The sequence below is a fragment of the Siniperca chuatsi genome, linkage group LG22 (genome assembly GCF_020085105.1).
Source record: "Siniperca chuatsi isolate FFG_IHB_CAS linkage group LG22, ASM2008510v1, whole genome shotgun sequence".
Taxonomy (NCBI): domain Eukaryota; kingdom Metazoa; phylum Chordata; class Actinopteri; order Centrarchiformes; family Sinipercidae; genus Siniperca; species Siniperca chuatsi.
The window spans coordinates 8198216-8320111 of NC_058063.1; the positions used below are offsets into that span (position 1 = coordinate 8198216).

General features: G+C 41.2%; 5 protein-coding genes and 2 long non-coding RNA genes across 24 annotated transcripts; 4 read left to right on the plus strand and 3 right to left on the minus strand.

The window, feature by feature from the left end:
* The first annotated feature begins 6886 nt into the window (after positions 1–6886).
* On the plus strand, positions 6887–22958 carry hspa12b (heat shock protein 12B). The gene is made up of 14 exons (XM_044182850.1): positions 6887–7311; positions 10025–10088; positions 10561–10643; positions 11408–11532; positions 11619–11805; positions 12429–12533; positions 12710–12826; positions 14419–14596; positions 17238–17324; positions 18695–18799; positions 18880–19138; positions 19355–19458; positions 20857–21047; positions 21135–22958. The coding sequence occupies exons 2-14, from the start codon at positions 10043–10045 to the stop codon at positions 21606–21608; spliced, it is 2061 nt and encodes a 686-aa protein (XP_044038785.1). The 5' UTR covers positions 6887–7311; positions 10025–10042; the 3' UTR covers positions 21609–22958.
* A 437-nt stretch (positions 22959–23395) lies between these two features.
* cct7 (chaperonin containing TCP1, subunit 7 (eta)) lies at positions 23396–30845 on the minus strand. The gene is made up of 12 exons (XM_044182853.1): positions 30772–30845; positions 29169–29252; positions 28983–29052; positions 28786–28892; positions 28408–28586; positions 27196–27367; positions 26591–26755; positions 26249–26437; positions 25610–25707; positions 25380–25512; positions 24434–24640; positions 23396–24299 (listed from the first exon to the last, which is right to left on the minus strand). The coding sequence occupies exons 1-12, from the start codon at positions 30775–30777 to the stop codon at positions 24069–24071; spliced, it is 1641 nt and encodes a 546-aa protein (XP_044038788.1). The 5' UTR covers positions 30778–30845; the 3' UTR covers positions 23396–24068.
* Positions 30846–34849: 4004 nt separating this feature from the next.
* On the plus strand, positions 34850–41275 carry LOC122869662 (kelch repeat-containing protein). The gene is made up of 13 exons (XM_044182852.1): positions 34850–35112; positions 35462–35623; positions 35783–35864; positions 36139–36198; positions 36526–36757; positions 37125–37211; positions 38057–38188; positions 38317–38504; positions 38642–38838; positions 38944–39038; positions 39172–39226; positions 39581–39678; positions 40437–41275. Exons 1-13 carry the CDS (start codon positions 35051–35053, stop codon positions 40667–40669), a joined length of 1683 nt encoding a protein of 560 aa, XP_044038787.1. The 5' UTR covers positions 34850–35050; the 3' UTR covers positions 40670–41275.
* A 1819-nt stretch (positions 41276–43094) lies between these two features.
* Positions 43095–45441, minus strand: LOC122869649. The gene is made up of 3 exons (XR_006376373.1): positions 45302–45441; positions 45116–45207; positions 43095–44042 (listed from the first exon to the last, which is right to left on the minus strand). It is a non-coding gene; the product is annotated as an uncharacterized LOC122869649 (long non-coding RNA).
* Positions 45442–45473: 32 nt separating this feature from the next.
* Positions 45474–99270, plus strand: mark2b (MAP/microtubule affinity-regulating kinase 2b). Of its 14 annotated transcripts, none has more exons than XM_044182819.1 (21): positions 45474–46792; positions 66264–66431; positions 68007–68060; positions 69698–69746; positions 70019–70084; positions 70525–70595; positions 70915–70971; positions 72675–72911; positions 74306–74425; positions 75404–75506; positions 75677–75789; positions 76169–76243; positions 76549–76606; positions 76957–77108; positions 78810–78904; positions 81942–82082; positions 87127–87393; positions 90228–90254; positions 93821–93859; positions 94596–94705; positions 96316–99270. In XM_044182819.1, exons 1-21 carry the CDS (start codon positions 46742–46744, stop codon positions 96663–96665), a joined length of 2403 nt encoding a protein of 800 aa, XP_044038754.1. In that variant the 5' UTR covers positions 45474–46741; the 3' UTR covers positions 96666–99270. The 14 variants fall into 14 exon arrangements, with proteins under 14 accessions (XP_044038754.1, XP_044038755.1, XP_044038759.1 ...); XM_044182820.1 differs by having other exon boundaries at positions 93824–93859; XM_044182824.1 differs by having other exon boundaries at positions 76169–76207.
* A 2195-nt stretch (positions 99271–101465) lies between these two features.
* Positions 101466–120570, minus strand: rcor2 (REST corepressor 2). 5 transcript variants are annotated; one of them, XM_044184614.1, is made up of 14 exons: positions 120376–120570; positions 116378–116521; positions 113599–113655; positions 112619–112699; positions 112140–112192; positions 111874–112035; positions 111648–111772; positions 111264–111330; positions 110780–111019; positions 109525–109602; positions 109148–109205; positions 107523–107590; positions 107057–107218; positions 101466–104724 (listed from the first exon to the last, which is right to left on the minus strand). In XM_044184614.1, the coding sequence occupies exons 2-14, from the start codon at positions 116499–116501 to the stop codon at positions 104374–104376; spliced, it is 1626 nt and encodes a 541-aa protein (XP_044040549.1). In that variant the 5' UTR covers positions 116502–116521; positions 120376–120570; the 3' UTR covers positions 101466–104373. The 5 variants fall into 5 exon arrangements, with proteins under 5 accessions (XP_044040549.1, XP_044040550.1, XP_044040548.1 ...); XM_044184615.1 differs by having other exon boundaries at positions 120334–120570; XM_044184613.1 differs by having other exon boundaries at positions 116378–116503; positions 120334–120569.
* On the plus strand, positions 107600–109216 carry LOC122870434. The gene is made up of 3 exons (XR_006376579.1): positions 107600–108709; positions 108854–108973; positions 109077–109216. It is a non-coding gene; the product is annotated as an uncharacterized LOC122870434 (long non-coding RNA).
* Positions 120571–121896: the final 1326 nt, after the last annotated feature.

Genomic DNA, 121896 nt, shown 5'->3' on the forward strand with positions numbered 1-121896 from the left:
CTTCTACCCCAGCCTTTCCTGTGGCCCTGGGTCCCCACCCCAGGCTTCACCAGCAAGTTTGATCAATGCCACTTAAGCAGACACATGAACGCGTACAACCACAGAAACATACGACACACCCTCGCATGCACATGAACAGGAAGTGGCATGTTAGCACGCACTTAAAATACAATATTGCTGTTATTATTTTCTGCACAAACTCAATATTGCTGCACGCACAAGTGCTTATAGTCCAAGGTCCTGTTAACACTCACCACTGAGGTGCTGTTAACACAATAAGCAACAGGTCTACAGTATGTTACATTTTAACAAGGACTTTGGTGAACATGGAAATATATTCCTGCTATACATTTGTTCCAGAAACTGTAAAGAAAACAGGGGGCCACACAGTACATGCAGATATTTATACTTCACTCTCCCTCTAATGGTTCCCCTGTGTGTTTTACACTCGCAGACTCTGGGCCCCTCGTGTGTTTAACATGTTTGCTTGAAAAATGGCGCAGAAAGTCATGCAGTACTTGTGCAAGAAGATTTATTTTAGGAGAGGTTTTAGAATTATTACCACTTTATAAGCTACAATACTAATGCAGGGCAAGTGGATCTACATATTCATGACCATTATTAATCTTGATGAAAGAAAAGGGAAGAATAAAGTTTTTCCAAATGGCATGTGATTGTGCAGAACATCTATCATTGCTGTTTGAAACGCCAAAAGATCACAAAACTAGAGCTTGACAGTTCACTCTTGACCTTGGAAATGGCAGTTGACAAAACAAACTCATCTCAAGGTTCACTTACTTTGTTCTGGAGCTTTTGACCATATCATATCTTCATCAGCTGCCATTGTAATGGAATTAGAGATGTTTCTCCTCTACGACTTCTCATCTATGTTGACTTAAAACTCCATGTGCTAATGAAGACCTTGTGATATGGTCAAAAGGTCCAGAATTAGCAAATAAGTGGACCGTGAGCCTAGATTAGTTTGTCAATCACAAATACAAATGATGAAATAAATACTGATAAAAAGAGTAATGCCTGCACACTGACTCTAAATTAGTCACATCTTCGTAAGGTCAAAATGTTCCAAAATTGTTACCACATCCATATCTAGGATATATATATATATATATATATATATATATATATATATATATATATATATATATATATATATATATATATACATATATATATACCTCGTTATATATATATATAGCTCAATTGGTAAGTCACAGGACTTTCACACGGGGGATCAGCAGCAGTGATCCTAGAGATGCTTGGCTACAAGAGCAACCATGGGAGCCATGAGAGACAATACCCACCATGGAAAAGAAGGTTGGAGGCAAAAATCAAGGAGGCCCGGAGAGAAGTGAGCCAGCTGAGAGAGGTGCAATGAGAAAGCCAGATACCCATACCTGAAGCACTCGAAACTGCCAAACAAAGACTCCAAGCCATGGCTAGCCGCCTAAAGAGATACACGAGAGATAATGAAGCCAGAAGAATAAACCGGCTGTTCGCAACTCAACCTGCGAAAGTGTACGCTCAATGGCAGGGTAATAACAGCAGAGCAGACCCACCAAGGCTGGAAACGGAACAGTACTGGAAAAGTATATGGGAAAGGGAGGCATCACACAACAGCGATGCACAGTGGCTGGCCGCCCTAAGAAAGGACCACAGCAACCTCCCTGAACAGAATCCAGTCACCATCACAGCGGCAGACATCCAAGAAAGAGTCTCAGGTATGAAGAACTGGACGGCACCGGGCCCTGACAGGATCCACACCTACTGGCTAAAGAAGCTCACTGCACTCCATGAGCGCCTAGCAGCACAAATGAACCAGCTGCTAAGAGATGGGACGCACCCTGAATGGCTTACCAAGGGCGCACAATCCTGATCCTGAAGGATCCCGCAAAGGGTACAGTCCCATCCAACTATCGGCCAATAACCTGTCTCTCCACAACATGGAAGCTCATGTCAGGCATCATCGCGGCTAAGATAAGTGGACACATGGATCAATACATGAGCAAAGCACAGAAGGGCATTGGCAGAGGAACCAGAGGAGCCAAACACCAACTCCTGGTTGACAGAACAGTCACCCAAGACTGCAGAGCCCGACACACCAACCAGTGCACTGCCTGGATTGATTACAAGAAAGCATATGACTCAATGCCGCACACATGGATCACTGAATGCTTAGAGATGTACAACATCAACAGGACTCTAAGACACTTCATTGCGAACTCGATGAGGCTGTGGAAAACCACCCTTGAGGCCAATGGCAAGCCACTTGCACAAGTATCCATCAAATGTGGCATATACCAAGGAGATGCTCTGTCCCCACTGCTGTTCTGCATAGGACTGAACCCCCTCAGCCAAATAATCAACAAGACTGGCTATGGATACCGACTCAGGAACGGGCCACCATCAGTCACCTCCTCTACATGGATGACATCAAGCTATACGCTAAGAGCGAGCGGGACATCGACTCACTGATCCACACCACCAGGGTCTACAGCTCTGACATTGGGATGTCATTCGGGCTTGAGAAGTGCAGTCGAATGGTGACAAAGAGAGGGAAGGTAGTCCACACAGAAGGGGTCTCACTCCCAGAAGGAACAATAGCAGACATTGAGGATGGTTACAAGTACCTTGGAATACCACAGGCAAATGGCAACCTCGAAGAGGCAACAAGGAAGACGGCAACGGCCAAATACCTCCAACGAGTAAGGCAAGTCCTAAGAAGTCAGCTCAATGGCAAGAACAAGGCCCAGGCAACAAACAGCTACGCCCTACCAGTGATCAGATACCCTGCGGGAATAATAAGGTGGCCAAAGGAAGAGATACAGACCACAGACGTTAAGACGCGAAAGCTCCTCACCATGCATGGAGGGTTCCATCCCAAATCCAGCACCCTGAGACTGTACACTAGCCGTAAGGAAGGTGGCTGTGGACTAGTGAGTGTGAGAGCCACTATCCAGGATGAAACATCCAAGATCCACAAGTACATCCAAGATAAGGCCCCAACAGATGACGTGCTCAGGGAATGTCTCAGGCAATGGGGAACAGAGGAAGACGTGCTGGAGGAAGGACCATCATGGGAGAACAAACCCCTACATGGGATGTACCACCGGAACATAACTGAAGTGGCTGATATCAAGGAGTCCTACCAATGGCTAGAGCGGGCTGGATTGAAGGACAGCACAGAGGCACTCATCATGGCTGCACAGGAGCAGGCCCTGAGCACCAGAGCAATAGAGGCCCAGATCTACCACACTAGACAAGACCCAAGGTGTAGGCTGTGCAAAGAGGCCCCTGAGACAATCCAGCACATAACTGCAGGGTGTAAGATGCTGGCAGGAAAAGCATACATGGAGTGCCATAACCAAGTAGCTGGCATAGTGTACAGGAACATCTGCACTGAGTATGGACTGGAAACCCCGAGGTCAAAGTGGGAAACACCTCCAAAGGTGGTAGAGAATGACCGAGCCAAGATCCTGTGGGACTTCCAGATCCAGACTGACAGAATGGTAATGGCGAACCAGCCTGACATCGTGGTGGTTGACAAACAGCAGAGGAAAGCCGTTGTGGTTGACGTGGCAATACCAAGCGATGGCAACATCAGGAAAAAGGAACATGAGAAATTAGAGAAGTACCAAGAGCTCAGAGAAGAGCTGGAGAAGGCCTGGAAGGTGAAGGCAACAGTGGTACCCGTGGTCATCGGAGCACTCGGGGCAGTGACCCCCAAACTGGAGGAGTGGCTACAGCAGATCCCTGGAAGAACACCAGACATCTCGGTCCAGAAGAGTGCAGTACTGGGAACAGCAAAGATACTGCGCAGAACCCTCAAGCTCCCAGGCCTCTGGTAGAGGACCCGAGCTCGAAGGACGAGACCACCCGCGGAGGGTGAAGGACAAAGTTTTTTATACTAGTTGCTGAGCTACTAGTTGCTTTGATGTAAGCCTTGGTTTCGAAGTAACCATTCATCCCACATCCTCTGCATGTAACCCCTCTGACTAGGGTTACTGGAGTAGTAGCATTAAGTCCTGTGACTTACCAGTTGAGCTATCCAGCAGCCGCTATATATGTATATATATATATATTTATATATATATATATACTTCGAAACCAAGGCTTACATCGAAGCAACTAGTAGCTCAGTGTTCCAACATCCACAAGTGGCAACTGCTATCACAACTTGAGATTGACGAGATACAACACAAATGCTACGGCAAGGGGGAGCCAGGACAACAGGTCAACCGGAGATTGGGTACAAGTGCAATCACGCTGAACGAGGCAGCAACTGACCTGAAAGTCGCCGACGACAATTACAACGGCTAAGTGAAGTACCATCAGAAAGTCTCCTAGAAGATCCTACCATAAGCATCACTGAAACCAATGAGCTGATATACACCTCAGAAATCACCTCATCTCAGTCCAGAAAAGTGCAGTTTATACACACACACAATATATGATATGTATATGTATACGTAAAATATAGACTGAAAACGGGAAACAAGCTAGGCTCTAAAAAATTCACCTTAGAGCACACCTAAAGCGCACTAATTACATGTTATGTAACTCACTTGTTTAATTCAAACAAAAACCTAACATATGCATTATAATCTTCTGTTAAAGGAATAGTTCAACATTTTGGGAAATACGCTTATTCACTTTCTTGCTGAGAGTTAGATGAGAAGACTGATATGACTCTCATATGTGAGGGTAAATATGAAGCTACCACCAGCAGCCGGTTAGCTTAGCTTAGCTTAGATTGGTGTGTTAATTAGTGAGCTTTTGAGGTGCCGATAGGTGGATTTTTTTTAACTTTTGAACAGAGTCAGGCTAGCTGTTTCACCATGTTGCCACTCCTTGTGCTAGGCTAAGTTAGCTGGCCACTGACTGTGGCTTCATATTTACTGTACAGAGATGAGAGTGGTACCAATGTTAGCAGCTAACTCTCAGCAAGAAATATATGTTGTGGCCGACACTATGTAAAGCTATCAACAAGACATAATCAACTAAACTGCCTTTACAATAAAGAAAATTGTTGTTAAGTGACTCTCAACAGTGTGGCATTTGATGCTATCAGGAGGGGAAGTAACAGGTTCTCATTCAGGCTGTGGTTGAGATTGTGGTCTATTTAGAGGAGCTGGAGCAGGAACAGTTTCTTACATTATGTGTGTTTGCACGCACACTTGCATGTGTATGTTATGGGCGTGTTTCCGTCGTTCGAGGACTTCCAAGGTCCCAGAGATAATGTGGAATTCATGATAGGAATGCCGCACAGGGGTTCATTCCTGTCACCTGACTCCATCACTTCCTGTGTTTGGCTTTCTACATCTGGACCTCCAAGGTGAAGGGTGAGACTGCACCTAGACCACGACTCAGGTTCTCTGTTTCATAGTTTTGTGTCTCTGAGATGATGGAAGACCTTGACTGTGGCCCCCCTCTTGGGTTTAAGCCGGTCTAATGCAGATTAGAATGAAGCTGATTGCCAAACAGAGGTGTAAGGCAAACGCCCAAAATAATGAAAAGCCGAAATTTGATAGCAAAGCTGTTGAAATGCTGCCTCCCAACTGCTAATGTTAGTCATTAGAAAATTAACTGGAGCAAATGAATGCGGGCAAGGGATTAATTAAAAGGGATTAAACAAAGATAGATGTAAGAGAAAAGAGAGAAGAATGGCCTATAAAGTAGAGAAGGGACAGATGTAAAAGAACAATAAAAGAGGCAATAAAGCGAAAGAAGAAAGAGAAAGCAAGAGGTGATGGCAGGATCCATATGGGGCCTCTTGGTTTTTGGGCAGCAAGGGGAGACATGCCAGGTAATGGCTTCCAGACACACACACACACACACGCCCTAATTCGATTTGGAAATCTGACAGGACAAGGAGACTGAATGTATGTGGATGTGTGTGTGTGTGTGTATGTATACCAGAGGCCTTTTCTTTCGCATACTCAAGAGGTCTGACTTCCTCTGCCCATTGGGAGTGGGGCCGGCTAGTGTGTGTGTGTGTGTGTGTGTGTGTGTGTGTGTGTGTGTGTGTGTGTGTGCAAGCACTGGGGTTAATGTATGCTTTCAATCACAGCTCTAGTGGGGAGAAATCAGATCCCTGTGGCATTAATGTGGACCTCAAGATCCACACATACAAACCACACACACACACACACACACACACACACACACAGCATAAGAAAATATTTACAGATATTGGGTAATATGTATCGAGTGCAGCAAATGTATTTATCTACAGTTTAACTCGGCATAGTTCGACATTTTGGGAAATATGCTTATTTGCTTTCTTGCCAAGATTTTGATGAGAAAATCGATACCACTCTCATATTTGTGGCATAAATGCGAAGCTACACCCAGTAGCCTGTTAGTTTATTAGCACAAAGACTGGAATTAAGAGGGAAACAGCTAGCCTGTCTCTGTCCTAAGGTAACAAAATCCACCTATGAATGAAGTTTATTATTTGTTTTTGGTTGACCAAACACACCTGACTGCTTCCTGCTTTTGTCTGCAAAGTTAGAAAGTTATGAAAAGGTTAAGGGAGCAGCCACATTAACAAGAAAAGTTACAAAGACAAAGAAGTGGAAGGAGACAAGGAGGACGAGATGAAAAGAGGAAGACAGGAAGAGATAATTAAACAGAAGACGGATACATATGGAGCAGTGGGAGAGGAAAGAGAGGGCAAGATGACTTAACTGGGATACACCGCCTGCTCAAGAGTACTCCACCCTCAGTCTCCAACACACACACACACACACACACATACGTACACACACAGCAATTTCCCAGTGAGGTAAATCCCCCACCATTCCCCCACTATGTGCTGTCACAGCCCTCCCACTCCTGCAACTCATGTGTGTGTGTATCACCACTTTTCTCTGACATTCCTGTGCAGAGCGGAGAGGTGGTGAGCTCGGCTGCAGAGAGACAGAACTACAAATACCAACTCAGAACTTCAATAAGAAAGGCTGGGATTTTCTCAGAAGAAGAGAAAAATTGTCCCTTTTCCCTTTAGGTTGCAACTCGTTTCTCCATCCATCACGTCTCCCTGTGAGCTTTTCTAAATAGGGAATTCTAATATTGGGAAATCTGCCTGCAAGTCAGCCTGGAAGTCTTACATTTTTAACAAGGGATTTCTAGAAAAGCATCCTCTTGTATTTCCAGTGAGTGTTTTCTCCTGTTCTTCTCCTCTCCATCTCCCTCCCTGGAGGCGGATTCCAAACTTCAGACTGCCGTACTCCAGAGTTTACTTTTGGAGAGGCAAAAAAAGGGCATTGTGTTGCAACACCATACAAAGAGGTGAGTTATTCAAAGAAAATAATTGCATTTATAATTACTGATGACATGTAGCTCTTGTTCCTGTAGAGGTTGAATGCACTTTTTATAAACTGTTTTAGACAAAAGCATCTGTTAAATGTAATGCAAAACTTCCAGCTTCAAAACTATAAACTTGCATGTTTGTACTATTTTGCATGAATGGTTCTGTTATTAACTGTCAAAGACAAAGCTGCATGATAATGAGCACAATTAAAGTCTGTCTTGCCAGTATTGTTTACAGAATTTGTCCAGTTACTTCGAAGCAAGAGCTCTATTGTTAATGGTGCATAAAAGTGGAGTGTGTTGCACAATTGGTCCCTAATGTGACGTCTCAGGGGAGTTAGAGTTGCTTTTTCTGCTGATCCCCTGCTAGATCTCAGCAGTGCGTCTGAGAACGAGAAGAAAGGAATGGAGGGGCGGGGGGGTTAAATCGTGCAGATTGAGCTTAAAGAGATGATGGGATGAGAGATAAAAAGCAGAAAGAAGGAAAGAAAAAAGTATGTGCAAGAGGGATGAAGCAGTGGAAATATGTGGAGTTTCATCCCCTCTCTGGTTTTATCGTCAAATAGCAAGGAAAGAACGCCAATGATGCACAAGGAGGAGTGTGTAGGAGTTAGTGGCATCTAGCGGTGAAATTGCAGTTTGTAACCATTTGAATACCGCTCGCATCACCCTCCCCTTCCAAGCGTGTAGGAGAAACTACGGTGGTCGCAAAACTCTAAGGTAACGAAAACACAACGATTTTCAGGAGATTATACACTAATTAAAACATAAATATTATATTCCATTTCTGCCAATAGCTCCTCCTAAATGTTACACACTGGACCTTTAATTTCAAATGTTCCAGGCACATGCTTGAAGAAATGCACACAGATGTTGCATGAATGTACGCAAAGAAAGGATGTCAAACTAACTTATGGTCTCTTTATCTCTCCTGCTTTCTCAGTCACACCCATGCAAGCACGCATACACACACAGAAAGAGATTTAAACAAACACAGCTTTGTTTCATTGCACTCATCTGTTTAGTTTGCTCAAATGATTCCCAGTGCTGCAATTCAATACACACACACGCAAAGTAGATGCATTTGCAGGAGGACATACAGTCAACATAGAGACTGATTAGGATTACGTGAATATTACACACACTCAGATATACAGTTGAAACAGTAGATTCACGCCATGTCTTTCTCTCATGTTTCATGCACGCTCATCTTCCCAGTCTCTCCCATAGTTCATTTTTCTGTCACATCTGTGCTTGTGATCACAAAATGTGCCAGTTGTAAATGTGAATGAGTCTTTCGAATAAGTGCACAACATTCGTCAAGTTACTTTTAACCGTTTCTCTCAATTGTCCACATGTTTTTTTGTTTGTTTAACCCAGACAAAAAGTTGGCTCACATCATAGTCATATAGCATTTGCATGCATGGCATCTGGCAGACATTCTGATTTATAAACCTACAAACCTACAAGCCATTGTTATAGTAGCTGGGAGCTCGAAGTTCAAGTGTGCTGTGACAGTTGCTGTGAAAGATGGTTGGGGTGTGTCTTCTTCACTTCCCCTCCATGGCTGATGAATATCTTTGGTCTGTCTAAAATGACTCCCTATTCATTACCTAGTGCACTATATTTATTTTACGCCATTTTATTTGAAGTCTGAATTCTCAGTGTAAAATATGCGTCACACCCGTTACTGATGATTATTGTCTAAGATTTATATTTTCTGCTCACTACTGAGTAAATTACTGATTATTCTTATTATTTATTAAGTAGGAAATAGTGAATGGGTGAACAAGGGAGTGATTTTGGACACAGCACTGGTCACAACTGCCTATCTCTAACCACTGAGGTATAACTTTCTCCATTTTATTGTGCTTGTATATGTGCCGTATAAGATGATTGGCATTGGCATCCATTTGCCCACCCATTAGAATTCATTATTTAAAGCTGCACTAATTCACATTTTCATGAACAGAAAATGATCACCGGACTCTGCAGCTCTATGGAGCATTTTAGCGTTGTTTTGATTTATGGCACACAACTTTACTGTTTTGGTTCACTCTCATCAACCCAGTTTCTTTTTAGCTCAAAGGCTCAGATAAAATCACTACCTGCCCAGCCCCAAACAGCAGACAAAGTTAGCAATTAGCTGATGAACATAGTGGAGCATTTAGCAAATAAAGAACCAGACATTTCCCTCAGGAGTTGGAGGAGACCAAAACAGAGCTAAAAGGGGAGTGAATATTGGACTTGTATTCATCAACACGACACCAAATGAATGCTAATGTTGCTTCATATCTCCTGGATGTTTAAATAGATAATTGTTTGCTAACACATTTGCTAACTTTATAAGGTGATAATATGTCAATGTTGTGTTTAGGGCTTGTTGCGTTGCCTCCAAGTGGCCAAAAATGAATTTATGCAGGTTGAAGTTCACCCTTAAGAACAAATTACTTAGAAATATCAAAACTATTTTATTTTATTATTTAAGCCTCTAATTCTACATAACTCACCATTGATTATGTGTCTATTGTATTGCCAGGTCCAATTCTATCCTTCCATTTGAATTACAACACTTCATCACAAATAAACTCTTCAATACCACACTGATGATAAAGTGGGAGCCATAAAGCCGTGTTTTCCTCATTAATTATTCTATGTGCATCATTGTTGTTGTTGGTGTGTTTCTCTGCAGACCCTGGCTCCTGTAAAGATGGCTGACGTGGTGCAGCCAGACCCCAACAGCCTGCAGATACTTGGTGAGACACACATACAGTTCATACACATGCTTCATTACTATGGAAACCTGGTCAAAATGACTCACTTCTGTCTCTTTATCTTTTGGAGCATGAACAAGCTGATCTTTCCATGCCCCTCTCCCAGTTGGGAATATTACTCATATCATTTTCCAGAGAAATTCCAGTCATTCCAGTTCATCACAAATATTCAGTGTCACATCCAGAGAGCTTCAGGTCAAGTGTGTTTACACCCTAACATAAGGTGTTTTCTGCATGTGTGCATGCATGTTAGTATTGTATAGCAATTGAAGACAATTGATGCTGCATATCGCTTCAAACACACAGATTTTTTGGCTATTCTGTTCATTTTACAGTACATTTGGCACTTTTCCAATGCTGAAACATGTTAATGTTGATAATGAGATTTTAAAAGTTAGCCACCAGTGTGTATCTTTACATTTCTCTTTCTCGTCTCTTCTCCATTAATTCCCAGGTGATAATTTATCAGCTCCTTCATCGCCTGCCACAGCTAGAAATGACTGCAGCATCACACCCCTCACACCCTCACCTTCACCGGTAACTACACACACACACACACACACACAAACATTCACCACAGACACTCCTACACACCCTTTCCTCTTTCTACTTATTTTCTTCATATAGAGCTCTTAAACACAACCTGTAAACCCACATCCACTTCTCACTATTATTAGTGACACTTTATAATAATGCTTACACTCACAGTTTAAAGTGAAGTGTAGATTTAAAACAAGTACCCAATAAAGACTACAATCTGTGGTAAAGAAATATATACACTTTGGCACTAACTCTCACAAGTACTAAAGGAGGAGAGGAGAAAAAAAGAGTATAGGGAAGTCCGTGAAAAACAGCTTCTGGTATCCAAGGCAACCTGATAATTCTACGCTGTTTCCACTCATAGAAACTAGTTATTAGTGAAATGTAAGAGACATTGGTTTAAATAACACCCAGGCTTCCTTTCCAGACAGAAACGATAGCCCACATTAGCTCATTCACTCTGCGATATGTATAGATGGTCACAAATTATGAGAATTTCGGCCTTTTGGTGTTGAACTGTAAACAAGACTAAGAGTCTACAGCCATGTGAGCGGCTCTGTGAGGTGTACTTAGCTAAATGCTAACATGCTCACAATGACAATGCTAACATGCTGAAGTTTAGATAAAAAACAGGACGGTGATGAAAAGGAGATGAATGAGCACAGGAGTGATCATGAGGAGTTCTTCTCTTCTTCTGAATACCAGCTACAACACACACAAATCTCCCTCTCACTTGGGCCTTCTTTCTCTCTCTCTCTCAGAGGGTGGAGGTCAGACCCAGGATGTCCTGTCCGTTCTTGGTTGTCGTGGCGATAGACTTTGGGACGACCTCTAGTGGCTACGCATTCAGCTTCACACAGGACTCAGAGGCCATACACATGATGAAGTAAGTGAGTCTGTGCTTGTTGTCTGCAATTCTATTTTATTCTATTATTTTCTACCCTTGGCATCTTTTTCTTCCAATCTATGCAGGCGCTGGGAGGGCGGCGACCCTGGAGTGGCCAATCAGAAGAGCCCGACGTGTCTGCTGCTGACTCCTGATTTGCGGTTCCACAGTTTTGGGTTTGCAGCACGGGACTTCTACCACGACCTGGACCCAGAGGAGGCCCGGCACTGGCTCTACTTTGATAAGTTCAAGATGAAGATCCACAGCACAAGTGTAAGAGTGATCAGGAAAATCAGATGAGAAAGGTGGAATAGATGGGTAGTAGTGACAGAAAGTCAATTTTACATAATACATCCAGACTAAAATGCTCATTTTACACATTAACATTAATTTATTAATCAGGAGAAGTACAACTCAGCCAGTGAAAACAGTTGTGTAATGTATTCTGTGACCCTGGAGGAGCTTTTTAAAAGTCTGAGACAATAACCCTGATGATGTCATAGTGATGTCATCAGGGTTATCACGCCTTAGACTTGTAACCGAAAACCTACTTTACAAACTGGTGATGTTGAGTTTGAGAGAGAGCTTTGTGAGTTTGAGAGCTGTTACCAGGCAAGCAGAAGAAACACTATTGCATTGCATTGTGGGAAGTGTAGGATCCAGTGTTTTTAGAGCTTGAGCCATACCTGGGAAAATAGGATAAAAAATAAGGACATATTGGCCTCTGCTGCTTCAGTTTTAACCATTCTTTTTTTTACTCTGTCTCTCGCAAGTCTCCCAACTTTATGAAAGTACAATAATAAAATTGCTGGAGTACCCCTTTAAGGCTTTAAGCATCAGAAAGATGACTTGTTCTTGCAGCATTGTTTCAGCAGTTGGGGCTATGTTTGCTGCAGGACCTCACCATGGAGACAGAGCTGGAAGCGGTCAACGGTCGGAGGGTCAGGGCCATCGAGGTGTTTTCTCACGCCCTGCACTTCTTCAGGGAACATGCTCTAAAGGTGCACTTTAAAAACCCAGTTTATGATTGCAGTGTGGTGCCCCATGGTGGACATGTTTATACACTGTTCATATGTGTGTGTTTTTATTTTTTTGATTTGCTTTGATGGAAGCTCATATCTTGAGGTCGATTTTGAGACTTTTACCAAAGAAAGTGTTTTCATTGATCCTGTTTTAGGAGGTGAAGGACCAGTCGACATCAGTGCTGGAGGGAGAAGAGATCAGATGGGTAATCACCGTCCCCGCTGTGTGGAGACAACCTGCCAAACAGTTTATGAGAGAGGCTGCATACCTGGTAGGAACACATACACTAATTTTAACAGATACATAAATCCATGCATGGAGTGATAGATATGACTGTCAGAAAGAGGTTAAAACTTAAACATAAAACTGTCAACATACTTGTTACATTAAAGTATATGCTTTTAAATCAGCCAAAACTATTCTGCAACTAAAAAAATATGTCACCTAAGCCTAGTAGGGTTTATGTCCAATACATCTCTGCATCCATTCATCCACCCATTCATCCATCCACGTATATAATGCATACATGCACTGTCCAGTGAAAGCCATGTTCCGTATCTCAATATTTTTTGGGGTTTGTTTTGTTGCTTGGCATACTTTTTATCTGTAGGTAGGATATTTAAGAAATAGATGATTTATGAAATGATTTGTGTGGTGTAGTTTTCTTTTTTTATTTCCTTTGCTATGTTTTTTTATAATCTGTCTTTATCTTACCTCTTTTTTCTCCCATGGGAATAAAAGCAGTGTTATCTTTTCTCAAAAGACCCTCTAAAAACCCACTGAATTACTAAAAATACATTTTCACTAAGCTTAAAACAAGGCTGTTTTTACTAGTTGCATGAAAAGTTGACATTTTGGAGATACATTGTTTTGACTGGACAACGACGATTGTCCAAAGTGTAGTCATCATGACGGTAGGTTGTGTGAGTGCATGTGTGTGCGTGTGTGTCAGACAGAGAGGAAGAACAACAGGGAGACGGAAAGAAAGGCAGAGTATAAAGCATGAGATAAAGGCTGTCTAATTAATTTTCCCATGGAATATCACTTGCTATGCACACACAAACACACAGAGATCATAACGGTGCACTTTTGCCTCTGTCCTCCCTGTATATCTTCCCACCAACACACACACTCCTCGGTGTACTATACGTGTCACAGTGACTTGAAGGAAGTGTGTGTATATGGACAAGAATGCAGGGGGTCCTATCACAATATACATCAATGAGAATAGACCGGCCTTTTACTTTTAATGTCATGCTTTCCTCATTCTCATTCTCTATGTTTAAGTTTCTAATTTTTACACACACACACACACACACATAAATCAGTTTGTTAACCATTGTCTCATCTGCCCTTCACTCACCCGGGTACATACATAAATACTCCAATGCATACACACTTTCATATGCACATTGACACACACACCCTGCGCTGGCTCCCAGCTTGAGGCTGTCAGGGTGTGTATGCTTCCTGCTGGTGATGATGTCATCAGAGGTGAACAATGAGGGAGGCCGGCGTACAAACACAGGAAGTGGTGTCCAGACCCCTGCCCTGCACACACACACACACACACATACTCACACACACACATCATTCCAGCCACTCAACTTTACTCCCAATACATTAAGACTAATGCTTATATACCAACTCTCCCCTCCCCTCCTAATGGCACTTAGCATAGGTATATATACACTAAAGCAGAATCTACATATAGGTCTAAAAGATTTTTTAAAACTGCTTTTTTCAATACCAGTATGGCTAACTGTCTCTGTAAGTAACTCAATACAATCAAGAGCATTGCAGGACGATAAAATTCTGCTTGCAAATGTTTCTCTCCCTCTCTGTCTCTCATTTCTCCTCCAGGCCGGTCTGGTGTCTCCTGACTGTCCCGAGCAGCTCCTCATCGCTCTGGAACCCGAAGCTGCGTCCATTTACTGCCGTAAGCTCCACCTCCACCAGGTGATTGACCTGAGCTTACAGCCAGTCACAAACGGCATGGATCTGGAAGGGTCCCGGCCCTTCGACTCCAGCTTCAGACAAGGTAGTGAAGAGACAGAGAGAGAGAGAGAATGTGTGTGTGTGTACTTTTTTCTTTGTGCGTCTTCTTGTAGACTTTGTCATTAGCATAAGCATAAAACCGCACTTTGTTCCTGGAAATGTTGTTGTTTCATTTCACTTGGGAATTGTGGTCTTTTCAAAGGATGAACTGTGTTTGTGTGTGTGTGTGTGTAAGAAAGAGGGAGCACTGAGGGTAAAGATCTGACATCAGATACTGCTTGTGGTTTTGGTGAGGTTGTATGACTTTGCAGTGTGTGTGTGTGTGTGTGTGTGTGTGTGTGTGTGTGTGGGGGTGTACACAGGTCATGTAGAGCAGGCAAACTACTTATTATATGAAAACAAAACTAGATTGTGAAATGTTCTATATCTTATATGTATTTTGTGGCAATATGGCAATGCTTTTCAATTAATTATTGAGAAGTTATTTCGGGTATCCAGGATAAATTTTCTGCACAGACAATATTAGGTAATTAGAGCATAATATGGGCATGAAACTCTTCTGGTTGAATCATCAGTGCAAAAGATGAGAAGCTAGGAACAAAGGAACAAAGAACGATTTCAGGCTGGGAAAAAGGACATTGATGCATAACTCAGCAAACTGACATGCCGTCCAAAATCCCCTGCACAGGCCCACTTATACATATGCAGTCAGTGACACACACACAACTCACACACAAAGACACACACTAAACACAGGATATTGTAATTGGAACAAGGTGCAGTGAGACTATGATCTCACCCCCTTCTGGCCTGTCATTCTCCCTCTCATTCACTCACATTAATTTTTCTTTCTTTTCCCTCTGTATTTCTAGCATTTTCTCCCTCTCTAACTTTCTTTTGCCGGGTCGTACACTTTGCAAGGACTCTGCAGACACAGACCACCACACAAACAGACAAACACTATTTACACACACACACAAACACACACACTTGGCATCACGGTCATGGTTTTTACTATCTTTAGCTTTTTTTCCACCTCATTTCGTCTCCAAAGATAGCACAGGGGGAGTCATTAATACACACACACACACACACATATATTTTCTTTTCTGCTGTTTCAAATTGTTGTAAATGGTTTCCAGACTTGCATTTTATTCATCACCCCCATACAAAGACACACACACACACACACACACACACACACACAGACAGACACACATACATTACCTTCTGTATCATTCAGGGCCTTAAAACAACTTTACTTGTACTTGCTTTCAAGGCATTGTAATCATTGTTGCTCAATAAGTCTATAATCTTTATAGTCAATCTTTCTTTTTATTTTTGTATTTTCTTATCCTGCCACAAATCTCTTGTTAAAATTGTTGTGGTGTGTAGCAGGCTACTCATGGGGTTTGAGGGGACCTAATAAAAAACACTTTTATCTAAATAATACCAACACTTCACCCGAGACTGTCTAACCTATGACTTAGGACACACACACTTTTGCATCAGGACCACCTTCCCCACAACCCTGCCAAAAAGGTTGTATTATTAAAAGCAAGACAAAAATATTTCCCTTTTTCTAACGTCCTCTTTTCTCTTCTTTGATCTGTAACAATGTCTCATCTTAAAGCCATTATGCCTCATTTCATAGGTTCACTTGCACGTATGGAGGCATATAAGTGTATCTGCTCTGTCAAACAGGCTGTCAGGTATTTAGTATTTCTGTCAGCTGTGTTTGAGTGTGCTCTGTTTTTATTGGCCTCTATCCATGCTCTTGACCTGCCAGTCAGGGGATTTACATGTCTAGAGCAAAGAGAAAATTGAAATGTGAGAGCGTTCTTCATTTCCAACAAATTGCTCCTGTCATGCAAAAACATTATGACTCTCGTTTTGGTATGTTTTTCTTGTTTTACTCAGATTGAAAGACTTTATACTATTCATTGGGTAAATGTCATGATCTCACAGTTTATGAAACTTGTTTAAACCTCACTATATGTAGTATAAATGAAAAACATTCATCTTCATTACGTTGAAAGTGAGCCAGTTTGCATTGAGTATTAGTTAAACACAAGCTGAAGTGTCTGACCCTACAGTGTGTTTATACAGAAAGACAAAAAATGTTTGAATGCAGGCAAAGCAGTGCAAGGTGGTGAAAGGTGGAGATGACTCTTGGGCTCACAGCTGGAGAGTTGATAAAAATGCTTACAAGAAGTCCTACTTCTGAAAATGTCGACAATATGACATTTAACTAACTATGATTCTCGAAACAAATACATAAATGTGGCACATTTGCAAGTAATCTAAAATGTGTCACCATCCCTCACTGGTCATAAATAAAGTCAAGAAAGATGTCAACCAAAAGTGTCCGTCATAATGTCTGGCTTTGTGTTTTATATGATCAAACCTGTTGTACTATATATACAGCTTGACTGCTTATTTTCTCAGGCAAACAATCAAACTTAGTAAAGTAAGGTAAAATTTCACCTTGCTTCCTGTCTGAACATAGTGAGAGGGAGCCATATGTAGAATATAACCATTATCTTTTGCCTCACTGTGACTTTTGGAACTGAATTTAATGACGTGCGTGTGCAACAGAGATCACATCCAAATATCAAAGGTTTAAAAACTGAAGTATGTTGTGTACCTGTGTGTATTTAGCTTTGTGTGTGTGCTTGTTGCAGCGAGGGAGCAGTTGAGGCGATCCAGACACAGCAGGACCTTTCTGGTGGAGAGTGGAACCGGAGAGCTGTGGTCAGAGCTACAGACTGGTAAGACTGTGTGTGTGTGTGTGTGTGTGTGTGTGTGTGTGTGTGTGTGTGTGTGTGTGTGTGTGTGTTTGAGAGAGACAGACAGACCCCACATGTCAGGGATATTGATGATTTTGACTTTTAATCCCAGCAGGCTGACTATGAGAAGCAGACACACCTACTTTCTAATTTCTACTAACCCTCAATTTTTGACTTCCCCTTCCTGCATATCATCACTTCCCTCTGCAGTCACTGTGTTCTTTTTCAGTTCAGCATGGTTGCTGCATTCACCCACTATCTACAATATCTACACTGTTTGCAGGGCCTATTTAAAATGGTGTATTGAAAAAAACAAATTGTGGCTTCAACCAAATTTTGCCCCTGGTTTGGTTCCTTAATATTTTGAGAAACAAGTTACCAGAATAGTCACAATTTGAAGAAAGTCATTAGAATAGGGTTGTGATGTTATAAGAATAAAATTATAATATTTTTTGAAAGGACTGAGGCTCAACCGGTTTGTACCCTGTAACTCTAAACTTTCAAACACAACTGTAACAACATTACAAACAACAAAATTCACAATCCAGAGTGAAGTCAAATTTGGCCTGGGATGATAAAATCCTACCCAGGGACAATCAAACTCACCCAGTTCTCCACCTTTACACACAGCCTTTTCTGTTTGTTGAACCATGACAACAATCTGGGGAGCCACGTACCGCTGCTGACCCTTTCTGCTCCCTTTCCTGTCCACACACACACACACACACACAGGAAGGACCCAGCCCATGGGACTCTCTGCCTCTGCGCTGTAAATAAACCAAAGGAGTAGAAACCCTATTTTATCCTCCTCCTCCTTGCATTTTCTTCTCTCATCCATCCCTACATTTATCATTTTTGTTGCTCGCACTTTTGCTCTTTCTCACTCACGCTCACACTACCTCACTCGTGTTTAGGGCGTGGTCAGCTAAACTCAGGGTAACTACGCCAAAACCAGCTCTTATCGCTGCGCATATCATAAACACACACGCAAACACACAGAGGGAGAGAGGGAAGCGCAGCAATCACAGATGCCTGGAGGTTGTTTGAGGGGCCGCTGGTTGAAGAGTTTCAGGGGAAACACACACACACACACACACACACACTGGAAATATGACATTTAGACATTCCACAAAAATGAAGACACATTATCATCCACAGTTTCCTCCTACAAATTTAAGAGAAACATCATGTTCTTGCAGTACTGTGTAAAATATTTCCTGGCCCTGAAATCAAACTGATAAGCAAGTTTTTCTTGTTTATCAAAAGTAACAGATTGTATGAACAAGCAAAATGTTTCTAGTATTAAGTAAGTAAGTATTAAAATTGTGTGTGTTTGCGCACTCTTTGTGCAGGTGACAGATATATTGTTGCAGACTGCGGAGGAGGAACAGTTGACCTGACAGTCCATCAGATTGAGCAGCCACAGGGAACACTTAAAGAGCTCTACAAGGCTTCGGGTACAAACTTTCACAATCTGCCTTTAACACAAAAATAACCAAATTTCCTACAGTTTTCAAAGCTGTATTTTTTCTTCCAGGCGGTCCGTACGGTGCCGTCGGAGTAGACCTGGCCTTCGAAGCCATGCTGTGCCAGATCTTCGGTGAGGACTTCATTCAGAGCTTCAAAGCCAAGCGGCCAGCGGCCTGGGTGGACCTCACCATCGCATTCGAGGCGAGGAAACGGACGGCGGCGCCGGGCAGGGCCAACGCCCTCAACATCTCCCTGCCTTTCTCTTTCATCGACTACTACAAGAAACACAGGGGGCAGAGTGTGGAGGCCGCCCTGAGGAGGAGCAAGTGAGTGTGGGCTGGGAGAGGTGTGAGTGTGTGTGTGTGTGTGTGTGTATGAGAGAGGGCTGAAAGGTGAGTGTGTGAGCAGTTTGATTAAACAATGGATTGATTTAGGCAACAGTAAGTAAGTAAGTTAGGTCTGTAACAGTAAAGATGCAAACTCTCTTTTCTCTGTGTGTGTGTGTGTGTGTGTGTGTGTGTGTGTGTGTGTGTGTGTGTCAGTATGAACATAGTGAAGTGGTCATCACAGGGGATGCTGCGACTGACACAGGAAGCCATGAACGAGCTCTTCCAGCCCACCATCATCAATATTGTCAAACACATTGGTGAGAAACACACAAAGACACGTGTACAGACTGCAGGATTGAACACATACACACACTGACATGCATATTAATATATGCATAACAGTATACACAGATATTATATACAGTAGGCACTCAAAACAAATTATTACCTCTTTTCTCTTCTTTCCTTTATCCCATTATTTGGTTGCATTTAGTAAAATATACACAGAGATACCTTAAAATGGAGGTGCCACAGAAATGAGAATAGAATCCTAAGCAACTCTAAAACACAAAAGGTTTATGGGTATAAGGAGATGCCAACAGACAAGTGCATCATACTTAAAGCAGCACTAATCAGTTTTTTTTTTTTACCGCTTGGGGGCAGAACTCCAAAACAACATGAACATCACCTTGTGCTTGTTGACATATTATCACCTTTTAAAGTTGACATAGCTAACATGTTAGCAAACAGTTGCTTATTTACAGATCCAACAGATGCAGAGCCAAGTCCAATGTTCACGCTCCTTTTAGCTCTGTTTTGGTCTCCACCAACTCTTGAAGATAATATCTGGCTCTTTAGCTGCTAAATGCTCCACTATGTTCTCCAGCTAGTCGCTAACTTTGTCAGCTACTTGGTGCTGGGCAGGTACAGTGGGTCTTTGCAGCTGCCTGCTGCTGCTGGAAACAAGGTTGATAAGAGCGGTGAGACTGAACCAAAACAGTAAAGTTGTGGGCCCTAAAACCAAAACAATGAGCACAAAGAGGCTAAAACACTTGGTACAGCTGAAGGGAAGTACAGAGTTGGATGATAATTGTCTATGGATTAATCACTACGAGCGACTCCTTTGACATTAGTCATTTGATCCATTGTTAATATAGAAATTTTGCTTAGTGCAGCTTTAACTTACAGAGATAGGAGTTTGATTTGACTCCAAACCTCTGATCTCACAGGATGACAAGTTGCTAAAACTGTCCATTAAGTGAGCTACTTCTGAGTCTGTGTCACTTAGATTACACATCCTAGTTTGCTTGTAAATGGGCAGTGTGAACCTCAATGGTACCAAATAAAAGGACAAAACTACAACATAGTGCACTTTTCAACTACGGCTCAGCCTTGTCAAGACAAAACTAATGCAGAAAAATGGAGAGTGCCTGGTTTAAATCAGTCACATTCCAGTGGTATGTTCAAAACCAGTGGGCATTTAACTTTGCAGGCATTTGTTGGATCACCATAAGACAAAGAGTGAGAGGCACAAATAGGTAATGAAACATCAGTCATAGCTCACTTACTGTACTTCTCCTTCAGATCCTTCTTTTCCTTATTCACTTATTTTCCTCTCTTTTTTTTCACACAAACACAAAAACAAGCACTTTGCTCATACGCTCCAATGAAGTGAAATTATTATAAAGATTTTCCTCCTTTTTCTCCCCTGACAGAGGAGCTGATGGCAAGGCCTGAGGTGTCCGGTGTGCGTTTCCTCTTCCTGGTTGGTGGTTTTGCAGAGTCGCCCATGCTGCAGAAAGCAGTCCATAAAGCACTGGGGCGGACGTGTCGCATCATCATCCCCCACGATGTTGGACTGACCATACTGAAGGGTGCCGTGCTCTTTGGGCTGGATCCCACTGTGGTGAGTGCTCAGGAATACCTGTTAGTCCCGGAGTAGCTCTTTGGTACAGCTGAAGGGAACTGCAGAGTAACGCACTCTCTCCTACAGGTCAGAGTGCGTCGATGCCCGCTGACCTATGGCGTTGGCGTCTTGAACCGGTTCGTGGAGGGACGCCACCCTCGTGACAAACTCCTCATCAAGGAAGGTCGCGAGTGGTGCACCGACATCCTCGACCGCTTCGTCTCTGTCGACCAGTCGGTGGCTCTGGGCGAAGTCGTGAGACGGAGCTACACACCTGCTCGCCTGGGCCAGCGGAAGATCATCATCAACATCTACTGCAGCACGACGGACGACGTCACGTACATCTCCGACCCTGGAGTCAGGAAGTGCGGGACGATAACTTTAGACCTTCCAGAACCATTACCACTACCGGGAGCAGTGGGAGGAGCAGGAGGAGGAGGCCCAGAGAGAAGAGAGATCAGGGCGACCATGCAGTTTGGAGACACAGAGATCAAAGTCACAGCCGTTGACATCATGTCTAACCGCTCTGTCCGGGCTTCCATAGACTTCCTGTCTAACTGAGGAGGAGCAGGAAGTGGAGACGAGGACTGGAAAACACAGAAATAACTGATTCTAGGGATGATAATTTTAGAAAAAGCGGTACTTTGGGATTGGGCGACATGTTTCTTTGGAAAGAACAGGAACTTTCAGACATTTAGGCTTTACATTTACTCATTAGAGTAGAAAAATAATCGCGGGAGGAACATTTTTTAAAACTCTACAGCCTTCACAAATTCATACTCCTCAACTGAAGGGTAGGGTGCCCTCTCTGTACAGAAAAGAAGAAATGAATTTGTCTGCCTTCTGGCTTCAGCGGAGAGTTTGTCATGTCACACCATGTAATGCTGTCACAGGCATTTCCTGCCCAGAAAATATTCAGAGGAACACTTGTGTGAACTCTGTGAAAGCTAATGCAAGCTGGTGGCCGAGTACACGTCCCTGCTGCAACGAACAGATACCTTCTAATAATTCAACCTGTCCGAGGGGTATTTCAACTTCTGTAGACAATTTGATTGTTACCTAGAAAGACTCTACATAAGACATTATACTACTAGTAAAACTCACTCATCATAATTGTTAAATATGAAGACTGTTGCCTTTTCCCTCATGTAATGACTTACACAGGGATATCTCACAAGTTCTGGTCTGATACCTCATTTAAATCATATTTCACTATCCATACATGAGATATTGATACAACTACCTGGACTGCAGCTTGTTTTTCTAATGTGACTATGATTGTGCGTTACCTAGTGGTGAAAAGACTGAACTACAAGCTGAAAATCCTCTTGGAAGATGAAAGCTCCTTGGATGCATTAAAACACACTTAAGGGTCCTTCACTAGGAAGGACTGTGGCATTGTTGCTTCTTATAAAGTACATCACCATTCACATTCAGGTGTATGTGTATGTGACTTTTTTTTCTCCTTTGAAAATCAGGATAACAAGTTATTTTTCCAGATAATTTTTCACGCGTATACAAAAATGGGAAATTCAAACCAACCTGATGCAGCGGGAGCCTGTTGATTTGGTGAGAAACCTAGCTTTCACGTTTGACATGAAAACCTTAACTCACGGTTCACTTGCTAGCCTTTCCAGGTGCTCTCTCTCTCTCTCTCAGCAGAAAACAGTTTGCTCAGTTGTTATGGAGATGACTGAGTTGTCTTCACTAGACGTTACCACATGTTAAAACTTGACTGAAGTTCCATACAACTGAGCTATCGTCGTAGCAACTGAGTAAACTCCATCAACTGAGCTCTGGAAAAGCTAACAAGTTGACTCAAGCTTCAATGTGTCACCCAACTGTAGTAAATCCAGCAAATAGTCCATCTATTGAAAATTTGTTTTTAAATATACATAAAGTACCACACACGCAACCCCAAAAAAAAAAAAGAGGCTTTAACTTTCCCACCTGAAGATGTCACACTGTCACACCCTCTTTATGTGTTTGCTGTAATACTGTATTCATGTTTATGTTCACATAAAAGTATTAAGAATCGCTGTATCATGTTCAACATGTTGACCCAACCTTGTTTCTTTTGAGTTCTTTTCCAGTTACTGTGCAGGTTGCAAAATTATGTAACAAAGCATCATCCTTACATTATCCTAATTTTATGATTCATGGCCATACATTTTACACTAAAATAAAAACACTTGTACCATTTTCCCCCCACAGCAATACAATGCTTTGCTTTTCCTATTTAAAGATGATCACCTGCCACTGGTATGTTTACACATTATCAGGATTCAATCTATTGTCTCCACCCTTGACCAGATGTTTAAAATAACACACATATGGACAATCAGTAGTACGATTTCAGCTGTGAATTTATTGATAAGAATGGTCCGATAAATAGTTTAACACAGCGTAACCAATGAATGGTTCAGAACTGCTCGACAGCCTATCAGTGCTTTATTTTCCATGTTACATATCAGTTTGTCACATAACACAAAACCAGATTAGAAATTATGTTACAGCTCCTTCAGGTAAGAGAGGAAGTACTGACTTGGAGGGGACAGGAGTGTGTTTGTTTCAAAACCAAGGGGGAACTGCTTTCATTCTGCTTGTATTTCACTATCATTTCTCAGTGAAATGGCTACACGTGGAAAGATGCAGTGCTTGAAATGTTACACAGACGTTACCAAGCCAAAGTTTCAGTAAGAAAAAACAGGTGACAAAGAAAACACAATAAATGTCAGCCATCTTTGACAAAGTCTAAAGAATCTGTCTTGAAATTGCAAGATGAACTTTTCCCCCCTTGTTTTGTTTCACTACACCTTCCACTTGCAATGTGTGACTGGTTACAACACCTCATTTTATCTAGAATTAAAATCCAAATACAGGTCAAACATGTCAAGGTACATTCAACACAATCTTTGTCTGCATCTATATTTCAACATAACATGACTGGTACTGAAGACTCTTCTATCTGCATTTGGATTTTGATGCCAATTTAAAATGGGGTTTTCTTCTTGCTTCCCCTTAGTGAGCATGGGGTCTCCCGCGGCCTCTGCCCCTGCCAGCGCCACCTGGAGGTCCATCCATGCTGCTGCGTGGGTTTGTGATCGTCTCATCGACTGACAGGATGAGGCAGGCTGCCTCTGACGCCGCTGTCAGAGCATTGATCCGCACAATGGAGGGCTCCCAGACGCAGGCAGTGAAGTTGTCTGCAATGTCCTCGTTGTTGATATCTACACCGTACCACATACCACCCTGCAGCGAGATGACAGATGAAGCACAGTTTCCTGTTCCACTTCTAAATCTGAAGGCCATAAAAGTGCCCTCATGCCATGTGCTTTATTCAAAGTGTTTTGTAGGATTATGTAAGAATGTGTTTAATTTCCTACCTGTGCGTGTTTGGCACGTAGTTTGTTCAGGATGTTGGTGGCATCAAAGCCGGCGTTGTCACACAGCTGTCTCGGGATGACCTCCAGGGCCTTGGCGTACGCTCCGATCAGCAGCTGCTGTTTTCCAGGGATGGTCCTGGAATAATCCCGCAGGTACTTGGACAGCTCCATCTCTATGGCTCCTCCACCCGCTACAACGGAGTCATTCTGGAAAGGGGTTAAATACAAATTATACTAAATTGTACCAAATATTAAACATTTGTAAAATTTGAGTAAGTGATCTCTGTGTCTATGTGATGCACCCCTCTCCTGCTGGGTTCCCAAATCACATTCCTAGTTATCTACTCCCCCCCCCAAAAGTTAAAAAAACATCAGACTCCACCATGTACAACACAGCCTGATATCTCAACATTATGCCAAACATCCAGCAGTACCATGTGACGGTGGCACCACTAGCCTCACCAGTTAGTGATGCTCGGGTCAGGGTCTTTTAATACCCGCACCCACCCCGAACCGTTATGAAAGCCAATCCGCAACGCAATGTTTCTCCAAGTTATTGATAGCTTTGAATGCTGCTTTGTAACCCGCCCAACCGAACCCATGATATTTTCTAGAAAGCTTACCCAAACCCTGCCGACCCGCGGGTTATGGGTCGACCCGTGCATCACTACTACTCGCTTAAGGCAGTCGCATACAGAATAGAGAGCTGAGGTTTATGTTAACGGCGACAACCTTTAGCAGCTAATGCTATATAGCATTTGACTTTATACTTCAGAGTCCTGAATCTTTATAACAACTCCACACAATAAGTCATATAGGTGGAATGAACGGTAACACAGTGCTGTTAATTATTATATAACATTGTGTACTCCTAATAGCTACATGTAATTAGCCCTTTTGTACTCACTGGAAAACATGCACACACACACTCCATGTGTCAACTGACCTTGATGGCTCTGCGTACGATCATGATGGCATCGTGTAGCGATCGCTCCGTCTCCTCTGTGAACTGTTCTGCTCCGCCCCTCAGGATGATGGTGCATGTCTTCGCCTTCGGGCAGCCCTTAAAGAAGTTAAACCTACAGACAGACATGGTGGGTGTGAGCTGTCATGGTGCGTGTAACAATGTTATTCTCTGAAGAGGACGGACAAAAGATTTTCACTCGTCCCTCTTACCTCTCTCCTCCAAGCTGGACCTCTTCGAAGAGTTCACACTGTCCCAGGACATTGTCTGTCAGGGCACCTACTGAGGTCTGGATGGAGCCACCGCAGGCCTGCAGGTCACATTTCACACAATCAGCATTGTTTAAGGTAATTGTAACATAAAAAAGCGTTTGTAACACACAATTGGACTCAAACAAAAAGCCCATTTTTACACTACTGAATTTTACATTCCTGTATAGATAATTTATAACACCGCTGGGGTGAGATAATAGTATAACTGCATATCTTAAAAATGGAGTAAAATGTAATTTTCTGGAAAATACTAATTGAAAGACCAACCAAATAGTTTAAAGTCACATTTTCCTTTTCTTGTTAATTAAAAGTCTAATTTTAAAAACTTTTTTATTTTTATTTTTTACTGTAAAATCAATTTTAAGCATTTGTTTAACATTTTTGTTGGCCTTTCACAATATATATGTTGGCTATTTTCAGTGAGTCTGGTGTTAACAGCACCTGAAAGCCACAACTGTGATGCAAACATTCACTGACAGTCTGGCAGGTATTCTAGTCATCCAGCTTCATCCTTTAAGAATGCAGATGTATGGTTTAAAGACATGGGGTATTCAGTGTCTGTCTCTGTATGTGTCCTACCATCATGGTCCTCCTCAGATCCTCCTCCTGCACCCTGCCAGCACAGAACAGATCTCTGTCAGCGAAGTACTGGGTGGCCACATCACCGATGGGTAACTTGGACAAAACCACCTTGGCTCCTGACTGATAGATCTTCTCTAGTTTGTCGTACAGGATGTTCCACTCTGCGTCCACAATGGCCTGGTATTCCTGCAGAAAAGGGGAAAGAAGGTAAAAATTGGTTGGGGTTTTTTTTGGTTGTTTTTTTTTTTTTTTTTTTTTTTTTTTTTTTTTACAGAGAGCAAGGAGAAACATTTCAAGGCACTTATTTCACATCCTGATGCTGTGTTGTGATCTTCATACCTCCACAGATTTCACGCGGACCTCAGCGTTATCCTTCTCAGCCTTCAGCTCCAGCTCCACATTGAGCAAAGCAATCTTTGGATTGTCATAGCGTTTAGGCTGCATCTCAAACCCGGCATAGGAGAAGGTCTTCTTGAATGCAACCCCAGCGATCAACTGGGAATCCTGTGAAATTTAAATATAAAAAAGTATGACATAGATGGATTTGGAATTTTTTTTTTAAAGACGAAAAAAGGGGAAGAGAGACAAGAGATGTTTTAAGTAAGCTTCATGTAAACCTTAAGGTGCAGCCAATTTTCGACGTTTTTAACCTTGTTTTTAATTTCTTCACCCAAATTTTCCATGACCGACCCATAAACTTGTTTCGGTTGCTGTTCGATTTTCAATTCAATTGTAAATATATAGCACCAATTCATAACAGAAGTTATCTCAATGCACTTTTCCTATAGAGCAGGTCTAGGCCATACTTTTTATAATATTATTTATAAAGACCCAACAATTCCCACCATGAGCAAGCACTTGTCAATGGAGTTGTTGTCATATCTTGTATTAAGCAATTTCAGAGGGAAGTTGCGTAAGTGGGAGTAAAAGTAAAAGATACAAACCTCGAGAGCTCCTCCCTGGACCTTCTTGATGCCGATCATCTTCAGAGACAGCAGCTCGTCCAGAGACATGACAGCATCCACCACCATTTTGGAGAAGAACTCCTTCTGACCGGCAATTAGCTTGGAGTTCAGGGCTGTGGCTGCACACTTCTCCAACAGCTGCCTCTGCTCTCTGAGAGGATAGAGGGGAAAAATACATTTGAAAATGTACAACAGGACCAGTAAAAAGCGCAATTTAACTTCAGCCTAAAAGGTGTGTTCACACCAAATGCAAATTGCATTTTTTGCGCAGTGCGAATACATACATAGTCGATACAAAGAGACGCGAATGATGCGAACATGTGAAAATCATATTTGCGCAAGTTGAAAATATTCAACTTTCAACAATTCAAAATTCGCACATATCGCAGGGGCTTTGCAGAGTGTTGTGTGGGGAGGACCAGGTTGCTGCTTGCTGACAGACAGCTTTTGAGTGCTGGGGAGCTCGGATGAGAGAGCCAGGGAGGGGAAGAGCTGGAGCTTCTGGAGGCATAAAGCCTGACCAGATTCTGCCCTGTTCCGGAGCCGTTTAACGTCCCGGTGGGAGGAGAGCTCAGAGGTTTTTTTTTTTTTTTTTTTTTTTTTTTAACTTTGGGATTAAAAAGTGGATTTATCTTCAACCTCGCTTGAGAGAGCGGAGGTGCCGACCTCAACTGTCATTATTGTAGCCGCCGTCTGTGGGCACCCAGAGCAGAGCTCTATGATAGCTACTACTTCAGATTTATACAGAGAACAGACAAAAAAGGCAATTGCTTGGAGAAAAGTAAACGAGAACTACCTGGTAAATTCTGAAAATGTGTGTCTGTTAGTTGATTACATCAGTTGTACTTTACTATGAACCAAGTCAGCACTAGCCCTGATTGATCTGAACTCCATTAAGAAAACAAGCATTTTAAAAGTTGTTTGCTTGTTGTCTTGCAGACAGACCTGACAAGGCATGAAAGCTGTAGTAAGCCAGAAAGGGTGAATATTCGTGGGTTGTATTTACTCGCATTACTCGTGTGAGTAAAATGATCTGGTAGTCAAACTCACGCGAGTAACTCCACACGAATATTCGCCTCGCCTTTGGTGTGAACACAGCAAAGGATGCAATATTAATATATTGCTCATAGGAGAGATCAAACCTCAAATGCCATGCAAATAAACTGTTGTGTGTGAAAAGGGAGCACTTACTGCTTGTCATCTTTCTTCACAGAGACGGCAATCTCCTTGATCTTGTTGACAGCGAGGTTGGTGGCGTTGCGGAACGCCCTGATGATGGTCTGAGGGTGGAGACCCTCCTCCACATACGACTTTAGCTGCTTTAGGAACTCAGCGGCCAGGAGAGTGACAGAGGTGGTGCCGTCCCCAACCTGAGGGTAATACAAAGGAAAGAAAAAGATTATGAAAACCTATTATGTTACGATGACAGTGGAGATCCTCCTGTGTTGGTGTCAGTGTAAGATTTCAATCCACAACTTTCAATCTAGTGACAGATTTCAACAGATGTTCCGCCTTAATTAAAACAGAAACGGCCTCAAACTTTGAAAAACACACACACACACTTCTCACCTCAGCATCCTGGGAGCGTGCGATGTCCACCAGGGTCTTGGCTGCAGGGTGAACCACATCCAGCAGTTTCAGGATGGTGGCTCCATCATTGGAGATTGTGGCCTTACCTGGAAAACACAATCAATCACAAATTTTTGTTAAGATGAATTTATCCTGTAATCCATTCCTTCAATCCTTGTCTACCCGTCTCTCCTCACCTCTGCCATCCACCATCAGTTTGTCCATTCCCCTGGGCCCCAAGGTGGTCCTGACAGCCTCAGCAATCACCTAAAAAAAGAAAACCCAACAGGTACATTTAGACAGATTTAAAGCATATTTAGTTAGGCACATACTACACCCAGAAAAACACACACAACCAAGGAGAGAAAAGTTGTTTTTCTGACCTGGCAGGCATTGATGTTACTGATGAGCTGGGGAACGCCCTGAGACGAGTCTGTCCCCTCCTTCAGCAGGATAACTGGTGTGGGCTGGAGAGAGAAGGGGATAAAGGAAGAGAGAGGAAGGGGTGGTTGACAGAAGAAAAAAGGAAGAGAAAAATGTAAAAGACAGAAAGTGAAGAAAGCAAGTAAGCTGAACCCAAACCACTAACTTAAAATAAGTGAGGTATACTCGAGTAGTAGTGTGGCCCGGTTATCTACAAAAATGTGAATACTGCTGGCACACCTGTGCAGCCAGCTTGCTTCTGCATGAACATCACACAACACAGAATATCAGTGTCAACAGTAGGAAGCTTGACTATGGCCAAGTTCAGTTGCAGTACAAAAGGCAAAAAAATACTATTGTGTGAATAGTAGGTAATGTGGTTTTCATTTATAAAAGAATGGCTGAGCAATCAGTTCAATGTTACTGTTCATCATGTTTCAGTGAAATCATATCGTGATAATAATCTCATATGATCATAATGTGTCATGTTGCAAAATTCAGTTGTCCAAATTAATCATACCAAGCAAACTGTAATTAAAATTAATGATTGTACATGTGTACAAACTGTGGCACATACTTCATTGTATTAAACATTGTGATTTTGCATATACTTATTGTACCACAATATCTGAACAATATTCTTATAATATAACAATATTATTGTGATATTGAGTTCAGCCATGTCATCATTACCATTTAAGGTTATAAGCTAAAATGGTAAAACACATACAGGCTGAGGCTGGTACTGTAGCTTTAGGGTGTGATGCTTTTGTTACCCATCGGACATTCAGCTGTGTGACACTGTCAAAAAGCCGGATGTCTGTTTACAGTCTGCTAATAATATTACTCATTGTAGCAGATTACATGTCATAACACCTCATCATAGCCTCACAACACATATTACTATTTTCTGATCATTAGCTAGCAGATTTTGGCAAATGACGGTCATTAACTGAGTCTGGTCTTTGTCTGTTGCTCTGCATCTGTCTGCTTCAGTCAGGCATGGCTACCAAATCTCTGAACAAATACAAATGCTGAGTGGCCGAGCAATACGTTTAAGTTAATCGGTTGTCCGGTCTAGTTCCTTTACAGTAACTTACAGAACAGTTAAAAATGTTTCCTATGCAGCCACTCATACAAAGAGGCTAAACACACAGCAGCTAATTTGATAAAAAAAAAAAAGATGACTGGCAAAGCTGCAATGACAGGCGTTAACAAAACTAATGACAGACAAATGCTTAAAACAAAGTACCCTAAATTACAAGTTCAAACTGTAAGACAACTATGCGTAGATTATCTTTTATCAATAATAGCTAACGTTAACATGTTAGCTAGCATCATCGTTACGTATCCGCCCATTGATACCGGCTAATACTACGAAGCTAACACGGTCTGACTAACGATACATTTAAAAATTATTTTCACAAAATAATTGCTTCCCAAGACCGCCAAAAGGGAGCCATCTATATTAACACTAATCCAGATGCAAATGCTCGCAGACAAACTGAAGGATGGACATGGATTATACATTTGAGTTTGGGGCATGGATGCTAACTCACTCACCATCATCTTTGCAGTTCCTTCGAGAAGCTTTCCACCGACATCCAATCCCACAATGCTTTTCGGAATCACGAACTGCTGGGGGTGCGTTCATGAACATAATGCAGCGTTTTGTCAACGATATGAACTAAAACACAGACTTATTGATGAACAAGCTTCTTTTGTGCAATCGAATACTGTTAGTATAAATCACCAGTATGGAGCGTTCAATATTTGATCAATAAATAGGACATTATGAAATAAACAATCGTATGAATAAATTGTATAAAACATGTAAATAAACCAAAAAATTGTGACAGAAATGTAAGAAATGATTCAAACTCAACTCATTTTTATATGTTGCCCCAGGGAAGGTTTGGATGATACGGTATATCATCAAATATCGATATCATGGTATTCTGCAAAGTGGTACAGGGTTACGATCTTTTATATTCTGAAAGCTCCTGCAAGCGTCCCAAAGTATTGTCACAATAATAATGGTGAGATTTGTTTGATTTTGTTAAACAAATTCCTCAAATGTCAATGATTTCTTTCCTAGTAGGTTATATTATATTAGCGAAACCTGTTGTCACATTGAGGAAAGCATTGCTGTATGGAAAGTTGTCATCAGCACACAAACATGCTCAGACTTTCATGTGACATCATTTTCATGTCACTATCCGTTAACATGACATATGGAGCTTGCAGTCTGTGACTTTGCATACTGCGAGGGAAACAAAACAGAACACACAGCAGTACGCTCTGAAAATGTGCATTTCTTACAAGTACAGTGATCCAGTCGGGCTGTGTATTTGTAGAAGATGAGCTAATAAGTTTCATTCAACCATATAATTGTTTTGGATTTGGTGTGTTCACTTCCAAATGGTGCTATTACATTCCCTGCATCAACATAGCAGTAAAATGTGCCAAAAGTTTGGTGCGCATTCCTCTGAAAGCCCACGTTAAATGATGTTTTGACCCATCATTAGGCCCTGCAGTGGGTATCAGGCTCTGCTGTCATAAATCTACTAGGCCCCATGACAGGCGACACCATTCTCCAGCCCTGACCTAACTTTCATTTAAGCTGCCTTTAACTCCTGCTCTCACCCGAGCAAAGAGCAGATACTCTGCAGCTTGACCCGGCCTTAAATCTACATTCTATCTGCTTAGGGTAAACTGGCTTGATAGGCATCCCTACTTATCTAGCTCCACTAGTCTTACAAATAGTTATATCAGATAACTTTTCACACCATTCTCAGACCGATCAGTACATACCTTAAGTCACTGTGCTGCAATTGGTTTTATGCAACAGTGTGCATATGTGCATGCTGAAATATCTAAATAAATGAAAATGTGCTAAAAACAATTCAGGAAACACTTGAACTGAGTTTTTGTAATGTTTTGAGAACAGACAGGCTGCAGAAGGTGACCATGATCAGGCCTGGGAGGAACACCACACACACTGTGATGGAAGAGCGCTCAACAAGAGCAGTTGAAGCCACGAGGATATGAATGCTCCATGAGACTCCCAAATATCCCCATCTGTACTGATGCGCTTTGAACTGCTGGAAGGAGGAAGGAACAGAGAGGAGAGTCCACATGTTTCCCGCAGACAAAAATGACCATTAAAGGGGTACTGCAGCAATTTATCATTGCACTTCCATAAAGTTTGGGGGACTGGCGAGAGACCGATTAAAAAGGAACGGTCAAAATTGATGCAGCAGAGGCCGAGATATTCTGTTAATCAGACAATCTGACATTGTGTTCAGGTCAGCCATTTTCTGTTTTCTGAGGGCGGTACTTCAGTTGTGACTAACGCTGCATTTGCAGTTGCTAGGAAGAGTTAGTGTCTGTCATGCCGATCAAAGTCGACGTACAACAACCTGTATACCTGCGTCAGTCTCATCCACGCTCGTCGCTATTTTTGTAGCTGTTTTTTTTGTCACTGTCGTTTCTTTTTTAAATATTTGCACATTTTTGCTTTCATTAGATAGAACACAGTAGAGACAGACAGGAAATGAGGCGAGAGAGAGAGAGAGAGAGTGGGAACGACATAACTAAAATGGCCCCCTGCATGACTTTAACCGGGACAGTGCTATCACATGGTTAAGGCTTGTCTACTCCCTGAATGTATCTGACGAAACATACTTAGTCCCGCCTAACTAAACTCTAACTGGCTCGGTTGCTTTTTCAAGAGAGGAAACGGCACCGATGAGCACCACACCAGACCCTTTTTAACCACTGTGGATGGTAATTCAGAGGTCTGGAACCTGGCTACCAGTTTGTAACACAAACTGTTAATTGTTTCGGGGGGTTTTATCCAGCAGCATTTTCTCAGACTTGACAAAGTTCCTCCAGAGTCCAGTAACTAATTTTCCTCCAGTAAATTAGTTTAGTAAATAATAAAGCTGTAACAAAACTGGATGAAGACAAAAAAAAAGGAAAATAAAGGTTTGCAAGAACTGGTTTTAACAAGGAGGATAAGGATAATCCGAAAAAATAATAACTCTAGGCTTTTTTATTCTTTTATTAGATCATTTCATTGAAGATGCATGCAATGTAGTGACATAGCATGTACAGCCATTTGGAACACAATTGTTGTACATGCTACATTCCACCAAAATGTGAGAAAATATTTACCTTTTCCTGAGGATGGGACAGATGAGCCAGAGGTTCTCAAACGAGGAACTCAAAGCAGTAGGTGGTGAAGAGGATGAGGAGGCCTGCCGAAGGTTCTCCTAATTTGCCAGCACCTTCATCATCATAAGTATCACACTCTGTCCAGTAATACCCTGAAGCTGGGGAAGAAGAGTTTAATGTTCATACTGCAGGGGAAGAAGGAAGCAGTGAGAGGAGAAAGAGATACAGACCCACAGAGACCATGGCTGTTGTCCCAGTTCTCAAATCTGCTCAGAAATGGGGTGAAATGGTCCAGTGATGACATTAATTTGATACTGGAAGATAATAAACTATCAGGATAACATGATCTTGTGACTTTTGTCTAGTTGTACTTATTAGGAGTGGAACAAGCTGATAGATTTTCACAGTTTCAAACCTCTTTTTTTATAGTTAAAGTACAATGGCAAACCAGGAGGTAGATCATTTGTGCATGACAGTGACAATTTATCCATAAATTATGAATGTACAGTAAAGTAGCTGTAACAAACCTCTCAGTGTGCAGTGTGAGTGGCGCTCTGAAGGCAGCTGGGTTTGTTCCAACTGTCGAGGGTTCATTTGAAAAAGCTGCTGCCTTCAGAAACACTTAGCATGACAGATGCCATGCAGATTTGCATGAAAATGACATGAAACCAACGCATAGCGTGTACCGTACTGTATGCTGTGAGCCTACTGCATATACCTCACATGTGTTTTTGATCTTCAAGGTCTGCTATAAGTAAAATTTTTTCAGCTCAAACAGTGGGGACTGGACAATTCTGTCATATACTCTTCTGTGGAAGAACAGACTGATCTGCCAATGGGAATGTAGCTATCTAAAATAATTTGATTTGTACTATTAGACCAAATAACATAAGAGTTAAGAAATTAGGGTGTTTTTTTTTTTTTTTATAAGATTGGAAGCCCTTTCTTGATTATGTGTAAATTGTCCCATTGGAAAAAAAAAAATCAACGATAGCCAATTTGATGATGAGATATATTAACTTTTGTTTTCACTCACAGGTAAGGCAAATTTCTTTGTAGAGTACCGTTCAACAACAAGGCAAAGTGCTTTACATAAAACATAAAGAGGCATTAAGAAAATACATAAAAGAAACAGGGAAACATAAAAAAACACCTTTTTAAAAGTAAAATAAGCTTAAAATAAACTAAAATTTAATAAAAGAATAAAAAATAGCAGTGCAGTTACAGTACAGTGCAAGATATGAATACATAGCCACAAATTTAGAAGTGGTGACAAATGTTCTTGAATGCAGCTTTTGATACGTCTCGCAGCTGTGCTGAATGTACAACTCTGATTGGCTTGCGGCTTGTGAGTTGCAACCTGCATTGTGCTCGATATCAGTATCAGCATGTATTACATGGGCGGACCTGTCGTTCTGCTGTATATTCAATAGAGCAGACCCCACCCATACAGATACTCTCAACAACAAATCACGCGCTCACAATCTTTTACCAAGAACTCGCGCGGAGTTTAGATATTGTACACAGACCTGTGGCGGGAGACGTTGAACAGATCAGGATAGAAACGATTTCGTTGTTTTGATATTTAAAATAGGATCACAATAAAGTAGGATAGCAGAAAGAGTTGTGACAATAAACGCCTTTACTGGAGGACAACGCAAAGATGGATAATTTCGGAATATATGCGGTTTTCGGAGTAAACGGTCCGCCTCAAAGGCTGTTAAGGTAACTTACGATAAACGAATGTAGAACAGTGACGTTAACGAACAGTAGCGTTAACGTTAGCTAGTTGCTCACCTTGAAACATGTCTGCGAGCCTTAATGTATCTGAACCGCAGCTCAAGCGTTGTTTAAATAACGTGTAAGGAATGGTCACTAGCTCACGTCTTAAACCTTTATCTGTTGCTCCTCATTGGCGCCAATTAAAATTAGCCGTGTTTCTAGAGAAGGAAACGTCGGCTAGCCCCTCCGTTTTTGTGAAACACATGCCAATAAATCCATCTTTAGCCTAATTTTCTGGATAGCAAGATAGACCACTATTGTCTTATTTCTTTGTTTTTTTTTATCGTGTCAGTGTTGAAGGTTCGTGCAGGGTGTCGGTTGCTGTTCCCCCAAGTGTCCGCCAGGTGGTGCTGTTCAGCAGCGGGCCGTGGGGGGACATTATCTGCGTCGACGCGGAGCTCAACGATGCTGATCGGATACCCATCACCATCGGAAAACTGACTCCATATAACAAGTAGGTTGACTCTCAGGGTTTTGTCCCCATGATATCATTATGACTGCTTATTTATATAGTTAACAGTGTTGTGATATTTCTGCATGCTGTCCTGTGCTGTCATCAAATCAGAATATAAATAGTCTGATTTCATGAGTAAGCTTTCATTATGACCTCCAGGTGCCTGTCATGGGAGCAGTGGGAAGAGGAGACATGGACAGACAGCGTCACACTGAATGTCACTCTGGAAGGAGGAAACCTGGTAAATATAGAACAAACCCTAAGATTCAGTACTAAATGGCATGCTGGGAATAGCCAAACAAACAGCCATGAGAACTTGGTATTCTGTTGTTCCAGCTAATAGCCAAGCCTTGAGACAATAAGCATGGAAATATAACACAGTATTCCTTAGGCAGTAAGTCAATATATCCTTTTATAGTCTTCATTTTTAATTAAAGAAGTGAATACTGATTAAAATCTATAAGTCTGTTCCTACACAAGGATTCATGAATCTTGTATATATTTTTTTCCCTCAGGTAAAAGCAGATTGGTCAGAGCCAGAGCTCATCCTGGCTGTGAAGGAATACACACCAAAGGTAATCTGTGTGAATGAAATACTAATACTAGTATTGTAGTAGTAGTTTGTGTTGCAGCGTTGTATTCTGGTCTATCGAGGCTAATGTCAGAAGAGAAATTGGTTCATCTTGTTTGCCTACAGTGATTGTTTTTTCCTGTTATGACTGTTGAATATTCATGCAGAAATTCTGAGGGACTGACACGGAAATCGGACCCATAGATGAATGACACATTACTGATAGCTGTTTTTGTAACAGCTTCCCTTCCCAGTTTACTCTTTAAGGCATATTTCAAACATTAAGTATTCGCTCAATGATAAATGACACAGACTGTTCCGACCGTCCCAGGACACTGTGGCTCCCCTCAGGGCCCGGGAGCTCAACGGCAAGAGGAAGAGAGGGCGAACGTCAGAGGAAGACGGTGACGAGAATAATGTGACGAAGAGAGGGGAAGAAGAGAACGTGTGTCCAAATGTTACCGTGGAGAAGACCACGCCTGTGCGAAAGGCCAGAGGTCAAACCAAAGGGGGCCAGAAGCTGTTCAGCAGTGGAGGAGATGCAACAAAGATGAAGGGAACAGGTGAGAGAGGCAGCATGTTGTGTGTAAAATGAGAATGCTGTCGTTTATGATGTCCAATCCATGACTTCACATCACTGTGTACCAAATCAGCAAAAATCCATCTTTATTTATACATGAGATAGCATAAAGAGTTTTGTGGATGGAATGCAACCAAAAAGATGTCTTAATGCCTGTGTGTGTATTTGCTAGAGGTGGTAAGAGTGTTTGTTTAAAAAAAAAAAAAGTATTTGTGAGTGTGTAAGCCAGAATGGTATAGCAAATCATAATTAGTGTTAGAGACACTCCCGTGGCTCAGTGTGGAGGAGTAAAGCATTTCTTTGTGTACTGTCTCTTCTATCAAAGCTCCTTTCCTCTCTCCTTTCTACAGCTAATGAAGCGCAGGGGATTGTGGGAAGAACGCCTCCTCAGAGCGCAGCCAGGACGAAGAGTAGGCAGGCCAAGACTCCCACACACAGTGAGTTTGTGCATAACATTTTAGATGTTTTTTTTATCTTATTGTCATATTTATTCACTTTTCAGTTCCATAGCTGGTACTTTGATGCACATCGCCCACCTGAGTTCACAGAATGATGATATTTGTTTGTGTAGTGAGATGTGTTCAGTGCAGGAATGTAACATAAATTTGAACAGGCCATGACGCATTCCAAGTGTTTGTAGGTTACAGCTACCTGGGTAGCATTGTTAGAAAATATCCTTATTCGCTTTCTTACCAACAGTTAGACGAGAAGCTCAATACCACTCTCATATCTGTCCGTCACACACGAAGCTGGAGCCAGGAGCTTAGCATAAAGACTGGAAACAGGGGGAAACTGTTAGCCTAGCTCTGTCCAAAGATAACAGATCCATCTACCAGCACCTCTAAAACTCACTAATTAACAACCTACGAACCCCCCCGAGTCTTGTCTCATGGAACAGATACTTTTTTACTAGCACTTGTATTGATCCATGCGACCCGTAATATTTTACTCTCTGAAGGTCAACACACACTGGAGCCGTATGACACGTGTCAAAATAGGCGGCGTCTTCTGTTCCATCTGTGCGTCAGGATTGGCCACTGTCTTATTTCACATCAACTCTCCAGAAAAGGAGCAATTTTAACCACATTCGCTCCTCGGATCGGCAAATCCCAGCCACTGCACTCTGACTATTCCTATCTACTTCTTTACGCGACTACTGTTTGACTGGTGCATCTGATGTGAACTTTGGGTTCAAGGTCTTTGAAATGTTCTCTACCCTCTATCCTGAGGTTGTGTGTGAGACATTAACACTTAAAATAACAAACCTCTGGTTTTCCTGCAGGCCCATTGGTCAGCCCGTCAGGCCGCTGGGGTCAGACTCTATGTCCCATCGATTCTCAGACAGCTATTCTGATTGGAGGGCAGGGAGCCAGGATGCAGTTCTGTAAAGATCCCATGTGGAAGCTCTGCACAGGTCAGTCAGTCATAAACAACATTTTGGAATCTGTTTCATATTAGGCTCCAATGAGAGTTGTGTTTTAAGGGGGTTTTAGTTTCCGGTGGGTCCATGTCAGAGTGAGTGTTCTTGTCTCTGTCCAACAGAGGACATGTCCTGGGTTGCAGCAGAGACTCTGGCAGAGGGTCCAACACCAGAGGCCAGGATCGGCCACACAGCCATCTACGACCCGGACTCAAGACGGATCTTTGTGTTTGGAGGCTCTAAGAACAAGAAGTGGTTCAACGACGTTCACATCCTCGACACACAAAGCTGGAAGTGGACCATGGTGGAGGTGTGTGTGTGTGTGTGTGTGTGTGTGTGTGTGTGTGTGTGTGTGTGTGTGTGTGTGTGTGTGTTTTGCATGTTTTAACTCCACAAGTCAATTTTTGCCGCTCTTCATGTCCTCCTCCCCTCTCTCGTCTCCTTCAGGCTCAGGGTAAGGTTCCTCCTCTGGCCTACCACAGCTGCAGCATGTTTCGGGGTGAACTGTTTGTGCTGGGAGGGGTGTTTCCTCGTCCAAACCCGGAGCCCGACGGCTGCAGTGACTCACTGTATATCTTCGATCCAAACCTCTCCATCTGGTACCAGCCTATTGTAACTGGCGACACACCCTCCCCCCGCTCAGGGTAAGATGGTTTGATCCAAATGTCAGTCCTTCTTTCACAAACATACGCACATTTAATCACTTCATTTTCTCCCGGTCTTATACTTCCTCTTTGTTTCTCTTTCAGTCACTCTGCATGTGTGATGCAGCAGAGGAAGATCTATGTATTTGGTGGATGGGACACTCCTGTCTGCTACAATGACATGTACATGTTAGACCTAGGTAAGCCACACACCCGCTGGTTTTCATTGGAAATCCCTGGTTTCATGCACGCACATATACTGTATCCTGATACAGGTGTAAATACGTAGCACTGCATGTATTATTGAAACTGAAATGTGTTTGTGTTTCTTAGGTCTGATGGATTTTTCCGCTGTAAAAACAACTGGGAAAGCCCCCTCTCCTCGAAGGTACACAACCAAACAAAATGTATCAGACACACTGATTATCAAAAACTGTCAATAACCAAAAGCTGGTATTGGATGTCTGGTCAGGTTCATAATCTTTTTTTATTTATTCTTTGATTAGATAGTTCTTGATTTACATCAGAATTTTGCCAATTTTAGACTTTTATTTAGGCAAAGTTCTTGTGTTTATTTTTGTAGAAATGCATATATTCCTCAAAATAAGGTTTTGATAATCGTCTTGCTATCAGTACCATAACTCAGATTTTATCTGTACTGGTATCAAGAAGTTTCAAACAATATCAAGTCTCATTTGCAGCACTTGTGTATTTAGTGTGTGTATGTGTGTGTGTTTTCCAGCTGGCATGGCAGTGCTGTGCTCTCAGACACTAAGTTCCTGATCCACGGGGGTTACAACGGAAACAACGCTCTCAGTGACACCTTCATCTTTGATATAGGTGAGAGGCATATTTTTTTATGCAAAAGAGTCCAGAACGCATGTCGAGGAATCAAACGATTGTTTTCATTATCTATTCATCTGTCTATTATTTTTCAGTTAATCCTGTAGTCTATAAAATGAACAACAGTCCAAAACCCAAAAATATTTAGTTTACAGTGATGAGGGGAAAAAATGGAGAAAAGCAGCAAATCCTCACATTTGAGAATCTGAAAACATCAAATGTTTTTCTTACAATTTCTTATAAAGCAATAACCAGTCTGGTAGTAAAAAAAAAAAAGTATCGAAAAGAATGTGTGAATTTACAGAAATTGCACAGTGAATATGGTGGCCTTGTACAGTACATGGGTACATAAGGTAGTGTGGCCTGTAGACTAGCATTACGACCAGGGCTGCAGCTAAAAATGTATAGAATTATCGATTAATCCGGTGATTGTTTTCGTCCTATATAAGTAATCAATTAATCGTTTGATCTATAAAATGTTAGAAAACAGTGAAAAATGGCCAGAAAACTAAAGAGACCAGAAAAAATCATATTACAGAAGCTGGAACCAGAGAATTTAGGCTTCTTTTTTTTTTTTTTTTTTTAATGCCACAAAAGGATTAATCGCTAATCAAAAAGGTTGCTGACTGACTGAGCAATTAATCAACTAATCGCTGCAGCTCTAATTACAAAACAAAGATTACATTATTATACTTGTTACATTATAGATTTTACATTATTAAACTAATCACTATATCTTTGTTTTATTGGCTCAGACACCAACAGCTGGACGGAGGTGACACTCCCGCAGCTGTCTGTCCCCAGGGCGGGGCACTCCCTCATCACCATGGAGACAGCCGGTCACCACCGTTTCTCAGAGGAGGATGAAGATGTGGACATGGGCTCCGTCAGCAGAACTCTGCTGGTGTTCGGAGGCGGAGACAACGAGGGCAACTTCTACTCCGACCTGACGACTGTCGCTGCGGAGGAGCTGCTCGGTGCAATTTAAAGAGCGAGTCAGCTGAATCCTCACTCCCTGACTGGATGGGAAGCTATTTTAACACCTACAGACTCTTTATTATTTATATTCCTATAGTTTGTCTTTGTTTCCTGTTGTTGTTGTTGTTATTGTTTCAGCCCTCTCTTCTTTCAGTTAGGTTTGTGCTTTGAAAGGTTTTTTTATTATAGTATGGGAAAATGTGCATGTACGATGTACAATTTGGGCATTTCATGAATACAGATCTCAAAAGCTAAACTGCCATTTTTCCTTCAAACATTTCAGATTATTTTAGTCATTAAGCACATTCAAATTTTTATGTGCGAAGTTTAAAGCTTTTCGAGTTCTTCCTCAGGTAAAATGTATTTTTATTTTTGATTAATTTAGCTGTGCCTTTTTTCTTTTATTTCAGTAGCCCTGATATTTGGAACATGTTGCCTCTGGAAAGCTGCACGTGGGTTAAATGTCTTTCGTTATCTTCAAAATCATGGTACTTTGTAATCATCACCAAACTTCTGTGCGTGCTTTAGTGAGGGAAAAAAATCTCAATTCATGTTCCTGTGCTGTTCCATTTTGCACTTGGCTTCTGTCTTTACTTAATAAACATTTGATTTTCTACACTGTCTTTTTAAACAAAATCTTCTTCTCAATGACATCTCTATAAAGAAAGTAAGCCACGTGTGCAGAGATGTAGAGACAGTTAAACCCACTTAGACTCGACTTTGACAACCTGTTCCATTTGCAGACCTTGCAACACCTTTTTAGTCTGACTTAAAACGGTAGCATCAAACTGATGTCATTTAAATGAGGTTTGACATGTTAAACAGAAAGGCCCAGTAATAACATCCCTGGTAACTCAACACTATCATGAGCTAATGTCAGACTAGCAGAGTAACACTGATGTTATCTTCAAAGAGCCAGAGCTAAATGGAGACATTTTAATAAAAGATTAGTGGAGCTCAAGAGGGATTATCTTTCTTTTTCGTTTCTGCCAGATTGCTGATAAAAGTGTCATGAATGTGGCTGTTTTTTAACTTTTAACATTTTCATTGGATTACAGCCAGCCTCTTTGGTAACAGCAGGTTTGCACAAGTCTGTTAAAGCCCACTTATTTAATGTACGAAACCATCGGCATATTAAATGTTTCCATATCTGTTCAATCCCCAGAGCAGAAATCGTACTATAGGGCAACATATGACCACTCCCAAATAAAGATGGAGCTATCCTGGAATGTGTATTTTATTTAAAAAAAAAGATGAGACGTCCAAGCAGGAACACATTTATTAGTGACATCTGTTTAAAAAAAAAGATCATTTGGCCTGAAGAAGTGCAACCTGACTCTTGACATAAGCACCAACAGAAGACAGAGAGAGCCTATTATCATACTGGCTGCTTTGTTGTGGCGAATGATTTAACATCAAAACACATCTTTGCCAGCAAATACCAAAAAAAGGGGAAAAAATACTTTTTTTGGTATCTTACTAGAAAACAGACTGGCAAAATCAGTTGGAGGCCATAAAGTTTCACCTACTCTGTTGGCATTTCCTCTGGCGATGCAAAGGAAAGACTGGCTTCCTCAAACTTTTCAATCAAAAACAAATCAGTTTCCTCATTTCCCTTTAAGACTTGTGGATGCATGCCTTTTCCCCACTTGATTCTTTCACTGTAAGTCAAAAAATATGCAATGGAATTAATGGGATTTCTGTTCTCTTATTACTCAAGCACATCATGTTGCGATTGTAGCACAGCCTGTACAGATACAGCCTATTTTTGGCCTTGCTTCTTACTTCTTTACTAATTTTTACACATGCTGTGAGTCAGCACCTACTAAATTGCCAGGGTAAGGAAGGATTGTTACCCTTTCGGTCTGTTAGGCCATGATGAGTCTGAGTGCAGGGCTGTGGTGGGGAACTTTGTCTCGTGGTGTGAGCAGAACCATCTGCAGCTCAATGCGGCAAAGTCTAAGGAGCTGGTTGTGGATCTACGAAGGGCCAAGGCACTGGGGCCCCCGGTTTCCATACAGGGGGTCAGTGTGGACATGGTAGAGTATTACAAGTACCTGGGAGTACACTTGGACAATAAACGGGACCGGGCTAAGAACACTCAAGCTGTTTACAGGAAGGGCCAGAGCCGCCTCTATTTTCTGAGAAGGCTGACAATGCTGAGGATGTTTTATGAGTCTGTGGTGGCCAGTGCTAGCCTGTATGCTGTTGCATGCTGGGGCAGCAGGCTGAGGGTAGCGGACGCCAACAGACTCAACAAACTGATCCGTAAGGCCAGTGACATTGTGGGGGTGGAGCTGGACTCTCTGGCGGTGGTGTCAGAGAGGAGGATGCTGGCCAAACTACATGCCATCTTGGACAGTGTCTCCCACCCTCTCCATGACGTGCTGGTCAAGCAAAGGAGTACCTTCAGCAGAAGACTTATCCCCCCAAAATGCACCACAGAGCGCCACAGGAAGTCATTCCTGCCTGTGGCCATCAAACTCTTTAACTCCTCCCTCTAAGTGTCAGTCTGTATGACCCTAGGTCAGCTTCCAGTTATGAATGTAAAGTGTGTGAAGCGTTCCTGAGTAAATAAAGGTTAAAATAAATACAGGAATGTTCATGCTCCAATGTATTTAGATCATACGTGTGACAACGTGATGGAGAATTCGAATGCTGTTTGAATCAGATGTCACAGTAATGAAGATCTGCATATTGCCGCAGAGTTACCTACAGTAGGGCTGAGCTAGAATCTTGTAGAGATGAACTGAAATGCAAAAAGGCTGGAAAGACAGCCTGACAATAATGTATCAACAGTCTGGTGATGTGTACAGGATGCCAGCCTCTACAGAGAAAATGACTGGCTACATATTAAAAATAACTATTACAGCCTCAATCTGGCCGGATACATTTGGCACCCTGAAATAGGAGACTGGAGATAAAAAGGCTGGTATGTTTTTTTAATGTTCATCCAATGAGACTTAAAAATACCCTCAAATCAGCTGCAATTAACAGCCTACAGTTCTACCTCCTACTCAGAGTGTCATTTCTTCTCCAAAGCAAAATAGGAGTGTGGCTGCCAAAAATTGCATTTTCATCCAAATATTTGTGGGTCACACAGCAGGAAATAATGTCAGGATAGGCTGTGGGATCTATTTTTATTTATTATTTATAGATAGATTATACTCTGTAATATATTCAGGCATCCTGCAGATGGCGGCATTTCAGCACATTTCCCCCAGCAACAAACTAGACTCTTGCTCAAACAGCTCAGGTAAAATCTTAAAAAATGTAGAGTCAGTGAGTTCATGTGGTCATTAACATGGTCACAAAATACTGTACAATACGGGTGACATCCGCTCTCCTGTGATCCACCATCAAATTGGACATGCTCCAATACGCTGAAAAAGAAAAAGAGGACATATTCTGTCAGTTGCATTGGTTTGAGTGTAGCCTACACTGATAGATAAGTTACGAGAAAGGCCCTTGATACGGTAACTAGGTTATTAATGATATGGATATACTTTTATGCAGTGAAAACAGAGGTGTTTGTCAGTGTTGGCTATATACCCCTGAGTACACTCCTTCCATCATCAGGGATGTGATTTTTCCCTTGATTCATCGGGAAATCCTGCCAGTTGAATGCTCTCCCAGTCATTACTAACAAGCCTCTCATAGCCCTTCATTTCCTGATTTCTTTTTTATTTTCTCCATAACATCCTTGCATTGTGCGAATGGTGAATATTTGGTATTGTGACTAGTCCCTGCAGACCTCCCGATTGACAGAGTTCAGACATCACCACTTCCAATGGCAGCCACATCATCTTCGTCAGTCCATGGCTGTTGCTAAGTAACTTGAAAATGTCTATAGCTGTCAGCATCTCACAGCCACACTCATGGGTACGTATTAACAAATGACACTTTATTTCTACAGCTGTGATTGTAATGAGGACCCATAATTCAGCCACGCCAGAGTATAGTTTAATAATTGGCTTTAGCCTCATAAATCTGGATAAAAACGATTTCCCACCAAAATTCTGTATAGTTAACAAAAGAAGGAGGTGTTTTAGCGTTTTATGGAGTAGCCTAATGATTAAACTACCCTTCAACCTGAGGATCCCCAGTGTCAGCAAAGATCACCATGCCTGTCAGCAAGGCACTTGAGTAAAAATGTGACAATTTCATTTCTTTTTGAGTGTTATTTTTTTGTTTACACAAAGTTTCATGTATTGCATTGTAAAGCTCAGTAACTGACGTAAATTGAAAGCTACTACTACGCTGAATTCTGAGAAGTGTGTGACAGCTGAAAGTAAACAAGGATGTGACTCCCTTGTAGAAATATCTGGCAGCTCCTGTAGGCACCATGTGAGCATCACCTGCAGAACTGGAGTTTCCAGAGAGATACGGAAAGAGGAAAAAGATATAGGTTATGTGTGCATACAAATGTTTGTAAATGAAACAAATCTTAACAGACCTGAGCTGCTTTGTAGTGGTGTTGTTAAGGGTAGCCTCCCTGAAAGAATGCAGCTCTTCATTCATCCTGGGATGTGGATTTTCTGTGGGCACCTGTACAAATTTGCAAGTAAACAAATTACCAAAAAGCAACAGACACACAAGTGAACTTAGGGCTTTTGGGGCCCCTGGGGGTCTGGGATTCTACCTTCAGTAAGCTAGGGTACGTCCCCGGCAGGATGTGAAGAACAAACACAGTCTCCCGCACCTGCCATTTACCAACCTGGAGGAATCGCGGTGACCAGTAAAGGCTCGGAAAAAGCCGAGCAGAGACGACGTCGAACGAACCCCCTCCCTCCCCAATCCTCCTCTTTCAGTCGTGGTGCAAGCAGCCATGTTGCCGCGAGCTTGTTCCGGTATCAGGGCAGGATCGTGCGCATAGACTGCATTCGGGCGCAGCTCCTCGCCTCTCTCCCCCTGTCGCCCGTGACACGCACCTCCTAACAAGAAAACCCCAGCTTACCGATAATGGATTTTACAACTTGATGATTCCTCCTTCAGTCGACTGGTCACGGAAATAACAGCAGTCGGTGTACCGACAGGACGAACTGGTATATCGCCACACTGCAGTGCAGCACTGGTGAACGACCTTATTCCAATCACGCAACACAAGGAAGAGCGCCGGTGATTTCCGTGGATTTTGAGTTTTGTGGGTTGCTCTGTGGCAGTCACCGCTACTGCGGCCGCAGGAGGATAAGCTAACTAGCTAGCTTTGCTTCGAAAGAAACACAGAATTGGTTAGCTACATGGGCTAATATTGGCCAGACAGTTAGCTAGCGCAACAAATTAATTCGTGTTTCTCGCCTGCCATGTGACCATTTTACATGGTGCTGCTTTTATTTTTCGGATACGCTACCCTGGATATCTCGCTGGGAACATTTAGAATTGTTTTGTGTGAGTTGGGAAGGTCGAGACCTCGCCGGGAATAACTTTGGCCTGAAAGTTTGTAGAGCCCGGACCTGGTTTCAAACCTGAAAGGAAACATCTCTGCCACAGAAAGATAAAAAACAGGCGTCGACACTGCGTTATGAAAACGACGCTGCATAAACATTTGTTGTAGATTTCGGCGACAGTCGGGTCTTCCTCAGACGTTAGTTAGCAACGTTACAGGTTAGCATGCTAGCCACCTAATTGAACCTTGTCTTGTTCAATACAACCGTTGCCCAACTTTTCTTCAAGCTAGCCCAAGTAGCTAGCTGGCCAAAACGTCACAGCATCAGGCTGGTAGCTGGCTGGACACCATCGACGCTGATAAAGGTTGATTGGGAACTGAATGTTTTCACACCCAGACCGAAGCTAAATAAGACATTTGCTTTTTCCTGTTTTGTGCTTGTTGACAAACATGGGACGTGTGGTTGCTGCTAGCTAGTTTCTAGCTAGCTGGCCAACTCGGCTAGCCACTGATGTGGGATTCAACTTGTTGATTTACGGGCTATCTGTCGTGCTGCTAGCTGGCTAGCACTGGACATCTGTTGGAAATTTCCCTCTACTATCAACCAGACAGGTTTTAAATGTACAATAGAAACTGAAGAATCGTTCTTGTTTCACCGTTCCTTTCCCCTTTTTGGCAACTTCAAGACTTTCAAAAATGTCAACAAGGATCCCACTGGTGCAAGTAATTGAAAATTCGACCGGGCAGGTAAGAGTACCTCTAAGATAAATCTCCAAAATCATGTTATAGTTAATATTTACCCATAAATCTGCTTTAGTAGAAAATTCTTATATGCTGTGGAGAGGGGCCCTGTTTGGCCTTCCAGAGTCTCTGGTGGTGTCTTAGCCTTTTCTCTGTCTCTGTTGTCTTTGCCACACAGCAGTGATTCACCAGGTTGCCTACACACTCACACTGGATTTCTCCTTGCAGAATAGAAGAACAAATTTAGGTTTCTGTTTAGTCTGTGTGTTAGGGCATGTCCTCCCACTTGACTTTTCATGACTTTGACCTGTTGCAGTACAGACAACCCTGGCAGCCTGTTCCACATGAATTCTGTATAGTTGACAGAACAGAAATACAGCATCCACATTTTAACCCAATGCATTATTATTTCGCCAATGTACACTTGTGTCAAGTGTTCTTTATGCATCCCTGTCCATTGGAAACACTAATAATCCATTAAGTGTCAAAACAATCAAGTGGTGTTTCAGAAATTCCATCTTTCTAAAAGAGAAGATGGTTGACTTTTGTTGGAGACTTGATAGATTATGTTATTTCATTTTTAATTTATAATATGGATTTAGGACTTCAATAGTGCAAGCAGGGCCTCAGAAAATCCCCTGCAGTGATGGTCTCTTGGAAGAAAAAGTTAATGTATTATTATTGTGCAGGACAATCTTGACATGGGAACCTTGAATATACCAAAGCTGCAAGTACTTGCTGTTTATTGTTGCAAGGAAGAAGCATTGGTGGCTGTGTGATAATAGAGAACGGGCTTACAATGTGTTGGGTGCAAATGCAAACTTGTAAGAAACAGGATTAATAAATACATTGTACACAAAGGGGTTCAGAGCGATGGTGGAACAGATGTAGATTTAAATTCAGAAGTACAGTTAAAATTGGCTCCCAGATGTTGAGTTGGAACTGGCATTTCTGGGTTTGGTACAGTGGGTGATTGAGGGCACTCACAAACAATACACATCCTCTTTTGACCAAAACCTACTGACCCTTATCTAGAGGGCTCCTAAACACACTATTAACACCATTTCATCAATACATGTGTCAAAACTGCAAAGGATTTTGAGAGCTGGAGATTCAAAAAGATTGCATGTTTCATGTTTCCATTCAGTTGAGTAGAAAAACACATTGGTAGTGTGCTTTAAAATTTAAAAGACAAAGAAACCCCGGCTGTCCTATGTATATCATTATTAGAAGGCTGGAACAAAGCCCTTGCTTCTAAGACTACAGTTATCTGTCTTAATATTGTAGACAGTTTTATCTGTAGATTCACTGTAATTATGAAAAAGGCACACACGCTCACATGAAAACCATTATAGTTTCCAATACAGATCAAGACCTGCATTATTTGGACAGCTGTTGACAAGCATCATGTGATGAAAAATCTCTTATGTGAGTTTGGATGGAAAAATTTGTGTGACGTGTTGACAGGGTAGCCACCGAATAATGTCAGCACGTGTGTGAAGCTAAACCCATTTCTATATTTGTGTTGCTTGAGTATCTAGAGGTGTATGAATGTAGCTGGGGTGAGGATTTGGCGTGATAGTTTTAGCAGTTGGTCAGTAGCTTTGAGTGTAGCAACATAAATAGAGAAAATGTACACACTTAAAAAGCATTTGCTTAAAACCTTTGCTAAAAATAAGTTCATAACAGTGGCTATGACATATAACATGATAAATATGGGGAGTGTTATTAAATGGTACTTTTGTTCAATCTGTCCAAAGAGCTGCACCCTCTGTCAAACTGTTTTCTACCCGAAACATTGAAAGCCCAACCCAGGTGTGTAAACTACAGCTGCACAGCCAACCAGACTGCAGATCTGCTCTTACCGGCCAATAGGGAAACCCCTTGGCGTTGGAGACTCAAAGGTTAAAAGATTTAGTCTATCTTCGCTTCTTGTACAAATAAAATGCTGACGGAAGTTGTCTGTTGATACCATGATCTCACTGCTTGTGTTGGTGTATGTGCTGGCTTGTCTCACACAATGGATCACTGCTTCCATTAGAGTGTACAGGAAAGCAGATCGACAGCTAGGTTGGTATGTAGTTCTAATAAGTACACACACACACACACACACACACACACAGTGACACACACATATTCTTACATGGCTGCACCCTTACCTGGAACAGAGGTCATAAACAAACACGTCTTTGACTATAGCAGCCTCACACACAAACACACACACGGCCTCTCCATATCCAGTGGAATCTTTAAGGTTGATAGTCATAGTTAAAGTTTGGTGTGTTTTGAAAATATTGGTATAACACACACTTGTACAAACACAACATGTACTAACAAGTATTAACCTTTTTTAATATTAGCCAACTTCCTCATTGAATTCAATGAGACCACTGTTTTGGCCTCTGCTAAGGACCTCAGCAAAAAACATTGATCAAAAAAGTTAGACCTGGCTCTACGTTAGTCGCAGTGCAACACTATCTAACAACACACTGCTGGCTAGTCACATACTTGCAAGCGTACATAATGGGTAGAATAACTTGTAGTGTTGTAGATGTGCAGCATTGTTCAACAGGCCACATGAAGGTAGGTCGGACGGAGATAAACAGCAGCTTTGATAACTTCACAGTTGTACACTCTGGCTTAAAAGAGTATAAAACCAAAGTGCAGTATCTTTGTAATAACCGTCATCTGAACTTCCTGGTATGCCCTGTTTGTGTACCCTTTTATTGACGCTCCTGTACCAATACGGCCCCTTGTGGTGTTTTGTTCTAGTGCTATTGTTGTTCTGAATGGACCCTTACTCATCCTACAGCACCAAGTGAGGATTTAGGGATGGAAGAAAAACGTTTGGGGTCATAGCAAGTCCTTAACTGGGTTTGTAGGCAAAAGGTTACAGATGGATACTCCCACACAAACACAGTCTGTTTTAACGGCCATGTATAGAAAGCCTTCGGTGTCAGGTCTCAAGATACAGGACAAAATGGCACTGGACATGAAGACGGGCTGAGTGTTGACATGACTATCTTTTGCTGTCAAAGACTTAAGTGTAGCTATATTTTGATCTGATTAGCCAATGTGTGCCACCTGGTAAAAGCAGATATTCTCTATTCATAGCGTAACAAATTAAATAGTATTTATAATTTTCTTACTTGGTTGAAGTCATTGCATCTCCCGGATGAACACCACGGTTGAATCTCAACTTAACAAGTTCTCGTCAACCCCACTAACTCGACGTTCACTTCACTTGCCTTTCCTCTGCTCTGCTCCGTGTGTGTGTGCTAGCCTCGCCCTCTGTGAAACACATGGAGCAGAGCAGCAAAACGCAGTAAAGACTCTTATGCTGAGCTGAAATGAGTGCGCACAAATTAGGTAAATAGCAAATAAAAGATTTTGTTTCTTTATTTTAGGGGCAATGGTAGGGGAAACACTGCTAAGGGATAGCTCCCGCAGTGGAAACGGTATTGCCTAATCTCTACTAGTAGACACATTTATACTGTCAGACGTTATATACGGTCATATCGCCCAGCCCTAAGCTAAGGCCCTTGTCTACACGTATAACAGATATTTCTAAAATATCTCTGTACACACGAGAACACAGAAACAATTACAAACGCTCAAACAAGCATCAGCCATTGTTGTTATTTCAGGCACATGCTCATTACACAAAGCAACACTAGGCATGCGTGAATTGAGGTGCTGACGTCATTTTATTTCCACACGGATACACGGACACCAGAGTTTTTAAAATCTGCACTTTAGAAGGTGTTTTTAAAAAATCTTTGTTTTAGTGAACTAAAACGCCTATTGGCGTGTGGATAAGACGCCAAAACGTAGTGGAAAATGCTCGGAATGGAAAAGGTGTTTATTTTAATATTCAAGCCTTCAAGCCTAATGGTGATTTACTTGACTTGGAAGGAAAGCTCTTTTAACACATAACCGGCAAACTAAGCTGTAAGTTAATGGTTCTAAAGTCTTGGGCGAGGAGTTGTGCAGTAAAAGTTACTGACAGACTATCACCCTGTCATCGTAAAGAGTCTTTGAGAACATATCACAAGAGAGCTGTCAAATGTAGAGAAGTGACTTGTGACATCTTTCTGACGGTGTGAAATGGCAGATAAGTTGTGCGGCTTTGATCGTCATGACTTGTTGCCTTGTTACACAAGGTTTGGTACTGGCTGTTAGTATGAGAACCTAATGAGGAACTTATTTAAATAGGACTCTCATAATCAGTGGGACGCTAGTTCAACATTGAATACCTGGAATTTGTACACAATAAAGTGATAAAGCAGGTTTATTAAAAATATTAAGCAGAATGTATTTTGGGTATGTATTTTGTGTTTTGAAACTATTTGATATAAAATGATTGCAGTAAATTGCTACAAAGTGGGGTTCTGCATAACTTGTTAACATGTTTGTACTCTTTGTCCACTTCCCTAGACGTGATCTCTTGATTGTCTGATTTCCTGTTTTACAATGTTCCCTCTCTATTCATTGAGCCACATCTTCTGAAAAGACAGACCTATGTAGCCAGAAATACTGGTCTGTCTTTTCAATTGTTACTTCATCCTTCATTTCATTGTTTGGGTAGTTCCACACTAGATGAGCAAGCGTGATGCTCCCCACATGGAGGTGTGATGGATTTCAGCCATTAATTTGATATTTCCTCATTGTAGAAGTCATGTAGAAAAAAATGAGAAACTAACTAAACTACATTTAGGGTTTGATTTTAATGTTTACATTGGGTTTGTCCATGGTTTATTTAGACTCTCCATCCCCAAAGGAAATAACACAAGGAACAAGGAAATCAAACATAAATCACAAGATGGCTTAGAAGACTTAAAAGGCCTGCCTTACCTACCTGGTGTATTCCAAATGGCACCACCAACCGTAGTCCTTCAGTTAAGGCGAAGGAAAAGTTCCCCCAAAAACTTAAAAAAAACGTAAGAAGGCCAGTTTATACTCTTTTATTGAAGTTACCTTTCCAGGACGGCTGAGTGTGCAATCTTTTTTTTACCAAATTAATGATGGCTGTCATTTAATTCTTGCTACAAGTATAAATTCAGTGTCACAAATTCATCAGTACATCCAAAGTGAGGTATGAGAAATCAACATCAGCGTGCTTTCGCTTTTTCAGCTTTTTCCCCATGTTCTCCCATTTTTAGAATGCCGAATTCGATTGTTGGCCTGAAGAGATGCCAAGGGCAGTATCCATATATTTATTCATTAATTCAAAATCATAGCGTAGAAACTTTGTAATTCCTCTGCCCTAGTTTCCTGTCTATTGACTAGGGCTGTAGTCAACCAAAGAAATGCTTAGTCGACCAAAGTCCTGTCCTGCGCAACGATCAGTCGACTAAAAAAAAAAGACGGTGTCTTTTTTGATTGAACATTTATTAAACAATTATAATAGAGCATTTATAAAACAACAACGAAAAACATCAATAATACATAAAACTATAATAATAATACAATTCTTTGAAAATTAGGTTATTTTTTAAACTGCAAAGTGAGGAGTTCTGTCCTAGGTCTATAGTGACCGTCACAATCGTGCACCTGACCACACCACACGCTACAAAAAATATAACTGCTAAAACTGCCAAATAATGAAAAATCCTAACAAAAGCTCTCGATTATACAGGCTGTATATTCTTCTTTACTTTCAAAGCTATGGGTTAACTTTTGTCCAACCGATCTAGGCGTTTTAAAACAAACCCAAAATAGCCTAAAAAAACACTAATAATAATAGGCTGTATTGTAGGAAGGCCTATAGATTTATTTTCATTTTGTTACATTATATAGGCTATTTTCAAACGCGTCAAGTGTACAAATAAATTGAGTCAAAATCTATTGAGTCAGCATAATAAAGCCGTTAAGGCTACTTACAGATCTGCAAGCCTAGTCCACCTTTTTATGTTGTGGGCCAAAAACACTAACATGTCCACATTCTTGGGTAAAAGACAGCTCCTCGACTTGTTAACAATAAATCCTGCTTTGGAAAATATGCGCTCTGCAGGAGTGGAGGTTGCAGGGATGCAGAGCAGGCGTTTGGCTGCCCGAGCAAGTCGTGGATATCTCTCCTCATTATTTTTCCACCACGCAAGTGGCCGAGCAGTGTCCACTTTACTTCTGTCCTGAAGAGAATCTTTCATTTCGTCGCAAGAGGATCTTTGTGCGCTTGGCTCATCAGGATCATCCTCTGCACCATGTCCACAAAGAAGCATCGCTATCTCCTTCTCTTTTGCCGTTTTCTGTTTTTTTGCCAACGGGTCCTCATCATCCCCTGTTTGCTCTGCGCTGTCTCCCGAGAGGCTTAGCCTTTGTGCTAGTTTTACGACTTCAGAATAGGCCTCATCCCGTTTCTCATCATTAAGAAAAGGTAGCTGTTTGAAGCGCGGGTCCAGTACTACAGTTAAAATGTACAGGCTGCTTGTCATCACAACTCGGTCTTTGAGTTTCCATCGACTATCTATTTCCTGCACAAGCTTAAGTTTCAACTTCTTCTTTCTTGGACTATCGTTATCTGTGATGGCAAGATGACATTTTTTTAGATTCTCAAGCATTGGGAAGGCCGCTGACAGGGATGTGTTAGCCTCCTCCGACAACAGCTCGGTCAGTGTAATAAAGGGCTTAAGAACGTCTGTGATGTCTTCAGCCATATTCCACTGCTCTGTTGTCATGTCCAAAGCTGTCTGACACATTTATATCTCGCTTACCGCTTTTAGGTGATTGGTCATATTGGTCGTTGAGCTATGGTAAGTTAGCTTTAGGCCGCATAGCTTGCACTCCACAGTCTTGTTGTCTTTTTTTGTAAAATGCAGCCAAACAAAAGATTTAGATTTCTTGGACATTTTTTCGACTAAAGCCCAAAACAAGTAGCGTTCTAACTGAATGAATACAGCAAAACTACCTATATTCCTTACTGGCGCGAAGCAGCAGTGCAGCCAGCCACAGGTGCGGTTCCAGTGTTCATGTGGTGCGCTAAACTGTGGCGCCGTTATAAAATAGCCTAAATTAAAGCATTTAAAGTTTGGTATAAAACATAGATATATATATATATATATATATATATATATATATATATATATATATATATATATATATATATATATATATATATATAATTATATTTAGAATACAGTAATATATAACTGCTAATAAAGGAATAAATATCAAGGAGTAAATCAATGAAAATTTCTTTATTGGTTAAAAAAAAATAAAATAAATTTTTGCAACTGGTCGACCAATGAGAATGTCAGTCGACCAAAACGGCATCAACCGATTAGTCGACTAAACGACTAAAGTTGACAGCCCTACTATTGACGTTTGACCTTTGTAACCTCCACCAGGACTGAAATGATGACTGTTGCAGGTTCAAAATGCTGTCAAGCACCACAGCAACAGAAGACAGCAACAAGCAAACACAGTATTGGAAATATGAGGTTAGCTGAGCACAGTTTGATGTATTTCACCTGACACCTTGGGGAGTGTGAAATCCTGGCAGAGAATCTCCCAGCAAGCTGTTGAGCTGGAAATTCAATATAGATATGAGAGAAGCACAGAATGTGTGAGTGTATTGACACAGGTATGTCGAAGACGTTTTTTAATATTCTAGTGTTCACCTTTTTGCCTGTCTTCATTCATGCTCCCGTTGAATGAGTCATCTTGTAAGCAATCTATAGCGCGCGCACATGTGTACACGTTGCTGTTACGCCCAGGAAACCATAAATTATGCCTCTCTCCTTACCAGACCAGTCACTAGGCAGATGAACAGAAAGACAAAGCTAGCCAGGGCCCTAGCAACAGAGAACCTGCCGCAAACACACACATATACACACTAGATCATTCACATTCACATTCTTGCAGGCGGACAAACACACACACACACACACACACACACACACACTAGCAGTCCGTCAATTTTCCCACACACACAGACACATGCTCTTGGTTGTTAATTGGATTGGAATTACGCTTGGATTTAATGACTTCTGTTAGCCATTTATACCTGGAGTTCCAGTGGACACACAAATGTAGGACGAGCAGGTGCTACCTAGGTGTTTAAACAACAATACAGTGTAGTTCAGTGCTTTGTGTGTGTGTGTGTGTATGTGTGTTGGATTGTCTAAGGGAACAACATATAAACAGGCCTTTCCAGTTGAGCTGAGTGGTAGGTGTGGCAGCTAACTGTAGACCTGCGATTTGAAGGGCTTGACGTCATTCAGGTGAAAGCGTGTGGATTTCTCACTCGCTGCTTCAATGTAATTCTGTCTTTCTATTTAGTCATCTGAAGTCTGTCTGCTGTCAATACTTTGATTTCTTCCTGTGATCAAATGTGTATGTTTTGATGTCTATGAAAGGATTAATAAATACTTTAGGGAACTGGTTAAATTGTCAAAGATTAGTTTAAGTACAGTAGTACTTAATAGTAGTAGAGTGTAGCCTTTTTATTATTGTATGGAGAAAAAAATATTGTGCAGGAATAAGGTAAAACTACAGATAAAACTGCCATATTGGTAAATATATTGGTTGTTCTCTAAAATCAAAGTACATTTTCAAGAAGCGCTTTTAAGTACACAGGTGGCAGACATTTAAGCCTTCATTGTTTGTGCACTCAATGCTGCAACTAAATAGCAGTAATGCTGCTTATTATCCAAAATATATTTCCCAAGGCTAAGTCTGTGTCGGAGGGTTTTTTTTTTGTGATGTTAATTACACTACAACTTTATTCACCTACTTAACAGTCTTTGAAACAAAGCAAGGTTAAAATGCTTTTAGTGGCCCCAACTGTTGATTCTGAGGCTTTAACCTGAGTCCTTTTAGCACTCTGATCCTGCAGGATTAGCTGCGTCTATTGGAGGAAACTTTCTGATCTCTGCTGAGTCACACCGATTCAGAAATTGAGTCAGAATGGTAAAATTTGATTAGTTGGGGTTCAAATCACGTGGTGGGAACCCGAAATAGGCAAGCCGCCATGATCAGGCTAATAATTACCTATCTTTGATTAATGGAGAGTACACCCAAAAGATATTGCAGTCTTGCTACTTGAACCCAGTTGCTTAATTTAATGCATCCCCAATCACATGGGCTTTGTAATCATATAAAACATCAAGCTTAATTTGTCTTTGCTTATAATAGCGGCACTCTTCCTCTAACCAAGTTTTTTTTTAAATAAAATTTAAGATTTTCTTTTGTAGTGCCTTTGCTGTGATTTCACCGCCAACAAATGTATCATGCTATTCACTTCCTCTCAAAACCAACATGAAATTATTTAGCTGATGTGATAAGCCGCTTAGTTAGTAAACAATAGTGAAATAGTACCCCTGCTCTTTTTTGCTAGGGCTTGATTTATTTTAAAAAATTTAGTGGCAGTGGTCTTTTTTTCAGGCAAGGTGGCCCAAATCTCTAAAACATGGTGGGAAACCTGTACTCCTGTATTCATCAACTTTTCAAATCAGCCACCCTGTGAAAGCTACACAGACCTGTTTACTCTGGTGGCTCACGCACTGCTCACACTCACTCACACACAGTTGTATAGCAGCAGAATAAGATCTGTGTGTCCCAACTGTGACAGCAACAGAGCAAACAGGACCTCTGAATTGATTTGACACACACACACACACACACACACACACACACACACACACACACACACAAATATACACATATCTAGGGAGCTAGGGTAATCCAGTTCAAGAGAACACACACACACGATGCTACATTCACAGCAAACTGAGACCCAGCGTGACACCACATTGCTAAAGTAAGGGGCCTCTCACAAATTTACTTGGCCTTATGTGTCTGTCTGTGTAGCTAAAATGCAGCTACACTGTACATTAGATATTGCCCTGCATGCAAGCAAGAAATGTACTAAATTATGATTGGAAACATTGTGCAGCTCACTAATATTAATTGATTTTTCTGTCTTGCACTGCAGTGAGGCTGGGGCCAGTACACCTGGAAGCACACATCAGCACTACAACTGGAAAGCTGTTCAGCTTTGTGTCTGTAGTTACTGGTGGCAGACACCTGTAGTGTAATAGTTAGGGATAGACTGGGTTTCAACTGGTTTCGACTGGTTCAACTGGTAGCCTACTTCTTTTGGCCCATAATGGGTTAGGTTTACCAACATTAAATGTTTAAAACGCTACAGTGGCCCCTACAAGTGGGTTACATGATTAATCATTTGTTATTGAAACACAGGTATGATGAAATAATGTTCTGCTTTGTCACCAAAAGACATTTACAAGTGTGAGTCACAAACGTGTATTTTTGCTGTGTGTCAAAGCTTTAAATGGGCCTAATGACAGCCTCTGCCTTGTGAAAAATCATCATCTTAAGTGCATATAAAATAATATGTTACACAATTTTTTAAAAAGGAACTTGGACTGTTTTTAGGTTTAGGTAAGATAAAATAAGCTCATAGAGGTTAAATTAAAAACAGACTGCAAAATGAACTGTTTTTAATGTGGTGGAAATAGGCTGAGTAAGGCTATACATGTCAAAAGGTAGTAGTGTTAAACAGTGCAAAAAAAGGTTTGATAAAACAATAAATTATAGACGGTAAAAAGTGCAGCATTTGTTCATTTTATTTCCATCCTTTACCATAGAGAGATATATATATTCATGCAAAACTCTACACCCCAGTCCTGTTTAACTGGCTTTCCATAATGAGTTGCATCAGAAGAACTCTCAAACAGGTGCAGTCACATTTCTCAGGACATTTGGCAGCTTTTTAACTTGTGTCCTTTTAATTTCCTTCCCATTAGAGAGGTTGTTTCACATGAGTCCTCTCAAAGTTATTCCCTTCTGGGAGTTCCTTGTAATTAGCTAGTAGTTCCAGTTAGAGCTGTAGTTGCAGCTGTAATTGGCGTTTATATGTGAGGGTTACTATATATTAAGAAGAGAACAACTTGTGGTCAAACCAATTTTTTTTACCATCTTCAGATATGCCACTGTATTGTAATATTAGGATACTGCACACTACGTGCTCCTGTTTAAGGACAACAAACTCTCTTTGTCTCATATTTTTTTCTGGAAACCCATCTTGGCATTAAAGATGACTATAAATAGAAACAAACATATGAATAGCAGAGTAGGAAAAACAAGAATGGTGGGGAGGAGGGAGGGAGCAAGAGAAAATGAAGGAAAGATGAAAGATACAAACCAACATTGAGATAGAGGGCAGGATTCAGCTAGCGACAAATCTCCATAGCAACACAGCCATCACGACCTAGAGTCGGGAGGTGTGTGTGTCCTCCCACCCACAAATTTCAGTATAATGAAGCAGCTTTTGTATGTGGTTGTGTCATGTATCCAATAAAGACCCTGTTTGTTCTGAGCTTGTTTGTTCCACATGTAGCTATTGGATTGAGTTAAATTGAGTTTGAGGATTGAAATAAGAATTTGTTTAAATAGATCAAAGTATTTCTCTTTTAAATTATTATTTTAACTAAAAAAAATATTATTATTGTATTATTATACTGCCTCCGTTTTACCATGCCCAACGCAGAAATATAGATAATGAAAATTCCATTATAAAATTTTGAATCGATTCATGCACGAGTGGAACAGCTGTGCTGCTGTCAAGGATGTTGGTGCAGTTTTATAACACTTTTATAAGGCAGAAAAGCTTAAGAAGTGTTTTCCACCCCAGAATTACCACCCTTTAAGTCCAGCTAAACCCATTTGGATGGGATTAATTAATAAGACAAATTAATTGAGACAAGTGTAGTTAACGAATCATGCTCTCATTAACTACACTCATCTTTCCAGCAAATTACAGCAGGTGGTTCATTATATACAACACATTCCCCAGCTAATTACATGTCAGATCAGTTATAGGAAGGCAGCCTATAGGCCAGATAGTAAGCTTAGATATAGCTGACATTACAACAGCTCTTTTAATGAACTTTGGGTCTGGCTGTCCTAACAGCTTCTTCTTTGGATGTACAGGCTTCCAATTGGGACTGCGTGTTATTGTAGCCAAAACCTCTAGTTTAACCTCATAAATTGATTTGAAGCTGGTTACTCTTAAATTCAAGTTTGATATGGTTTCGTCCCAAGGTTAAAATTGTCTGTCTTCAGCCATTACTTCACTTTTCAATGTGAAATGCATAGGTACAGTGCATAGGTATATGCCTGCTGTCTGTTCTGTCGAGCCTTTCCTCTAAGTCTACAGTGACCAACTGAAGTTGTCCTAGGACAGGAAGGGGCAGAGTACTTAATTTGTAGTTAATTATTTCAAATGAGAGGGAACAGTGTGATTACATGTAATTGTTAACAGCAGGTTGCGATGTGGTATTTAAAAAAGCGAAAAAAAAAATCTGCATAAACAGCTAGCTGCCAATGAGCCATCAGTTTGTTGGTTGCCAGAGTTGACAGAGCGTCATCATATTAATTCTGTATAATTGGAGTAATAATGGGTCTGTGTAATTATACCACATATTTAAAAAATTAAAAGTACATACAAAAATGGTTTCACATATTTTATACAACACAGATTTATTTATTTTTTGTTGCTTTCCTCCTTCTGTGTCTCCCACTAAAACAAGTGCCTCAGCTTCTCTAATAAGGCCCAACAGAGTAAACGATAGCCAATGGATTTTCAATTGTGACTGCAGATTGAGATAATGTAAGGTGAAGCAGTTTACTCAGTAGTGTAAAAAACAGGCAGAATAATAATCTGGAAGCCTGATCAGATCATAGTTAATAATTGATCAATGTGATCTGGCTATGCAGTAAGTAGGTTGGAAGAGAGCATTTTGTTTTTTTACACTGTTGTAAATGTTTAGTTTGTTCAGCTTAGTCTGGTTAGTCATGTTCAGTTTCCAAAGTGTGTGTTTTTAAGACCATCACTTTTTATTACTCCTCCTTTGCTTCCTTACCGTTAACATTTTTGCCTATCTTTGCCTATATTGCTTTTGGGTAGAGCTGTCTCTTGATAGTAGTGTGCTGCACACACTTCATGCAACGTTTTTCAGAGTTACTTTCTGAACCATACTGTGTAAAATTCCATCTGGTTGTATCTGAGTGGCTTCCTCCCAGAACTCCCAGATTAGTAAAGGTCAGTGATAATGAGGCTTGAGTCAAAACACAACCAGTACTGCCTTGGATTAACATTACTGCTTTGTGTGTGTGTGTGTGTGTGTGTGTGTGTGTGTTCTGGTCATGTGCACATGCTTGTGTTTGCAGGCTGGCAGTAAATGGCTCTCAGCTGCAAACATCTTGTCAGTGAGTTTTCACGTGTGTGTGTGTGTGTGTGTGTGTGTTGGGAGGGGATCTGAATTGTTGGGCAGGATATAAACACATCTACTAATGGTCTCTCCACACGGTAGGCAAAGAACGACAGAGGCTCTACACACTGTTTTTCCCCGCTGCCTGTCTCTGCCGTTGCTGGCCTCTTTGTGCTACTGGGTTAGCTCACTGAATGAGAGTCTGTCGCTGAGCAGCGGCTCTCACTCGTTCTTCGGAGACCATTAAATTAGCTAAATAAAATGACAAATCACCCAAAAGATGGACGATATATTCGTCCAATTGCCCCACCCCATGTGGCTGCGTAGGATTGTTTCCAACTCGTGCGATCTAAACATTTCCAGTAGCTCCAGAGCTTTGTAATGTCCAAAATTCAAAATTTATTGATAAAAGATGTAATCATTTCCAAACTTCACGACATGTTTTTATCTAACGAAATATTCTGCTTCAATCCATATTTGTTGGCGTTTAGCATTTCAGAAACATATACATGCTACAATGACTTATGACCAGCAGCTCAGATTTAATGGGTTTTTTTGTTAACACAAATAATGTCATATACCATATACCCCGGTGAAATGTCAGGAAAGTATAAAGATATGAAAAAACAGATACCGCCCAAGCCTAATGCCAAACTTCTTGAACTTCTTTGCACAGTCTTGCTTACTGCCCCCAGTGTAGTGCCACTTGAAGTGGTCTACAATGTCATGTGATTGGTTACATTTTTGTGTTTTTGCGCCTTGTGTTATTTACTACCTCTACTCCTTTCACAACATCATCTTCCACAAGAGGTCCCTTCATCTGGCGTTAATGTCATTAACAAACCCTGAGTGTCAGTGAGTATAAGTCCAACTCTATATTTATCTGTATGTTGACAGCCATTCTGAATATATCAAAATTAGATTTCCGTTAGGGTACACTGGAATGTTAAATTAGTAAGTTCTTTGCTAAACTTTGTATGCTAGCAGTTTTGAGTTGGTCACAAGCAGCATCAGAGAGTAATGTGAGAACAAAACAATGATGTCACTGATTGTCTTCCAACACATCTATAATTATAACTGAGGGGAGAGAGGTGAAAGTGTGTGTATGTGTTGGGGGAGGGGTTTTTTGCTTAGCCTGCAGCTGCCCAAAAATGAAGGAAGAATCAGAAGACAAAAATAGTCAGACATGAAAGAGGATAGGAGAGAAGGAAAACTGAAGAGTTGAAGACTGTGTAAGAGGGAAAGAACTCAGAGGAAACACGCTTGAATTTTAACTTGCTGTACTTTATACAATGCTCCCAAAATATTTCATTACTCTTAATTAAAAGTTAAGCCTGCTGACTACTGGGGGGATGATCCATTAAAGCACTAGCTAACCAAAGACAGAAAGTTTGTCTGTGTCAGTTACACCAAGGTTGTGCATGCTATACAGCTTTGGTTAGCTGGTTTCGTTTCAGCCCTCTCAGAAACGAGGAATATCAAAGTTCAGTTGTCCTATATTAACTTCATAATCTCCTACATTTCCCCCACTCAAAAGGTTACAACAGGATAACAGAAGTCTTGCTGCCTCAAAATACTCATTGTAAACTTGTGCTATTTTAAAATCTTAAATTCAGCGCAATTTATACTTGCTTTTAAGTGAGAAATAGCAAATTGTTTAAACGTTTCCACTCAGAAATTAAACAGTGTGTCTCATGCTGCCAACTAGTTGAAAAGTTGAATTGAAGTTGACCTTCCTATTAATGTCACATATCACTTTTTATTAGGGCATTGATTACACACTTTCCAGGAAGCTAGCATCTGCATTGACTTTTTGATTGACAAACAGCTCAGCAGTGTCAAAGATAGGGTATCACTGTGTTGCGGCTGTGCTGTAGATGCAGTTTCCACTTCAGACATCCATAAAGCTATACCTCTGCTGTTTTGTTGAGCTTTGTGCTGTAGTTATAGGTATATATTTATGTAAATTGCCCCTTTTTAGTTTTTTTTGTTGTTGATTTTGTACTTTTAAAGAAATGTACTTTTTATTTGTGTAGTTGTTTTAGTTTTTAAAACGATATACTGTTGTGTAAAGTCCGAGTTGACAGTTACTCCGAACATTTTCCCCTTCATTGGTCATGTATTTGTTGAGGAGCCCTGATTAGTTCATTCACTACACCTGTGTGGTTTGAAAGTTTTGTTGTCAGAGTGATGGGCAGCTAGAAGTCCTTGTTGATGGTTGTTGTCTTTGAACATTATCAGGTTATCTCTCTGACTCAAAAGCAACGTATACACAGTGATGCTGATAGGTTTTCAATGTAGTAAGTCCCTGGGACCCACAGGTGGTCATTTGAGTGGATCCCCAATAAAAGTGTGTTTGTGTTTTTTGACAAACTGTAGTGTTAACTCGTATTTACTGTTATATGGTTATATTCATGTATGTATGTATCTGAAAATTAAACAAATAGAATCCCAAATCTCTAAATACACTGCAGACGCACAACAGCTGACAGAAAGAGGTCATATTGTACAGAGAAATGTGAGCTTTTTTTTGGTGAAGAAATGTTAATATGTGATGTTCATCAGGAGTCATTAACACCATAAAGCACATGATGTTTAATTAGGAAAGTAGTTTAAATACACACACACACACACACACACACACACACACAAAGGGCAACCATTTACTGCATACTGCCATTAGAAACAGAGTACAATTAGCTGATAATTAGCCTTATTAGCCAAATTAGGCAAACATGAAGATTTTTGACTGAAATACGTGCTGGTTGGTGGATCAGATACACACTGAATTAAACACAGAGGTTTTGGTCGTCACCAAAGTAATTACCTGGTTTGCTGCTTCCTGTTTGGAGCTGGAGAGAGATATGCACAGACGCGTTCTAATCCCATACCGTGATAAAAGAAATGTTACGGTTTCTCGTTTACATGAGGTTTAAAAAATCAGGTTATTGCAAAAAACGACTGTAGCTTGGTTACTTAAGTGCATGTAAACACACTGAGGTAAAAGGCCATGGTGGGATTTCATATGTACTCACATCCGATTTATTAGCAGTTTTTTTTAGCACTACTACTACTCTTTCCAATACAAGTAAGGACTATACCTAAGCATCTTTAGAGTCAGGCTTGTAAAAAATGTATATTTAAAGATACAAAAACCTATTTTGCTGTATCTGTGTATGTATATAATCAAAATTTTAAGTTTAATATTTGGACTTCTTTAATGTGTGAACTTTGTTACTTGCATATCTTCTCAGGCTTTCACACCTTTTAAATTGCATCAAAACAGACAAAATAGGATGCCTTATCACTTTCTAGAAGCTGTAGGGAGACACAAATGTTTTGTTAAGGACAAAATGTGACCTCCAGGCGCCATTTTGGACGGCAGTACTTTAGTGAGATCAATGGAAAGCTGTGACAGAGGGCGATCACATAGACCTCTTTTGAGGACAGTTGATCTAGAAATCAGCTTTGTATGGTCAGATTGGGTCTTATTGTCTCATAGTGTCCACATATGACATATTGTCTGTCTGTCTCCACCCACCCCACCACCCCCCTCCACATGTTCCAAAAATAAAAATAATTTGCTTCCCCCTCACACAAGGCCACATAAGGCCCTTCCCGTGTCCTCTGGGTTTAATGTAACTGTCATTTGTTTTTAATCCCAGTTCCCCCGCTTGTGCGTAATCTGGCCTATTACACTTTATGCAGGTCTGCACTGTCAGCATGAGGATGGGGGGGGTTGGGACGCAGACATTAGATCATACCATCTGGAGCAAGAAACACACAAACACAATGAAGTAATCATGTTTATCCTTGTTTCCCATGGCCCAAGATATGGTAACGGAGGGAGGAAGATGTTGATAAAAATGTGGTCTGTGGATAATTTGTGACATAGAGAGAGCCTTTAATTTGTTCAACCTAGAGTGAGATAATTAGGTGAATAAAATGACTCGTCGGTGTTGGAGGGAGAGAACAAGAGAAAGAGATGATTTGTGCGAACCTCTTCACTCCACACCAACAGTGTGAATTTCACTGGACCGTCTCTCTCGTTGGTGTCAAATCTCCGAGAGGTGTGTGATTTATACTGCTGCGTATACCCGCGTGCATGTCAGTGTACCCACACCAGTGTGTATTCTTGCATCTATGCGCATGTGTTTGTGTCACAGCCCATGTGTGTGTTTGCGTCTCGTTACCCTGGAGCCAGTCGTCCTCTCCTCTGACCCTGATCCCTGTCACCTGTCCACTTAGATCACACACACACATAGACACACACACAATTGCTGTGACCCTTTCCTGGAGTTGAAACCCAATCTCAGTTGCCAACCATGCAAAACTTGCCAGCACAGCAAGGTTTTGTTTTCTTTTTGTAGGTGTGTGTGTGTATGACTGTCTGCTGTAACGTGAACTGAAGCAATTTTACTCCATACTGCCATATAAAGACAAAACTACTGGCCTTGTGGCCTTTTTACACACAAAAATTGCGCATATGTTTTTTTAAACGTGGGTAAACCCACTAAAAATGGGCGATTGACAACTTTCATATTGCCAGGACAAGTTAGCCTTTTCTATTTTTTTTTTTCTGATATCGTGTTTAATGTCAAGAACACGCCGGAAAACAGGGTTAGTAAACAGTAGAAAGCAGCATGGAGGCTAGTGACAATGTTACGGTGGTTCCTGTGTGTAGCCCACAGACTGTATAAAAATAAGGTGTAGCAGCGTTTCAGCACCATACTGGGCAGGTGACAGGTGTGTTTACAGTGTTTGTGTACTCTGAAAGACGTCACAGCACGAATATAAAGTCATAGCTGATGGATTGTTAGCCTAGCATGCTAATACTACATAAACACATGGATGAGACGTTTATAGACATCCAAAGATAGAAACAGATGAGAGTCGTGCCGGAAAATAGACAAAAATTAGTGTGTCCACCCGGGTGGCATGTTTACATCACTGCTGGAGCCAATAAATACCTGTGACTACTGCAGAGTCATTTGACCAGGAAGTGAATGCTGATTGTACCCTTTTACACTGAAGACAAAAGCCAAATGTTAGTGGGTTTTTGTCCAGTGAAAAAGGGGTTTTAGAGTCACAGATACAGTCAAGGAAGCAGTGGTAAAATCTTATTTTATATCTTGATTTGTCTGAAGCCTAATATGAATATCCTACTACAAGATAAATATTGTGTGCAGCCATGACTGGCTACAGTGTGAAACATTAACCATAGTAAAACAGTGACAATAGGAAAAGTAAGACTAAGCTCACTGTCCTACCTTTACTTTGACTGCACAAAAGAGAACCGTTCTTATCAGACTGTTTGCATAGTTTCAGTGTGGGCAGTGGCTCTTACTGACATGTGCTCATACCCAAATATTAAGCGATGATATGTTATGGCAAATGCTACAAGAAAAAGTATAAATTTCAATGTTACAAGTAAATATTAGAAACTAGAACAAATGCCAACCATCAGCATAAGTGGTAGTCAGAGTTTTAACGTTAACGTTTAATAAGACAGAACATGGAAGGAAATTGCAGTTTTGCTAAAATTATACATCAGTTATTTGTAATCAGTGCTTTAGCTCCCCAGTTATTCGCAGCTTTCTGTGTATAAAGCAGTGGACCTGTGTGTTTTTTCCAAAATGGTATTTATGGTTGTCAAATTAGCTTAGAGTGCAGCTTCCAATAACAGCTTTAGATTGGTTTATAAAGCTTTATTTTTTCTAATGTTTGTTGAGTGATGAAATATTCTTTACCTTTCATTTCTTTAACTAAGTCCAACCCACATTTTAACTGTGTTATTTAGTCTCTCCAGAAGCCTGGGAGATTGAGATCAATGTTGGTGTTTGTAATGAAGTGCCTTTTCAACTATTTATAATGTATTAGATATATTTGTTTTATTTTACTTTTGTCATAGTTAGTACTGACCTGAATGCTTTGAAGTTTAATTGCCACAGCATTTGATGTTAAAATCAGAATTTGAAAGAGATTGTGTATTACTTTAAAAGCATTGTTGTCTCTCCTAAGAGGCAGCCATGTTGACGAGGTGTATTACTTCTATCACTTATGTAGATAAATGAAACTCAACTAGATAAATGTCTCTCAACTTCTGAAATGTAGAAATGAGACAGCCAGTGACACTAAACATAAAATGGACATGAAATCAAAGGTTTTGTTAAAACCTTATCTGTCTTTATAAGCTTCTCCCTATGAGTCATTATGTCCTCTTACTATGCCTTCTCTCTTCTCAGGAATCCAAGTCATCTGGCCGCTCCAGCATGCCGCGATGTCGGAATTCCGTCTCCACGACCACATCAGATGACCAGCCGCACATTGGTAACTATCGGTTGCTAAAAACCATCGGCAAAGGCAACTTCGCCAAGGTCAAACTGGCACGACACGTCCTCACCGGAAAAGAGGTAGGCATGCATACGCACCCACGCTAGATACGACTGAAAGCTGTAATCTATCCTTTGGTTCCACTTACAGAGTTGCCCTGACTTTCTCAACTTCAGATTTTTATTTTTAACCACTTTAGTCACATTCTGGTGAAATGCTTTGCTATTGACTATTTAACTAGAAACTAACTGGTCAGGGTTTCAATAACAAACACCAGAAATATAGAAACCTTAAGCTTTTGTCTAAAAAAGCAAGTAAATTTATCACCAAACTGCTTGGACTCTTAAACTTAAAACAAAGTGAAACTGCCATTGTTCACTGGTATAATAGACTAATAACCTCCATATTTTTAGCCAATGACTATTTTATCACCAAAAACTATTTTGAGTAGAAAAGAAGCCTCAGATGTTTTTTAATTAGCCATGATGGTAAAAAGTAGAACAACACTATAAATATTTGGCTGATGTCTAAACGTTAATCTTCCTTCCTGGTTGCTGAGGATAGGGGAGGGTTCACACTGTGATGCACAGTAGGTCTGGTCTGATCCTGGGCTCGTATGGCTTTGGAGACGGTTCATCTGCTGCAGGAGATTGGATCACCATTGTCAGCTTGAATAGAGAAGCCCAAATGTCTCCGGCTTACTGTGAATTCCAGATGTGATGTAATGTGGTGGTTTGTCCCTTTAAGGGAAAAGCTGTGTCTGCAGTGAGCCCATGCTGGGCTCTGTCTGAGGCCCAGTCAAGTCAACTCTTGGTCTGTGTGAGAGAGAGCTAGAGAGGGGTGGGTGGGCTCTGTCAATGTGTGACAGCGCTGTGCCTGACACCCTGATAACACTCCATGTGACTCGCTGGAACACACACACACACACACATACAAAGAAAACAAGGGAGAGTCTGAGGGCATGAAAGACTCAGACAGACAAGCACAACCAGAAAGAGGAGTGGAAGAAAGGAGTTAGTTGACAGCGAAAGACACTGAGAGAGAAAAGGGAGAGAGAAGTAGATCTCCCTTTTCTGTGTCTTGTTAAGAGATAATTCTTTGTTTCCCTTATCTCTCTTTTTGTCATCTTTTCTCTTGTTCTTTTTGATCCCTTTTTTCTACATCTCTCACTTTGAATCTCTCCCATCTGTCTGTTTCTCCATTCTTATTTTTCTCTTCTCCTTATTTCTCTATCTTTCCCTTTCTGTGTTTTATCTCTCTCTCTGTCTCCCTTGTTGGTGTCCACTGTCATATTGTGAACTATAGACCTCATTATGGCATGGGTGTAAACCATGCTTCAGCTCTCTGTGTGTGTGTGTGTGTGTGTGTGTGTGTGTGTGTGTCTGTCTGTCTGTCTGTATACTGCCCTATTATGCAACTGCCGCCTGCTGTGATTGTGTGTTTATCACTTAATGCTGTGAGATTGTATTTGTATCGTTCTGTTTGTGTGTGTGTGATGTCTCCAAAAAGATAGCATTGTGTATGTGTGTCTGTGCTGTGGTCACACGCTGTAGCTGTGCAGGTTTGTGTGAGTAAGATGCGTCAAAGCCACTGCAAGTGTAATTAATGAATAAAAGTGTAATAATTAAATGAACACGTTCTTGTTTTGCTTCTAGGTGGCTGTAAAGATCATTGATAAGACACAGCTCAACTCATCTAGTTTGCAAAAGGTGGGTTTCTCTTTCTCTCTTTCACACAGACATACAAGCACAAAAGTCAAACCTCAGTACTTCTTATCTTATTTCTCAAAAGTCGTCACTCTTCCTGCCCCATGTGTCTTTCTCTTTTGCTCTCTCTCTCTCTCTCTCTCTCTCTCTCTCTCTCTCTCTCTCTCTCTCTCTCTCTCTGTCTCTGTCTTTCTGAAGTGGTCTAGTTTTCAGAGAGTTTTAATTACAGGAAACAAGCTGCAATTACTTCTTTTGATCGTGGCAGGGTGGGGTCTGTCCACTTACACAGTCAAACATTGGTGGTCAAAAATTGTTAAAAAGGCTCAGTAATTTTCTAAAACAGCCGGGGACTGTAGTTTTTTATCAAATGTTACTAAAGTAGGTGTAAATTGTGTATTTGTTGGACTATTTTCAGCCGCAGATGAATTCACATTTGGTGAAAATTTACAGCATCAGGGCGGTTTATGTGGGATTGAGTCAAAAAATGACAAAGTTCCCATGTTTCTGGTAATAAAGGAACATGTCACCCAGTGCAACAGCGTGGCTGACTGATATGTTTTTAATAGTTTTTGGACAACAACTGTGCTCTATAGCTAAAATTTGATATAGCTCCTCAGTGCCACACAGCAAATCAATACAGGTCTAAAGGATACATTTAATGTTTGTTTTTGATTTGTCATGGGCTTTTTTGATAGTAAGAAAAATTAAGAATATCGGCAGTCTTATCATTTAGGCCAGATGTGTCGTCATATGTTAAAGAGTACTGGGTAGTACTACACCTTAGGTTACGCTGTAGCTGACTTGCGCCTCCTCAAAGTTAAGATAAGCATAACTCTAGCTTTAAGGTTCTGATTTAATATACTGTGTTGGTCCCAATTATTAGATGATGTTGAACTTTTGTTTGAAAAAGTGGGTTGCATTACTTTCAAGGCCAGCAGATGTCTTTGAATGGAGCGTATACTTTTAACAGACTGAGCTGTTATTTTAAGAGTGTTGCAGTTTGTAACATTAATAGTTCTAGGCTAGCTTCTAACTGTCTATCTACAGTGTGTCTTCCGGATGATTGGCCCCAAAAACATTCAGTAAGCCTAGTTTGACCTTACCTGCTGGCTCAGAGGAAGTAAATTCCTGTGAGTGAAAAGCGCCCTTTCACGCCTTTACCACAGGAAGAGACCAGATAGCGTTGAGCTAGACTTGGTTGAATTAGTACTTTGTACGCAGTACTTTGACTTATCATGCAGAGTTTACAAACAGCTGAAGGCTGCTAAATTGTACCAGACCTTGGATTTTAACCGGTATTGCTCGAATCTCTGCTGGTATGTTATCAATGACCGTGTTTGTTTTTTGTTTTCCTTCTTGTAATTTGACCCACATGCTCATAAACAGGAAGTAAATCTTTTAGTTTCCGGTGTTATTTTACCCACTACAAATATTGATTCTGGAATCTTTGCAATGGCACAAAGAGGAAATTGCAAACCTGACAGGCTGTCCATGCAAAATCAATTGATATTAATTTGCACAAGAACCTGTAGAATATAAATGTAACTCAACACAACAACACACACATTCATACTGACCGCAATACCAACCTAAATGCTAGCGTATTTGACACAACACTCTGTGTGGCTTGTTTCTCGCAGCTCTTTCGGGAGGTGAGGATCATGAAGATGTTGAATCACCCCAACATAGGTAAGTCACACTGAAATGTGAGTTTCCACTCTGTCATCACTCACTGAGAACCAGATTTAATTGGTGTTTCAAGGTCATGTATGCAAGTCAAATCATAATAATCTTTTCTCTCTTTATTTTTGCTTTCACTTTTGCTGCCCTGGCCTTTTCTTTCTAAACTCTTATTTCCACTGCTCCTCCCTTTCCCCTCTCTTTTTTGCACCATCTCCCTTCACTTTATTTTACCCTCCCCCTCCAATCTGCTGTCTTTGCCTTTCTCTCTCCACCTCCAGTCAAGCTCTTTGAGGTGATAGAGACAGAGAAGACTTTGTACCTGGTAATGGAGTATGCTAGTGGAGGTAAGTGCGAGTCACTGTGAAATCATTCCCCCTGAGGCTTGGCACTCAGTATGTTAGAATCAAACGGTTCCCAAATAAAAATGCTACTTCCCCCTTAATATGCAAGCTCTTCAGTATTTTGTAAGTAATTTGTCCAAAGGTTTGTTATCAGACATATCCTGTTTTTGATTTGTTTAGTTTTTTTCTTTTTTGCTTAGTCACCATCTCTATCCCCATTTGCATTGAAAATGACTGACATTGTAAATAAAAAAAAAATGGTTTTAAGTATTTATGTTTTAAGTCCTTAAAATAATTACATCTTTAGCTCACTGTGTCCATACTGTTTTTAAAGGACAATACTTAGTTCAGTGTCCCATTGACCCAATACTCTGCCTTTAAGGAGACAAGTCATCAGGTTCCAACACTAAATCTGTTCTCCTCCTCTTTCTCTCGTCTCCCAGGAGAGGTCTTTGATTACTTGGTGGCCCATGGCAGGATGAAGGAGAAAGAAGCCCGTGCCAAATTCAGACAGGTGTGTATGTGTGTTAGAGAAAATGCCTATTTCTGTGTGTAAGTTTATTATATATATATATTAATTTATCAATAAATACCTAATTTATTTGGGGCTGTGCTACAAAAATAGCCTATGTCAATTGTTTAAATAAAGCTTAAAAATCAAAAACAACATGCATTCTGTATATTATTAATGATTGATCCCTAGTACTTCCTCATGATTGCTTCCTGATGTCAACGACCATTTCAACCCGTCCATCTTGTCATCCTTTCTCTCACTCTGTCTCTTTCTCTCCCCCTCCCTCTTTCTCTCTCTCACTCACTTTCTCACTCTCCAGATTGTGTCAGCGGTGCAGTATTGCCATCAGAAGTGTATAGTACACAGAGACCTCAAGGTGAGATCACAAACACATTATTGAATTCCATTGAGTGTCAAAGCACAAGCAAGCATGCTCTCTATCTCTGTCTCTGTCTCTCTGTCTCTCTCTCTGTCCACATTAATCTTCATAGGATTTGACTTTTTGAGATGAAATCCCGTCCCCATGAACAGGCGACCCAGAGGTTAATCACAAAGATGATATAATGCCCCTTTTCGAGTGCTAGGGCTTAAACACACATACCCATACATCTATACACACACACACTTGTGTTTCTGTGCCGTTCTCCTATTGTGTTCCCTATTGGATCTTTCTCTCCTTCTGTCTCTTAATTTGTTTTTCCGCCTGTCTTTGATTCACATTACTTGGTGCCAAAAACACAACACATCGCACACGCTTCCAGGTCATTTTGGTTCATGGTTTATGCAAAGTAAATCCTCTTATTGTGCCAGCAGGCAGACCTGTAGACAAGACATTATCATGATTACTGTTACAGTTACCATACAGGAACCTCTCATCTCAAAGTTGTTTTTCCCACTCTTGGCTATTTTTGGCTTTTTAATAAACATATTCAATGCTTTGACCAAGGTCATGAAGCTTTTTCACTTATAACACTTTGAGCAGGTAATGACGGTTGGTTTTTACAAAAAAAGACAGCATGGGAAATAAGCGATTTCTTGAGGACAGACAGTTCTCATTATTGCAATGCGTACCATCCTGCATATTATCCTAATCACTCTTGATCTGTGGGTTGTAATGTGAAATCCGGCACACGCTTCACTCTAGTTGGTCCTACACTGCAAGAACTAATTTTCATGAGCCTGCATTTCACAGCGAGACTAAAATCACTCTGTTTGGATCCCAAGATGAAAAACCCAGTATGGCTGCAATTGTGTTCTACATATGTTTTATACTATACTGGTGGCTGTTTTTTCTAAAAAAGCAACATCAGAGTTTAATTTTGTTGTTTGGCCAACTTAAAGTGTTTATTTTAATTTGCTATAGATGATTAAATCTGTCGGCAAAAAAATGAGAATCCGATGTTCATTTATTTCTTAGGTCAGAGCCTACAGATGATGTCAGTATTGTATTTAATGTGCTCGCACTCTCTCACTCACACACACACACACACTCACTCAAACACACAGAAGCGGCAGAGTATTCAGAGCAAGTGAAAAGGAGAGCGCACCTGTTGCTAGGCAACCCCAGCCTCCTTGCTTACTGGCTCACTTTAGGCTTAGGGATACACACACACACACACACACACACACACACATACACAAGAATAAACTGTGGCAGCTCACTTTGCCCATTGTGTGCTTCTTGTAGACCTCATGCCATTACGCTGAAAACCCTCTCTCTCACCCAGTTTTTTTTCCCAGAGAAAGGTGTTTCAGACAACTGTCTTCAAACTCATTAGCATGTCAGAGAAAATCTTTGTTATGCTGACACTAGATGACGGGGTGGCCTATTTCTTAAACTCTTTTAAACATTTCAGCCATACAAGATAGCTTTAAACTTTATATAGCTTTGACTTTCATTCCTGCGGAGGGAGGAAATATCACAGAACCATATCACACATGTAGTATTCAGAAAAAGAAATCCCAGCATTTTAAAAAAATTTCCTTTTCTTAATCTTTTTTTCCCTCCACATCCTCCTGCTTGCTACATCATAATTATGTTTTTCTTTCCTCTCTCTCCCACACTCTATCTCTCTGCAGGCAGAGAACCTGCTGCTGGACGCAGACATGAACATCAAGATAGCAGACTTTGGCTTCAGTAATGAGTTCACTCTGGGGAACAAGCTGGACACGTTCTGTGGCTCCCCGCCCTACGCTGCCCCGGAGCTCTTCCAGGGCAAGAAGTACGATGGGCCTGAGGTGGATGTCTGGAGCCTGGGGGTGATCCTCTATACGCTGGTCAGCGGCTCACTGCCCTTCGATGGACAGAACCTCAAGGTCAGGAACAAGGGGGAGAATGTGTTTGTGTGTGTGGTCATCTGCATTACTTAAGCGGATGTCTGTATTCTTGTGGGTGATTGTAGTATTTATCGTGCTGGTTTTGGTTTCTTCTGCCCTACAGAATGCAGACACTAAACTAGAGAGCGTGAATGTGTAAAAGTGATTATGCCAACCCAAGTACTTTGTCTCCAAATGCGGTTTGGTGGTGTGATGCACTAAACAGTCACTGAAACCTGGTGCTTTGTCAAGTTTAGTGTTCAGACAAAGGATTTAATGCTTTCTGTGAACTATAGTTATTCACAATCATTCATACCACCCATCACACTGCATTCAGTCAGTACCCATATGACTCATTCTGGAAGTGCAGGCACATTTTGGGTGGGCGACATGACATTGAATGTGATGATATTGATATTAAGATGCCTGCAAACTACCATCCAGGCTTATCGAGTATGCCTTTGCACTACCTCCTTGTGTGTGAAGTTTCGTTCAACACCTACATTACTGGCTTTACTATTGATTTTACAGATAGAAGGCTATTGTTTTCTGATTTCACTCATTGTAATACAATGTATTCTTTCTTTCAAATAGGTCGAACTGATGCACTGACAAAAAAAGTGCAAATGCAAAATGTACATGTTTCAGCACTTCAAAAAATGAATCGTTCATTTTATAAGCCCTAAGACTCTGCAAATTCAATGCCTCACGATATAAGCTCCTTGAAAGATTGTTACATACATCACGGCAATGTTAAAACCTGTCACTACATGCATTTATCCTTCAGTGTCTCAATAAATAATGACAATTACAACCCCTCTAGTGGGACGGGTAACGTTCAAGAGGTTAATAAGTTCATTGGCACACCTTTAAAATGTAATGTAAGGATAAAGGCCACTGTAGTAGATTACAAATGTACTGTGATGTTGATTATTTGTGCCTGATGACTGACAGTGCTTTTGTTAACAACTGCATTATCTTAAATTAATCACATATCATATCAATTATATGATAGGTGAAGAAAATCTAATATCAGCATCTTGAAAATACCAGGAAGTGTATGAATAATACAGTATGTTTTGGTAATATCACCCACATACTATACTACCACTGTGTTAGAATCATAGCTTTCTGAAATGCTAACCAGCTTGTGCAGATTAAACTATATATACTGATGAGATACTGATTCAAATCCTTTATTAAACATTGTTTCATAGACGTTCATATTCTATAAATCATTGGAAACATTTCTGGGGTGCAGTCTACACATTCATGGAAGGTTGCCTCCCTTTGACAGATTCTTAGGATGTGAGGGAACAGGATTGTGTGTGTATATATAAGGGTCTAATTTTTAGAGTCTGCTGTTGACTTTCCATGCCCATGTCCATCTCCAGGAACTGAGAGAGCGCGTGCTGCGTGGTAAATACAGGATTCCTTTCTACATGTCCACAGACTGCGAGAACTTGCTGAAAAAGTTCCTCATCCTGAACCCCTCCAAAAGAGGCAGCCTCGAGGTACAATGCACTGCATTGACACACACAAACAGATTTAGAATCCCTTATATTTAACTTGATAAAACTTAAACCACAGTTTTCCATCTACTAATAGTGTGACCTGTGATTGTTTATTCGCTAATCTAATAGTGTATGTAGCACATGCAGTACTATACTGTATACCTGGACTTGGTTCACCAGCTATATGTGAGTTTGTTGCTGAAGTGTAAAGTGCTTTTTAAAGGCATAGTAAATACTTGTTAGTTTGGTATTTATGAGTTACTATATTTGGTTGCACTAAAGGTAAATGGACGGTAACTAGTTTTGAATGGAAGCTATTACTCAGAAGCAAAAAAAGATATGGTATATAACTTTTTTCCTGAGTAACAGGTATCACTTGCCATTAGAGTTTACCAGATTCCCATTAACAGTTTTGACTTTGGCTGGTTTCTGCTTGACCTGCTAAATGTTATGGCAGCCCTGTAAAAATACAGAAAGAAGACTTGAGCTTTAGTGTTAGAATTCAGTCCTCTGACTGTTTCATTTACACCTATCTTAAAGTTTGTGTACAATGTGTCTACACTTTTAAACAGCCAACAGATTGATATGGTTCAGTTTTGCTCTGTTGTGATTCCAGACTTTTACTCTTGGTTTGAATCAGTGTAGCCTGTTTGTTAAAGGTCACCCCCCATGTTTACTTCTTAAGGAAGATTTATTTGCATATTGAAGATAAAATACACCTGGCTATGCCCATTAGAAAAACTGATTAAACCGATTCATTGTCAAGATTAGCTGATTAAACAAATTAATAATGTTTAGTTCACTTCTGCATCTTTTTCCATTGTCTTGCTAACTTGTCTCGAGGAGACTCTTTTGTACTCTTTATCCTCTTCTCTCTCCTCTCATTCCTTAACCTTTCCTCCCTCCTCTGCTTTTTGCCCCTCTATTGTCTTTGACATCTCATGTCTCCCTGTATCTGTCTGTTTGGCTTGCTCCCAGCAGCAGATAATGAGGGACCGGTGGATGAATGTGGGCCACGAGGAGGAGGAACTCAAACCCTACATTGAACCCCAGCCAGATTATAAGGACCCCAGGAGGACAGGTAGGCACAGAAACGCACTCAAAAATGATAGATTTATTCTTTACCCATGCACAGGCACAATTGAGTACAGATTTTTCACTTCTCTCACACAAGGATAATTTATCTTAAAGAGAATTGTGGACCAGCAGGAAGCTCACCGTTCTAATTATAAACTGGTTTTGTGTGTGCAGACATCATGCTGCAGATGGGATTCTCTCAGGAGGAGATCCAGGACTCGCTGGTGAACCAGAAGTACAATGATGTGATGGCTGCATACCTGCTACTGGACTACAGGAACTCTGAGGTACACAGTTTCTTTCTCATGCCTTCATTTTACACAGTACCATGCCAGTTATTATTGGTTTGTCAGAGCTCCCTTAGCTGCAGTTACAGTAATGTTATACAGTAAGCTGTCAAACTAACCAGCTCTTGTGAGTTCATCATTATATACAAGAAAATGGAGGGCTTCACTTTCATTTTACATTCAAGCTATCAGAACATACAATTTGCTGTCATCTCCGAATTTAACTGCATATGCTCAAAACACTTCAGTATTCTCATAACAGTATCTTGTAAAAAGCTCTATTTTTAGTTTTTTGTGTTGTACTCACATCACACTCTCTCTGCAACTCCTCCTGATACACACGTATTCAGATTTGTATGTTTTGTTTTTTTTTCCTCAGCTGGATGAAGGTGGCATCAAGCCTCGGCCAGGAAGTGATGTAAGCAACATAAACGCCCCCTCCCCGCCTCACAAGGTACAATGAGAACACATAATGTCTTCTGATAACACATAATGAGGTCTCCCAACTCCAGCCAGTGACAGAAGTACACTGACCTGACCATATATATATTTTTATTTTTTTTTTACACTCTGGGAATCTACTTTGATATACCCTACATACATGTGAACTACAGCAGCCAATGCCTTTCCCGGATGCTTTAATTCAGCAGTGTTGTAGGTTTCATGTGTGAATGGCTCTATAGATTAACAGCGGCTGTAAATGCAGCTCTTCTGCTAGCATACTTACATCCCAATGTATGTCCATCTTGCCTCTCTAAGGTACAGCGCAGTGTGTCGTCCAACCAGAAGCCTCAGAACCGCAGAGCCACCGACCAGGGTGAGATTGGTGTGTGTGTCGGAGGAGAAGGGGGCGAAGCTGGGGTGTGTGATGGTTAGGAGAAGGAAAAGTGGACGAAGATGGGGATCAGATTGAGATGGTCATTTGTCAGGAGCTCAGGGATGGAAGCACAGTACAAAATAATTTGTCACATGTTTTAAATTGAATCATATCATTTCAATCCTGGTGTATGCTGGGTTGGTCTCCAGTCAAATGACAGATGAGTGGCAGAGCAGAAGATGATGCAGATGATAAGAAGGGGGGAGGTGTCGCAGGTTGGGCGAGTGTCGCAGGTTGGAGCACAGCAAGTGATGGCCTTTCTGATGCACTGCCTCTCTTTCTTTGTCTAGGCTCCTCCTACTCTAAGAGGGGAGGTCAAGCAGACAACCGGACTGCAGGGGAGGATTCTGGGAGGAAAGGTTCATCAGGCAGCTCTACTACCAAGGTGCCGGCCAGCCCCTTGTCCACCTCTGACCGGAAGAAGAGCGCCACGCCCTCCACCGTGAGACCAAACACCCACACTGCTTACGTTGCATTTTCAACACTCACTTTCTATCGAAAACACATCAGTACATTGGTATGTTGTGGTTCCCACATCACCAATATTACCAAATACAGACACACAGATCCACAAAGACAAACAAAAAACACACTACATTTGTGGTGAATAAACAGCTTTCCCAAATGTGAGTTGATAGGAAAACATCTAGAAAATTTTTGAGAAATTCAAAAGCTAACTTTCACTTAGAAAGTCATGGTTGCTCTTTAGTGTAAGCTAGAGTCAGCTATATTTTATCTTATGCTATGGTCCAAAGATCAAAACAAATTGTAGTTACTAATTAAACTAATTAAAATAAATGCCCATATAACTATGATGGTTTTGTTGCATGGTGTAAGAAAATGGAAGTGTGCATCATGTTTAAGGTTGTGCTAGGTGATTACCTACCATCTGAAGTTTTTTGTCATCTTAAATGAGGCCCTTTCCTTGTCTCACAACGGTATTACAGTTAAGTGATGCCAATTTCTAGACTTTAAGAGCATTAGTTATACACACCCAAAATAATGTCACATTGTTTTTACCTTGGTGTTGTGGCAAAACTATAGACCTTTTTCACAGCAGACACTTTGACTTGTCATAAAGAAAAGTCATGTAAGAAATGCACAGGTGTTACTAATAACATAAACAATGGCTCTGTTCTATTTAAGTGTCAGAGTAAGCCGTGACAGTGAGCCAACACTCACTAAACAGGACACTGACCTTGACTGAAATGAAATTCAGCCATCATTAATTTTATTATTTATACTTGTGCTTTTCCTACTGTGATATGTCAAAATGTCTTTTGTGAAAATCCTTTTTTATTTTCTCAGTATCACCCAGCTCTGGCTGCCACTCAGTTGGTACCAATTTAGAACCCCTAAGGCTGTATTATAACTTACTCAACTAGTGCCTGTCAACCGTGTCAGCCAACAAAGTACTGTAAAACTGATGAAAATATGTAGTCTGACAGTGAGTTGTATCTGTCTTAACTTTGTCAAATTTCAGTGTCAGTCTCGCAACTAAAATGGTTTCATAGAATTTGTGTAGAATGCAATTTGTGAAATTTAAAGGTGCAATGTGTAAGCTATGGCCAGAATTTTAACTAACATCATCAACAGACTATGAAGAAATACCAGTTCTGGCGTTATGTCATGTTGCTCGCCTCTCCTGCCCCCGCCTGAAGCCGCTGTGTCGTCGTCCCCGGAATCAGAGGTCCTGGTCAGAGCCGTCGTAAGACACTACTGTGTTGCCTGTCGACAAACTGGTCTCCATTGGTCTCTGGAGCTGGGTTCAGTCCCGGTCTGGCCTTGTTCACTGGGAGAGTGCTGAGCCTGCTCCCCCGGCTCCGGTTCTGGTGCCCATTCCGGGTTTCTGTTCTCCAGGTTTCCAGGGTTGGGCTTATTGAAAACTATCTTAATTTACATCAGGAGCAGGACCTTAATTTACATTATAGGCACCAAACTAACTGTATAAGCAGATGTTCTGGGTTCAGTCTCTGCTGAATCAGAAGTGCTGTGCTTATGTAGGCGGTGTGGCCCGGGCGTAATGCCATTTCTCCATCCTCCGTCCACTGCACTGATCTCTCACTGTTTTAAACTCTGTCCTCAATCTTTTCATTTCTACATTTCTAACATTGTTCTTATTTTCTTCCTCTTCCCCCTTCAGAATAGCATCCTGTCCACCGGTACTGGTCGCAGTCGGAACTCTCCTCTGACTGAGAGAGCCACGCTGGGCCAGGGCATCCAGAACGGCAAGGACAGGTACACAAACACACATATATACACACACAATGTATAAAAAAAAAAAAAAAAAAAAAAAGAGAGAGAGAGATGAAGAAAGTGCAGTCACACACAGTCTTTCTCACGCAGACTCTTTCTCTCTTATTACTGGCAACTCAAGTAGTTGCTTAGTGAGGCAGCGCTGCTTCCTCGCTAACACACAAATAATACAAACACACTCACCATGGTTTGTGAATGAAGCAGTCTCACAGCTGTCTCAGTGACTGAAGCCCAGACCTTGGCTGGTACTATCCAGAGTTCTGCCAGCTGGCCCAGGGAGGCCCACAGCTTTCCCCTAGGGTGGGGTGAGCCCTCTTGGACAAGGAAATCAGGCTCCCTTGGGAATTTAGGCCAAACCTCCAGTAGGTTACAGATTACCCGTGATGGTCTGATGGATGCCTGCCAGTCAGAGCAGAGGTCACGCACACTCGCATTAACATATACACATGCAAGTTGACACATGCCGACACACAGAGACCTCATTTGTTCTTTAAAGTCTTTGACTTCCCCAAACTTGTAGTTGAATCAAACCCAAAGTTTTTGCCCAAAGTCAAACCAGGGATAGACAGTTAAAGGTTTTAGCAAAATTTAACAAAAGCCAAAAAGGCATTAATCTTTTAGTAATAAAAAACAAAAAGCAGGATTTCTGGGATTTCTTTGTAGAAAATAGAATAAAGTCTACCATTGGGTTAGGCCTTAAGTCAAGTTCCCCTCTTTTTCACAATTTTTTTATTGGATTGGGATATTGCGGCGTGTGATATTACCTCCCCTTTCTCATTTCATCCTTCCTAAATGTAGTTCATCCTTCCAGCTCCCCTTTCTTCCTCAACCACTTTAAACAAATCCAATATGGACTGAGTTGCTTGGTTGTGGACTTTTTAATCTGTATTTTTGAGGCCCTAAAAACACACCTTCACGTGGTGATTTTAGCTGTCGATTAAAGTTGTTTGTGTCGTCGAATTTGTCAAACGGGAGTTTAAGCCTCTGGTGCTGAATACACCTCATACTTGTCCACACATACAACCATGAGCACATCACTCATGCTTAACCAGCCATATGCTTTGTGCGCTTTTTCATGAGCATTAAACATTAAGCCAAACCATAATCCCTACAATGATGCAGTGTTCATTGTCTTTACTGCTTTATTACTTGTTCATGTATCAGTCTCAAATGACCCCCTCGTTCCCAACATAGTGCACTACATACAACATAATAATAATTATTCAAATGAATCCATGTTCAGGCTGTAAAGTCTGATAAGTTTTTGTCATTTTTTTCCTTTTGTCATCATCTTTCAGGCTAAGCACTTCATGGTGACGTTGTGGTCATTTGAGACAGCACTGGTTTTTTTTAGAACTGTGGGTCTATGCGCCATGGTAACTTAGTGGTCATCTGCTTTGATTTTAAAGTTGCTTTATTTGATCATCATTAATGCTTTGAAGTTTGGGCTTTTATACTTGTTACCCCCCCCCCCCTTCCCTTTCTGTCCCTTTCTAATTGTCTTCGTTTGGTTTTATTTTATCTGCGTCTGAGCTCTTGTCCCTCTGGATCTTAAGTCATTCACATTTTCTTGGCACCTCCTTTCCTTTTTCCAGCTTTCTTTTTACATTCTTGTCTTTATATTAATCTTTCTTCTCATTCTTTTTGTCCCCCCTCTCTCTAAGGAGATTAGGAAGACTTGTGATGGAATATTAACTCTTAGTGGCACGATATGGTCCCTGTACTTGCCTCTTAATAGGCTTACACATTACAAAAATACACACTGAGGCTGTACACACACACAAACTCATTGACACGCGCACACACAAGCTTAAACATACATGTCACACATGCTCAAACTCTTGCCACACACTGGGTTGTCCAGTGAATGCAGTTATTTTTCCATCACTAGCAGTACTAATCCCTGTCAGAAGGAGTGTGTGTGTTTCTCTCAGCTATGTGTTTGTTTTCTGTGTAATTAGCAGCTGTTTGTTTGACCTCTATAAATGTCCCTCTCGCTCTCATTGCTCATTCCTCTGCTCTCTCTTCAGATATCTCTCTCCCTCTCTGTCTCTCTCCGGTACCACTCTCCGCTGTCTCTTACTGTGTTTGTTTCTGTGCGTGGATAAAGTCAAGTTAGAGCTGTCAGAAATGTGCAGAGCTTTGTAGCCTGTAGCAACCTTGCTGATTAACAGAGGGTTCAGGAAATAGCCAGTGTTGTTTTGCTTGAGTAATTAAATAAAACTCAGGAAGAATCTCTGTACCTTGCCTGCCAATTATGACCTGAATAAGCATGAACTGTTTGGTTTTAAGTTAGATTTAAACTAATCTGCGGATAATTTTCTTAAAATAATATTTTGAGAATAATCGATTAAACATGCTGGGGAGTCAAATAAGCTGACCAGTGAAATACTGGGGGTGTCTGATTTGCTGAGTTTTGTTGCTTTCCACATTTCTGTAATATTGGTAACCTAATTTTGTGTGAGTGTGTTTTTCAGTCTTCCTAGTCAGTAGAAAAGTGTGTGTTAAACTTGGTCTTTTGTGCTCTGCCTTTTGTGCCAGGTAGATGTTACATGAAAAGATGAAGGCACAAAAACACAGTCAGCCTTTGATTGTGGTTTATGATTGTTTTTGTTAAACCACAATGAAGCAAAGCTAGCAGTGAAAAAGACCAACTTTTCTTCTTTGTTCAAGTCCTTCTGCTCTGTTTTCTGTCTTTTTGTCTCTACTTCCTCTGTTCTTCCACTTCTGTTCTGTGTGCTCTTCTCTCCCTCCCTCCCCCTCCCTCCCTTCCTCCCTCCCCCTCTTAATGTATTTGATAAGTGCTGCTTCTAACCATGCTCCACCTCACCTCCCCGTCGACCCACACACAAACCCCGCCCGGTGTGTGTGTGACTGTATGTATGTGTCATGCTCCCCTGTATGTCTGATTGTGTGACTCTGGTGCGTTTGTCCTGTGTCTGTCATGTTTGTGGGTGTGTCTGCATATGTGTGTGCGCGTTGGGCGGGGCACTCCTCCTGTTCCTCCCCCTCCTCCCAGCCTAAACACTCCGGGCTCCCGCGCCTCCACTGCCTCGGCTGCTGCCGTCCTCTCCTCCTCCTCCTCGCGTCCCCGCCACCACAAGTCCCTGTCCTCCTCCAATCATCCATGCCCCTCTGACCTGCACGCACCACGGCCCAGGCAAGTCTCTCACTCACTCTCTCTCTCTCTCACCCACACACAGACAGACACATGCTCACAGCTCCCTCAGCCCCTTTCAGCACGTACCACTTTACTCAGCACAGATAATCATCCTTCCCGCAAGAAGGCGATGGACAAAAAGGAAAAAGGAGCGATGAAGAAAGGATATGTGATTTGCTGGCTCTTAAACCTTCCACTACTGCTAGATTAATGGGGCAGCAACTTTATTTTGGAGGGAAAAAAAACAACTCTTTGATTACCTTTTATTAACACAGTGACAAATCCTGGCACACAGCAGTGACCTGGTTGCCAATATTTCCCCCCCCAAAATCGTGAAATTGATCAAAGAGGTGGAGTAGAGAATATAGTAGCTGTTTTATTTAACACAAACTGCTCTGTTTGCCAACAGCCACCTCACATACACGTTCACATGAGCAAAGATAACACGTTTCCCTAACATTAGCAGTTTCTATGTATAATTTATTCTCAAATATTTTATCCTTTTTTGGTTTAAATTCTTAATCAACTAAAATCACCTCCTACTGTACTTAATATAAATATTAAAGATGAAATTCACTGACATAGTTACAAAGACTTACATTTGCAAGTTTTTGAAATGGAAAGTTAAGAAGTCTGACCTGTGAAACTTATGCGCTTCTATTCCTTCATTTTTACCTGACAGGTAGCATGTTTACAGAAACATATGCAGTTTAAATATACTGTAAAACTTCCTTCCTTGACAATAATATTTTTTTCCCTCATGCCAAGCCAGAGCCAGGAAGTAAAGTTAGCGTTAGTGTAGCTTATCTCAAGGCAAGAAATAGTTCTAAGATCTAAGTATCTCTATCTATCTATCTATCTATCTATCTATCTATCTATCTATCTATCTATCTATCTATCTATCTATCTATCTATCTATCTATCTATCTATCTATATATATATATCTATATATATATATATATATATATATATATATATATATATATATATATATATATATATATATATATATATATACCACTATAACATCACCATAGTGAGATGCCCAACATTTCTAAGACCAACTATCATAGACTCACCAGTTACTTAGCAACAGCCAGGAAGTAGATTCTGGAGCTCAGAAAGCTGTACAAGCTAAACTCAGTGTGGAGACGTTCACATATCTTGTCTTTGGGTCTTTGGCCAATCAGTCAAACCTCACATTACCCAGTGGACCATAACTGAACAGTCAGAGCTTGAGAACAGGATGAGCAGAGTTTTTTTTTTTACTTGTTTTGTTTCCTGGCAGGAAAAAAACAAACAAATTCAGAGAAAAGACATTTATAGAGCATCAGGGATTAGGTTTCCACGCACAAAGGTCTCAATAGCTAATAAACTGTGTGCAGGCCAGCCCTTTATATAAGCTTGGTTATTGGCTGGCTTGATGTGTATCTGCCTTCTAGGTCAAAGGAATAAAATAAGTAAAACACGTTTCCTAGAAACCTTCTGTTGACATTACAGGATAAAAATGTCATCATCTTATGCATTTTCTTTAATTTAAGGCATGACCCAAAAGTTATGGAAAGATCGAAAGCTTCAAAGTATACTGAATTCCACCCCTGATTAATTTACTGTTCATATTATTTTATTATTAAAGAAAAGAAAAGATACTGGACAGCATCAAAATCATGCTGTTTAAAAAAAAAAATAAAGTGGCCGTTACTACTTTATGCAAATGAGAGCTTAAATAAAATGTTTTATATGACTGCATGCAAAGATGTTCTCTATCTACGTAGATGGATAGTCTACGCTTGTCATAGTCATAAATCACAATCACAAGAATATCCCAAAGTCTTTTGGTATTGAAGGAAAAGAATTTGGTTTTGTATGGGCACATACATATGAACTCTATTCCAAATATCTGATAAACACACTAAACACAGTTTCATAAAGTGCCTCAAATCAACAGCACTACACTTTTCGTCATCAGATTGCCTGGGCTAATTGTCCTCTTTAATAACTGTTGATGTATAAACTTGCTCTCTGATTCTCAAAAAAAAGTTAAATGTTCTGTTAGTTTGGGTCATTAAAAAATTATTTTAGTGCAAGGGCTCTGGGGAGAACCAGAGAAAATGCAGATGTAATAGTTGTGTTGATGCATGTTTCTGTGAAAATGTATCTGTATAATCTGTTGCATGTGTAGATATTTTAATATTGATGTGCTGTGTTCATCGACAAAAGGATTTTCCCTGGCCTTGTACAAGTGAATTTCAGTCCTGTGTAAAGAAGTGGAGTCACTTTAAAGGTTCCCACAGCCTGTTTTGTGTTCTCAAAGGTTAAGTGCTCTCTCATACAGTTTCAGTCTGCTATGTAAACCCACCTCAGTTATGAAGTTGCCTGGGAAAACCCTGTCTACATCTATTAAGCGTTAACTATACTGTCACATGTCTCGTTGAATGAATGAAATGCAGTCTTGACCTGACTGTCTTGTTGGTCATCTGTGTGTGTGTGTGTTTGCTGTCTCTGTGCTTGGTTTGTGTGTGTTGCTTTGTTGTCCAGCTCGCCTTCTTTGATATTTTGAGTTTCCGTCCTCTCTCTTTTTTTTTTTTTTTCCCCTGCCAGCTATGTGTCACAATACAGGGTGGAAGGTCTTTGAATATGTTCCTCAGCTACCTTAAATACTGTCTGAGGCTGTACTGATATGCCATTTGCACAGACAGAGACCCCCACCCTTTTGTGACAGTTGTCTAGTGGAAATAAAGCTCCCACAAATGTCAGGCTAAAATTCCAGCAGAGCAAATGTCAAGGTGGCCCTCTGGCTGTATGTGGTTTTGTCTGCTCTATGTTGAAGTCTTGTTCTGTTGCATGCGTCGTTCAGCAGTGAGCTTGGACTGTTCAGAACCTGGTTGGGAACGCTGGAGAGAAGGTACCGCTCCAACACATAGACTGTACCCTGAGTGAGGAATAGGCACCTTTTCTCAGAACATGAAGTCCCATCCATTCCTGTTTTATCCAGTTGTCCCTAATTACCCTTCTGAATAACTTTTAAAGTACCCTTCTTATGAATTTACATTACTTTAAACAACCTGTTTTACAGTATCATTATTCATGTATTGTAATGAAGCAAGCGATGCTGCACATAGGCAGCACCACATTTGTATAAAGTAGAGGTGCAGTCTACGCAAATTCAAGGATGTCTAGCATGAAAATCATCCAGCTGCACCATTCCTGCATCCACCTCATGCCACACTGCCTTATAATGAGCCTTCTTTAGATACTTAGTCTGTCACTATTCTCTTCCTTAAATCTGAATGTGACAATGGAAATGCTTATGTTGCAACAAATTGGAAAATTTTACAGCTGTCTTCTTCTTAGCAATATGTAGTCCTTCCCAAATATTCTTCATAACTATAATATGTCACACTGGTCCCCACTAATCTGCCTGATCCAGCCTTTCTTTCCTTTCATCCATAGAAGAGCTTTGTGTTTGTGTCTAGGTATATTTCGTCCTCAGTGCACAACTTGAACACATCCACATCAAATTAAAGGGTGTGTTTAAGCTGTTCATCACACAGCTAGACTGTTAAACTTGACTGAAAAGGCTCTTTATTTTTCTTTGTAGTGTTGAGTCTATTAGAGGTCTGCATGGGACTGTTTTCAATCCCTCACTCTGTCCCGCACTGACTTTTGACCATTACTGCTTCTCCAGCAGATGCTCCATTCAAACTGGGTTCAAACTGACTACAGATTGACAGTGATGGCATAGCATGTTTCTTTATAGATCAGTTGTAAGTTGCAAAATAATTTCTGTTACCGACTAAATGTCTAGTCTAAAAAGAGAGAGAGTGAAATTGAAATTGGCAAGTGAGAGATATAAAATCAACTGAAACAGATTTTTTTTTATTACTGGTTTAATTGTGTGCAAAGCATTTACATGGAAGCTTCAGCCTAGTAAATACAGCCTCTCCTGTTTTAATATATAAAATGTTTTCCTGGGTTGATGATGTTGACCACCCCCCTTAGAGTAACCATATCCTGCACCTGCGACATTTGTGTTATGTGGTATCCCAGTCCCATTGCAGCCCTCTACAGTGGATTGTCCATTTGCATCTTTCTCTATTTATTATTTTCTGTATTTATTACACTCTGTCTTTGCCTGTCTTGTCTTTCAGTGTGAGTGCTTTGTTTTTGTGCCTTTGTTGTTTCTGTTGTGTTTGCCATCTGCTGCAGGTGTACTAGTGTCACACAGGCATGGAAGATGGACACACACATGCTTACAAAGCAAAGTGCAAGCTTTTAGCTCAGTGAATAGTTAGTGTGCAAGTTTCCGTGTGTCTTTGTCTTTGTGTGTGAGAGAGAGGGAGAGAGAGGGAGAGAGAGAGAGAGAGGGAGAGGGAGAGAGAGAGAGGGGGGCTTTTGATGCTTTGCCCTACGGACAAGGCAAAGAGGATTAACTGTGTATCTGTGTGTGTGTGTGTGTCACTGACCTGATGTGGCCCTAAATATTGACTTGGCTGCCTTAAGGGATTATATTAAACATCAGGGCGAGCAGACGTTGATCAGACATAGATACTTGTATGACCTTACACTGAGGTAAGTAGCACATCAGAAGGAAGTGATTTTCTTCTATTAGTGTTTGTCTAACAATGTTCCTCTTCCACACCCCTCCTCTTCTCTCCCATCCCCTCTTTTTATACCTTTCTTCTTCTTTTCTTTCTACTTCTCTCCTCCTGCATCTAACTCTTGCCTCCTTTCTCTTCTCATTGCATCCTCCCCACCCTTCCTCTTTCATACTTTCTTTATTTCCTGCTTTTCTTTATTTTCCGCTCTTGTCTCCTGTCTAATCTCCGTCACCCTGAATTCTTCATTTGCACCTCCTCTTCTCTGCCTCTTCTCTCATCACACCTTCAAACCTCTTATCTGTCTCCAATCTTTTCGCACCTCTTTCTCCTTCTCCACATCCACCTCTATGCTCTTCTACACTCTCCCCTCCTCTGTGTCACCTTTTCTTTACCATTCTTCCCTCTATTTCCCTCCTCTTTCTTCCCATCCCCTCCTCTATAGTGCCCCACCTCAGCGGGCGCCCGGCGCCTCCCCATCTGCCCACAACATCAGCAGCGCTGCCGTGTCAGACCGTCCCAACTTCTCCCGGGGGGTGGGCATCCGCAGCACATTCCATGCAGGCCAGCAGCGGGGTGCCCGGGACCAGCAGGGCTCCGCCTACCCCGGCGGGCCCGCGTCCCCGTCACTATCACATGGCAACAGCCAGGCCCGGAGGACACATGGCGCCACAGGGATTTTCAGCAAGTTCACATCTAAGTTTGTACGCAGGTGAGTGATGGAAAAGAGAGGCAGGAGCATGGGAAAATGGGAAAGGTATGGGAACAGTTAAGATTAAACTCAGTGGTTGCGGTGTTAGAGATCAGAGAAAGGAATCAGCACGACAGATAGGACAGGAGAGGATATGTGGCAGAAAAAGAAACTTCATAGCTTAGTAAATGCAAAGCAGTCGTGGTAGCAGCTGTTCTACTTCTTATCCAGCTACTTTGCAGCACAAGTACAGTTTAAAGCTTTTTCTAAGCATTGAGGTTTCAGCTTCAAACAGAAAATGACTAGGTTTACGTGACAAGTCATTTCATGTGCTCATTTCCTCTCAGGAACAACGCACTGTACGTCCATGTCATCACTGGGTTTCAGAGTATTTCTTTTTAAAGGGGCTGGTCTCATCTCATCCCTATCACTAAACTTGTGCTGATCTGTAACTCTACTGAGAGTAGAAAGGGAGAGGAAGGGAACAGCTGTGTCTTCTCTATAATTTTGTTTGGAGCAGTGGTGACTGGGGAGTAATTTTGGTTTTGGTTCCACGTCTGGCCTGGTTTTCATCTCAGTCCTCTAGTGCAGGTTGCAGCACTAAAAATGCTCTCATGGGTACCTAGTTGTAATGAAATCTAAACTTGTTTTATTTATACTTTTTTAATTTTCTCTGGAAGTGGAGTCAGTTTTCTAACTTTAATCCAACTCTGCTGTGTAAATACAGTGAGGTGAAGACAGTACATCGTGGTTATAAATCCCGGCCCTTTGGTTTTTACTGAATCTATATAATTTATATATAATGTATAGTTTCATTTCATTCAGTTTCATAGAAAAAAGTTATTTCCTTAATCAGGTGGACACTGAAGTTTTTACCAAACATTACTCTAACAGGGGTAAATAGGGCATTTGCTGGGGACTATTTTTATCCATGGAGTAATATATATTAGGTGCACTAGTGAGTATTTACAACAGCAGGACGGTGTATGTGGGATTGAATCAAAATAAAGTATGGTGCCCATGTTCATCATAATGAAAGACCATGTTACCGTGCGACCATGTGGCTCAGTGATGTGTTTGCTAATAGTTTTTTTTTTTTTTTTTTTTTATTTTTTTTAATTTAATTTTTTTTTTTACAACATTGGAGCTCTATTGGCACAGAGGAATATTTCAGGCTTTGGCTGCACAGACAGTACTTGTTATGATGGATTTATTGTCGGTTTTGGTCTTTTCATGTGATTTGATGACAATGAGAAAAATAGATATACTTTTTAAATTACATTGCTCTACCACTAAAACGTAATTTATTACAGATTTACAGTTGTAGGCAGGGTCTTACTAAGGAGAATATGAATTTATTTTTCTCTTGCTTTCTTACTTGACATAATTCATCAGGCAGATAGATATTTAGTAAAGACGAAATTGTCAATGTTCCATCTAAATCATGTATGAAGGGCGATGAAGTCGGTACACAGCTGAGTCAGAATGAGAGAAAATTAAAGGAGCGCAGAGGAGACGAAAAGAGGAGCAGCGAGGCTGACTGCATATTATAATCAGAGGCCGCCATCAGAATGGAAGATGTGGAGGAGTGGAAGTGACAGGAAGTGAGGGTTTAAAGGTGGAACAAGATGAAAGAGGAAGGTCCAAGTGAGCAGTGAAAGAATGAAAAGCTAAGAGAGCAGGTAAGGTTGAGATTGTTGCTCCTGTGTCACCAACCAGCCCTGGAGGTTCATTAGGAGAGGGAGAAAGAGAAAAGAGAGAATGAGTATACAGTTGTGTTTTTGCTGATTTTGTTAGCTTGAAAAAGACAGAAATTGAGAATGATCAAGTGTCTTGCCTGCATGCGTGGGTGTTGGTGTAGAGTTGGGGTGTGTGTAAGAGGTGGAGGTACAGGCACTGCCACTCTCTAGGCCTCCCACTCAGAGATACTGTAGCTCCGTGGTGACAGTATCCATGGTTACACCGGAGATATCACTTTTCCCTCAACTATAAATACCACTAGTGGGGACACCTTGACACACATGCACGCACACACTTACGCACACACTTAGACACACACACACACACACAACTTGGCGTGCTGGTAGGAAGTAGTTGGTGGAGACAGAGAGATTGTGTTGCATTTGTACAGTTTGACCAAACACACACACACACACACACACATACACTGAAGCTGTGTGTTTTACTAACATATCATAAACCTCACCACTGCATTTTCCTGCTTGGTCTGCAGAGTGATGTTTGCGTGTGTGTGTGAAGCAGATTCAGTTTCTCAATGTGTGTTAAAGATTATATTGTTGCTTAACCTGTGCTTTTTCATTTGAAATGTGTCGTGTGTGTGTAATGGAGGTGGTTTTCTCTCTCTCTTTTGTTTTTTTTGTTTTTAAATCACGTTTGAACTTTTCACCTCATGAACACTTCTTTTCAGGAACACCCAGGACTGCTCTGTATGTGGAGGAGCGCTTCATTTCATGTTGGGAGGGGGGCGATTGTGTGTTCAAACAGGGTCTTTTAATGTAATTTTCCCACTGAGCTCAATAAATCCCTTTAAGGTGTTTTGGTGTGCATTAAATAATGTCTGTTCACACCTTCACACCAATAATTCAGATACAAAGTCGACAGCAGTAACTGATTTTCTTTTTTTGTTTATTTTTGGTTATTTAATGTTGGTTGTGCTTGCTGCTTCAATCCCAAGTGAGCTTGGTTAATGTTGGACTTTTATTTTTTCTGACAGTTTGCTTTAAAGTTTGCTACTCAGAGGGCAGCTTGTCTTTTACAGGAAAGTCACAAATCTATACGTTTTTATATATACGTTTGTTTCTCTTTCTTTCTTTATCCCTCTTTTGTTTTTGTAGAAATCTCTCGTTCAGGTTTCCGAGAAGGTAGGCAACATCCCCAACGTTAAATATATAACCCCTTGATATATATACGTATATTCTCTTCTTCATATATATTTTACATATATATATATATTTTTCCTCCCCTTTTGGTGTTTCGTGCAGCTTTTTGTTGAAATCTTCCTTTGTGCCTTGAGCCTTATCTTTTCTCCTCCTTTTTGTCTGTGGTTGGCCCTTTTTTGAGCCTTCTGGTTTTGAGTGCCGTGTTTTGGCCCATTTTTATTTATCTATTTATTTTTTTACTAACTTCCCCCTCACACAGCCACCCACTCACTTAACTCATTCACTCCATCATCATGCGGCACAATAACACCTCACCCCTCTTTGTCCCTCCATCGTCCCTCCCACCCACCTCTTCCTCACCCCCTTTTTTCCATGTTGTTGACCAGGTAGAGTGTGTGTGGGATTGTATCCCCCTATAGCATCCCAGATTTAGGTTGAGTCTTAATGGTGCAATAGATCAAACTACTCCCTTCCTGCTCTTCCCTTTCTTAGCTTCAGATGTTGTCCTTTCTTTGAGCTTAATGGAGATCTTCCTCTCCAAATCATAAAAACTGGTGAGGTAATAGTATAAAATGTCATTCCATAGGCAGAGTCCTATACTAATGTCCTCATTTCCATAAGCATATGAGAGAGAAAAGATGCACAGGGATAGGCGATTTCTGTTTTTAAGGTGTTATGAGCAGGTGTTTTCATTTTATTCTGGGATAACGAAGACTAATTATTGTTCAGGATTGTTTAATGTTGCTAATCATCATCCAAGCTAACGCCACCTACCAAACCATCACCCATCTCACGTCTCCGCTTCATCTCTTTGGTCACTAGAATCAAATTTTCATTAGCCATTAGACTGGAGTGTTTTTAGTTTTTGGTGTTTTCTGATGATCCTACAGGGGAAGTAATTTGTAAGACAGTTGGCTGTAGTTGGTACTTGTGGACAGAGGTAGAGGAGGAGAGGACCCAGGAGGGACGGGGCTGCAGTGTTTCTCAGGCTGTTCTCTTTTCTGGAGGCTGCACTCTTCCTTTCTTTCATTGCTCTGTTCTCACTCTGGCACTTGCTCTCTAACAGCAGCAGCAACAGAACTGGATGGCTTTGACCCACTCTGGCTGGAAAAGACCTTTATGCTGTTGACTCACACAGATGACACTTCATGTACATATATGCATATTTGCACTAACAGACCCAAACATTTACATAGACACATCATCCATGCTCATGTAGATATTGGCACTATATGCAGATGCTAAACGCACGTTGACACATTTTACATTTTTATATATATAAGCTGAACGCACCGGATTTCACAACCACATTTGTCTCACACACACTTGCTTTTGAGTGTGTTGTCTGCTTTTTACCAGCAGGTAGAGCAATTTTCCTTTAATCTGGACCATTGCTCCACCTGGTGGTTAGAAGTTGTAATACTATTTTATTATCACAGTGTCATGATGAACTACCTTTCAGTTTTTCTAAATAAGTAGCAATACCTTTGGTCTATTTAAGGATTCTCATAAATCATGAAATATGAGAGGGAGAAATAATTAATCTCCCCTTAAAAATATATTTATTTATATGGGGCAAATTGGTTATTATGTTTGAGTATATGAATAGATTGTAGTTATATTTATTTATAGTGCACTCTATGTTGTAGTGGACAGTGACAGTTCTCAATAACCAGACAAGTGAGATATATTTGGCTTCAAGTAATCATCTCATCAGTCCATTGTTTTCCCTTGATGTCACAGTGCCCCTCTGAGAGCCATTTTGCATCCCTTCATATTTAACTCATACAGGGCACACAAAATGGCACAAATGACGTGATTTTACATTGTTCACCAATTTACCTATTATTTAAGAAATCCTTGTGTAACTTTTTACCATTCCACCCACTTGTCATTTCCCATGTGCTATATTTTTTATCATGTTTCTGTTGCAGGAGGTGTTTTACATGATGTTTTTGGGTTGTTTTTTTAATGGGACAAAACAGGAATGCTGTCTGTTCCCACAACAGATTGAATTTAAGAACATAAACTGTTGAATGTATTTGTCATATGTGCGTCACTTCGCTGCCATTGTCTGCATGTGTTTTGCTGTCTGTCTTTGTGTTTCTTTGTCTGCTTTTCACCATTGAGTTTGTTTTGTGTGTTGTCAATCTTCACTGCTGGTATGAGTGAGAAAATGTGTGTGTGATATATAGGCTGTAGTTATAGTGTTGTTGTCAGGGAAGGTGTGTGTGTGTGTGTTTTAAACGACCTGTGTGTAGGTCCAATGTTACTAATAAAGGTTTTAATGCAGTGCTGGGATCATTAATGCTCCTAACCTCCTTTAGCCGTACGACTCGCCCTCACTATGCCAACCATTCTGTTCCAAACCATTCCATCCTGGTCCAAAACGTTCCATTTCACATTTTGTTCCTAACATTCCATTTTGCTGCAACCCATTCTATTGTCTTGCAGACCATTCCATTCTGTTCCAAATTGTTCTGTTTAACATTTTGTTCCCAACATTCCATTTTGTTGGAATCCCATCCATTACAAGCCATTCCATTCTGTTCCAACTTGTTGGAAATACTTTAATTCTCATCTAACATGAACCATGACATTTTGAGCTTTCTAGTTTTTGTCCAAACTTTCCATTTCATTTAATTTGGTTCACCTCATTTTGTGAACTGCTCTAGACCAGTTCCTTTTCTAATCAGGCCATTCTATTTCATCCTCCACCTTTTTCTGATTCATTCTGCAGCTGGTTGTACCAGCTTTTCACAAGTTCCAGCTTAAGCTAGTTATAACGTAAGTAGAGTTTTATGTGTCACTAAATTAAAATGGGTTGCACCTCACAAACTAGGTCTTAGTAGATATTAGTTGTTACAATATCATCAGTTAGGTCAGCATAATCAGGTTTCTCACTGTAAACCACATGAATACTATTAACTCTGAAACACATTTCTCCATGTATACATATATTTTATTATTTGCCTACATTTTCAAACAGTTGGCAGTTATTTTCCTCCTTAAACTGTTATTTTTGGAAGTTATGTTACAACTCATGATGCTACAGTGACTTCCTGTTCACACAAGTGATTGCTTGAAGACACTTGCACATTTTAATGGTGCAACCCAATTTCGTAAGTCAAACGACTTGCAAAACTAGTTGAAACTGGTAGTTACTAAGAACATAAGAGGGACTTTACACATAAACTTAGTAATGTATTTATGAATAGGTGGTGCAACTCAATCCTTTTCTTCACTCATCTTTTCAACCCATTACGTCTCCTCAGTGAGGAGCTGTGATACAGTGGTTACACAGAGTGGACTGGCATTGGGATCTGCATGCTGGCAGTGAAGTCCTCAGGTGGCTCTGGACTTAAATTTGCTGTTGGAGTGGAAATAAGATATTTGGCATCGATGCTTGATGTGGTTGGATTGGAACATTCAGGCAGGCATGGCGAGCAGCGCAACTGTGTTCAACCAGCTGATTTACTATCTGTGTAAGAGTCCAATTGTTGCCCCTAGCCCTCAAAAAGACTAAACTTGTGTTGATTTTTCTCGAGGAGTCCGTATGAGGGAGAGGGTCGGGATGAGGGGAGCAGGTGAGATACAGAACAGCCCGAAAAAAATTAAAACTATACAAACCCCCAGACTCCACCAAAACCGCCTGCCAATCAGTAGACTGGAGCCAATCAGTAGATGATCTCTGAGCTTGTTGTGAATGGCTGGGTGAGGGGGGCCGAAATGGGATGTAATTGGTTGGTGATGGTGATAGTGATAATGGCTTAACCAATCAGGGGGCAGGAGATTGAATGCAGTGAATGGTAGCATCCCAGAGAGTGAGAGTGCTGGTGTGGAGGTTGACCTGCATGTGTGTGTGGGAGGGGGAATCAGAATCGAAGTACCCAAATGTGTGTTTGTGTGTAAGCAGACTTGAAATTTACTGTTTCACACACAAATATATAAATCCACACATTTCAGTAACCTGAGAGATGTGCACACACAAACACACGGGTACTTAAGAAAAATTTGTTTTTTGTCTTCATTTCCACAACCTCATCATCTCCCTCTTCCTCTCAATCACTCCTCCATTTCTCCCTCCTCCTTCCCTCCTTTTTTGTCTCTACTTTTTAAATAATTCTCTCAATTCTCACACTGTTCTTCTTTTTCTCTCTTTGCTTGTCTTGTCTTCATCCTCCCTCACCCTTCCTTCTCCCTGCCTCTCCTGTCCTTCACTTTTTCTCTTCCTAACCTGTTCTCTCATCTCTTTTATCTGTCTTTTCTTTCTCCTCTCCTCCACCTCTCTCCTTCTCCTCCACCCTCCCATTCCTCACCCAGGTCCATGCTAAGCAGTACAGTGGACAAGTCAGAGAAGACATCTGGTGGTGTTCTCTCCTCCTCTTCTAACAACGATGAGAACAACTCCTCACCAGGATCTGGTAACACTGGTATGTTTTATTACTTTTTTCTACTTTTGTCAATAGTAGGATAAATAGAACTTTGGTAGTATTTTGATAACACTCTCAATAATGATGTCCTCACCACCTTGCATTAAGACAACAGAGTTTCCCTAGTATTTCACCTCAAAACCAATCTTGCCATATTGCTACTGTGGTTTATTTAGATTCAAGATGAGGGTCTTTATTACAGCTTCAGATGAGAGTAGTGCTAAAACAATTAGAATGTCTGACCATAGAAATATTTCTTGATGAACAGAAAAATCCAGACAAGAATCAAAAATCAAACGTGATACCTAAATTACTTAGTATGCAGCTTGATATTCGAGGTAAAAAGTTTGAGCGACTGCTGCAAGGTCTTTTGAGCACTCTCAGGACTGATAAGGACCTGCGTTTTATCCACATTAAAATTTTGGGACATCACACAGAGTGTCCAGGCTTGATGACAGCCAAGTGTCTGCATAAAAGCAACAAAATGTAATAAAATGATTAAAGGCCCAACAGTAGCATAAAGATAGAAAAACACAAATAAGAAAATAAGATGGGGCCAAGGACAGAGCCTTGAGGTACTCCACAGTTCAGATTAGTCGATTAATCAAGTAGTCGATTAACTAATTCGATTAATTTAGTCATTTATCAAGTGAAAATTGCCAAACATTCGCTGGTTCTAGCTTCTCAAATCTGGATTTGAAACTTTCCTCTCTTTTATATCAAAGTAAATTGATATAGTAGCTTTTGGGTGTTTGGATGATGAGACAAGCAAAACCATTTTATTGACAAAATTAGTAACTGATTAACAGTGGAAAACTGTGCAACTAGGGATGCACAGATCCTTTCTGCCAGATTGGTTCGGTTTCAGCTCAGTACTGACCTTATTACGCAGGTATTGCCCAGATGTGACCTATCAACATTAAATATAGCTTCTTAGTCAATATCATGATGAAATTGACTCTTGCTGCTAGAAGTTATTTTCATTTAGCCACACATAGCTATCCCTATTATCTTATTTATCCTAATGAGTTCCTCGCAGTGAGGTAGCTGTTGAACAAACAGTACATTTTGGTAAAAGGGTGCATTGATGATAATCAGTATCATATCGAGTTTAGGTATTGAAAGAGAAAAGGCTAGATTGGGCAGTGGAGTGTGAAAGACATTGGCCTTTTCCAGGTAGGGAGAGTCTTAACAAAATTATTCTATTAATCCTGATTTTGTCTGTTCTTTTATAAATTAGTCTCTTAAGAGTCCCTCAACTTTATGGAAGTGCAACACTGAGTGACAGGAGTGCTCTTTTAATTGAATTAACAACTTAGAGATGCATCGATAATGAAAATGCTGATTAGTTGCAGCTTTAGCTGAGAGAATTTTTCACAACACCCTTGTCATTTACAGTTGTTTTGTCACTGCAGCATTTGACATAAAACGCCCTGGAAACTCTGATTGTCACTGAAAAGTTTTTAAAGCTTCATATCCTGATTCAGTTATCGATGTCAGGTTATGGCAGTCAATTCTGATTCAGACTATTGTCTTTTTATTCTATCCTTTATTCTTCCCTCTTGTCTATTTATTACTCTCATCCTTCACCCTCTCCTCCCCCCCCTCAGGTGGCACCGGCACCCCTCCGGCAATCGGGGGCCAGAAGGACTCGGCCAAGCCACGCTCGCTTCGCTTCACCTGGTCCATGAAGACCACGTCGTCCATGGAGCCCATGGAGATGATGCGCGAGATCCGCAAGGTGCTCGATTCCAACAGCTGCGAGTACGAGCTTCGCGAGCGCTACATGCTGCTGTGCGTGTCGGGGAACCCGGCCCGCGACGACTTCGTCCAGTGGGAGATGGAGGTGTGCAAGCTCCCGCGGCTCTCCCTCAACGGCGTGCGCTTCAAACGGATCTCGGGCACGTCCATCGCCTTCAAGAACATTGCCTCAAAGATTGCCAACGAGCTCAAACTGTGAGTGCGGAGGAGCAGCGAGGAGAGATTGAAGAGTGGAGGTGGGAGGGTGAATGGGGTGATAGCGAGGATGACGATGATGCTGTAAGCGGGGTGGGGGCACTGTGGAGGTCTGGAGGTAAGCTAAAGGGTGGGATCACTTTAAAAATAACGCAATTGTTATCTGGACAAAGGTCTGAAGTAGGGCTATCGGTTCTCTGAGACTAGAAAACGTTTCTTTTCTAGCAGTTTTGTTCCTACAGTTCCTGAGGCTCTGCGATTAGAAACTCTGAGTTGATTTCTTCTGAGTTGTGAAGTACTTATAGACCGAGGTCTTCTCTCTTCCCTGCTCGGGTTTTTTTGTTTTTGTTTTTGTTTTGTTTTTTTGGTCACATTCTACTTAGAAGTTCCACTCTTCTGCATGTCCAATCTGCTCTCTCTGTTTTTTAGAAGTCACACTTTGATCACTTTGACCACTCCTGTCACTTCTTCCTGCTATTTATTCAGTTTTTCTGCACGGTTCCGCTGCCAGGTCTATTTGGGTGGGGGGGGGGGACCAGGTAAAAATGGGGATTGAATGGAGGACGAAGAGAGCAGAAGAATTGCTGAAAAGAAACTTTCTACTTTGTCTCCAAATCTCTAAGTGGTGATGATTGACAGAAAGCTTGGAGCCTTTTTTTGCTGGAAAGCTCAAAGGAGTTTTGATTGAATTTGTTCTGATTCTCTTCCTAAACGGAATGGACTCCAACTGAGCCAGTCGCTGAAGCCCACTGTCTCTCTCTCTCTCTCTCACACACACACACACACACACACACACACACACACACACACACACCCCTACAGATGAACTTGGATGGACGAACTCTGCTGTTGTCAGTTAAAGGACCCTCTCCACCCTCCACCTGCCCACCCAAACCTCCCCTCTCACCCCAAAATGAACTTTTAAAAATCCACCTGATCCATCCTTCCACCACCTCCCTCCTCCCCTCACACACACAGACACACGCTCTTCACCACCCTCTTCCTTTAACTTCAAACTGAACTCAGCACAAACACATCCATCTTTTTTCGCCTCATCACTCCCGTTTTCTTCATTTTTAATTTCTCTCACGCCATCAAGTCCGAAGAGGCCAGTTAGACTTGATGCCATAGATTGTTCAAGTCCGTACTTATGACTTTTTTTTTTTATTATTATTATTTTAGTTTCTTCTTTTATGGCTTTTAAAGAGTTGTGCACTGGAAAAGAGGGGCATATGGGGAAACTGGGGAGGGAAGACGGTTCATGGATGGGGTTGTTGATGGATTTTATGTTGCCTTTCTTTATAGAATTAAATTTGGGGTTTGTTTTTGTTGCATTCGTCAGCACATAAACACTCAAATGATTTATTTGTACTTTTTTGTAAATGTTGGTATAGCTTCGGTTGGCATCACGCCTTCATATCCAGAATGTTAACCCTGAACCGATGCATTTTGTGCCGCCCTCCCGACCCCCCCCCCCCCTTTTTCTTTTCTTCTCCCCTATCCCCTCTCTGCTACACGTGTTCCCAAAGAGCAAACACACACAAAAGAAAGGTGTCTTTTGAGTATGTAACAAACAGTACGTGTGTGTGAGTGTATTATAAAAGATCCCTGGGAAAAAAAAAAAAAGAATCGACAAGGACGACGATGATGAATGGTGAATTATTTTCTTCTACTTTTGATTTGATAATATATTTTTGTGTCGTTGAAAAATTTGGGTTTGTACAGATTTGGACGGGGTGTGAAGGGTCACGTCGGAGCATATCATTGCTACCTTTTCGGTGTAGTGCACCTTTAACACACACACACATTTAACACACAGCTCATAGTGTATTAAACACAAAACCTCCCAAGTGCAGACAGGAGATATCGATGTATTTAATGATGTTGATGGTGACGACTACTGCTCGTTCATCTTTGGCCATTTTTTACTTTTTTTCCCCCCATCTGTCTAGTTTTTGTGTCCTTTATTTTTTTTTTTAAAGGCCTTATCGGTCCAGACTGGTTTAAAGAAGAGAGAGAAAGCAGGAAACACTTCTTCGTCAAGATGTTCTCATATATAGAGCACATGTTCACGTTCAAAACCACAAACCAGAAGAAGCCACTTCCTTTCGCTCTCTTGGCATTGATGCTCCAGTTTGTCAAAGCAGAAGAAAAACACACACACACACACACGGTGGTTAGAGAAAGGGGGCGATGGGGACAATGCTGGGTCCCGTCAGCTGGTTGTACCTAACTGAACACGTTTCTTTCTTTCTATCACAATGACACACTGTCGTTTTATTATTTTTCTTTCAGTTTTTAATACGTCAGATTTTTCTTTAAAAGTTGATCATTGTATTAAGGTGCTGGGTATTGGATTCTAATTATTATTCTGGCTGTTGCTGTTATATTATCTCTTTCAGGGTTGATTTTATTTTACATTATTTTGTTTTACATTGCTGTAATTTACATTGATTTTAAATGTGTTTTGAGCAAACTGTAACTGTAGTGGTGGGTTTGGGGTTGGGAGGGGTGATCAACTCCTGAAAAATGTATTATTTGTTTTTTTTTGTGCAAAGACAAAATGATGAAAAATTACAATGATAGTAATAAAAACAATGATATAATGAGTCGGCCTGTGAAATCCATTTTGTGAACAGCAAGATAAATGTGTTCAGTTAAATAATCTTACGCTCTTCCAGGAAGCTCTCAGCGGCCCTGTGGCTGACAAAATCTCACCACAAGGTCCATTTAGTAGCTGTCGCTGAAACTCTCAGTCATATCACATGATCGTCCTCGGCAGACGCTTGCTCAGTTGTCATGGAATTGTTGATGTTCAAATGTCCATTTTTCTGAGCACTTGAAGTACTTTTTGTCTTAAAATATGAGATTGAGAGCTGTCCTGTGGCTTAACAGAGAATCACTACTGCATGTTTAGATAGATCCTGTTAAATGTCACTCCCTATCCTCTCCTGTCACTCCCCTCATTTTAATACAGCACTGAGCCCGTATAGGCAAATGAAAAAACAGCTTAACAGCCTTAAAAAATAAAAAAGTGGAATTGCTGCTTTACCACTTTCCAATTAGAGCTAGATCAATACATCAGAGGATATTAGTCTATTGCATATGTATTGGTATCTGTGTATGTGTTGGCAGATAAGTAACAAGAAATTGCAGTGCAGAATATCTTTGGTCATTAAAAACTGCCTCTCACATTGTTTGTCCACCAGAGAGCACCAACACGTATATATTTTTTCAACTGCAAAAAGTCCTGCTCAGTACATATCATGACCAGAATTCTGAAAAGATAAAACCAATTTAAGTGACCTTCATCAAAAGTGTTGATGTAAAAGAATGACTCAGCCAATATATCATGATCGGAATATTAAGCTTTCAAATTTCAACATCAACCTCAAAAATCCATTATCAGTTGGGCTTTATTTCCAGTCATATCAAACTGCCTGTGTCTGTTAGAGCATTATTTCTATCGGGAGCCCAAGCCCAGCATGAAAATGAAGATGACGACATGCTGCTAGTTCAAATCCTTAGTATTTGTGAGACACAGATGGTGGTGCGCCACATTAGCAGAAGGGGGCGTTGTGGGATTAAATCATTTAACTGACAGTTTTCTGTTCAGGTGTGTAAGTCTGAATCTGTGTAGAAATTACAACTGGGTCACTTTCAGGTGTGCGGAAAGTATTCTTGAGGATCAAAGGATTGTTGCACTAATTATATTCGTACGTTAGTATATATATTTTTTACATTTCTGACACCAGTTCCTGTGTAGGATAATCTTAATACAGTTATACAGCATAAAGTGACTCAGAATTAATCATACTGAACAATCATGGCTGGCTCTATTGGCCCAGCAGGCAACACTACTCAGTTCTGCACGCTGTTGATCACTTGAAACCAACCAGTACTCATGCAGGAATAACACTACCCCCTTGTCCCTACGCATTCTCTGTGTCACTTGGTGGTAAGAACTTTATTTTGGAATAGGCACAATGTAAGTACAATATAAACAAGAACAGTAAAGGTCCTAAAACTAAATTTTGGCACAGTGTCCCTTTAGGGGGGCCACAAAAATTGGCTCATAATGCAGGACCTTGCCTTGATTTGAATTGATTGAAGTGGTGCAAATTTCCAAACAAATTTATAATGAATCTAATTACCAAAATTGTGATGAAACTGGGATGTTTTGGGGCCCCTAGGGGTCCGGGGTCACAGGAAGTTGCCTGCTTTGTTGGTAATCCAGCTTTGTGAACAACCAAATCTTCATGATGAACGTGTAAAAACGCTGCAGACATGTCAGACAGGATCCTTTATGCGAGGTTACCTGTAGTATGCTCTATTTCCTGGTATAGTTTGTTTTTTAAATGTTTATCAAGTGGATTGACTTGGAGCCAATCGCACACCTTACACTTTAAAACTGTTTCATGTCTGTCCGTGTTTTTTTTGTTTTGTTTTGTTTGTCTTTTACGACTGTAGACGGCTTCTTCGAATACACTCGTGGTGCACAGGTAACGCCCAACAAAGTGCCCGTGTCCACAGACTTGCTCAGGAACATGGGAGCTTGCAGGTGGCCTAACCTGTTGAGAGTCAGCAGATGGTGTTTTGATAAGACTTGGCATTTGGGAACAGATGATGTGTTCATGAACCTCACAAATAACACTTAAAAGGTATAAATTAGGTTAACCTTACAGACTGAACAGACTTTGATTTTTTGCTTCATTCTGTTAGGTAACCGGTCTTTCTAAACTCACAGATAACATTATTATGGTGTTTTCTGGATAAACTGCTTTAAAATGTATGACAAATTCTGTGCTATTTGGTCATTTCTTTATTCTAAAAAAACAAAAACAAAAACATTTCTCAAACACAAACAGTTCAGTTTCCACAATGTAAACAACTTCTCACATACAGTACACACAAGCAGTTTTTGGAGGAACAAATGTAAGACAAAAGGCAAGCCACTTTAAAGCCAAACGTAGTGATGGGCCCCTTTGATTCCTGCTCAGGGCCGCGTTAAACCGAACACCGAAGTCCTCTGCTAACAAAAGTGGGTGATGTGAGACTATCAGTGGAGAAGCACTGGACAGAGTTTAAAGAAAGGTTTATACATGACGTGCGATCCCAGATCTGCTTGAAAATGCAGTGATACACAGGCAACTAGACTAGGAAGAAGGGAAAGATTCAGCACAGCACCAGCAGATGATGTTCAAAAGAAATCACAAATAAGTAGCAACCACAAAATATCATTCAGTCATCTACATTTGTTCATGAGGTTGCCTGTTTATCACCATAGAGGTACATTTCAGAGGCAGAAAGCTGCACTGTGGCAGCACTGAGAAGCGAGATGCAGCCATTTCCTGACAGTTCATTGGCTAAATGAATCCTTTCAGATGCCCTTCGACCTCTCGCACCTCCTTGTGTGCCTGGACAGGACAGGAACTCGAACTAGCAGAGTAAGACGCTGCCTTTGCTGGACTCAGAGGGCTTTAGAGAGTTGTCATCGCATCTTTGTAAATTCACTTGTGTGATTATTCTGACATGCTGGTTGACAAAAGACTGAACTGAATCATCTCAACCAGCCAAGAGATAACTACCACTCTCATGTCTGTACGCTCAGCATGAAGCTACTGCCAACAGCCGGCTAACTTAGCTTAGCATAAAGACAGGAAACAGGGAGAAAATAACTAGCCTGGCTCTGTCCCAAGGTAACAACATTCACCTACCAGCACCTCTTAAATTCACTAATTAACAAGTTGTATCTCGTTTGTTTAATCCGTATAAAAACCTAAGTGTAAAAATGACAAATCGACGTTTTACGGGCGGTTATGTCCCAGACTATTTCTTGTTCGGAACCTGTTGCCCAGCAACCAGCAGAGACTGTAGGAAGTTACTGGTCCTGACCAAGAAATGGTTTGGCAAAAAAAAAAAAAAGAAACAACCTGGACAACGTGTTTTACGTGTTAATTAGTGAGCTTTAGAGGCGCTGGTAGGCTGATTTTGTTACCTTTGGATAGAGAAAGACTAGCTTTTCCCCGTTTCCCGTCTTTGTGCTAAGCTAAGTTAACCGGCTGCTGGCGGTAGCTTCACATTTAACGCAAATATAACAGAGAGGCATCTATCTTCTCGTCTAACTCTCTGCACGAAAGCGAATACTTAACGCCTTTTGTTTTACTACTTTTCCTGTGTCTAACATGTAGGAAGCAAGCTAGCAGTGTAAAATGTCAGACTCTTCTTTGATGCTCAACAGCTAACTGGAGACATGGGAAATCTGTGGGACAATGAGCTTTTAAAGCAAGAACAGACTTTGGCAGAACATTTTATTTTTCAGTGTACGGTTATCTGTAGGAGGTCAGGAAAGGTCAGTCGTCCCCTTCACTTTGTGAACCTGCTATAAAAAAAAAAAATCACTCCTCTACACACATTACACAGAGGCTAATGCTTCGTTCAGCTGCTCTCCAGAGCGGCCGCTGTTAGCGCTTAACTACTGAAAATATTCCTCCAAAGTAATGGACATTAAGCAGTGGGACTTCAACACTGAGCCAGTGAAAAACAAGATGTGGCAAATGTCTTGAAACGTGAGAAAGTCCAGTCACATGTTAAAAGGCTCTTTTTCTTCTTAGTGCTCAGTCAATAATCATCATCATAATAATAAAGTATGTACTATCTAAACTACTTGCAAGAACTAACTGCCTACACCTAGGGCTCACTTTAAAAGTCTAGTCAAAAAAGGGAAAACATCACTCCAGTTAATAATAGTAATACATGGCTATGAGAGAAGAGGGAGAGGTGGGATCTCTTGCTCTTCTTTTCATTCACCCATTTTAGAAGAAACAGCTTCAACCATTAAAAGCCATAACGATAAACTAATAGCACAGCTTCGAATACAAAGCCCACTTTCTTTGCAAAAGTACCTTTTCGCTCCTCTATGAGGGTCTAAGTTTTAAAGCAAAGCTCAATAGAAGAAGGCATGTTTTTCACATCATTTCCAGCCATCTGAATGATTTTCTAATCTACGTGACCTCTCAGGTTTGGCTCAGATGTGGGCGACTCTTCCTCTTTCCCGTCTTTCTCAGCTTTTCTTTCCCTCGTTTATTCATTATTTGATTTTCCTGAAGGTTGTTTGGATGACTTGATACCTGCTCAGTGGAATCTACAGTATAGATATATATATAGTGTGTGTTCAACCACACTCCTCCGCAATCCAGATGTTCAGCAGTTGCCATGGAAACAAGCAGGTGGGTTTGCGCTCTGTGGTCATGGCTTTCTTCAACAGCTTGACGATCCAGTGTCTCTTTTTGTTTTGTTCAGAGGGGGTGTGTGCAGGTAGTGTTTGTTTTGAGTTCCTAGCTTGTTTGTAGTGTGTGTGTGTGTGTGTGTGTGTGTGTGTGTGTGTGTGTGTGTTTTTGCTAAAAAACATGGGTCTGGAGGTAGGTGTTTGTTAGTACAGTAAAGGGGCTTCATGCCACTGCCTTACACAGTAGGCCTGCGGGGGGTCCTGACACACTTCCTGCCACATTTTAAGAGCTGTGATGTCACCTTAGGGGCCTGAGTGCGTTCAATCATCACATGGTCACGTGATGTGTAATGGTCCCAGGAACAAAGGCTACGAGCGATGGTGTGACAGGGTGAAGTCTGCATGCTAATTTGTGTGTGTATGTATGTGTGTTTCTATTCCTATTAGCTGTATATGTGTGCATGTGTGTGTGCGCGCATGTGTATCAGTGCGAGTTGGGCTGCTCCACTTTGAGCCCGACCAGCGACGGAGGCATCTGCCCTGCAGCGGAGGAGGAGGAGCTGGGAGGAGAAGCCCTGAGGCTGGAGCTCCCGGTGGAGGAGGACGAGGTGGTCACCGCAGGCCGGATGAGCGGAGGTGGAGGGTGGTTGTGGGGCGCTCGGTTCTGGAGAGGGCGCGTCTGCAGAGGAGGAGGCTGACGGAGGAGGCTGGGGGGAGCCGAGGGAGGTGCAGGGCGCAGCAGCGGAGGAGGCTGGGAGAGGGAGGAGGGGGTCTGGGCGGAGGAGGGTGGAGAGGAACTGCCGGCGGCATCCGAGGGAGAGTCCTCCATTTTGACCTGAGGGTAGGGAGGAGGCAGAGATGGAGGTGAGGAGGACAACAAATAAAGATGAAGTGAGATTAGAAGACAGTTGGAGTACAGTTGTGAGAAAACAAAAAAGAGGGAGGAGGTGGAGAGGAAAAGTGAATAAAAACAGATGCCATTTTAGCTCGATGATGAAGAGGAGACACATTCAGCCTGAAACCGCAGCAGACGACACAACCACCTGCTCCTTCTGTTCAATATACTCAGGAGCTATGATGTATGAATGTCAGCCATTAAATCCACTTCAGTCACCAAGAGCACCAACAAGCATTTTAAGCTCTGAGAAAGCTGACGCGTGGATTGTGTGAGTCAGCATTAAGTTGATGGTCCTGTTAATGACACAGACCTCATATCTTACCAGTTTTTCTCCTTCATTTCTTCCTTATTGCAAGCAAGTAAGCACCAAGGACACTCAATCAAGTCTGCTACTAAAACCAGCCATTTTGTGTAGTTCTAGCATTCATTTTGAACATCTCTTCTCCAGTAGTTTTAACTCTTAATGGATTTTTTAATCCTTTAAATGTTAGAACTTCAACTAGATGACCAGTGAGCCACCATTTGCACCACTTTGATAAACAATGAAGACTAACACTTAGGTCAGTTTCAGGTGAAACTAGCTATTAACAGATACTCAGGCAGATTCCTTCCTGAGGGCAGGGCTTATGTAACTCAGAGTAGCTTAAAATTTCTAGTTCCCGTCCCATTTTTATAATTGAGAATGACTTCCGGATGGGAGCCGAAACGTCTTGATTCTGAAAACAGTGTTCAGATGACTACGACTGAAACCTTTTCTACGATAGAACACTCCTGGACGAAAGAGGGACTACACCGACTAACACTGAGATTAATCATTAAAAGGTCCAGTGTGTAGGAGTCAGTGGCATCTAGCGGTGAAATTGCAGTTTGCAACATTTGAATACCGCTCGCCTCACCCACCCCTTCTAAGCATGTAAGAGAAACTACGGTGGCCGCCAAACTCACTAAAACACCAAATGCCCTATCTAGAGCAGGTGTTTGGTTTGTCCATTCTGGGCTACTGTAGAAACATGGCGGTGCAACTTAAAATTATATTCCATTTCTGCCAATAGCTCCTTCTAAATGTTACACACTGGACCTTTGATGAGTCCAAGAGTTAGATGATAAGATCAATATCAGTCTCTTTCTATAAGTACAGAGCTTGAGTCAGGACACGGTTAGCTTAGCTTAGCATAAAGACAAGCCCCTGTTTCCCCCGCTTCCAAAAATTCCAAAATTCATCTGTCAACATATCTAAAGATCACTAATTAACCCATTGCATTTTGTTTAGTTATATTACTCTTACATATATTATACTTTGCTGATACTAATCACACCACTACTAGTTCAAGTACACCACCAGTTGTGGGTACCGTACGTGCACTACTATTACTCTTGTATAGTTTCTATTTTATTCTATTCATTTTTATATTTCACTTACTTTTAATTTCTTTTCTTATTTCTGTTATTGTGCTGCTGTAACAACCAAATTCCTCTCTGTGGGATCTATACAGGATTATCTTATCTTTATTTGGTACGCAAAGAGAAATGTAAAAATGAAAATTTGTGCTCTTAAGGGAGTTGGTGTTTAAGTTTATCTGTCTGCCCCGGACTTCTGCTGCCAGATGTGGCCGGTGAGCACCAGGTACGGAAAGGTTTGGGTCTCTGTACAGGCACGATGGTACCAACCCTGACAAACTCACTGTGATGACAAGAGGTTACAGCATATAACTGCATCTAAACCCATAACTTGTTTATTACATTTCTGTTAGATTAAGCAAATAAGATACCTGTTAAATTGTGAGCTTCAGATATGTTGGTAGGTGTTTTTTGAACTTTTGACACAGCCAGGCTTGCTCTGTCCCCCTGCCTCCGCCTGCAGCTCTGTACTTAACATGCAGACATGAGACTGATGTCGACTGTCTTAGTTCACTCTTGGAAATAAATGTATTTTCCAAAATATTGAATTATTCCTTTAATATATTATAGACCATGTAGAATGTATTGTTTTGTACTGAACCATGGAGATTCAACTTCTTTCCCCACTGATGGGTTATGATGAAATATTGTATGTTGTGAAAAAGATTTTGAAAAGTTGTGTTTCATTTATGGTCATTTATATTTTTCTTGTAAACCTTTTGTGTCCATTAACAGTCAATATTTTGTAAAAGCTAACATGGTATACTGTTTAATTTTGACTTGTTCAGACAACTTCCTTGATTAAACTGCTCTGAACTATGAATAACTAAAGGCGTTCCTTGCATCATGCGTATCCTCTGTCACGGCTCACCTCGTCCTCCTCAGTGGCTCCATCTGTAGCTGCTGCCATCTCCTCGCCGCTCCTCCTGGGGTCTCTCTGGTCTCGGCTGGTGGCCACCTGCTCAGCTGCCCACTCCCTCAGCACCTCGTCCAGGTTGAACCTGCGCCGGTAGCTCACGAAGAACGAACTCACCTGAACAGACAGGCAGAGATCGGGAGTCAGAGAAGAGGAAGGAGGAGGGCAGAAAGTTGTACTGCGATCAAGGACACAGAGGCGGAGACTGGAGGTCAGAAGACAAATGAAAGGAGGGATAATGAAGATTATAGTTATCCTATAAAAGAAAAATGCTTATCTAGACACAGGGATGAGGAAGGAATTGGAGACGAGATGAAAAGCTGATAGGCAGCTCACAGAAAGTAAACTGCTGAAAGGATGGAGGGTTAGACTGAGGTCAGAGTAAGAGATGAGAGGATTTTTCAACAAGTTCAACACTCACCTGAGCTGGTGTCTTGGTCCCTATCACCTCGGCGATGGCTGCAAAGTCTTTACCATAGCGACGGATAGCTGGAAAGGAGACAGAAGGAAAAAAGTCAGGTTAATGTTGTCTATGCATCACTCATAACCTGCCATCAAAAGGCTACAAAAACAGTCTGCTTTCTTTCTCTCTGTCAGAGAAATATGGCCATGTGTGTGAGAGGGGGAGAGACAGGAAGAGTGAGTGTAGTGTGAGCAGGCTTGTTGATGCGTGTGTTTTCTGTTAACCTTCGTCTGAGGTCAGCCGGCTGAGTGCACCTGCTCTTTTCCAGGCCTGTCCTGCTTCACACTCTTATTACACACATTTCAGCTTTTGCTTTCTCTTCTTCGGTTTGAACTACATAGCTGCAGTTGATGGGGGTTGAATGCTTTGCTCAAAGGCACACTGACTGTAGCTGCTAAGGAGAAGGGAAGAGGGAAGTTGCTTTTCTGACTAACTGCGACTTATGGATTTTAACTACAGATTGAAATCTCCACAACTCCAACTCCCAACTTGCCCCAATACATGAACTAATTATTCAATTAGTAAACTCCTTTGTTCCTCACAGCTTTATTTCTGATCAAGGATCGAGGCCTTAATAAACTTCAAATGAAGTGCTTGTTGGATCATCTAACAGCACCTGAAATCCCCTTTCCAACTCAGGGAGGTGCATCAAGACAAGTTTTGTTACTTTCTGAAACAGACAATCTGACAATCATGCCTGATTTACGTAGCGATTGGCCAGGTGTGCTGCGGAGCAAAAGAAGGCATCTTCACACAACTAACTCCGTCAAATGAACCCAACACCACGAATGTCTTTGAGGAGTCTTTTCTTGGAGAGAGATTAGGAAGCCAGGGTGAGGCTATGACGGCAGGCTTTTCACCACGCCTTCGAGTAGGGCAATTCAGAACAGATATAAACACTTCTGCCTTTAGTCCTTTGTTGTGCTATAACATTATAAATAATAACTAACAAAATGCATTTAATTCCACATTCATTCAGAACTTAACACCAATCTATGCAGTGGGGTGCCATGGCATGCAGAGCTCTGTGTCCATAACAACAAACAACTAGAATTACCGCCAACCAGTCAAGTTGCAGTTTACCTCCATGTTTGTCCAGACTCATTATAAATGTAGTGAATACTTGGAAGGAAGTGAATCAAGAGGTATAAAGTGTATTTTTTGGCTAAATGGAAGTTATCACTATATTGATGAAACATATGTATGATTCCAGTACTTAATAACTATGTAAAGATGGATTCTTATAGAGTACAGCTAAGCAAAATGTTCTGCTGTTGTTTTCTAATCAGTTCATCCTGGTGTCCAAGTGGATATTTGTGCCAAATTTGAAGAAATTCCTGTGCATTATTAAAGGCCAAACTCCACTACAGCAACACAGCTCAACCTAAGCAGAGGGGTAACTTAAAAATGTAAATGTGCCTCTACAGTACTGACACAGGCAGTTTCTGTGTGTGAAAAATATGAATATGAATGTGTCTAACAGTCTGACTTCTGCCTGTGAATGTGAGGAAGGAAGAAGAGAGCTGGCAGCACAAGGTGACTCTGTAGGAGGGAAGGAAGATGATGCTGGAGCCTTTACTCACCCTGCACAGCCAGGAGCTGCTCCTCTGTAGTCCAACGAGAGTTCATCTTAGGGGCAGGCTGAGACAGACAGGAAGAGGTTAGAGTGTGAGAGAGGTAGGTGGTAAGTAAGAAGAGGAGAGAGGGGTGAAAATGACAGCATGAGAGCAAAGAGCAGATTAGAACTAATCTTGGTCCCACGAGGGGTGAAATAATATCTGGAGGGAGTTGGGGAAAGGCAGAGTGAATAAATGAAAGAGGAGAAAAACAAACTGAAGAGATAAAGTGAATACAGTCAGGAAACAAAAATGAAAGAGGGGATAGATGAAGGATGTAAAATAGGGAAAATGTAGAAAATGAAAGGACTGAAAAAAAGAAAGCTGTACAAAAAAAGACTTACCTCAGCAGGTCTGAAAGTGTCAACACCTTCATTTAAGCCCTGTTTCAAACTACTGTTGTTCTGTTTAATAGACTGAACCTGAGAGGAAAAAGTGTCGGGGGAAGAAAGAGAGCGTGGTAAGTTTATTTTTTGGCTGGATGCACTGATGCTGTTAACCAAAAATCTGTAGCACAAAATGCATACACAAAGGAGCTTCTGTTACTTTACAGGTTCTGTATGAGATTCATAATATAGCAGCAAATAACTATTTGCTATATAAAGATATAGTGGAGTAATGGCGTCCTGAGCGGAGGATGACGTCACACCCCCTCTGCCTGTGTTAGAGCTTCTCTGTGCTTGGTTTATACAGCCGTACTAGCTGCGCGTGCATGTTAGTGCATGTGAGTCCCTCCATGTGAAGGAGGAAGAGCTGGGTTTTTTTTCTCATCTAACACAGTGAATTAAGGGTTTATTTCTATCAAACCAGAGTTGGTGATTGTTGGAACAGTGGAAAGACTAACAAAAGACGCTTTTGGTGAGTTTTATTTTGTTTCTGTCTAGTTTGAATGAAGTGTGTTTAACGATGGTCAACAAGGTAAAATTATAGTTTTTTTTCCCCCCCAATGGAGTCTAGTGGCAGGCGAGAGCGAGAAAACGTCTGTTTCTGGTTAAAGAAAAAGGATCTTACTGTTCAACAAAAACGTCTCTCTCTGTAGGGATCCTTTGCATAATGTAGTCAGACACTTACAAAAACGATCTGAGCCTGTCCGTGGCAAAAACAAGCACTTTTAGTGGACGTACTTTGACTGGCACATTTGTCCCCAGCAGCCATTGCAGCCTGTTTCGTGGCTGCAGGCTGAGGTGTAGAGCCAGAATATTTGAGTGAATTAAGGGTTTATTTCGACCAGCTGTTCCCACTCTGTGATCTGTAAGTTGGGTTTTCTTAAAGTAATTTTTCATGGAACCTGCTTGTAAAAAGGTTCATACTAACAAAAATAAATAAATAAATAAACTAAGCAAACCGAGACTGAATTCATTATATGTCTCATAAAAATGTGACAATTTATTCATATATTGTTACACCAAAAAGCTCTGGAGGAGAACAAATTCTTTTACTGACAAATACATAGGTATAGATACATTCAAATCCTGTTGGTGTTCCTTAAAACTACCACTAGAAGTACACTAGTGCATTTACACCTTCAGTTTATACTCCATTGACCAAGATGCAACATAAGGCCAGATTAAAAATATTCATACATAAAAAGGTACATACCTGTCTCTTCAGTGACACCAACTGTGTGTCCAGCTGTCGTACAGTTAGCACCCCAGCATCGTGGGAGGCCGACAGGGACGTGATGTCTCCCTGCTCCAGGTGCATGCCTTTGGGTGGCCTGCGGCGGGCTCTGAGGGGGTGGTGGCGGTACTGAGCCCCGATATTTTCCTTCTTCACCGGCCCAGAGCGGCTGGGGGTCGCCTTGTCAGAGCTGGTGCTGCTGGGGTTCTGTTTCACTGCCTGTGTGGACAGAGAAATCAGGTTTTATCACAATGGTACCTTACAAGAACAGCAATTCAAGAGTGCAGCATTATGTTTATGTATAATAAATGAAGTTGGAATTGAAGGATACAGAAGGCATTGATTTAGCTAGGCTGATCTCTTCAGGCAAGTCATGACTAATAAAACACAAAGATTTGTTTATATAAGCATGCACACACTCTCTGTCAGACAAACAACCTCTATGAAGTTTTATGCTGCTCACCTCTTTCTTGGTGTCAATCTCAAAGTCACTGTCACTGCCAGGGTCACCTTCCTCCATATCATCATTACTACAAGAAGAAAAAGAAAACTTAACTAAACACGCTCATGGTTAAGCTTTGACCCCAGTCAATTGTCTATTTCTACAATGCTCGAGAATGTCAACTAAAAATCACAAGATATAATATCAAAGCATCTCATTCATATTCATCAGACTCTTGTTTCCCAGGATGACATGCTTATCGAGTGTCATTTAACAGAGGAGTTTCGTAAATGTCACATCTCAGATGAGTAGATTCTGAGAACTTCCCTCTGTCCATCCCTCCACTCGTCTCTCTCCCTTCAGACCCAGTTTTGACAGGGGTTAAAGTTTCATGGTATCTCATACCTGTCATCTTTCTCTCTCTTGTTGACTAGCCTCCTGGCCTGCCGGTCCATGACAGAGGTCCTGGTCCTGGTCTTCTTCCAGCTGTAGTAATACTTCACCAGGCTGGAGATCAGCTTGTCTGGAAGCTACACACAAACACAGAAATCAATAAATTAAGTATTAAAAATTGAAAATGTCTTACAGTCAGTTATGTCCTAAATATTCTGGGGGTTTTTTGGTCTCTCACCATCTGCTGGATGCGGTGGAAGCTCTTGCCGTGGAAGCTGAAGGCCTGCTCGAACAACACTTTATCCTCCACTGTCCACTCGTCTGGGAAGGGGGTGAAGTTGGCCAGGTCGGCAAGCGAGCGCTCTACGTCATGTTTGTGCCATAATAACATGCCCAGAGCCTGAAGGAGCAGAGGGGACGGAGACAGGGGCAGTGACAAGTCAGGAGAGAGAGACACAAACAAGCAGTGAAAAGAAAAAGACATTTTATCTTGTGCTGCCGTACCTGCTCCATGTTGTATCCATGTTTCTCTTTTGCCATAAGGATGTACTCGTCCACTGGGGTAAGAAGAGAGAAAAAAATGGGTTCAAAAGAGAAGAAAGAGAAAACATCAGTAAAAGAAGGAGATGAAGAGATACAGTACAAGAAAAGGAGGAGAAAAACAAAGAAACCATAGCATGGTGGACGGGAAGGGCGAGAAAAACAGGTAGAGAAAGTAAACAAGAATGGGGAGGTAGAGAAAAAAGAAGAACAAGAACTGAATGACAAAGAGAAAGAAAGATGAGGAAAATGAAATATAAAGACATGAGGGAAGGAGATGAAGACAAAGAGGACAAGACGAAACAAGTGCACAGGAAAAAAGTTTTAATTGCTATTCTCCAGTCAGCATATAGCCATTAAACTGAAGGTCACGTTGTTAAGCTTGTACCAGTGAATGTCAGGTGAGGGAGGTAGGTGTGTGCAAGTGTGTGTGTAGAGCTTACACATTGCATCAGAAAGCTGACTGTTGGGACACCAGACCAACATGCTCCTCTGGTCCTTCTCACTGAAGCGGGTTGGACTGTCTGGTAATGAAAACAAACAGGAACGTTTTTTTTATGTTTTTAAAACACAAAATAAACACATTTTGCATTTAAATCCACACATTGTTTGAAGTTATACGTATATTTGAATCCCTCTTTTTGTCAGTCACATCATCTCCTTATGCCTCCTCTCCTCGTCTCCCTCCTCCACCGCTTACGATCTTTCAACTCCCACTATCTCTCTCTCTGCCTGATTGTTTACCTATCAAACCTCATATTCACTTTTACTGTCTACCTTCCTCATCCTTTGCATGTTTTCTCCTGTCCAGACTCCATCTTTGGCTTCCAGATATGATAAATGCAGGGTTTGAACATTACACAGCTAACGCTTTTATTTATTAAACAAAGACTTGACACCCACCTCAAAGAAACCTTTCACTGCACAGTGTCACTAGTAATACTAATTATTTAACACGTTTAACTTACGATTCAACTTAATTATTTAAACTTAATTTAAGGTCTTTCAGTATGCCACAGATACATTATTACCATGTGATGAATGCCATTTATTCCCACCATAAACTGTGTTAACTATTTCGTATTTAAACAGGTAAGGTAAAACATCTGGAAGAAAACTGAAAATTAATTATTTTTGGTTTGCATACAACTGGAGGAAGAGACACACATCACTTTAGACATCTTTGCCTAAGTTCTCTTCCCTTCTCCATTTTCCTGGATTTCCACAGTAACACTGGCCATTTGACATTCATTTCTCTCTTCATCTGCATTCCCCTCCTCCCTCCATTTCAATGTCATCCACATTTCTCCTCACCTCTATGTCTCCTTCTCAGCCCTGATTTCCTCCCTTACTCTATTCATCTTCCTTTTTACTCCTCTCTGTCATCTCCCTTTCTCTCATGCTTTCCTCTCTCCCAGCTTACCTGGTTTGAACTCTGGGATCTGAGCCTGGTAGTCTCCTCCCACTCTGATCATACTGTCTGTAGAGAGAGAGAGACACAAGACGAATATGAGTTTTTATTTCCCAGAGGATGGGTAGAGCTGTAGAGATAAAGAGGATAGTGGACAAGTATTCTGGTAAAAACTTCCCACGAAGTTCCAGAGCTGGATGGACTGGATCGTAAGAAGACAGATAACAGGAGAGACAGAAGGATAGCGTGACATTGATAGCGTGACAGAGAAATAACAGAGAGTGATAATCATCTTCTATTTCGTACATGCTCTGCCCTCTAACAGGCTTTACTATTGGTTTATCCTATCAAGGCTCTGCCTCTGCAATAGTGAAGCCCGTTAGAGGGCAGAGCACGTAATCTGAGAGCTGGAGTTACATCAAGGTAACTTCCTTTCCTTTTTTTTCTTTTAAATGACAAAATCCTGTATCAACTTGATTATTTTCCAGTAGGGATGTCCTGATCAAATTTTTGGCCCTGATCCCAATCCGAGTCCATTAATATTGTGTACAATGATATGATCTGAATGAAAGCTTAACTGGGAGAATGCCACTCTTAAAATTGACGTGAAGCGATCCGCTAGGTTGGAGTGAGACCTACAAAAACACTGACTCCACTTGTGGTTGTACAGTAGTGTTACAGAGTGGCGCTCACAAACAATCTTTGGCTGAGTACAGACACCGGTTTGCAGAAAGCACTTTAATCTGAAAACTGACAAGTTTAATTTTAATTAGTTAAAGTTCAGCTGATGTGATCTGCCGCCGCCGCCAACATTTGTCATTTTAACCGGTGAGAGAGACAGTCTGCACCGGCTAAAAATGAGAAGCTGCTACCTAAATGTTTGGACACGGAGCTTTGGTAATGATAATTACCAGTGCACCCAAATTATTTCACAAACTAATTTTTTCTCTCATATTCAACAAAATGCTGCACTGCCGGCTGTGGTAAAGGAGAGCAGCGCTGCAACACTAGCACCCTGAGGTGGACAAAACACAGTAGAATAAAGTAAAGAAAGGATCGGATTTTGATCAGCTATTTTTTAGCCAACACCGATCCTTTAAAATGTGCTCAGGTCGGCCCTGATACCAATCCTTAGTATCAGTATTAGTGAGTTTTTTCGCCCTCACACATCAGAACTTTACTGTGACTGAATGAGCCGTTTGTCTCTACTTTTTCCAACTTGTAAATTGGGTTTTCTTTTTTTTTTCCCTCTTCGCCATCGTGATGTGCTGCTCTAATTAAACACTGCTGACCGAACATATGATGTGATCAATCACCCGCAAAGCTGAATCAGGCCGATCCTGACACATCTCATCTCGCTATCAATGTAGTTACAAGATGATGGTTTAAACAATCATTAAATACATTGCCTTGGCTGTGTAAAGTAGTGCCACTGCTCGTTTTCCCTAAAGCTAAATAAGCCTAATATTATATTTTACAAAAATGCGATAATTCTTTTGGTGGAGGCGCTCTTTATTTCAGGCAAGGTGGGGCACCTCTACTATAAAACACAGAGGGAAACCCTGGGGATATGTAATTAGTTCGCCACAATTTAGAGTGCAAACAATCTTCAAGTCCTCAAGTTGTCAGCCTATGAGAAACACACAGGGATACTGTTTTGAATGTATTACTATTTAAATTACAGTATAGTGGTTCTAATAGTTATAAAGGACTAGGAACTGCTGACTGTTTTGGTCTTCACTCTATTTACTTGTTCTTAACATTTGGGCTTCTGAACAGTTTGGTTGAACCAGGATTTTTGTGTTTTTAATCACAGCATATGACTTGTCTCTTTTTCCAACAATTCAAATTCAACAGAAATAGCATTTATCGTGATAAATATCTTTATGCATGATATTTTTTATTGTGAAAACATTTTCAGCATATCTCTCATCCCTAAGTGACAGATATATAGACAGACACAGATGGGGGGAGTGCAACAGCAAATGTCAGACAAAGTAATTAGTGCTGTGGTAAAGAGCATGGAAGGCAAAGAGTGAAGAGAGACTATGAGAGAGGCAGGGAAGCAGACCAGGAGGAGGAAGAGACAGATTACTGTTTCCTCAGGGACAGAGGACAGGAAGGGAGGAGACGGGGTTGATAGAAACTGGAGTAGATGGTAAGAAATGGGTGGAGAGAGGCAGGAAGGGGATGAATAAAGAAGAAATTAAATTGGTTGGAAGGAAAGAAGGGGCATGAAAGGAGGCAAAAAATGCAGGAAAAATAAAAGATGGATGAAAAAGACTGAGAGGTTACTGGAAGACTGAAAATGGATGGAGGAGGTGAAGGCGAGGTTGAAAGTGGTGGTTGCTATAATGGTAGGAATGGTGGTCTTTAGTCCATGTGCCTAGTGAGATAACGGTTAAAAATGAAAGATCAACGGCAAGTCAGTGGGTGAAGGAGAGAATGGAGGATGGAAAAATGTATGTGGGCAGAGGATAACAAGGATGGAAGAGTGTGGGAAGGGGATGGAGGAGAGAAGGAGGGGACGACAGAGGAGAGCAGTGTGCAGGGACTAAAGAAGCACTGCAGCAATGCAATGAATGCAACTGGAACAGCTGGCATGATGTCTCTGTATGATGGAAATGTGTGTCTACTGTAAGTACACTTTACACATGCTTCATGATAGAAACCCAGACATTAAGTAGCTAAATCAACCACTCATTTAGCCAGAGAATTGAATTCCGATGAAGTCAGTAGATTATACTTCAGTTTAATATATATGTGTGTGTGTGTGTGTGTATGTGTCTACCATGAGCATGCTCTTCATCGCTGCTCTCCTCTTCAGAGTGTGGTTGGCTGTTGCCGTTGGTTACGGTCTTGGCTCTGCTCCTGGACAGGACCCCGGCCCCCGAGCGCTCCATCACTGAGGGCATGGCTGCAACAAACAGAGACCCTAAAAATAAAATCCCACCACCATTCATCAACAAAATACCGTTTCTGTCTTAAGTATGATTCAATCTCCCATAAAACTATCAGTTAAGTCTTTTTTCATTAGTGAGTTGGCTGCTATTTGTTTTCACTTGAAACCCTATAAAACCTAATTAACTCTTGTAAAGTGAAACAGCACCTTATGCTGCTACCTTGGAAGCACTCCTATTATTTTCCAAACACCAGTTTACAGCATGAGAACTCATTAACCCTCACCAACTCTCAGTTATCTTTCCCTGACCTCATTATCACGCAATAGCTCTCAGCGTCACTTTATAACTTGGTATCTCTCTAATCAAAATGACCTTGCACTGTTGTCAGTTCAGTGTGGCATAAGCTGATGAAGATGCCACGACATGGCCTCTGTTTGTTGGCTAGTAACACCCCTTTTACTAAGTGCGGGATTTCGGCTCAAGTTTAAGTTCTGATCTTCTTGCGCCAAGTATTGACCTCAAGAGCACCTCCACACCCAATCCACAGGCGCTTCTTCATCTTGTCCATCACAGGACCAAAACTGATTAACTCAAGTCTTCCTCTGTTACTCCAGCTAATAAAGAGCATGGGGGCACCACCACCCACAAACAGAGCAGAGGGCTATTTAGTGTCCCAGACCATTGTTTAAGAAACACTAGAGCCGATCGACAGACAAATAATCTGCAACCATTTTGATAATCAATTAGGGATGGACCAATTTGAAGTTTTCTCTGCCCATATAGATTCTGATACTTCAACTCAGGGTATCTGCCGACACAGCGTGTGTACCAATCCCATACCAATGCTCTCTTTTCCCCAAATTTAGAATCTGTATACCTCACTGGTTTATTATGTAAGGTAACAGGATGTCAGTAATTGCTGTGGCACTAAAAACTGAGTTGGCAGCCCGCCGTGACTGAATGAATGTAACGGACATCAGAAACAATACATTTTGTAAAGACACACTGATGAAGAAACTTTATTTAATGTGGATCAGTCACATTATGGCCAATATTTGATCCACTTAACAAGATCAGTAAAATGGCTGAAAGTCAGTATCAATGATATCGATCAGGCAGATCGGCCAGGAGCATCTCTGTAATCGATTAATCATTTAAGTCATTTTTCAAGCAAAAGTGTCAAATATTCTCTTGTTTCAGCTTCTTAACTGTGATCATTTGCTGTTCTTCTTTGTCTTATGTGATATTGAACTGAAAATCTCTAGGTTTTGCAGATTTTATGTCACCTTGGGCTCTAGGAAATCCTTCATCCTTCACTATTTCCTGAAATTTTATAAACCAAACGATGAATTGATTAATTAACAAACAGCAGATGAATAAATAATCAAAATAAGTTAGTTTCAGCCCTAAGAAACATTACTTTGACATATTAATTCAGTGTACTACTTTTAGCAGCAATACAAAACAATTCAGAGTAGCAGAGTAACCTAAATTGTTGACGAGGAAGGATAGTAGAAATTATTAGTTGATTAATCAATTAGTTGACTGACAGAAAATTAATCTGCAACAATTTTGATTATAGATTAATCATTTAAGCAATTCATTAAGCAAAAATGACAAAAATTCTCTAGTTCCAGCCTCTCAAATGTGAATATTTGCTTTGTCTTCTATGATAGTACACTATTTAGATTTTTGACTATTGGTTGGACAAAACAAGCTGTCTAAATATGTTAACTTGGGCTGTAGGAAAACAAAGATGGTAGTATTTTTCACTATTTTCTGACATTTTGTAGACCAATCAATTCATTAAGAAAATAATCATTAGATTAATCAATAATGAAAATTATCATTAGTGCAGTTAGTGTATGTGAAAAAGACAAAAAGGGATGTTGCTTTGCCCTGGCTTCATATTTTATATCTGTCTATGCATATTCAATTGCACTATTAAGATGTCCAAAATGTTATGTCCTATTTTTAGCCTGACATCATTTCCAGTCTGCAATATGAAAAATCTATGCATCACAAAAATCAAGTCACAGCCTCTAGCATACCATTATATAAAACACATGTGCCTATTCATGCATGCTAAGGAAATCCATCACAACAGCACAGCTAACAAGTGGCAGCATCTGAAAAACAACGTGGAAAAAAACGTGCCATGGATAACATGAGGGCCCTCCTGCATGAAGGGGGCTCTCATTTTAAGTGCCATCCACAGTCTGTGCTATATTATTACGTGGCCAAGCCTCGTTTTCTCCCTCTGTGCTCTCTCTATCTCCGGGCCAGTGAGTCTCACAGTAGCACAAAAGACTAGACGGTCAGCTCAGGACACAGCTCCACACAGCAGAAAGTAACCCATCTAAACTCCCTCCTCGTAAACAAACACAGCGCGATCACAAACGATAGGTGACCACAAACAAACTCCAATATCACTCAGAGATCAAAGTATAAACACCAGTTATGTGCGCCGGATCTTAAACGCTTGCTCTCTTTCACCATCACAGCAGCAACTTCACCTCCAGTTTTCCTAACTTGAACTACGACCAGAACAAAGCACGGACGCACGGAAACAACATTAACTTAGTTCCCTCATTCTCCAGATTAAACATGATCAGTTATGCTTGTGGAGAGGGTGAGGGGCAATCTTTACAACCCGAGAGATTAAATCACATCTACCAAACTCCGGTAGACAATACAAGTGTCTGAGGCTCTCTGGGGGTCTTTGTCTACCCCGGCTCCCGGTGGCCCCCACAACTACAACAGCTGTCCCCCTCTTAACTTCACTGGAAACTCACACCATCCAAACCTAGACACATCTGTCTACTTACGTATATCTCCATGCATTTAAGTTTGGGAAATCGCCGAAGCTACAGTTACAGAGGAGACGAAGATAATAATCCCGCCCCGGTTCACTTCAGAGAGTTTCAGGGGGTTGTGATAGCCTCGGACACTGCTACGGTAGCCTCGATCTCTGGCAGATCCATCAACTGTTATGAGCAATAACAGTTAAACTACAATACATAAATGCTAACCCGACTGGGAAGGGTCCGTTTTCAGTAATACGTATTGCTCAACCACTCGCTTATGCTTATATTTAATTTGTCTAAATCAGCAGTCTGGTTCAACTCTCCTCATTTATGCATTTTTTGACTCATACTTACAAATAATGTTGCCAATAGTATTCCTAAAGTGCCTAATGTGCTCATGGATCTCAGACTAAGTTTAGCGTGCCCTTAAAATGGCTTTTCTGTATTTGGTAAAATGTAACACTATAATATCAGTATGTGATCTCCTTTTTTAAGTGCCCTTTTCTAGTCTGTTAAACCTTGGTTTTCTATAAATGATTTCGTTCTTTATTAAACCTCAGCAAAAATAAGAGCTGCTGGACTCGCACCGGTGCTTTATCTGAGCCACGTTTGCTAGCTAACTGTTAAATCAATATTTTCACAGCTTTCCTAAGCACTCATCTGTGTTGTGTGTCAGACTTTGAAGTCCTTTTGTTTTCCCCACGCTTACGTTGCTGTTACTACTACTAACGCTACTGTCGGCTGCTGCCTGGCATGGACTAAAAACTCGCTCTCTGGATTATTAAAACTCAAGTTGGCGGTCTCTTTCAGGACGTTTAGCTACAAACGGTAGCAGTTTGAACGGTCCAAGTAATTTCTGGAGGCTGAACAATGAAAAAACAGGCGACATTGCCCCCCCTCCTCACCAAAGTGCAATCTGAAGTCAAACCTAGTTGGTCGTTGGGATGCTAACGTTAGCCAGTTAGCTTGCAGCTAGTACCCTCGCGTTACATTAGTAACGTTATTAGTTGGAAGTCGAGATAACAGTCACACTATACCTGTGTTTCGTTTTTCTCCGCTTTCCCGCACTCAAAACTTACCTGCGCCTCTTCCCGCGGTTTATAATCCTCTTCAAAGTGCTAAAAGACAAATTATTGCTTCTAAAACGGCTTAATTCTTGCCTAATTGATGAGCACAGTCAGTACAATGAAGTGAACTGCATGGATAGATGGTAGCTGCCGTGAGTGTGCCGGGGAGACTGACAACACCCGGGGAAAAGTAAAGTGAACATCCGCCCCGATGCGTTCGCCTCTCCCAACCAGCCGTTTGGATTGACAAAAAGTAGTCCTGTAAAACTATTAAGTGTAGCCTACAATTAATTTTGGATTTGTGATGCTGAACATGTAATTTGACACGTTAGAGTGATATTTTTTCACCAGCATATCGTATTGAAAGGCTTTGGGGAGGGAAATCCGCTTTTAAAACTGCCAACCTGCTAATTCACACTATGATTATTATCCACAGTTAATCTTGTTTAACTAGAAGGAGAAAGAAGGCGCAGTTATAGTTTGTAGAAACAGAAGCTTTTATAGACTCTCAATCTGCCCTCTATCAAAATCCCATAAATTAGGGACTACTTGCCAGTGTGTCGGCGGAGGGATTCGTCAACTGTGTATCTCTGTGCTGAGGCAGGCTGTCCAGACTTGTACTGATGTATGCATGGTGGGGAAAGGGGCAGAGAGTGCGGTACAATTGAACCTTGTGTGTATGTGTGTGTGTGAGAGTGAGTGAGTGTGTGTGTGTGTGTGCATCAGTCTGTGTGAGTGCACAGGTGGATGAGTGTGTGTGTGAGTAGAATAGGGAATGTTTCAATGATAGCTGTAGCAGGATTTCTCACACCTGATGCTGGCAATAAACACATACACACACAGAACCTGCTACCTTCACAAGTGCCTGCTGCTGACATGTAACAGCCTGTTACATAGGCTACTCCTCCAGCTCTTTCTTTGGCATCACCACCTCGTCCTCTTTTCCCCCACCTCCTCTTCATCATCCCAGTTCACACATTTTCCCACCTTGTCTTCATTTCTTATGTGATTTCTTATTTGTCATCTCCCATTTTCTCTCCACAGTCCTGCTTCCCGCTCCTCTCTGCACCTCCTCTATTTGTCTACTTCCTCTCCCTATACTTCTTTTTTAATCTCCCCCCGTTTGCTCCTCTTTCTTCTCCTTTTCCAATACTTTATCCCTCTTCCTCCTCCCCTCTCCCTCTTCCTTCCACCTCCTAAATATCTGCCCTAATTCTCCTCCTCCTCCCCCTCTGTCCTCTCTCTTCTCTCTTCTCACTGTCCGTACCCCATGCCGGATTTCTTTTTGTTTCTCCTCCTTCTTCCTCCTCTCTTTTTCTCCCCCTGCCTCCCTCCTTTCTCCTCATCCAATTTCCTTTGCCTCCTCCGCTTTCCCCTCCTTAATATTTCTCTTCCTCACTCCTCTGCTCTTCTGACTCCTCTCCTCTGTCTTTTCTGCCTCCCTCCCCTCCTTCCTCACCCCTCCTCCTGCTCCTCTTCCTCCTTCCTGTCTCTCTCTCTCTCTCTGGCTACTTATCTGTCTCCCTCTCTTGC

What these genes read in the sequence shown, in the direction of transcription:
- hspa12b (XM_044182850.1), top strand. Translation starts at nt 10,043, where the DNA reads ATGGCTGACGTGGTGCAGCCAGACCCCAACAGCCTGCAGATACTTG. An exon ending in CGACTCCAGCTTCAGACAAG is followed by an intron (nt 14,597 to 17,237) that starts GTAGTGAAGAGA and finishes TGCTTGTTGCAG; the next exon opens with CGAGGGAGCAGTTGAGGCGA. An exon ending in TTGGGCTGGATCCCACTGTG is followed by an intron (nt 21,048 to 21,134) that starts GTGAGTGCTCAG and finishes TCTCTCCTACAG; the next exon opens with GTCAGAGTGCGTCGATGCCC.
- cct7 (XM_044182853.1), bottom strand. An exon ending in GTGAAGAAAGATGACAAGCA is followed by an intron (nt 27,368 to 28,407) that starts GTAAGTGCTCCC and finishes CTATCCTCTCAG; the next exon opens with AGAGCAGAGGCAGCTGTTGG. An exon ending in GTCCAGCTTGGAGGAGAGAG is followed by an intron (nt 25,513 to 25,609) that starts GTAAGAGGGACG and finishes GTCTGTCTGTAG; the next exon opens with GTTTAACTTCTTTAAGGGCT.
- mark2b (XM_044182819.1), top strand. Translation starts at nt 46,742, where the DNA reads ATGTCAACAAGGATCCCACTGGTGCAAGTAATTGAAAATTCGACCGGG. An exon ending in AATGGAGTATGCTAGTGGAG is followed by an intron (nt 70,085 to 70,524) that starts GTAAGTGCGAGT and finishes CTCGTCTCCCAG; the next exon opens with GAGAGGTCTTTGATTACTTG. An exon ending in TAAGGACCCCAGGAGGACAG is followed by an intron (nt 75,507 to 75,676) that starts GTAGGCACAGAA and finishes TTGTGTGTGCAG; the next exon opens with ACATCATGCTGCAGATGGGA.
- rcor2 (XM_044184611.1), bottom strand. An exon ending in TCCACCGCATCCAGCAGATG is followed by an intron (nt 111,773 to 111,873) that starts GTGAGAGACCAA and finishes GTTTGTGTGTAG; the next exon opens with CTTCCAGACAAGCTGATCTC. An exon ending in GCAGCTCCTGGCTGTGCAGG is followed by an intron (nt 107,591 to 109,147) that starts GTGAGTAAAGGC and finishes TCTCCTTTCCAG; the next exon opens with CTATCCGTCGCTATGGTAAA.
- LOC122869662 (XM_044182852.1), top strand. Translation starts at nt 35,051, where the DNA reads ATGGATAATTTCGGAATATATGCGGTTTTCGGAGTAAACGGTCCGCCT. An exon ending in CATGTGGAAGCTCTGCACAG is followed by an intron (nt 38,189 to 38,316) that starts GTCAGTCAGTCA and finishes TCTGTCCAACAG; the next exon opens with AGGACATGTCCTGGGTTGCA. An exon ending in AAAGCCCCCTCTCCTCGAAG is followed by an intron (nt 39,227 to 39,580) that starts GTACACAACCAA and finishes TGTGTTTTCCAG; the next exon opens with CTGGCATGGCAGTGCTGTGC.